This window comes from Vitis riparia, chromosome 3 (assembly GCF_004353265.1).
Source record: "Vitis riparia cultivar Riparia Gloire de Montpellier isolate 1030 chromosome 3, EGFV_Vit.rip_1.0, whole genome shotgun sequence".
Classification (NCBI taxonomy): domain Eukaryota; kingdom Viridiplantae; phylum Streptophyta; class Magnoliopsida; order Vitales; family Vitaceae; genus Vitis; species Vitis riparia.
This window is the reverse complement of record NC_048433.1, coordinates 4,921,846-5,048,335: the sequence shown is the minus strand read 5'-3', so window position 1 is coordinate 5,048,335 and position 126,490 is coordinate 4,921,846. Positions and strand designations below refer to the sequence as shown.

Genomic DNA, 126,490 nt, shown 5'->3' with positions numbered 1-126,490 from the left:
GTTTGCACATGATATTTAAAAACAGTTTTCTGTTTTTAAAATCAGAAAACTATTTTTAAAAATTCATTGATTGTTGTTCTCGGAAAACAATATTTAAAAATATAGTGAAATAGAGAACGATTTTTAGAGAACAAGTAAAAGTTTTTATTGGTTTTTAAAAATAAAATAAAAATATAGAATTTTTTTAATATATATATATTAAGCATAATACCATTCCATTTTTCTCTCTATTATCTGATTCTAATATTGAGAATCTTAAAATATGATTTTTCTTGAAATAATTTGAAACATAAAAACTGATTTAATTAATATTAAAAAGTCATGAAACTTAATAACATTAATAAGTCACAAATCAAAATTTATTTTAAATGTCTCGATTATATATATAACATATTTTTATTAGGCAAATAAACTCTAAATTAAGTAAGACTTAATACATTGGTGGACCCATTAAAATGTCTAGTAATTTTTAAAAATAACTTAAAACTCAAATAATGATTGAATGAATACCATACATTTATGGACAAAAATTAGTCTAAAATGATTTTATTGTTTTTCTTCTACATGGAATAATTATTTATTTATTTATTTATTAAGTAGACAAATAAACTCTAAATTTAACAAGACTTAATGCATTTAATTTATTAATAATTTTAGTTATTTAAAAAAATTATTTGAAACTCAAATAATAAATTCATTAATACAAAAAAATTATTGATAAAAATTGGCTGATAATGGTTTTATTATTATTTTTGTACATAATTATATATTTATAAAGTTTTTCACTATAAAATTGAACTTCAAATAAAGTGACACTTTGTATTGAATATGTTAATAGCTTTAACAATTTTTAAAAATAATTTGAAGCTCAAAAAATAGATGTAATCATTAAAAAAAAAAAAATAGATGTTATGACTTTACTACTTCTATACACACAAATATATTTTTTGAATGTAGGTAAATAAATTATAAATTAAGACGTAATAAATAATTTAAATTCTTTAATGAATTTTTAAATTTTAAAAATGATTTTGAATTAAAAACTTATCAAATTCAAAATCGAGCAATATACCCCTCCCCCAACCTTTATAATTGCATGCAATGTGCATTTTTTGAGAGACGACGTTAATTTTTTTTTTTAATAAAAAAATGTGTTTTCCACATGATCAAGGATAAAATGGTCATTTTTTTAGGTTTATTACACTTTATCCCCAACATAAAATATGTTTTGCACATTGCCCTCTTGAGTTTCAAAATCGAGCAATGTACTCTCTATCCTTTATAAATTATATGCAATGTGCTTTTTTTGAGAGACGACATTTTTTTTATAGAAAGACATGTGTTCTCCACGTGACCAAGGGCAAAGTGGTCAATTTATAAAACCCTAACCAACCTGCCCTCCTCTTCACTTTTTCTCTCTCCTTCCCCGATTGATGATTGCATCTCTTGAAATTTTAGCCTTGAAACCTAACTAGGGTAAGTATTCAGAGATGGGCTTTGAGGAAGGGTGATGAAAACAATAAAAAACCCATATTCCATTTTATTCAAACCGATAGCTCCCACAATTCAACATAATCGGGTTTATAGCTAAAAAGAGTTGAAAATCCAACTTCAATGTTAAAGCTCCAAACCCTCTAAAAGATAGAATTAAAAAAGGGAGAAAAAAAAACACTTCAATTCGGTATGATTATCGATCGCAACCAAAGATCCAAAAAAACCAAGCTCTTTGAAAAAACCCAAATCAAGAATCTGGAAGACCCACATCACACAATTTTGCAATTTTTTTTAACAAAAATCTAAGCGAAACCAAAATTTTTCCTTGGTGGGTATCTTTTTATAGGTGAAAAACAGATGTCCAAATGCTTATCTATTATCGACCACGGTAGAAATAGGAAAGAAAGAAAAAATGGAGAGAAGAAAAAGAATGAAGGAAAAGAAAACTAGTTAGGGTTTTATAAATTGACCATTTTGTCCTCGATCACGTGGAAAACACATGCCTTTTTATAAAAAAAAATAACATCGTCTCTAAAAAAATGCACATTGCATATCATTATAAAGGATATAGGGTACATTGCTCGATTTTGAAATTCAATATTCAATGTGTAAAACACATTATATGTTGAGGGATAAAGTGTAATAAATATAAAATTTGACCATTTTGCCCTCGATCACATGGAGAGTACGTCTTTCTGTTAAAAAAAAAAATTAACATTGTCTCTTAAAAAATATACATTGCATGCAATTATAAATGTTGGGGGTACATTGCTCGAATTTGAACTCGATGAGGCAATGTACAAAATACGCTATAGGGTGGAAGGTAAAGTATATTAAATCCTAAAAAATTATGATCTAATTTAATTGCATATTAAATGAAAGCATTCTAAAATAATATATTTATAATTTAGGTATTGAATGTGTACATGAAACGAAAAACTTGACTCATTTACATGTTAAAAAGATTAAACTTTATTTCTTATTCATTTTAAATAAAATATTGTTAAAAATTATTATTATTTATTTTTAATCAAAAAAATATTAGAAGATATTAATATCTTGATGTTTCTAATATATACTAAAATAATATATTTTTATAAAAAATATAATTTATGATTTTAGAAAATACATTTATTTTTTAATTTATTTATAATTACAAAACTATTCTCATTTTTAATAAGACTTAAATTAAATTTATATTATATAAATTAAATTTGTAATGTTTTTACAAAAGCAAAACCAAAAAATTATTTTTAAAAACAATTTATCCGAATAAGTTTTTTGCTTTTTATTTTTAAATACAATTTACTAAATGCATTTTTTTTTTAATTTTTTATAAAACACTTGAAAACTGTCTTTTATCCTTTAATAAGTTTCAAAAAAGATTTTGATAAAAGACCTCTTTTGTGTTATGTTTTATTGATGACGGCCTCTCCGATCTTCATATACATTAATAGGCCATTTCAATTTCTGCAGATCACATTAAAGCCTTTTAAACTTTAAGCTCTGTTTATACGATGAAATGTTGGAAAAAGAAAGAATAAAAAAAAAAAAAAAAGGAAAATGGAATAGAAGGAAGATGAAGAATGTTTATACCTGTATAATTTAAAAATATATCAATTTTCAGTTAAGTTTTATATTTTTTATTATTTTGTATTTACCCTCGTATTTTTTGTCAGGGAGAAATTCCATTTCCTTGTCTCTAAAGGGCATATTACTATCTTTTAAATTTTAAGCTCTGTATCATGAAAAGTTGAGGAAAAAAGGGGAAAAAAAAAATAGGAAAATGGAAGACAAGGAAGGTGAAGAATGTTTATATATAAAATTTAAAAATACATCGATTTTCAATAAGTTTTATAGTTTTAATTAATTTGTGAAAAAATGCAATAAATAATTAGTTAATAAGTTATTTTTATATACTACTTTCAATTTATTTAAATTATTTTAAATCTTTTATATAAAGATTAAATAATTTAAAACACATAAAATTCTAACTAATTTTAATTATATTTTACTTTTTAATTTTTTTTATAATATAATCAAATAAGAAAAAGAAATTTTTGCTTTAACATTTTTTTTCTTTCATTTTAGGAACAACCAAACCTAGGAAACACTTTTAACCTTCCCAAAAACATTCATAAGCACACTTAACCTTCCCAAAATCATTGCCAAACACACTTAATTATGATTAATTCACAAGAATTCTTGACCCAGCTCAACCAATATAAGGACCCTAAGATATTTTATTGTTTTATCCTTAAAAAGAAGAAAGAAAATATCTTCATGGCATGAGGACAAAGAGAAAGATTTGAAAACTCTACCAACATTTCATATTAGTTGTTTTTGTTTTATTATCAACAAAAATCCTTTGAAGATTTGAAAAGTCTAAAATGAATTAGAAGTAGAAAAATTTAAACCATTTTCTTCGACCAACCCTAACTAGTGAAGTAAGATTAGTAAAATTTGACATGATTTACTAGCATGACTTAAGCTTAACAAGCTTTTCATGGATTTGAATCGAGTATAATTGTATTTAAGTCAAATTTGTGTTAACCTACATAACCCATTTAATAAATAGGTAGTTTTTGAGTCAACCTCTATAACACAAATTTAACCCAAATTATCCCATTTAATAATCATGCCAATGAACCTAATTATAACTCCAAACTACTTGATCCGTATTTGATTTATTTGAATTTTTTTAATAAATAAATCAATTGAATCATAAACATGTCTAATTAGGACATTAATCATAGACCTATATGAGACCTAACTCAACTTGATCATTAAAGATGATTTGATCATTAAATGAGTCAACATGTATTACCTCTTTAACAATTAAGTTGTATTTAGGTTTATGTTTTTAACTTGATTATCATTTGATTTGTGTTTGAGTTGACCTATTGAGTAGAATGTACGAGTTTTAATACAAATACGACCCACCAACACGAATTATCACCCCTATAGTGAAGGCCTACTCAAGTTTCTCTCCATTTAAGTATTCACTTGTCAAAATAAACAAAGGGAAAGGTTATGTTGAAACAGTTCCATGCTCTTCACTTTAATTACTTAATATAAAGCTATGGCCAAATAATCAAATGGCCTACACTTTTCCACTAAACTACCGATATAGATTGATAAGCATCTCAAGAGTCATAATGAATACATTAGTAAAATGTAGTGGCTTAGAAAGCACAAAAGATAAATATGAAGTTTTGTACCATAAGCTTTCTTTGTTCCACAGAAAGGTAGAACTTGCAGTGAGATTGTCATATCCAATGTTACTTTTTGCCTGCAGAAATTAAAAAAAAAAAAAAAAAAAAAAGGATAGTCAGTGGGCTCATGACAAGCTCAAAGATAACAACAATTCATAATTCTATGAATGGAATAATAAAAGAATTAAAGATTTTATTTTAATTTTCCAATATTGTTATCCAACCTTCATCAAATTTCAACATTACAATGAATATCTAATACAGTTAAAAATGAAATTTTTTGATGATGCTGAAGGTACTATTCAATACCCCACGCGATATCCATGTAGAGAGTATCTCTTCAATCAATCTAATAGGTTTCCATACTGGGTTCCAATCTAACAGTATGATGCTCTAAAGAACATCCACACATGTTGCATTAGTCGACACCGAAAGAGAAGATGAGAAATAGATCAAAGTCTGCATTACCTCCAAAGAACTCTATTTGTCCTAAAATGACTTCCAAATTAATCTAAAACTAGCGGTACACTAAGATGACTTCCCTCTTAGCATCTCCAGATAACATCTCCACCACATTGCTAGGTGGAACCTAATCAATTTCGACAATTCTAAATAACATATGCCATAATACCAATACTATTAGGCAATGCAAAAACTATCCATCAATTCCCCTCTTCTTACATGGCATACCCTTTTCTGCCTAAGGGCTTTATGAGGTCTTCTCTTCTAGAATAAGTTATTACTATTAACCTTCATATATGCCACTAGCCATCCAAAGGCCCGATTATCAGTGAGGCTTTAGCTCACTAGATGAAGTTTGCAGGAGCAAAGGATCTGGGATTAGTAGAAATAAAGAGGGCTTTGAAGCATGAAATGCAAGAGAATAAACCAAAGTGCATGATAAATATACATGGATTGAAGTTAGCATAGGGAGAGCATTGCACAATTATGAGGTAAAAACGGTTGCACCAGAAATTGAAATTTCATGACAAAGAGAAAGTGGATGAAATCACAAAGTGGATAAACAAGAATTAACTTAACGTATAATATATAATTCAATTCAATAAATTTTTACAACAATTAACTTAATGTGCCGATGCTTGTGTACACTTGTGCTGTGAAACAAGCAGCGCAGTACATCAAGATCAAGGCATTATGTGACAAAGTAAACTAGAGAAATGACAAAGCACTTCTCTCTTTCTAGGGAAAAAATTACACTAATTTATTAAGCTTTCCAAGCAACTTCTTTATATCATATCAATATTGTATATGTAGAGACCTTTTTCTTTACCCTCACTTGACCGTGTCTGTTAGAAGACTTCATTCAAGAGAAATGAAGCATTTCTATTTCTAACTATGGGCAACCTTTTACGGTTAACATATTTCCTCAAGTAAGGCACATTAACTGCCTTTATCTAGAAACTATAGCCTCAAAAAGGTTGAGTTCTAGTGGAGATCAAGTAAAGAATGATATAAGTCATGCTAAAGAGCATTTAATACACCCTTAGAGGATTTTAGGGTGATCTTGAGGTAACTTTCTCTGTTTAGCATGTTCTATCCTTCTCTGCCAGGGTCAAACAACACTAACTTGAGGCAATTTGTATAATTTGTAGCTTATGAGGCAAATGTGGTATGGATTGGGGATTTGTCTAAGTACTTGCCAAGTTCTGACTCATCTATGAGCTTCGAATGTTCTATTCACTTGTTTTATGTCATCAATTGCCAACAACATCATTTACATGCACCGACCATATTTATCCACTTGTTTACACTCAATTGTCTATGACAACCCTACGTAGGTTTAGAATCCTCACCAATCACCTATTAATTGGTGCTTTTTATATTCACATTATAGTTATAGGATGACTTCTTTTTAGGAGTTTTCGTAGAGAATGCTAATTATGGAAGTCTTTTTTCTAATCTAACATATGTCAAGTGAGAAGAATTAATAGTTCAAGTATGACATGAAACAATTGATTTTCTATAATTTCGACTAATATGGCAATTTCCAAGCACACTCTAATGCTAAAGCACATGCTAGGAGAAAACTAAGGTCCAAATATTTCAAATCAAACTTTCTCACATTCGAAAATTGAAGAATTCCTCTCCATAGCCAAGCATAATATTCCTTTAAATAAGGAAAGAAATCTTCCTTTGGGAACCATAACCTACAAAAGGTGGAGTTGTTGGTTGGTGTTGGATAATGGTTGTGCTTGACAAAGAGAGCACCATTTAGTTGTGCACTTGGTATGCCCTATCAATTTCCACAATTCGGGTTGTGTTGTACTCAAGTTGGTAGTTGCATCTTAGATTTTGGTTGTGGTGCAGGTGGGAAAATATACTATTTTTCTCTTAGCATAGACATGCTTGAATCATTTGAACAATATATGCTTATATGTATATTGCAATGGGACAAAGTATTGCAATACCCCTCTTAGCATGAAAATGGAAGAAGGTTAAAATTGCTAAACCATATAATAGATGCATTTTATGATTATTGTTACTACAATGAAGCAACAAATACCAAGTTTAGCAAAGCTTTTAAGGCACATAAAGTAATTACTTGCTCTGATTCGTTTAGCACTCATGTCTAAGGGTGAAGCATCAGAATCCTCATCACCATCATCTTTATCACCATCTTTGGACTGATCTGGCTTTATAATGTAAACCTGAGAAATTGAAATGACATTGTAAAATTAGATAACATATAAATATAGTTGAAATTTTAATTCTAGATTGAATATAGCATTACTGTGATTATTAGTAAACAATATGGGTAATCATGATTAGAATTCTTTTAACTACCAAGCAAAAACAATTTCTCCACCTTCTAGGGTAGAATATTCCATTTGAAGTAGCATTTCATCTAACAATTGAAGAAGAGAACTTTACATATCATTTGAAGGATGTCTAAAACAATCAAAGAAATTTCATTTAGCAAAAAACATGTCTTTCAAATAAGGGAAATTAAGTTACGAGATAAAAGAATATGCCATGATTGACATAAGAATAGAACTCACAAAAAGAAGTTTGAGGGAAACCTACTAAGACAGTTAGAAAAACACAAGTGGCTATAAGCTATCTATCAACATTAAAGTAATGTATAACATTACATGTGGTTTCATGATGGCTTAGAATGTTATTTCCCTACTCAGCCAATAACATTCTAGTTGTTGATGTTCCATGTAGTAATCCATAATCTTAAGAAGTCCTACAGATATTTCATACCAGCTGTCAAAAGTATGGATATAATACATACACGACAAGATAATTCCAATTTAGCTTAGGCCACAAGATGAAATGCTCCAAAAAAGCACATATAATAATATATCAAATAGGTACAAATTTAAGTCCAAGCACCTGAAATTTTGTAGGCTTGATTAGTTGGAAAACCAATGCATCCCCATCAACTAATTCATGGTCAATAGCAAAGCCTCTCCATCCTCCACTAAGTCCGGTTTTCTCAGCAAGGTATTTGACTGGGGATTCATTTCCATCTTCATCCACCAAACTAATCATTTCATCATGTTTTGGAAGATGCATCTTGCAGAAATGGACAGGAAGACCCTATTTTTTTTTTTTATCAGAAACAAAATATATGTGTTAATAGAGAAAAGAGACATGAGAAGGATGAGAATTCCTCCCCATGAAGTACAAACCTGATCAAAAAGTAAACCTCTACTAACCAAAGAAGGCTATACAATAGGTACAAAAGGCCGCATAATCGAAAGAACTAAGTAAACCTCCACTAACCCAAGGAAGGCTATACAAAAGGAACAAAAGGCCTATACAAGTAAAAGAATCCTGACCCTATAAACCCAACCTTAGGGTGTACATAACTGAAGCCAACTAAGCTGGAGAAAGTCCCTATTGGAAATGTTGTAAAACAAGAATTTCTCAAAAGTTGGATATGCTACCATCTAATCTATGTAAAAGAAAGTTTAGCCATTACTAATATGAATCTATGATTGCATTTTTTATGTTACAAAAAAAGGTTACCATAGAGTCTGATTTTTTTTTCCTCTTTCTGGAAAGTTACCTATTTAGTTGTTTTTACTTGAACAAAGAAAATTCAAGTCTGGCAATCTGAAAAAGAGAAACATGAACGAGAATTTTCGCAACCTGTCTCCTAGAAGGAATTTTCCTAATCAGACAAAGAAAATGAACTTACCAGCCAGAACCCACCAGTCACATGAGATTGGAGCATTGGCTTCACAAAGCTTGGAAAATCAGTTTCTAAACCTGATTGCAGTTCTTCTGCTCTTTCTACAGCATACACCCTAGCTTCATCAGAAGCATAGACCCGATTCAACAAATCCCTCCGTTGATAGGATCTTCAAGTTAAACCCAGAAAATGTATAAGAGATAATACCCAAAAAAATGTGAACTAGTAAGCTGGCGAACTCAAAATATGGTTCAGATGTAACAACCTTTTAGGCCTCTCCAAAGGCTCAATGGGCACCTATCAAGGATGAAGAAATTTCTGATCAATCTGATATCACAACAAAATCATTTGAACAATATCAAGCCATACTAAAAAAACATTGATATGTGCTCAAATTAAGCTGCATTCAATTTATGATATGTAGACCAGTTTGAAAACAACATGAGTAGCAAGAAGAAAATCAACCTTGTGTTTCCAAAAGAATAAAAAAATTTAGGCAGACAGCATTGGTTCTCTTTGGTTCAATTGAATCAATGATCATATATACAGGTTCTGGTATCTAATAGTAGAGATATATGAAATGGTGCCTTTGTTTTTCTTTTTTTGATGAAAGGAGATTACAAAGTAGAAGACCTACAAATACGATTGAAAAATGAGTCACAATAATCTTTAAAACTAAACTTTCTAACATCTTTAGGGAAATTTGACAACCAAATGATTGATTTTAAATTATAAATACCTTTTTTAGTTAAGCAATATGCTATTCTATTTGCTTCCCTATAAATATGACAACAATCATAAATATTTAGATCTTGAATTAACTTCCAAATATCCTCCATTAATAACATAATAGAACTAGGAATATTACTCTTTTTATTATAACAATCTATAACTATTCTTGAGTCACTCTCAATATCTAGGTTTAAGAACTCATTGTTCTTGGCAACCAACATGTCATCTCTTAGAGCCATACATTCTGCAATAATTATTAAAGCATTACCTATATGCCTACTTGCAGTCATTTTTATAAAACCATTAAAGTCTCTAATTACCCATTTGAAGCACTTCCTAAAATCACGGCCAAACGAACTCTCAATAACTTTTTCCTAAAAAGGTTAAATAAAAAAATGGCATTATATCAAAAAGTGTGTATGATTATCTAATAAATTTGATTTTAAGCAAGTTTTTCCATTTTTTCATTTTGGTTTGATTTACACCATATGTTTTTATTTTTAGTTTATTTGATGATAATGTTAAATTAAATAAGTGATTTTCTATTTTTCACTTTTTTGAAATGGGTGAATGAATTTCCTTTTTTTAGTTTAGTTTGGTTTTGTATTGTCTGTTTTGATTTTTAATTTGTTTAATTATAACATGTTAAGATTTTTATATTTTTGTATTACGTGGATGATATTGTGTTTTAGTTATTTCATACAACCTAATGTGAATGTTTAAAAATTTTCATTTTCTTGAAAATTTACCAGGGTTAGGGTTTATTTGATATTCTTAATCTTATTATCGAAAAAAATAATGTTTGTTATAGTTTCAAATATACATAATTTTGAGAGAAAAAAAAGCAAAATTAAGTAAATCAAAATTCATTTAAGCAAAAAGGAAATAGAAAAATGGTGAGAGAAGATGAATAAAATACAAATTTAAATGTTTGCAACCTTATGAATTTTTAGATTAAGAATAAAGAGTAAAAAATATATATAAAATTTAAAATAATTTTATTATAATTAATTTTTTTTTTTTTAATTTTCTTTTTCCTTTTTAATTATTTTAATAGGTTTTTTTTAGATTAAAACTATATGCATTATTTCATTTCTTTTAATTAATTATATTTTTATAAATATCTTCCTCCTCTTACATCTTATCCTAATTTTCCATCAAACTTATATACCACACATCTTACTTCTTCAAGAATCACATACAGGTAGGAAATAATACCCAACAAGCTACAACTTACAACAGTATGATATCTCGAGCCCATTGAATCCCACATCAACCAGATTACCTACTTTCACTTTTAGCTGCGATCCCCAAAAACACTTTCATTTCATTTCATTCCATTGTTACTAGTGGAAGTACTAAAAACACTTGTTTTATAAATATCTTCCTCCTCTTACATCTTATCCTAATTTTCCATCAAACTTATATACCACACATCTTACTTCTTCAAGAATCACATACAGGTAGGAAATAATACCCAACAAGCTACAACTTACAACAGTATGATATCTCGAGCCCATTGAATCCCACATCAACCAGATTACCTACTTTCACTTTTAGCTGCGATCCCCAAAAACACTTTCATTTCATTTCATTCCATTGTTACTAGTGGAAGTACTAAAAACACTTTGTTTTGCCGATTTCTGTAGTTACCAAACATGACAACACTTTACTACTATGCCAAACAACTAACCCTAATATTTCGCATGATGAGTGAACCTAAAAGAGACACCAAAAAATGGGTATATTGCCTAGGGAAACACCCTGTAAACCCTATTTTCAATCCCAGAACACAATCGCATAAAAAATTCCGAGTCTAGGGAGAGAGCTCACTTCCTTGTAATTAGGAGAAGGCTTATCCACAAACCGACTCGATCTTCTCACCGCAGACAAGTCCACCGGCGACCGAGGTGTGCGCGGCTTGACCTTCTTTACCTGCGAATCCAAACCTATGAAAATGGAAATCTTGCTAGGAGAAAGAGTGCGTAACGAGAGAAATCAAGAGCGTGGAGCATACCGGTGAGGACTTAGGGCTTCTGGCAGTTCGAAGAGACTCAGAAAGCTTATGAAGATTAAGTTCTTCCATCCTCTTCTTGTTTTCTTCTAGTCTTTTTCGACGGCTTTCCTCGTATGATACCTCCGAGACCCCCATTTCTCTTGGAATCTATTGATTTTCTCCCTATCCAAACAGATGTCTCAGGAAACTGTGGAAACAAAGGAAGATGACCGTTGTTTTGCTTCCCGTCTACAACCCTCACCTCACCCCCAGACACTTGTAAAGCGGGATGGTGTCGAAGCTTGAAATTTGAATTCAAATGTAGGGTAGGGGCACATTTGGTATTTCGGACTCTCACTTTGGTATTGCGGAAATTATTGAATATAAAAATATCGAATAAAAATTAATATAAAAAAATTGATTTGAAATTATTCCTTTTTCAGAATATAAATTTGTAATAATATAATATGATATTTTATTGAATTATATTATTTCAAAACATATTATATTTATATATTTAAAACATATCAGTTTAAATTTTATCCTAAAAAATATTTATATTATAAAAAAACCCCTAAAATTATGCTATTTAATATTAGAAAAAACTAAATGTCTTGAAAGTAAATAATTTAAATTAATTAAAATTATTCAAAATTTTGTTAATCAATATAAATTTATCTTATTTCTATTAAATTTATTTTAAATTCTTTTCAATACATTTACATTCAAAGTTAAAATATTGTAATAAAATTAAATACAACCGAAATTAAATTAAAAATATTTACACATCATACACATAAATATATAAAAAAAAATTAAGTCATTTTAAGTTAAAAAGATTAAATTCACGTATGTATTAGAAATTGGACTGAAAATATTTGAGAAAGAAGTTTTTTGAAAAACTAGGAAGATTTATTGGTAGGCAATATTTGTAGTTTGATCAGTTATTGCAATAATTAATATTTAGAATTTTTTTTTTTAATTATCCCATTTAGAGGTTATAAATGTAATTTTGAATGTTTGGAGGTTTTTTTTTTTTTTTTTATCAAATAAATGTGTTTTTATTTTTTTAGATTGAAAAAGTGAAAAATTAGACCCATTTTTCGAATATTTTTAATTTATTTATTACACACATTCTAATTTTACCTTGTGTGAACATATAGAAATTTATTTATTTTTGGCTTCGGACTCAAGAGGTGTAGCTAGCAAAAAACTATTTACGTTATTAGTTTTGGTTTGATAGCTAAAAAATAGAATGAGGGGGAACCATTCTCTTCGAAATTAAAAAAAAATATATATATATATATAGAAAAATAAGTTTGACAATAAAAGAAATAAAAATCAAGTATTTTCGGAAAAATATATTTTAAATTTTTTTATTTGCTTTCTTAGGATTATTTAAAAAAATAATGATTAAAAATAAAATTATATACAAGAGTTATTTTTAAGATATATTTAAAAATAGGGAAAATGAAATTTGATTCACTAATATGAAAATATATGACAAGAAAAACTTTAAATTTTTTAAATTAATATTATATTCATCTATTTAAAAATAATTTAAAATACATGTATTTTTTAATGGGTCACCAATTATACCAAAAAATGTCATTTTATTTATCATATTAGCCAAATCAATTGACAACTAGATTCTTTCATGCAAATGTTTTCCTTCCTTTAAGATATTTTATTTTTATTATTTTATTATTTTATTATTTTATAATATTTTTTTCTCTAGAAACATTATAAAGTAAGAATTTGAAAAAAAAAGTTTATTCTAGTATCAATAAATTAAAAATAAATCCATATTCTTAATAATAAATAAACTAATAATAAATTTGTATTTATTATATAATATTAATAATTATTGAATATAATAAAGAATAAAATTTATTGTAAGAGTTTTTCATATATAAAATGTTTTACAATATTATTGTACTTTGATATATACTATAAAAATAAATAAATAAATAAATAATTTATATTAAATAAATTAATCATAATTAAAATAATTATATATTATTATATTTATCATTTATTATTTAATAAAACAACTTTATTACTTTTGAATTGATCGTTATGATTAAATAGGATTTGTTTGACAATATTTCATCTTAAAATTCTAGTAAATAAAAAAATATTAATCCTATTTAAATAAGATTATTTTTGCACAATATTTATGAAACTAAAATAAGAATTCTATCATGTATTTGTTTTTAAAGAAAAAATAAATCTTAAATAATAAAATAATAATAATAATAAAATATTTAAAAGGAGGGGAAACATCTATGTCAAGGAGTTTAGTTATCAATTGATTTGAATAAAAAACATTTTTGGGAATAATTCGATGACTCATTAAAAAGTGTAGGTTTTAAATTATTTTTAAATAGATGAAAATAATATTAATTTAAAAAATTTGGGGTTCTTTTTTTCATATATTTTTATATTAGTGAATCAAATCCCACTTTTCCCTTAAAAATATGATATTATAAAATAATTTTTTAGCTTTATTTCTAAAAATACTCCCTCCCTAATGATTCACATAAAAAAAATCAATACAATGCCTCTTAGGCATTGTAGAATTTTTCATAAATTGAATTAATTATTTTCTTATATAATATTAAAAAAAAAAAAATTGCTAGTTATATACAAAATCATTAATATATATATATATATATATATATATATATATATATATATATATATATATATATATATTTTGTAATTGAGTTTTTGCTAAAATATTCTTTAAATAAACAATATAGCCCATTCTTTTAATTTTCACAACATATATATACACACCTTGAAAATATATAATTAAAATGGAAATAGTCAAATAATGGGAAGAAAAAAAGAAGAAAAAGAAGCAAAGATCAATCAATTTGAATTATAGAATATAAAAAATTTAAACAAATCAAATAAAATTAGACAAGAAAATGGAAAGCAATTTCCAAGGAACATACAAAATAGAGCAACATCATCACCCCAATGAATGAATATTCAAAAAATAAGACCTGGTAGATAAAGATGATAAGGAAAATACCAGGTTCATGAGTGCCTTCCCTTTCATGTCAAAAGGAAATGCTCCAAAGGTGAAAAAAAAAAAAAAAAAAAACATTCTCCAGGTTCTTCCATTGTAGATTCCTGACAAGTTTAAGTGTAATTCTGCAAGAAACTATACATGTGTGACACAAAAAGAAATGGACAAACTTCACCATGAGGATTTAGCTAGTTCCTGGAACATGAACTCATGCTTCTCTGCAGCAGGCGAATCCAGAGCCTCAATTTCAGCATCAAGCCTCTTTTTCACTTCTTTTACATGCAGAAGACTCCCTTCTAGATCTCTTATCTTCTCTTCTGCACTAACTCTTTCAAGCCTAGCTTCTCTCTTCCTGTTTTCTACAAAGCCAAAGCTCATAAGTTGGTCTAACCGAGCTCGTAAGAAGCTGACATTCATCCCCAACTCCTGGAAGGCTTTTAGGGTCTTGCTCCAAATAGAAAAATTATCTCTAGAGGTGGTGAGCTTGCTAGCTCTAATGGCATCAGCAATGTTTACAGTCTCTGAAATGATTCCAGCAGCCAGCTTATAGTTGAGACCATCGAGAAGATGATCATGAAGATAAGTTTTCTGACTGCAGCAGAGCTCATAGTACTTGGTCTGGAGGTGTTTGGAAAACTCAGAGTTTATGATCAAACCATTCACAAGAATGGAGAAATCTTCCATTTTTTTCACTTCTTTAAAATCAACAGCAGATTCTGAGAATCTAATCCTCTCCAAGACTTCTGAACCATGCCCATCACTGTCATTTTCTGACTGACATGCTGCAAGGCCAAGTTCAGTAGTTGATACTGATAGGCTCTCCTTCTTAGGATTCTCTTGAGGACTGTTTGGCAAACAATTCTTCAAACACTTCCCCTCTCCATTTTTCCATCTCTTGATATCCTCCCCTGCTAGATCTTTTGGTGCACAACATTCAAGTGAAAAACAGTTGGTGGATTAAATGGAGTGATGATCAGATAGACATATAGAACTACTCAACAGTGAAAAGCCAAAGAGAATTGAAACCGCTTACCAAAATCTTCTTGTTTTACACAAGCCTCTAAATTCAGAAGCACAAGAGGAGCCCCATCTACTTCATCGAAACCATTTGTTCTCACAATGTATACCTGTAAGAGTCAAGAAGTAATGATTAGGGAGAAAGTCTAATATGCAGCATTTCATATGCTAGAAGTGCAGGAATTAGAACCCTCAACCATCATGCAAACTGCATGGCAGAAAACAACCCTCCATGTAACAAGGACCATCAAAGTGATTGTTTCTCAGGAAAATCCTAAATTTAACGATCAATTGGAGTGGTTCAATTCCAGGTTTCTTTTTCCTTTTGTTTTTCCAAAAAACTAGAAAATGAGAAAAATGAAAAACAATACAAGAACAAGGGACCAAACATAGTCACCATGAATTTGGTAGGTTTGACCAGACCAAAAACCAAAACATCCCCTTCAAGTAAATTATGAGCAATTGAAAATCCTCTCCATCCACCACTCAATCCTGTCTTTCCCACAAGAAACTTTGTCTTATATTCAGCCCCCCTTTTATCCACCAAAATAATTGTAGTATCATACTTTGGCAAATGCACATCGCAGAATTTCTTAGGAAGACCCTGTCATAAAAAATTCAAACATATGCAAATTTCTTAGTACTCCAAAATTTGTTTATATATCAACCCTTCTTAAGAATTTCATACTAACCAGCCAAAAACCGCCTGTAACATGTGATGGTAGCATAGACTTAATCATGCTAGGGATTTCAGAAGGCAGATTCCTTTGAACCTTCTCTGCTCTCTCCATGACAGAAGATTTTGCCTCATTACCATTGGTGATATGATCTGTGTTGACCCTTATTCTCTTGCAACTAGACATAAATCATAGAAACAGTATCTTTAGGAAACAAGTATAAGCCTATGGTATTTTGAATTAAAAGCACAACCAAATAAATCTACCAACCTTGTGGCCTTCTGCTGAGCATCAGAAACTTCCTGCTTGGGAGTAAAACACTTAGTTCCAATTAGTTCATCATTTTAGTAATGAATACCATCTAGCAGAAACAAGGGAAAGGGGAGAAAAAAAAAAACTAGCAAGAGAGATCGATTTCTGTCACTTGGTTGTGATGAAAAGAAGGAAAGAAAAGCAAATATAATAGAAATTATGGATAATTTTATACATTTTGCTACTCCACACCTACTCTGTTTGAGAAAATTGAGAATAAGCTTGAAAAGAAGAGAGGAAGATAATACCATCCTCAAACTCCTCTCCCTTCCTTCCCTTTTCTTCTCTTTGTTTGTGAGAGCCAAACAAAGTCTTCCAACTCTTTTCACCTTTTCAATAGTGAATACTAAGTGTCAAACCTTTTCGGTTTTCCCATTTTGGAAAAATGTTTTCATTAGAACTTTTGAGTTTCATTTCAGCCCACCTATTCCAGTACAAAAACTCTCCAACAAAACCCTAAACCTCATCTGCACAAAAGCCCAAAAATCCAAAAACAAAAGAAAAAAACAGAGGAAAAGTTCTCTGCACCCATCGCTATCTTGGAGATCTTCAAAAGTACAAGAGCTCCAGTAAGCAATAAACTAAAAACCCATTGACGGAATCAACTTTTCAAGATGTACAAGAATGTGGAGCAATAAAAAAAAAGAAAAATATTCTAACTTTCTTGATCTTCTGGGTATGATCCAAGTGCCTTTTCATCTGTGGGCACGTTCTCTTAGCAGATGGCTTCCTCTTCATCTGCCAGTGACCAATACACACACTTACATAAACATACCCACATTGATGAACACAAAAAATTAACATATATAAGAAAAGGAGTGAGGGAGAACCTCTGAAGTCCGTTGCTTCAGTTGCTGGACTTCATCCTTTACCTTCACTTTCTCTTCTTCAACTACTGCCATAACCAATACAGATGGCAACCCAGAACTCAGAAAGCTCTCTCACACTTCTCTTGAGAGATTCAGTTCAGAGTAATGGAGAGAGGACACGGGGAGATGTCGACCGTTTCGTTTAAAAAATGGATGTCTTTTGTACGGTGGCTGTACTGAAAAGAGGATGTGACCCTTTTTCAGTTTTTTGTATTGGAAAAGACTCCATCATCTACAGCATTGGAGCCAAAATTTAAATTTTTTTTTATTAATTTACGATATGGCCTCAAAGTTTTTCGTAATTATACCTTTTATTTTATTTTATTTCTAAGTTTTAAAATTTTCATTTTTCTGGGATTTCTATGTCATGGTTGGTACCTCTTTACCCCTCTGCAATACAATATCATTAAAAAAAAAAAAAAAACTCATTCTTTAAATTTAATTAGAATTTCTTTATCTATTGCAAGATAAATTTATTAAAAGAATTTATAATTTAATTTTTTGAATAAAAATACCCTATTTAATTTCCTTTCAAATTTTGTTTGATTTTTAAAAATTAATTATGCCTTTCATTTCTCAATATTTTTAAAATATATATTTTTTCCCTTATTTTTTCATGTCTACAAGTTTAAGAGAGCAAATATCTTTTATAAACAACAGTTAAAGTTGAAAATGAGAATAAGATTATGGATTAATTTCATTTATCACACTGAGGTTTCGATTAAATACATTTAATTTTTGTAGATTTGAAATTTTATCAAATACCCCTCTTATCCTTTTTTCACTCGAAATAAGAGAGGTACATGATGAAATTTCAAATTTATAGAGGCTAAATGTATTTAGTTAAAATCTCATGAAAGGTAAATGAAATTAACCCTAAGCTTATTGTTTGAACTTGTGATTTGAAGGTTTCCAAAAACCCGAACTTCTCCAAAGAAAAAATGTTAGTTTTGATGGGCAAGCATGAGGAAGTGTGTAAGGCCAACATAAACCCAAATCAACCATAATTGAGAATAGGCAACTGAAAAAGGAGCATCTATCCATCAATTTCTCAAATAGTAATGTATATATAAAACCAAAATTCCAAAACTTGAAATGAATTAACAGTCTGCTATCCGCCTGAGGATTTTCTAATCAAAAACCTCTACTCTCTGAAACTTCAGAGCATTCTCTTGAGAAATGTCCATACAGAATGGCTCCATAAACAGGTTATTGTTCTCTGCTTGATCTTCTTCCAAGTGCTACATGCAAATGAAAAAAAAAAGGGTGGGGGGGAAAGGAAAAGGTTAAGAAAAACTTTGTTGGGCATTTGGAAATGGCTAAAGAAGCAAAACAAAGAAGTGAAACAACTTACAGGGATTTTTTCGTCGACTGTCCCTCAAATCAAGAAGGCATCCAGCAACATCATCTTCTATTGTGTTTTCGACCCTCACAATGAACACCTAGAAAGTTGGAGATAAGAATAAGACAGAGAGAAGCTACCATGAAAACAGATACCAATTTCAAGCAGTAAGAAATTGCAGAATTAAACACAACAATCCACATGCCAAAGGGAATATGAAGTCTGAATTACAAAACCTTTTCTCAAGAAAAAGTATGAATTAACCTATCATTCATATTCCTTCTATTTTTTTCTTCAGAGCAATTTGGGGTTTCATTTCCCAAGCCCTGAGGTGAAGTTCAAAATTCCAAACTAGTTAGTACTGAAATTAGCAATTCCATTTTTTTATTTATTTTTTGGATGGGAGAGAAGAAACTCAAACATGAGAACTACTTTGTCACTCTTGACAATACCTATTCAATTACTGAGTCTTTTGAATCTTACTTTTTGATCACCCGATTTCCCAACTCCTACTTTCTACATTTTCTGTTTTCCTTCGATATCACACACTAGAAATAATGACCCAAGACAGTTTCAGTACCACTCTCAACCCTATATTTTCTATGCTAAGAATTCTACCCCACCTGTATAGAAAAGTTGCTTTGCAACCTAATCCTATAATTTTTCAGGGCATTGAATACATCTTCCGAATTAGTCCATTCTGAATTGTGATATTAAAATTAGGAGGTAATTGAAACCAGCACCAACAGGAATTGAAACAAAAAGGTTGTATATCCAAGTAACAAGAAGGTTTAACAGCTACCTTGAATTTACAAGGCCCGACCAAAAGAAACACTAAGATATCACCCACTTTTAGTTGATGGTCCAAGGAGAATTTTCTCCATCCAGCACTCAACCCGGATCTGTTGACAAGAAAGTTTGTTTCATATTCCTCTGCAGCCTCATCTTCCAAAATGATTGTTGCATCATTTTCTGGCAAATGCAACTTGCAGAAACTCCTAGGAAAATACTGCCATAAGAGGAGTTAGTGGCTTAGTGCATAAATATGCATCTTAAATAAAATCCATGCTTTGAGTTCATTGATTTCAAGAAATTGGGGGAGAATTTCAATCTTACCATCCAGAACCCTTTGGCAACATTTGATCTAGACATTGTTCTAGTCAGGCTTGGTAATTCAGAACCATGATCAGCTATAATTTTCTTTGCTTGCTCCATTAGGGGATACCTATTCAGATAAAGGTCATAGAGGCAGCAGATCAGAGGGTCTGTCATATGTTAAGACTAGTAAAAAGGACATTCAAATCAATTCACTGACCTTCAAAATTCTGAAATTATTGGAAACTACCTGCACAAGCATAAACACAAATTTTCCATTAATCCACCATTCATATCATAAAAACACAACATTTCTAAAACTTTAGACGTCGTTGAGGCATGCCATAGCGCTTGATCAACAAAACCACCATTCAGAAACGATTCGCTCAACAAGATTCTTTATTTACCTAGTTAATGGTGTAGGATAGATTTCATTGAACACTGCTATCTAAAATTTCCTATGATAGTGTACAATAAGTGTTGGCATTTTTGGTGATGCTTGCATTCATGTTGATCGATTTAGGCATGAATTTATTGAAAAAACACAATAGAAGAATTAGCGCCGATTGGACATCCAAGCATACCACAGAAGAACTCCGAACGCTAGCGAGTGCTGTGGAATTCACACTGGATGGATCAAATCTAGGACATCAAATGAAAATTACGGAAATTTTAGGGCAAGTTAGAGATCACCGAACGAAACAAGTACAAATCAGATCAATGCTAGCTTAAATTGTCAGCAGGAAGACATTCCTGGATGGTCCAAATTTGGGATTTTCAAAATGGCCATCAAATAAACAATGGACATATAAAAGGGAGCAAAAAAGAACATAGAAATGCCTAATGGTGGTTCCTGTGCCATAGATAAGCATAATTTCCAATATAGAAAATAATTCTTTTGCAGAATTTCTTCTCCTAAAAACAAATACCATGTCCAGCAATTTCTTTTTTGCAAAAAACAAGGGCATAATCATTGCTATTTTGACTACCCACAAGAGATTAGGGTTTCAAGTTTGTCTAATCTCACCTTTCTCAACCAAAACTAGCTCAAAACCCTAACCCTACACCAAAAATAACATAAAAAACACATCAGGGTATTAGCACAATTCATGAAATGAAGAGCAAAATCTAGTAAAGTGGGTCTCACTTGCTCAGCCCTATGAACAGGGATAGAGACCCTTTCCTGGAACAGAACCAGCTCGGTCTCCAAAGCCTAGCTCTGCCTAATCTGATGGTGAGCAAACAGAACCAAATGCTTCAGAGACAGAAACTAATAAGAGTCCCTAGAAAGAAAACAAATATGTAGAGAGAGACCCAATATGCAAAGAGACAATGATGTGTCCTTATAGAGAGAATAAACTATAAAGCAGTAGGCATTTGGTATACTTGGTTCCAGTAAGACTGACTCTCCTCTGAGATCTGATGCAATTTTATACCTTCCATTTGTCATGTTCTTCCCCATCATCGCCCTTTCTTCCTGAACCATCTCCATACTTTCAACTGTAACCCAAAAACTTCACACCCCTGTTCATATTGGATATTCTTTAATCATCTTAGTATTTGAGTTTAATGAAATTCAAAATATCTTTTGACTTTGCCCACGTGGACAACACAGTATTCTACTGGTTGAGCCCCCTTTCTCACCTGTCTGTCCATGTGAATTCTCTGTGTACTTTCTTCCATACAGTCTTGGCTCCTAGGAATTCTACTGTTTAGACAGATCCTTGAGTGTGTGATGACTGATGAGACTTGGTGTGCATGGGCATGAATGCTAAATGCTGGTTTTAAGAGATTTTTTCATGGAAAAATAATTCTAAGTAATAATCACATGAAGAATTGGGTGTGAGTTTTCTTTGCATTATGAATTAATGAAATAGACACAATGACATTAATGTAATAATGACTGTCAAAACTATGCTAATTAAAAGATAGATTTTCATGATGATTTATCTAATCTTTCTATGGTTGAAGTAATTTTTAGAGTAGAGTTGACTAGTTTAATGACTTGAGATAACATAAGCTAAATCAAGTTTGCTTTGACTAGAGAGTATATAATTAAAAATGAAAGATGCAGTTTCAATTAATCTAAATTTCCACTTTAAATCATGCAATAATACAATTTATTTACTTCAAGACAAAAATGAAAGATGCAGTTTCAATTTATTGAGAACATTATATTTCTTGGAAATTAAATTTTGAGTCTTAAAAACAAACTTTATTTCTCTTTTAAATCAAATAAATATTTAAATAATTTATTATCTAAATTTATTTTAGATTACAAAATCATACTTTAGAGCATTAAAATTTTGTAATGCTAATCTAATGTTACCATTTGTATGAAAGAGGAATGCTAGTATAATTAAACGATATTGTATATAAAACTAGGCAAAACATTTGATTTTTTATTGTGGTGTGTTTAATTGGATGAACAATTCAAAAATGTTGAGGAAATTTTGAAAGGAATAATTATGAAATAAACAAAATTTAAAATCTATAAACTTGCAAATGAATTGCTTAAACAAATTACAAGTCTAATAATGAAAAATTTTTATAACACCTATTTGCAAGTTTCCATCATCATAGATTATATCTTATAATATATTTAAAGTTATTTAAAAGGAATATCTTTATTAGTATTAGTGTGCACACATTAGATTTTGTACTTTGAAATTTATGAAGCAACTTCGATCTAGGGATTATTTTGAATAATTTGATTTTAAATATTTAGAAGAGCACATCATTTTTCCAAAAAAATTAAATTAAATTAAATTAAAATTAATTTATCCCAAAACTCCCTCTTCAATTTTTTTATTTATTTATTTTTATCAAAATCTATTGCAAAATTTTCATGATAATTCTACAAGAGGAAAGAGGAAAACAAACTACAAGTATTAGAATAAAAATTCTTATAACATACATGAGAAAATTTTCATACTCATTTGTTATATAACCTAAAGATACATCTATATTTGCTCAAAAAGTAGATGTATATAATATATTAACGTGTACAAAGAAAATGATATGTCGGATTCATACCTTCGATTTTGATTGACGTTAAGATCAAAAACAAAATAGCAGCTTCAATCTTGCAATCTCATTTATCAAATAATTGAGTTTTGAGCATTTAAAAAACACTCCACATTTCAAATAAAGTAATTTCTAAATTGAAACCAATTTTCCTTTTCAAAACACTTCCTTCTTCAAAGTTTTTCTCTAAATTAAGTTATAAATTTTAAAAGTTTTTTCAATGGTACTTTAAGTGAGAAAAGATCCTAGAATTTTTCCTTTTATGTCATTTATCATAAACAATTTCTTGCCCGCGGTTTCACATACACGGTTTCTCGCACACGGATTTCGCACATGGTTTTTCTTACATGGTTTAATTACTTTGATTTTACCATTTCTTTTCCTCATAAAGTTTATTAAATTTTTTTTCACATGATTTGGCCTTTTTTGTGTGGTTTTTTTCCAACCCACTCAACTTCAAAAAAATGTTTTATATTAGCAATTTAAGAAGGAATTAACAATAGTTAGACATTTTAACATCTTTTTTCTCACACCATTTTTCTATGCTCTTTCATTCTTTTTTTTTCTTTTTCTTTTTGGTTTTTCTCTCACTTTACATGGTTTGTCCTCTTTTATATGGTGTTACCATAATTCTCCATTTTAAAAGCATTTTTAAATAGTACTACTCTAAGAGTAAAAAGTGAACTAATAATATTGATAAGTTTTAAAACTTTTTTTCTTACGTGGTTTATTGTGTTTTATTTTCTTCATAGTTTTTTTCTTTTCTTATATGGTTTATATTTTTTTTTCATGTAGTTTTTCTTCACTTATGTTGTTTCTTTCCAACTCATTTTGTTTTTCTTCCTTAAATTTTACTCACTTAGAGGATATAAACTTATTTTTATATTTTGTATAATTATATTTGTAAATTTTTCATGAACAACATAAAGTTGGTAACACTTTTTAGTGAATTAATTTTTTTTATAAAGACGATCTCTATTTAAAGTATATAAAGTTACGTTTATGTTTAATGTAAATTATGTATAAATTTTGCATAATATGTGCACGTGAAAGAAAAAAATATGAATAACAATTACTAATATTTCTTTATTGAATGTAAACTTATCATGTGAATCATATTGTATATAAGATTATTTTTATGCTTAACATAATTATATTTATTAGTTTTCTAATGAATGAATATGTACATAAGAATGAAAAATATGTTAATAGAAGTTATTAACATTTATTAATAGAATTAAAAATTAAACAAAGGTTGCACATAATTTACTTAACAAATAAAAAAATATTTTTTAACAAACAATAGCACAATGGAGTAAAAGAAGAAAAAAACATTTCAACATTTTAATAAACACGTATAAGAAGAATTTCAAATAAATTTATAAAAATTTTAGATTAAAAAAAAATGAAACTCCTAAATCCATAAGTTTTGTTTTTTGCAAAAAGGTAAAATGTTAAATCTATATTTTAAAATTTTATTTTATTTACTAATCCATTGGTAATAAAAAAAAATCTATTAATTAATAATAATAAAATAAAAATAACAACAACATAGAGTGTGTAAATCTACTTAAGAATTTTAAATTTGTATTTTTAATCTTTCTCAGTAAGATTCCAATTTTTGTCACATTTTTATCTTTCAAATGAATTACAACTGAATGGTAATAATAACATTCATAATTCATTTTACATGAAAATATGGTCATTTAAAGGGTATGAGTTGTTTAAAATTTAAACTTATACAAGAATATTTTAAAATCATCCCTAAAATCTTAATATTAAAATAAGAAAGAGTGAATGAACAAATTTAATATATCAAAATAATTGTGTTTCTCTGATACTTAATTATGAGTATTAAGAAAATTTAAGTTCTCATTCCTAAAACAAGTAGATTTTTCAATTAAGATTTTCCATCCATCTTAAATATATCTTCACATTTAAATGTTATACATATTTATATTTAATAGAATTAAAAATATTAATATGTTTATATTTATCTTATCATTATTTTTTTATAATAACAAATGTAGAAATTGAAATAACCAAAACAATGTAATATATAATAAAAAGGTAAATTTCTATGAAACTTTAAAATAATTTTAAAATTGGAAACAACATAAATTAAAACAATAAAGAAATTGAAAAACTTACAATGAGAAGAACTTACAATGAAGAGAAAAAAAATGAAAAAACTTTTAAGCTTACATCTTAAGGAAGTTACAAATCTTAAGGAAAACTATTCGATGCTTACAATTGTGGTTGAGACCTTCTTGAATACAAAAATTTTGGAATCTTGAATGGTAAAAACCTGTGCATGAATAGTGAACAACAAAATTCACTTTTTATTATTACACTTTTGACTTTTTTCATTAGGAATTTTAATCACATACTTGAAAAAAATCTTCCTTTGTGTGCACACTATTTGACTTACAATTGAAAACATAAAAATGAAGTATCTTATCTTGATGCATGCAAAAAGCTTAAATATGTTGTCATGTAACTTTCAAGTCTTCTTATCTTAGAGTACCCTCAAGCGATCAAAGATCACTTTGATTTTCTTATAAGTGGGAGAATTCTTTTGCAATCATCTTCATTATCTTAGAGATAATTGGTAGAGGAATCCTCTAACTTTGCTTCAATATCTTCATCTTCATCTTGAGAAATGATTGAAGGTTGTTTTTAGGGATCGAGTCTGATACTCCATGGTCTTAGTTGCAACAAGTTGGGCTTAAATTTGTCGCTTCTTAAAGAGAAACTAGGATATCTCCTCCAAGACTAAAATTTGAGGATGATGATCTTGAAAATACTTACGGACTACCTAAGTTGAAGCATCATTCTTAAACTGAAGCTAGGTATTAATAAATTAGAAGTTTTTGCATCAATTGCTAAACTAAATACCATTCGCATAATAATTGCACTTACAACTTAAAAAATGTAGAAAATTCATCAAATGGATATGAAATGAGCATTTCTTAATAGTGTACTTGGAGAAGAGGTTTTTTTATTTATTTTTTATTTTTTTATAACAAAAACTAGGATATATTAAGGAATGATAAGAGAAACAAGTTTACAAACTCAAAAAGACATTATATGGGTTAAAGCAAGCACCACGTTCTTGGTACACGTGGATTGATGCTTATTTAATATGATATGGATTTCAAAAGTGCTATTTTGAATGCCCAGTCTACATCAAGTCAAATTCTAATGGTGATGTAATTGTTGTATTCTTCTATGGATGATTAAATTTTTATGGAAAATTAACACCAAATGTTTGAAGGTTTTAGAGACGCAATGACACAATAATTTGAGATGACGGATTTAGGATTAATGTTTTATTTTCTTGGAATTGAAGTCCAACAAACAAATGATAGTATCTTTATCTCATAAAAGAAGTATGTCGTAGGCATTTTAAAGTGATTCAAAATGGAATCATCATGAACAATTCATATTCCTATTGTAAAGTGACTAGAGATAATAAAAAAGAAAGCATTGAAGATTTAGTAAATCCCACATATTTCAAAGGCATAGTAGGAACTCTTTGTTAATTGACTTCTACTAAACCAAATATTGCTCATGGGGTGGGAATTATCAATTGATTTATGGAAAAACCATATTAGTCATACTTACAAGTAGTAGAATGAATTTTGAGGTATGTAAGTGGCATTTGTGATCATTGAATTTTCTATTATTAATCGAGCAACTTCCATTTAGTGGGCTACACAAATATTAACTAGGAGAGGTGATGTGGAGACTAAAAAATGATGGTAAATCCCACATATTTCAAGGGCATAGTAGAAAGTCTTTGTTAGTTGACTTCTACTAGACCATATATTGCTTATGGGGTGGGAATTATCAGTTGATTTATGGAAAAACCATATCAGTCATACTTACAAGTAGTAAAATGAATTTTGAGGTATGTAAGTAGTACTTGTGATCATTTAATCTTTTACATTTATTCAAACAACTTCAATATAGTGGGTTACACATATAATAATTGAGGAAGGCGATGTAAATATAAAAAAAGTGTACTATTGGGTATTTTTTTATTTTTTTAGGAATAGAAGCATTCTCATTCTCATTAAAGAAGTAACCAGTTGTAGCATTATCAATTGCAAAAGTTGAATAAATGACAATTACTTCCTTAGCATGTCAAACAATTTGACTTTGTAGGATGCTTAGTAAATTGAAGAATAAACAAAAAGGTCTTACAAAAATTTTGTGTGATAGTAAGTTTGCTATTGCATTGACAAAGAATCTGACATTTCATGGTAAAAGCAAACACACAAGCATCAAATTTCATTATTTTAGGGAACTTTGTGAAAAATGAACTTGAGTTTTGTATATTAGAAGATCAAGTTGCAAATATTTTTACAAAGCCACAAAAGTCGGATGTGATTGAGAAGTTGAAGATAATGTTTGGTGTGATTGAATTTATAGTTCGATTTAAGGGAGGTTGTTAAAATTATAATCTGATATAAAGTCAAATTCGAATAATTTTAGAAATTTGATATGAATTGTTATTTATTTAGGTTTCTTATGTTAATTAGGACTTTTAGGAGTCATAATGTAAATATAATTAGTTTATTATAAATATGTTTACTCTTATGTTGAAAAAGAAATAATCAAACATAATAAAATATCATTTTAACAAAAATATTATCAATACCCAATCGTGTGGATTTCAATAGAACACATATCAGGATATCCCCCTCTAACAATTGAGGCTTCCAAGTTAGCATCACCATACTCCAATGTCAAAGCCCGATTGAATTCTCTTTCAATATCCATTGATGTTTTATGGATTAATTTTGGATATGTTGTAGATTGTTATTTTATATATGAATTGTTAGCCCAAAGGTTCTCTTAATCATATTTTGATGATAACAAATCATGTTTAAGTTACTAATTGGTTTGAATTGTAAAAAATCTCAGGTATTAATTTGAAAATTCATCAAATGACCTAATTGATACAAGATCAAGACATTTGGAAGACCTTTAATCATAGGAAACAAATGTAAGATGAATACATGGGTGCACTTAGGTTTTACATATCATTTCATGCATATTTGGAAAACTTGGTTTATTATTTAAAGTTACAATTTCATTAAAACCCGAGTTTTATCAAATGTACCTTAGGCAAAACGTTTCAAAATTGGCATATTAATTTACCTAAAGACCTTGCCTAAGTGTCAGAAAAGAAAAGAACAGAAGAAAAAAATAGGTTTTCAGGGCCAAAATATTGAACCGGTCGAGGCACTAGGCCAATCGGCTCAACCTGCCAGGGTACCAGTCGATCTGTTCCCTTTACCCGGTCAAGGTCTGGTCAAGGAGTGCAAAAACACACTCTGTCTTCCAATCCTTTCCCAATCAAGGTATCTTCTTTCCTGGTCGACCTTCGGTTGAGGTTTGGTCAAAGCAATGGTAATCTGTCAAAGCATTAAATGCTCCAACGGCTAGTGATCCGGTTGACCCCCAGCTTGACCGGTTAAGGCTACTTTTTGATTTTCTTGGCTCCCGAGGTTAGAAACCTATAAATAGAGAGCTCCACTTCATTTATGAGAGATAGAACACCTGCATTTATTTGTCTACCAACTTGTTCTTGCCTTAAAACCTCTCATTTCTTTCTTGGTGCATTAAATCTTCACTTGCATATCCTTTAGTGCACCTTTGTGATTCATCATAGCTTTGATTTGTATTTGAGCTATCATTGAGCTAGGTTGAGGGATTTATTCTTATAAAATTGAGTATTAAAGTCTTCAAATGAGTTGAATCTTGAAGAGATTGTGTAAGAGCTCATTAAAGCCGAAATCCAAATGTAAAGGAGATTAGAAGCTTGGTTGAAGCTTCAAGTTTGTGGAACTCTCACTCTGTTAGGAGCTTGAGGAGAGTGGACGTAGGCAAAGAAGTGTCAAACCACTATAAAATTTGAGTTTGATTTCTCTAACTCTATCTCTTTATATTTGCTTCTATTGTACTTGAGTTTGTTGTGTTCAAAAAGATTTTTAAAAACTCGATTCACCCCCCCCCCCCCCCCCCCCCCCCCCCCCCCCCCCCCCCCCCCCCCCCCCCCCCCCCCCCCCCCCTCTTGGGTGTTTTTCTCATTTAAGATTAGCCTTTATTTTCTCATGAATAGTGGTCATGTTATGCCACTTTTGATTATTGGTTATTAGATGTTATATAATCTTGTGCTCTTATGGATTTATGCTCTAAGATTATTTATCAATTATAGTGTGAATTTGATTGTTGATTTTAATGCATATTTTGAGGGAGAACCTTGTTTAGATATTTTTGGTTTTGCCATTATAGAACAAGGGGAGAATTTGAGCTTAAAATTCTCTTCACAAATTTTGATGATTATGAAACAAATGATAATGATTTAATTGTATACTTAATTGTCTTTTGAGCAGATATAAAGTTAAAAATCATTTTATTAGAAGATCAGAATTTAAGTTTAGAGTACAAGACCATATACCAAGAAAGCTTTAAGTTAAACTAAATTTTTTTGGGATGTTTATTCAATATAAATTTGAGATGCATAGGATTTCTTGCATATCTTCAAAAACACCTTGTCTTACAAATTTTAGAAAATCTACATCCAATTCAATCTTTAAATTGCCTTGAACGATAAAAACCAACTTTTCTCAATGATTGCTTAAGTTATAATGGTTTTTTGAAAAATTCCATGAAGATTTAAACTAGGGGTGACAATGACTTGTGTTGTGTTGGGTTAGTATTATACTAGTGCAAGAAATAGTGAAAATTTACTTGGCTCAAATACAAACACAACCTATTATTTACACAAACCACATGACACGATTAGTTTAACTTATTTAATCTCAATTTCAACCTACGTATTAAACCCAATAACACAATTATAATCCACTTAACTTATTTAAAATTTAAAATTTAAAATTTATAAATGTATTATTTTCAAATGCTTTTTAATCGCTTTAACTTCCAAATTTAATTTTTTACATTTTCATTAATTTGATTATTTAATTTTAGTTATAATATGGTTATAATATAAAAAATAAATTAAAATTTTAATTCTACACTTGTTTATTATTTTATTTAATATTTTAATTATAAAATATTTATAATATTTATATTGAAATATATAAAAATTTACTTTTTTATTTAATTTTTTTAACTATATGATTTTTATAAATTTAAAATATTTTAAACTTATAAAATTATATAGGTTGTAGAACTTTGGGCATAAACAAATTAATTTGACACTATTAAGTAAAAAGGTTGGCTTATAAATAAGGCATTTTGATACTATTAAGAGAATGGGTTAGAGGAATTTGACAATCAAACATGAACACAGCTTATTTATTAAATGAGTTATACAAATTAATATAATTATAACATGAATACAACTATACCAAACCCAAACCATCATTTTTTTTCCCAGTTAAATAGCCAAAAAGGTCTACTCTTGACAAGTGATGGTTACATAGTTCTTTCCTTTCATGGATTCCATTTCTTGATATCTAATCTAGTTCTCCGCTATCTGTAGGAATGTTTCTATAATTAATCGAAAATTCTATTTTCTCAGCAGACTAAGAGCTGGAACTACTAAAGGAAGGAGCTAACTTACTAGGTAGAAAAACAAAAAAAAACCACTCTATACTTTAAGAAAGAATATATATATTCCTTGGAATATTGTAGCTTAAAACTATCAAAACAAAAAATTTTGTAACTCGAGTGACAGATTGATCAGTCGAGCAGCGGGAAAGGAGGCTACCGGACGCTCAACCTACTTGGGTGAACCTCAACCAGTCAAGGGACCAATCCAGGTCACTCAACCTACTAAGGAGAACCTCAAGCAGTCAAGGGACCAGTCGACAAATTGATTATCGGTTGACCTATTCCCTCATAAGTGTAACAGCTAGTCGAGGAGTCAAACTCAAAACTGTTTACAGAGGATAATATGGCAAAATGATCATTCCCCTGTTCCAAACATGTGACTCTGAAAGAATCCTTCCTTTGCCGTATATTTACTGAATTAAAGGAGCAGGAGATCTGTATTAACAACACATTCATTTAGGTTCCGGCCTTATACAAAAAGGATCTTTGTACAGACATAAGTTATCCACAGGTTTACACGACTGTTCAATACATATATATCATCACTCACCCGATCCAACATACTGGATCAGAAGCAGGCCTCTGGGCAGTACATTTTTTATATAGGCTTTGTCGATTGATTAACCCAAATTTTTTCTGAAGCCCATCAGTCCCTTCAACCGTGTTACTCACTCTGTACATATGATCTTTTCCTCACTAAACTGTACAACTTGCAAGAAAATTAGCCCACTTTCAGGCATGGAAACTATTCCAGTTGTCCCATACATAACATCTGATTGTTACATTGCTAAACTTGGATGTATTCAGCACCTTGTAGGGATTAAGTTTTGCCTGTAACCTCTTAGGGGCTTCCATAACATCCTAGCAAGTTCACATAGAGCGATCCCCACAATTTTTATCCTTGAGAGATCACTACAATCTTGAGCGACGAGTGCATTTGCTTACATACTGAGAATACCTACGAGCAGAAGCAAGCGGCTGCCCATTCAAAGAGCCAGAAAATTTAATATCCCAACCTTCAATGTTTTTAGGGACACAAACATCAAAGAGGAACTGCCCAAGAACACTATGTGCACTGATGCGTGGGGGGTCAGGCACAGGGACTGATCTTTCTTTCAGCTCATCAGGTGAGGGTCCAGAGTCTCTACCATTTTGATACTCTGCTGAACTTGGCAAGAAGAAGTGGTCACTCGGCTCGATTGCTACTCTTCTTAGGCTCTGGTTCGAGTTCACTGCTGCTTTCTGGAGGTTGCATATCAACTCAGATATCTCATCCTGTGTACCCTCCATGCCTGCTCTTTCTCCTTCAAGTTGGATTTTTTGGAGATGGACTGAAGCTGCCTTCTCGAGGAGCTCAGTCACAGCAGCCTTGTATTCAGTTGGATATTGCCTGTAATGACCTGAAGCAGCATAATAGAACAAATGAGCTTGATTTGTATTTTTTTTTCAATTTTTTTTATATTTTATATTTTATTTTTCAACCTCTTTCAGGTATGCCTAGTCCTAATTTCAGTAGCAAGAGGAGCAGGGGACCAGACCCTGTAGAGAACATGACACTGTTATCACTCTTGGTAAAGAGAAGGTATGAGTTGATACAAATCCTGATGATGATAAAAAACATCAAAGTAAAGAGTCAGTTTGCATTTAAGAATCAACTGAAGTCTGGGTTCTTGAGCACAATAGACAGGCAGTACATGTTGGACATGTTCCCAGGTACAGGACCCACCACATGATTACATAAATCATCTCACAAGACAATTGGAATTTCTGTGAAAAGGGACTTGAAATTAATTTCCATTTTGTTAGGAACCTGAATGATTGGGAGTTGGGTGCCATGGAGCGTTTTCTTTCTTTACTTCAAGGACATTCGGTGAAAAAGGAACAACAGAATAGAGTGGTTTGGAAGGGTGGGAACAAAGGGGTCTTCTCTATTAAGGGGTTTTATTCTGTGTTATAGAATGGTTGTACAACCCCTTTCCCTTTAAAAATACTGTGGAACCAGTGTTGTCAAAAGCAAAAGGCAATATCAAGGCGATAAGACTCCTTTTAGCCTAAGGCGAAAGGCGAAAAACAAGGCGATAGCCTAATTATAGTAAGATGATAAAAATATACATATATTCACCTATTCAATATTCAACCAATATAAGTGTTGTCTTCAACAATCAACACCATTAATTTTTCATCACTCACGATGTCTTATAAAATTAACAAAATAGTAATAATTATTGAAAGTGTTAAATATTATACCCCATATTATAAAAAAATCATATTGTTCAAAGATATTCATCCTATCTAAATGTATATTCTAATTTTTCAAATATCTAAAAAGCAAAATAAAAAACAAAATAAGAGATTGAACATTCTAGAGAAGCTTTAGGCAATCATCATCATAGTCATTATTGAAATTAAAATTGTCATTACTTTCATCAAGACTAGATTGATAACCCTCCATCTTATTATCTTTTTTTTTTATAAGTAAAAAAAGTATATTAAACGAAAAGAGGAAACACCAAAAACCGGTGCCCTCTAAGTATACAGGGAGTATACACACCACCTTCCCTAACTAGGAGTCTATCCAGTCTACAAAACTTACAAGAGAAGAATGACTCTCTGCTAGGGAACCCCTGACCCAAAACCAAAGATTACATACAAAAGAATATTTCAACCTTTGAAGCGAAAGATCCTCATCCCCAAACGTTAACCTATTTCTCTCCTTCCAAACTGACCAAAAAATACATAAAGGCGTCATTTGCCAAGCCTTTTTGCGTCTTTTTCCCACAAACCCTCCATTCCACCCAAGAAGGGTTGTCTTCACTGTACACGAGAGAGTCCAAGATATTCCAAAAAGAGAGAAAATGAGGTTCCATAGGATCCGCGTCTTGATACAATGCAGTAGGAGATGATCCACTGTTTCTTCTTCAGATAGACAGAGAAAGCACCTGTTTGCCAAAGAGAACCCCCTCCTTTGAAGTTGCTCCTGTGTTAAAACTTTACCCCAAGAAGCCTCCCAAGCAAAGAAAGCTACCTTGGGAGGCACTCTTGCCCTCCAAATTCTTTCACTAGGGAACAAAGAAAGGCCCCCCAGCTCCATCATAGAATAAAGGGATCTAACTGAGAAAGCCCCATCATTTGAATGAAATTATGATAATATAATATCTTTATTATCTTTATGATAATATAATATTTTATCTTATACTTTATTTAATCCAATGTTAGATTGAATGAAATTATGATCTAAGTATGTTTAATCTTAATTCATGGCCAAAGGCGACCGCCTCTATGCCTTATGCCTTATCCCAAGATGATTGCCTAAGCGTTGCCTTGGCATTGCCTTTTTGAAGTCGCCTTGCCTAGGTTTTCAAAAGGCAACTTTTATCTACCCTGCCTGGCCTAATGACCTAGGCAACCTAGGTGATCGCCTTTGATAACATTGTGTGGAACCCTTGGATTCCTTCAAAGGTGAGTTTCTTCACTTAAGAGGCTTGTTGAGGAAAGATTGACTTTGGATCAACTTCAAAAAAGAGGGTGGACTTTGGCCAACATATGTGCTTTATGCCAAGTGGAGTTAGAGACCATAGACCATATCCTTCTTCATTGTGACAAGGCGAGATTACTATAGCAGCTGGCATTCTCCATTTTTGGTGTTCGGTGAGCAATTTCTGACATAGTTAGGGAAACCCTCCTAGGATGGAATGGGACTTTTATAGAGAAATGGCGTAGTAAGGCTTGGAGAGCAGCCCCTACTTGCATTTTCTGGACGCTTTGAAAGGAAAGAAACAAGAGATTTTTTTACAGTGAGGAATTGTTTGATCAAATGCTAAAAAGTTTATTCCTAAACAATTTCTCTATATGGGTTAAGGTGTATATAGGTGATGGGTATACGCATTTGATTGATTTCATAGAGTGGTTGGGTATTGGTTGAGGGAGGGAGTATTTTTTTTTGTACCCTCTTTTCTATTTCTTGCTTGTTTTACTTGTATACGACCAGTATACTCTTATGCTCTTTTCGCGCTTTTTTAATACAATTGCTTACTTATCAATAAATAAAAAAATAAAATCATCTCACAAGACAAAGTCCTCCCCACCATACTTCAATAGCTTCAACTATCCAACGCTAAGCTTCCATATCAGTCAGCATCAATACAAAAACAGGACCAGCATCTGATATGGTGATGATATGCAAGGTACTTGGTCAAGTCCTCTGCTTTCTATTTAATTATTCATCCATTAAATAAACGAGTGGACATAACTGACACTAGCTTCTTTTCCAATAAGTTGACAAGACTCGTTTAAGATTATGATTTATTTATTACAATCACCAGCAGTGGTCAGCATGTGATATTTAACACTGTTGCATGCCGACCTAAAACAAAAAGAAAATGCATTGGACATCATAAATCATGAATATTTTGAGGGCACAAAAACAACTAAAAGTGAAAAAATTAGAGCAAAACACGTATCACTGGCTGTACAAAATATCTTTGATAATTTGTATATATTTGCATATATCTTTGATGATTTTTTGCTTTATAAAATTTAATGGTCATATTGGCTACTTTCCAACAGTATCACTGGCTGTACAAAATATGTATCATTTATAGAGGCAGCCAATTCACTACTTGATACTAAAACTTGAATTTATACCATGAAGTCCTAATAATGAAACAGGGAAAAGATTAGAGGGCAAACCTGCATGAAGGGAGTTATTCCATTTCAAAAGTTTAACATCAGCCCCAAGATCTTGTAAATGGTGAGAAAAATTGCAAACAATCTGATATGGAGCAAGATCATCATGTTTGGAGCATAAAATGAGAAAAGGAGCTCCCAAACCCTAACAGAAGAGGAGAGAAAAGATGTTGCATTAACTGATGCAAAAAGAAACTGACAAATTTGAGGGGCTGCAGATCAGATAGGAACTTACAACTGAAGAGTATAGTGTCCTCCAGTACTCAGTACGTTGGAACTCAAACCTAGTGAGATATAGAGCATCCAGACCAGAAGCAACACCTTTTGCCACCCAAGATGCTAGTTTTGTTGAACCAGGCATTTTGAGAATGGCGGGGGGCAGACCAAATCGAGCACCAAAATCACTTGTAAAATCTACTGGACTAGAATCATAGATGTATCCAGAAATGCAATTTCTGACCAATCGACTATCATCCTTCACAAAATAAACAAATAATAAATGTAATGTTCAGCAATTGGGTTACTACATGGTAAAAACATTGTTAGTTTCAATTCTAAAATAGATATGACCCGTTAAAACCAAATTGGAGATAAGGAAATAAAGCATACCACGTGAAGGTGTGCTTCGCATGATCCTTCAATAATCTGCATCAGATACCAGTTGAAAGTTGAAACAAAAGTACCCAGCATTTTAAATTCATTGGGGATTATTTGTAATGATTGGGAGAAAAGGGGGGCAAAGCTACAGTGCATAAAAAACAAGATTGGATGCCTACATTGTCCCTGGATTTACCTGAAAAACCTTGTACATGCAAGCTTTTGGACCACCAGAAAAGGCTGCAAAGACTATAGGACATGGTCTAATCCTCAGCTCCTGCTTATCAATAACAAAAATGTTATTTATTCTGTGAATCAAATCCAAATCCATATAAATGCCTCTCATGCTTAAAAAAATACATGAAAATTGTTAGTCTGGAACACCATGCCATATTGTAGTTGAATTCCATTCACAGATTCTTCACCAATGTGGGAATCCACTCAGCCCTATCATCTATATCAGATTGTAGCCCTTGATAATTCATTGAATGCCAATTAAAAGAGAACAGGTACCAAAGTTGCATATGCAGAGGGAAATGATAACAAGACTGACCTCAACAAGCTCGTTGAGAGCAACAAATGCTAGCGAGGTGGCCTTCTCAGGAAAGAAACTGCATTAGTCACAGTTTTTTAGAATTATAAGCCCGGCAAAGGAATAGAACAAAACAATATACACAAAACAAGACTAGCATTTGATCCCTAATTGTTTCTTTCCATGCCAATACTGATGCTCGCTCTACTCATTCACTAGCCTTTATCCTCATGTGCTTGGGACCTTTTCTTACTTTTTTCATGTGAAAGTTATGGTGAAGCTAACTGATTTTCACCCAAACTTGGGATACAACAAGAAGGAATTCCAGGGCATGGAAGATGTGGAGAATATTCTTAACCTTTTGAAGTTGGGAAGAGTGTGGGAAGAATAACATCATTGTATAACTGAAGACATTAGGGTTGTCAGTCAAGGGATTTGATACTTGCAATATGTGTCTAGTTTCTTCCTTGTGCTCATGTGCGGAAGACTGTTGGAATGCATTCTACAAAATATTCTTGTATTCAATTCAAGAAAAAAAAAAAAAGAAAAGTGTGTTTTCTGTGTATTTATAGACATAATGCTTTAGATCCTATGAAATTGTATACCACTATCGTTTTGTGCCTTTCAAGTCTCGACAAGGTGTGAAAGCTCTAGCTGCAATTAGTTTAGACGGGTTATCTCTGAATCAATCCAAAGAATGGTGTGGAACAGGTTTTCAACACAAACTCTTCCCTAATCTCCATACAAAAAGGATTGGAAGTTTAAGAGTTTGAAAAACGGAAAGGAAATGGAACTCAGTGGATCACAAAAAACCTATCTTCAGACTTTTGTATACCATAAAACTAGAAACCTGCTCAATTTTCAATTCTGAAAATTCAGCTCATCTATAAAAATAATCAAAACCTCCACCGTCAATCCAAGCAACAAATAAATAAACTAGATAAGAAACCCTAAAAAGCCTCCGTAAGGTTGCCTTTGAAAAGGTCAGAAAAGAGAAGGAACATAAAACACAACCAAAGCACAACTTCTCCCGAATTCACTCCACTTTCTCGCATTTTCCTCCGTTTTCTAGGCAACCAAACAGACCCTAAGTTAAAGGAAATTCACTTACGCGTTGAGAAAACCGGCGTGACAAACAAGAGAATTCCATCCAAGAGAAGAGTAGAGATCCACAAACTCCTTCAAGTGGGTCTCCTGAATCGAAGCCCAAGCGAAGATCACGACAACTCCTTCAACCTTGACAGCCTCCTCCTTTCTGACCCAGTAGAGCTTGCCTCCATCGCGCCACATTGCTTCTCCCACAAGAATCGAAACGAAACCTAATTGAATCCAGCGATTGATTCAGGTTCAGACGCGAGTGGGTGAGATCGAGATACTGGGACCGGTTGTTAGAGGTGGTGAAGCTCGGAGTAGGATCGCACGTGTGCCAGCTTGGACCAACGCACCGTGCGCATTTTAGGATTAAGTTCTTATCCCTTAGGCGTTCCTTGACCTCTATTCTGCGCTGTTGTAAACAATGAAACGACGTCGGATAGTGTACGTTGAAGCCCAACGGAGAAAGCGGCCGTATAGATTGAAATGATGGGTTGGATCGTACTGGTAAGGCTTCGCTGAAAAGCCCATTACCCAGCCCACCTCTGTTTGGATGGATCAGGCCCAATTCATATTTGGGTGCTTGTAGGCCAAGTTCCTTTATTAGTCAGGGTGCATGTTGCAGAAATCATTGCTCAAATACATGCTTTTCATACTTTTTTTTTATTTTTTATTTTGGCTTTAATTAGAAATCAATGTATCAAATCAATAATTTTTAGAAAAATTTGATTAAGTATAAAATAATTTTTTATATAAATCAAAATAGAACTTTTAGAATAAATAATATTTTCTTAACTTTTATATTACTCAATGAGCTTTGACTTAACGTTGCTTATCTCCATCATCAATTGTTGTTTATCAGTCACCAAATCATCATTCCGCTCATGAATTTGTAGTGATTGTTTATCAGCCACCAAATCATCATTTGTCATATGAATTTATAGTGAATAACTCAAAACTAATATAAAATAAGTTTCTAGTTAATTAAGTTGTTTACACGATAACAATTATTACGAGAGTGACTTGATTCATCTATCTCGTCTTAACTTAAAAGAAATGTAATCTCTGGTTATGTTTGGTTCCTGGAAAATACTAAGGAAAGAAAAAAAATGCAAAGAAAAATGATTTTTTCATGTTTGGTTGTCCTATGAAAAATATAAAAGAAAATCAAATATAATTAAAACTAATTAAAAACTTATATATTTTAAAATTATTTAATCTTTATATTAATGGGTTAAAATAAATAAAATGAGTTTGAAGTAAAAAATAAAAATAACTTATCAACTTTTAATCCATTTTTTATTTTCCTTCACTTTTTCTTTCCTTCTATTTTTCCTTTGTATTTTCTTTCCCTTGCATTTTCCCTCAAATTTTCTGAGAACCAAACATAGCTATTTGTTCGAACATTTCCTTTAATGATATTCAAAGATTATGGAATTTTTGCTGAAATTAGAATCTTATTTAAAAGGATTTTAAAATCATTTTAACATATAATTTTAGAGTCCAAAAGTGGATTTTGTGACACTAAAAATCTTAATTAAAAAAGTTATCTATTTTAAAAATGGAAAAAAAATGTGGGAGACTTCATTGGAATCCAAATTATTGAAAGTCATTAGAATTGAAATCTAATTGAGAAAGACTTCTCGAGTATAAACCCACAAATTTGAATTTTCTTTTAAATTTGGATAAACAATTAGATGCGTTTAAGGGTTTTTTTGGTGATGTTTTTGAAAATATATTGATCTAAAAAATGAGTTTCTAAGACTAATTCTTAAAAATAGTCTTACAATATTTTTAAGAACAAAATTTTATTTGAAAACTCAACTCTAAAAAAAATAAAATCATTTGTCTATTCTTTATGAAGGCATTTCACTACAATATAATGTTTTCAATTTATTTTTCGTCTTTTCAATTGTTTCTTAATACACTTTATAAAAATGTCATAAAACACTTCAAACCTATTATAAAAACTTTACTTATTTTCGAAACAAATTCTTAAAAAAAATATTTTAATTTAAAAGTTTTTAAATATATATTTTTAAGTTGAAAATTTATTTTTTGTTTTAAAGAATAAAACATTTAAAAAAAAAAAAAAAAACAACTATCAAACAAGCCTTAATATTTTAGTTTTAAAATGTATATATTTAGAGGACCCTAAAATAAAGGTTTAGGAAAACATTATCCACTTAGAAGCATTTATGCATGTTTTCATTTAGATCATATATGTGAACCTACCTAAAAATAAATAAATAAATGTGAACCTCTAAAAACCAATCAAATAAGAGGTATTTTTACTATAAAATACCTATATTTAATATTTTTGGTTGTATATATTGCAGACTTAGGTCATGTTTGGTTTCTGAAAAGTAATAAAGAAAAAAAATGTTAAGGAAAATAATTTTCTTATATTTGATTATTTAATGAAAAATATTAAAGAAAATCAAAACTAATTAAATTTTTTATACATTTTCAAATTATTTAATTTTTATATCCAAATTAAATGTAAACTTATTTTATATTTTCCTTTACTTTTTCTTTTCTTTTACTTGTTCTCTCTATTTTTTTCCTTCGTATTTTCCTTCAAATTTTATAAGAATCAAACATAGCCTCAAGAAACATTATAATTGATGCTTTAATTTTTTTTTAAATGTTTTCTAAATTTGATCAAATCTTTGATTTTTTTCAAAAACACTTTTTTAAACTATGAATATTTAAAAAAAAAAAAACACTATCAAAAGAACTCTTAAAATGCTTTTTGTAATGATTTCAAGAAAGGATTCTAATTTTTCTAGTATTTAAAATCTTTTCTCAAAATAATTACTTTCAAGTATTAAAAAGATTATAAATGTTTCTTAAAATCACTATCAAACAAACTCGTAATTTATTAAGGTTTTTTTGTGAAGTTGTTTTAAGTTTTACTTTTAGAGCAAAGTGTGAATGACCGAGGAAGATATTTTCTCTTTCCATGTGTGTACTTGTTCGTTAAGAAAATCAGCGACGATTAATACAAGTAGTAAAATTTAAGAAATTTTAACAATTATCATTAATATTTGTTGTATTCAATATGCACATTTATAATTCATAGTAAGCATAAAAGTAATTCTATATACTCTAAATAAGCATGATTTCCATAAGTATTTAAATTCTACTAAGAAGTGTCAACTACTATTTTCAATATTTTCTTCCTTTAGTGTCCACATTTGTTTTTACAAAGTAACATAATTTTATTAAATATGAAATTAACTTTGAATATTCTAAATGGACACAAAAGAGGAAAAAAGTAGGCGTGTTGGTAATAACCTATACGATGAGGGAAAGCAACCATTTGAGGGGAAGGAAAGGAGACCCGTGGGAAAAACGAAATTGCATGAGAAGAAAGGTTGTTGAACTTGAACCTATCGATGCTATTTGATTTTTTTTTTATATAATAAAAATCAAATTTCATCCTTACTAGGATTCCTTTTTTTTTTTATTTTTTTTTTTTATACGAGATTATGATTCATCTCGGTTACATATACCTATGTATCCTAATATAAAGGAAAAGTAAAAGAAAAGAAAATATTAATTCTATGTTTGGTCATCGGAAAATTTAAGAGAAAATATGTTTGGTTATCAGAAAATTTAAGTGAAAATGTAAGTGAAAGAAAATAGAGATGAAAAATATAATAAAATAAATAATATTAAAATCGATAAATTATTTTTTTATAAATTATTATTTTTTGTACTTTAAATTTATTTTATTTATTTTAACTCATTAATATAACGATTAAATAATTTAAATATGCATAAGTTTATAACTAATTTTAATTATATTTAATTTTCTTTAGATTTATCATAAAACAACCAAACATGACTTAAGAAAAATAAAAAATAAATAAAGTTTATAAATTATTTTATTTACTACTTCAACCACATTTTACTTATTTAATTAATTGATATAAAGATTAAATATTTTGAAAATGAATAAGTTTTTAACTAGTTTTAATTATATTTAATTTTCCTTGATGTTTTTTATGGGACAATTAAATACGAGAAAATCATTTTCATTATTTTTTTTTCCTTAATACTTTTCAAGAACCAAACATAATCTTAGAATGATGTTAGAAAAGATTTAAAAACTCTAAAGTTGTATTTGGTTCTCAAAAATTTTGAGAGAAAATGTAAGGGAAAGAAAATAAAAATGAAAAGTGGAAGAAGGAAAATGTAAAAGAAAAATAAAAATTAGATTTAAAGTCAATAAATTATTTTTATATAGTATTTGAAACTAATTTTACATGTTTTTTTTTATGCAGAGATTAAATAATTTTAAAATATATAAATTTCTAACTAATTTTAATTATATTTTATTTTCTTTCATATTTTTTCAAAAAGAAACCAAGCATTAAAAAAAGAATTCCTTAGCATTGTTTTTCATTTTCTTAATATTTTATACTAACCAAACATAACCTAAAACTATTTTAGAAAAATATTTAGAATGGAAATGTTTTAGAATAGAAAATTGGTCAGAAAGTGTTTTTTTTTCCCTTTAAAAACTCAAAACGTGGGAAAATTGATTGCCATTTAATTTTGATACTGAAGACAATTATTAGATTGAAGTTACTCTTCGTGATTTCAAGTTTAAATCATGAGTTTCATTTTAATTTAGTTATTAATAGGTTTAATTTAATTATGTCGGTTGATATCAATAAGTTAACTTTATCTTAATAAAAAAAATCAAATATTTTAATTTTTTTTTGTTCACCCAATAAATAAACACTACGCTTTATATTTATTCAAAATTTTCTTTTTAACTTTCTTAAAATGTTTATCTAAACTCATCTAAACTCAAAATAGAAAAATGTGTTTTTCATATACAATGTGATCTTAATGTTACTAATATTCTTCTTTTACTAAAATGGTAAATTTTGGTTAGCTTTACAATTTACCTTTTAAATTATGTGTGGTTCGGACGAAATTTGAGAAAAAATGCAAATGAAAGAAAATAAAAGGAAAAAGTATAAGGTAATAAAAGTGAAAGAAAATAATAAATAAATTTAAAGTCAATAGATTATTTTTATATATTACTTCATATACATTTCACTCATTTTAACTTTTTTATATAAAGATTAAATAATTTTAAAATACTTAAGTTTGCAATTAATTTTTAAATATTAAATTTTATTTAATATTTTCCATAATACAATGGAATTTGAAAAAAAAATCATTTTATTATTATTATTATTTTTCTTTCATTTGAACTTTCTTATAACCATACATAATATATTTTTATTATTCCATATAATAATATTTATTTATTTTTAATTCTTAAGAAAAAATGTCAAATTATAATTATATTATATACTTTTTCAAATTTTTAGAAAAATACATAAATTTATTTTTAACTGTTGTTATTATTTTAAAACTTTATCTCATTTACTATTTAAATTTTAATATAAATATATAAAACAAAAGTCTTTAAAAAAATGTTGTAGTTTTATTCAATAATATGTATTATAAATATTATACATATTTATAATACAACGGGCCAGAAGGATGCACACCCAAAGGACGCACATAAATCATTAAAAAAACCTACAACAGCCAGAAGGATGCACAGAAATCATCAAAGAACCTGGAATGAAGAACTGCACAGTAATCAATTTCATGAATAGAGAGAGGGGCAGTGAAATTCAAAACGTACCTTAATTCTTCATTAATAAGCAACATTCTCCTTCTCTCTTTCCAATTTTGTGTGAGAAAAAAAAAATGGAGGAGACGAGAGGCACCAGATCCAAAGCAAGCGGGGAAGTCAGTGATAACTGATGAGGAGACCGCCATTCCACAGCAGCACGTGCCCTCCTCCTTCCTTCTAATTTATGTGTATTTTATTAAATTTTTTTCTCAATTCAACCCCCTCTCACATGGGATGTGGGTGGACTCTTTATTTGACACGTGTCCCTTCAAACAATATGCACTTTTTTCTTTCTTTCCGATAATGCCCCTGGGAACCTCCTTTATTTGCATTTTTCTTTTTTATAAATTTGTTGTTATGCTCTCTCAACCGCTGAAATTGCTTTGAGTAGAGAAGTTTTATAATGCCTTTCGCTTTATCAAGAATTTGATTCAAATCAGTTCCAGAATCGCCTTTTCTCTTTATTTCACTTCGTTTTGGTGATGCACGAGAATCCAAAATGTAGCTTCAAAAATTAATGTCAGAACTTTTCAAAACAGACTTAACTTATGTTGATTTTCATTTGATTCTGCAAATGACTCATCCTGCTGGGATTTGAAGAAGCAAATTATATTGTCTTGTGGAAACTTAGAATTACCAAGCAATATATATATGTGAAAAATAACCTGAAGAATTGGAACGAAATAATGTGAAGTTGATGATGCAAAACGATTTATTCATCCTTTTCATTTCCTTTTATCAAAACCTGAATGGTCCCCTACTTTACACACCCATATTCACAACCCATACAAGACACCAAATGATATTTTGGATTTGAATCATTTCATGAAGAATATTTTTTAAATTTGTGATGATGAGAAGAAATAGAAGAAACAGGAAAAACAGAAGAATTAAAAGGTGCCAAACTGCAGAAAAAGAAGTTTGGAAACATTCAAAATAAGGACCAAAAGAAGCTCGAAGAAAAAACATTTTTTTAAGGCTAGGAATGAAGAAAAACAAAAACAAAATGCGTTCGTCCAAATAAAGAAAAAACAGAAAAAGAAAAAGAAAAAGAAAAATTACTGATCACTGTTACTGTACCGGTAACTACAGGAGAAGAGAACCGAAAGCTCTAAATGTGGAGCATTTTTATTGAAAATGGGTCTTCCCAAAGGGATTTGCAGAAGAAGCTTCTCCGAATGTCGTACACGCAGAGACAGAGCTTCTTACATAGGTAGAGAAAAGCTGTACATATAACAAAGAAAGAGACACCACCACACCACGCCCCTCCAAAAGATGCTTTTTAACCCCCTACTGTCACTTTAGCAAATCTCTCACCCTTTTTCTCCTTCATCGCTCCAAGCGAACCCACTGGTACCGGCCCTCCATGGGGGCATCCTTCACGATATCGTAGTTGTACCTGTACAACAAAGAGGAGTTAGGGTTTTTGGTTCTGATTGTGCTAAAGTGAGCTTGTGGTGTTACAGTGCTTATCATGCGCACACTTCACACTCACTTCTCTGCGAATCGCTGTTGCTGGTACTTTTCCGCTGCGGAGAAGAACTCTTCGATCTCAACCGTCGACGGCATCTTTCCCGCCGTAGATTTCCGCCGCGGTTTGGCCGCTGTAGTCTTCGCCGTAGACTCCATCTCAGCTGAATCAGCGTGGAGCTCGCTCACTGGAGTGGTCTCTCTACTGAAAAGAACAAATGCGCACACAGCGAAAAAGGAAAGAACAACGAAATATGTATGAGAATAAGAATAAAGCGAAAGTTACAGAGAGGATGAAACGGAATATAGATAACGAACCGTTAACAATCTTTTCGTTTCATCGTTGTCCAAAATAATAAAGAGTTAAAATAATTAAACCTGAACCTGCCGTCGCTATACGTTGAGTTTTCAGTTTCGAAACCCTTGACCTGCAAAAGAACATGGAAGCATTTTGAATATACAAAGTAATGAAGAATTAAATCACAAGAAACGGTTATTTGAGTAATAACACACTAAATTAACAAATTCTGTTCGGTTTTGAGAAAATGTAGCAGAAGAGAAGAATTCACAATTTTGAATCCTACAAAAATTTTAATTATTTTAGACTCGTATAATTGTAAATATAAATGTAAATCAACATAAGAACAAAAATCTTAATTCTACTAAGTCAAACACAACTAATTAGCTTAGTTGAAGTCCATCTTCTTTTCTTTTTCTTTTTTTCCTTTCATTTATTTTATTTTCCTCCGTTTTCTTAGCAACCAACGGAGAGGAAAAAATGCTAGTGGCTTAAACCATATCCGAAATTCTCAATTTGCATATCACCTCCAGATCTGCAGATCTCAAGCTGCTCCTCACGACCTCACCGGGCTCGTTGCTCGAACAACGAGACTCCGGAGCGTGATCGGCGCATGAGCTGGCGCACAAATCACCGAGAACTTGCTCAACATAATTCTCCGACTGGGCCGGCGACGCTGAATCCGGCGGCGAGTTCACGTAGCAACAGTTGCTTCTCAGCTCAACATTAGACGAAGGCGACGTTCGCAGCTCCCCAGAAGCAATCCTCCTCCTCTTGGACGCATCAGTGGTGGAAGCCTCCACAGGCCTCACCCTCACGCCGCCATGACCAACCTCCATCACTGCAATTCCCACAATTGTCTCGCATTCGCTCATGTAGTCCTCCATTTCTGAACACCTCTCCCTCTCTCTCTTCTATTTTTGGTTCTAGAAAGAGGGCCAAAAACGGAGATTTGAATGGACGGACGCAGATCAATAAAGGGACGGCTCAGATATGCTTAGACAGTTATAACATGTGGTCCTGACTCCGTTAACGGTGACAGGAAGCCCGGCATATGCATGACGGAGCCGTTACGAAGATCTGGCCGTTGAGGCATCCTACCGATCCTGCGACTAATCAAATCCTGCCACGTGACAATCCACCAACCGGCTATAGCCAGTGAAAAACTAATTCTGTTGTTTGTTTTGCATGGCCCTGTGAGAATAGTTAAAATGCTGAGTGAAATTTATAGTCCGAGATTCCCATGGAGCCAACCATTCTGGTTGGGTTTAATGATTTCAACAGTGTTAGGTAATTGTTTTAAATTAAAATTTTAAAATCAACAACCAATTTAAAATATTTCCCCCAACTAACCAAATTAATTTGGAAATAAAAAATAAAAAATGATTTTCAATTGTAAACCAACTCCCGGAAAGATTGATGATTCTCCCCACCTAAATCCACAAACTGGAATCAATGAATTGTAGGAAGAAAATGGAAGGCAAGCACCAAGAAAGGAAACAAGGACGGAAGCTCTTAATTGGGGGCTTTAACTCCAAGTACAAACGCTCTATTGCTGGTGGATGAATGTTGAATACGTACATTAAACATGTATTCGCCATGTCAGTGTGATTAAACAAGGGACAGAGGCAAACAGATATTTGGCAGATGGTGATTTAGATGGGTGGGTGGGCATTTGGAGGGTTTGCAGGAGAGGGAGTTGGGTTATAATATTGGAGGGCCGGAGGTGGTTTTGCAGTAGGGAGTTTCTACATCAATGAGTTAGAACTTGGAAGTAGCGTATGTGCAAAAAACTAACTCAATCCAACGCTACTAATTTATTTTTTCTCTCTTGTTTTCTTCTTTTAGAAATAAATGTTGGGTTTATTAGATTCTTTGCTTAACAATCAGGTGGTATCCTATGCCTTTTTAAAAAAATTAATTAATTAATTAATTATATTATAATTATTTTTCCAAATGTGAGTATTATCCCTCTTTTTTTTCTTTTTTATTTTTAAGTTAGATATTTCTTCATTTAGATGTAATCATATTTAATGCAACAAATAATTCGGTCAATCTATATGTCTTTATTTAGATGTAATTGTATTTAATGCAAAGAAGGTGGAAAACTGAATATCTCTCTCTCTTTTTTTTTTAATAAAAAAACATAAACCCAATGTTTTTCTCCTTGTGAGAAAGCTTGAAATGAAAATTTGAAAATTATTAACCTTACATTTTGAAAAATGCAAAATAAATAAATTGAAAGTTAATAAAATATTTTAATATATTCTAATTATTTTTTATTTTCTTTATAAAATTAAATAATTTAAAATGCATAACTTGTTAACTAGTTTTAATAGCATTTTAATTTATTTATTTTTTCATATTTTTCCTGATAAATTAAATACGGAAAAAATATTTTTTTAAAAAAAATTCTTCCATTGAGCACTTACTACTTTGTCAAAATCAAACATAGTCTACGTTTTAGAAAAAAATATTTTTAATTAGTTGTAAAGAAAAATTGAATATGACATCAAACCATAGAGTATGTGATAAAATAAACTTGGAAAGTTGTGATTAATTTTGAACATGGAAAATTTTAATCCAAATAATTACTATAACTTTCAATAGAATACTCCAAAGTATGAGAAAAATATTTATAAAAAATAATAATTATAAAAATAATTTATAATTTTTAATGTATAAACATTAAAAAAAATATTTTCAAGCCTATGATAATCTATGGAGAATACAAATCTAAAGTTGTTTCTTAATATAGAAGTAAAATAACTTTCATGTAAATTACTGAGTTCGATATTCATCTTGTCAGAAAATGTCAATCGAACAAAATTTTAAAGGATTAGTATTATCCACTTTATTCATGTAAATAGTTTTAAAAAATAATTTTTGAGAATAGTTTTTTTTAAAATTATTCTTTCATATTTTGTAAAATAAAATTATGTTTAGGAGTCTAATTTTAATATTTTTATAGATGTTTTAAAATTAATTTCTATAAGCAGTGATTTATTTTTTAATCATTATTTATATTTGTATAATTATTTTAAAATAATTAAAAGACGTTATTTGAAAATATCATATTTTTTATTTTTAATAACAAAAAACAGAAAATGATTTTTGATTGTCAAACATGTGTTTTGTTTTTTTTTATAACACATAAAATTGTTCTTAAAAATAGTTATCAAATGAGTATTACCTTTTCTCGAGATTTTTCCTGTTATATCGCATGGTCAACGTGGGTCAAAGAAAGTCAAACGCGTTACAGTGCAGTCAACGTACTACAGTGTCACTATAGTGCCCTCCCATTTGCTTGCTGCCAAGGGGTTCAAGGTTTGGGGTTCACCCGCTTACCACCTGAGCTAACTTACCTTTTGATATATAATATGCAATAAATTTATATATACTTAAACTTATTATATAAAGAAAATATTAAAAGAATATTTTAAAGAGCAAATTAATTATAATTGTTCTATAATTAAATGCAAAATCTTTTAATTAATTATCAAAAATATAAAATTTATAGAATTTTCTTCATAATGTTTTAAATATCATTAATAATTAATTAAATATTAAAAAATTATATATATATATATATATATCATAATTTATTTTATATTGTTTAATACAATTTAATTAAATGGATCATATTTTAATACTAATATATATTTTAAAATTACACATATTATAATTAAATATCATAATATTATGTTAATTTAATAATAAATGTACACTTATGAAATTCATATTTTTATCGATGCATACGATATTATTATCAAATATGATAAATCACGTTATACATATATTAAAATTTTCAATAAAATAACTTTAAAATATCTATTATACTTTTAATTATATTATTATGAGATTTTTCTTACATTTTCATGAGTTTTTAACAATTTTAAGCTTATCGATATTTTTTTCCAAAATATCTGTCGATATATCTCCGATATATCCCTAAAATCGAAGTATCGATATATCCGTAATTACCTATATTTTCATCCTTGCTCTATCCTATGTTTCTTATTTATAAATTTCACTCATTTTTCATTTCATTCAAAGTAAAGAAAATATTACGTGAAATTTCAAATTATCACGGAGTTAATTGAAATTAATCTATAACTATCATGTTTTTTAAAATATTGTTTTTTTTAATAAAATATTTTAAAAAAAAAAAAGAAAAAGAAAAAGAAAACAAGGGCCAAAGAAAGGAGCCTCTAAAAAGTGTAGCTTTCGTGTACAAGTCTGGTTACTTTATGGGACAAGCTGTGATGGTACTCTCAACTCAAAAAGCATCTTCTCCTTGGTGCAGATATCAAAAAACAAACAAAGGCCTGGGGGAAGCTTTTCATCAAATGGAATTTGCGGCGAACATCTTTCTCCCTCCCACCCCCCCACCCCAAAAAAGTCAGACCACAACTCCCTCCTCAGTTTACGTACATTTGGAAACAAGTAAAGTATCAATAGATGGAAGCGTAAAAAGGGAAACCCAGTTGATCAACTGCTTTTCTCTTTCTTCTCTTTTCTGTATGTTCGATACTCTCTGCTGCAGAGAACAGAATATGAATATATCCAACTCTCTCTAAATTCCTTCTTTTCTAGCTATTTGATAGTTTCTCATGTTAAATCAAATGCCAACAACAAAAGTTTTGTTTTGGAAAACAAAGATTCCCATTTTGCTTCTTCAATTAGTAAAAGGCTTTTGCCGTCCCTCCGTTGGTTGTTTAAAGAGGAAAAAAGAAAAAGAAAGAGTATCAAAGGAGATCTTTGACTCGTAGTGATGTTAAATTTGAGATGATATGCAAAGAAAATGGATGTGCTCTACCTTACTTAGAAAGTATAGTGGCATTTTCTTTGATGGAGAAAAAGAAAAAAGAGGAAGAAAATGAAATTAAAAAATTGAAAATATATAAATTAAAAATAAGTTTTATTATATATATATTTTTTCATAATAAGTCAAATAAAAGAATTTGAATTATTTTCCATTTTTTTCCTCCATACTTTCCATTTCTTTCATAATATGATCTTAAAGAATTTTGTAAATATGCGACTTTTACATACTAACACAGGGTCGATGATATAATTTCGTGTTTATTAAAACTCAAGTTATATTTGGTCCCATAAAATACTAAAGAAAGAAAAAAATATTAAAGAAATTGGTTTTCTAATGTTTAATTTTATAGTGAAAAACATAAATAAAATATAATTAAAATTAATCAAAAATTTATATATTTTTAAATTATTTAATTTTTATATAATAAAAAAACTAAAAGGAAATAAATTTAAAGAAACATATAAAAATTATTGGTTGATTTTGAATATGTATATTTTTAAATTTTCTTCTATTTTTCTTTTAAATTTTTCGGAATCAAAGTAAAAGATAACAAATTTTAAAAGGTTGGGTGGAATTTTGGATATGTTATTGTTGGAGGAAAGTATTGCTTATTTTTTACCAACCACACGTCGTCCATGGACCATGGACCATGGCCAACCCATGATAAAGACATTGGACCATATAGTTACTAGTACGAATTTTTTTCTTAGGAAATTGAGTAGGACCCCTACAGACACATGCAACTATTCTTTTCACTTCTACTATCAAAAAGAAGTCACCTGAAAATTAAAGATTTAGCGGATAAAGTGGACAAACCCTAACCCTAACCCTAACCCTAACCCAAGATGCAAATGGATGCGGCCAGCATGGCAAAAGGAGCCTCTTCGATAGGATGGAACACAAAAAGGTTGAAAGAGACCCACCGATTATTGGTTGTTGTCTCACGAATATGCAAAATACATGGGTTTGAAAATAATTTTGAGAGGTATTTTTAATTTTCTTTTAAAAATAAAAACTTTTAAGCGTTTGACAAGTTAAATGTTTCTCGAAAATACATCATAAATGATTTTTTTAATATTATAACTGATTTTTTTATACTTTTGAAAATGTTTTCTAAATTTTATCAAACATTTAATTTTTTTCAAAAATACTTTTTATGTTAAAAATATTTTCTAAAATAATTGTCCAATGAACTTTAAATATCTATTAGTATAAATTTTTTGTTTTTAAGATATAAAAAATTATATTAAAAAGTAATGATTTTAAAAATTGTTTAAAAAATTGAGGTATATATATTGTATATTTTTTATTTTGAAAACATAAAAATGAAAATATATTCAAATGTAGAGTAAATAATCGGATTTTTTAATGTAGAAGAGATAATCTAGGGATTCATTGAGAAACAAACAATCATATTTGTTTAAAAATTTAATGCGTTTGAAAGTAATTTTAAAAACCGTTTCCAATATTTTTAATATTTAAATAATAAAAATTTTCAAGTATTAAAATATTTCTAATACTTGAATGATGAAAATTTTCAAGTATTAAAAATATTAAAAACGATTCCTATTACTACCAAATTGACTCTTAATTTGATAACTAAATTACATTCAAAAAATAATTAAATATAAATCCAACATTTTCAAAGGTATTATATTTGATCATCATATCACCTTTGACTAATGAATATATATTTTATAGTAATTTTTACATGTCGGTGTAGAAACACGCTTTTTCCCATTACTAACTTATGACTTTTTAAAAAGTCGATTCAAAAAGCCTAACATGATTGGTAACTTACGAGCCCGATCCGGATAATTTTTTATTTTTTATTTTTACTTGTAACTAAAAGTTAAAACCGAATGAAATCCTAATTCTCAAAGAGTAATATTGATATTACAAAAAAAATTATCAAACATGAAATTAGTTTATTCACAAGTCAACAAAATTTCTAAAAGGATTAATATTTTTAGTACTTCTATATTAAGTACTTTTTCATAAGTTACAAGTTCCATCAACAAACCTTACTACAATTACTCTTAAGGTCTGGCTATGGTACTGAATCAGTATATTTTGAATGATACACCATTGAACTCATCGTTTATATCTAATCTCATTTCTTTTTTCCTTACTTTCATCTCTTACCATTCGATCATTGATGGATCTAAAAAGCTAAAAACTAAACGTACTTACCAGCAGGTAACTATAACATGACCCATGTGTAAAACAATTTAAGTTGGTGAGGCCATTTACCTGCAGTACTCATATCTACCTTGTGCGATTCTCCAATGCCACCTTGGTAAGGCGCTGACAGGGCAGTGCACTTATGAACCAGCCTGGATATGGGAACAACAACACAGACGACCGAGCATAAAACTGGATAGGATGATAGGACATGTTATATGGATTTCAGTTTTCAATATTTTCCCTTTTTTTTTTTCAGTGGGGTTGGGAGACATGTCACCAAGATAATCCGTGGGATTCCTTTGGTTTGTGAGGATGGAAGCAAAGGACGAGTTAGTCTGTGGATGGGCCACGAGTCCAGTCCAGGAACCGTACATGACCCTCTAAAGACAAACCTAATGTCTCTGCTCCTGGCCCATCCACTACAGGTCAGAGCCCAACCTCGATTGTGGGGTCTAGAGTTTTCACTGCCTCTTTCATCTGCCTGATTTTACCCTCAATTCTAAATCTCCCATAAATTATTTCATCTGATTAACACCCTTTTCATAAGGGAACACACAGAATATTATAGCACAAGCTTAATGTATCTACACATCAAGCTTTTAGAATCCAAATCAAATTTTAGTAAACTACAAAAAAAATCAAAACCCAGCTAACAAAGATAACGATTTTATGAAGAGTATTGAGTGGAAAAAGAAACTTACTTCAACTAGCATGTACTCTTGGCTGTATCAATCATGTTTGGATATGGGACCTTTCTAAGATACATCGATAAATTTCTCCTTTTTATCGGATGGTAGATTCAAAATTTGTACAATATCCTGTAACATAGGTAGAAGATGTTGTGCTATCAGACCCAAAATCACACTATCTCAAGTACAGATTGCATTTTTTGAACTAAAAACTACGAATGTGCACATGTTTAGCAGTGAAGGATCCAACACTGAAAACCGACATGCATATACAATAATTGTGTACCATATGATATCAGCAGAACTTCTAGACTCCTGCATGGGAGCAAAACACAACAACGACACGCTTCTCTGTAATAACCAGTTTCCGTTATGTGCATCAAATTACTACCGACATTGACTAAGAATCTTAGAGGCTAAAAAGACAAATTGGGAAAAGGCCCCAGTTGGAGAGATACCAAGCATCTAAGATCGTATCAAGAAAAAAGGAAAAATCAACAAAGTTTCTGTGTACCTGAGTGCCTGGATTTGGTGCTGTAAGTTCAGTTCTATCCGAGAGTACACGACTCAGAGCATTCCTCCAGTCTGTTAAACTAAGATGTTTTCTTAGTTCAGATGAATGTAGAATAACCAAACAATGACAATCAAGTCCCAAGTATGTGTTATACTGAAACAGAAACAAGGAATGCCTCACAGCTACAGGAGAATCACCTCTATGGTTGTTTTAGTACGCTTTCTCAAGGAGCATTACCACTTGTGGAACTGCACAAGGCTTTCTGATAGAGCTAATATGTTTAATCATATAAAAAAAGGGTAAAAGTAGAAGAAATCTACAAATTTCCAGCTCAAATTTAGGAGTTCATAAATTGCAGTACTGCTAAAATACAATATTAAGCCCCATACAACTGTTCATTTCAAGCTGCATGGATTCTGTCCTATCCCATGTTTTGCTACAGTATCATTTATTTATTGCTATGAAAAATTGGAAAAACACTTTTGAATTTTGTATTCTACAGAACAAAAGAATATCCGGTAAGAGAATCTTTGCCTTTGCAACATTTTTTGGAGTTTTAAAGGGCTTTCTTCACTTTAAAGAAGTTAGGATGCTCCTTGTTTGCAGCATCAACATCATCCGGAGATGCTACTGCAACCACAACCCCTTTATGTTTAGCTGCCTCAATTGCATTTGCAAATTCCTTGAAGTCCTTCAAACTGGGGAAAGAGAAACAAAATAAGAAATAAAAATATTGGACAAAGATTTACAATTCAAACATCAGCAAACCAATGTCATTTGGATGCTAATTGTAAACACAACATTGTTTTAGACTTAACAGTACATATTAAAAATGACTTTGTTCATAAATAAGTTTATAAAAACAATGTAATCTGATACGTGGAAGCACCTCAAAACATAGTTCAGATATTGCTCTTTCAGGAGTATTAGGGAAGAATATAGATCCAATAAGAACTCTAGTTAACCATCCACGCTAATTAATATTTATTGTTAGGGGAAACGCTCAACCTTACTGCAAAAGTATTTGATGTTGGGCACCCTTACGTAGATAAGATAACAACATATAATAGGATTGAAGAACATTTTCTACCTGGTTGACAATATCTCTTCACGTCTCTTTTGCCTTTCTTCCTCTGTTACCCCCAACAAGTATCGTAACAAACTGAAAAAACAGTAAACATTTATTTGTAATATGCTATGAAACAGTAAAAAGGAAAAAACACAGAAACCTCCCATGAGGTTTTTGACCACTTTATATTGCATGCCCCTAATACAAATGTGAAAAAACAATACCATCAACATGCACTTAATTTTTTTATTTGGATTAATTGTCCTAAAAACATTTATTAATTTGATTGAAGTGGTAATTTTTATTCATAAATACCCAGCAGCCCTTTGACACAAGGATGGTAAGGAATGCTTACATTCAAACATCATGAATACCATTGATATTTCAGAAAACCTAAGAGAGATTTCGAAATACACCACCCTCCCTCCTCCAACCAAAAAAAAAAAAAAAACACAAAAATTAAATACCTGACAGACATGATTTTGGTTTTCTTTTCATTTTGTTGATGCTAACTTGCTAAAGCATGTGCATTTATAAGTGTGATAGGAGAAAACAAAAAACTAATGAGAACCCAAGAAAATAATCAATGAATAAATGCAAATTATTAGTGAAGGTTGACTATCTCCTTTTTCCACAAATTAGAATGGTTGAATCATACGCATGTATATAAAAGAATGCATGTCATGTTAGAATTGCACATCCAATAAGTGATAATTCGTATCATATTTTGTTTTTTGCCTTTATTTCTTTAAAGAAGGGAGCCAAAAGGTTTTCTCATTATACAAGTAGCAAAATTCCTCCATCCAGATGATTTACTATAAATAGATATGGAATATTCCATACAAAAGACAAAAAGGGTTGACCCTTACCTACTATAACCCTTGGCATCAGGTAGCTGGTATGCATCTACATCCCCTATGGTCCCAATAATTGCTTTTGTGAGAGTATCATCATCCATTTCCAATTGACGTAGAAAATCCCCAGTTCCATCATATACATCGAGTGTTTTTAACAAGTTTGGGTCTCGATAAGATAAGAAGGAGAATACCCCTATACAATGATCCAAAGCTTAGAGGCGGGTTTAGCAATTAAATTCGTATGACAAAACATCTTAACACAAAATTGTACCTGAATGAGTGTCAAAATCACAAAAACCTCCATAGGCCCCACCACTAACTCGCACACGATCCCACAACCATGTATTACTGATGTATTTTGAAATTACGTATGCACTGCCCTTGAGTTGATAACCGGTGTCGTATATGTTAGTTGCTTTTCCAACATAATTAACCTGTAAAGATAATGAATATGATTAAGTGTAAAAGCAAGCAAACTGAGAAAAAAAATATAATAAAACATTTATTTCACCTGAGTAGGTATCACAATAGCTTCATTTTCTGAAGAGAGTCGACCATTCCAAGTAGTTTTTTCAACAGAAGAGCTGCTAGGAAGCAAATCAAGGAATTTGCTAACGTATTTTTCTGAGTTCATAAGATTTTTTCCCTCAGATGTCATGTTTATCAAGCAACCCTTCCTTGAAAGTAAGGATTTGCGGATCTCCTCAAGAGATGAAGAGATCCCAATCCAATCCTGATCAACTTTCTCTTCAAGAGCTTGCAGAAATTCCAAATAACTACAAGTAAAACACCATATATGCAAACTAAATTAGTCCCATCAAAGTTCCAGTAGCCAACTTTAAATGATTTTTCACACAAAAAAGGAAGTTTCTAATAAAGATTAAAATCTTTCACATGTCATTCACATATTTTGCAACAAAGCTGAGATTAATGTAAAACTATCACAAAATCTTTCTGAAGCATTCAAGTCCAGGAATGTACTGGATCAGAGTTTTCACATGTTGAAATAATGACAAATGTAGTTGTAGAATACAAAGGTTAGCCATGAGACAAATTTCTTGAAAACAAGACAAATATACTAACCTAACACCACCCATTTGTTCAGCAATCCACCCTGCAGTATTCAACTTAGCATCCATCCTTGCAGCTGCGATTCCATGGCCACTGCCTCTTAATCGGTTCTGAAAATAAATGTGAAATATAAAAATTAAATAGTTGAAGATATATGGTTCAATAATGTGACAATCATTCTATTGTTTTAATGTATACCTCCATTCTTGCTTTGCTTTGGGAAACAAACTGCTTAAAACGTTGTTGGTCTGTGAATTGAACTTCTTGAAGAATGCAATTAACCTACAATATACAACATGCATGAAGCACCTTTGTGAAATTATTCTCCAACTACTTGTCTGAAAGGTAAATTACAACTTCAATGAGAACATAAAGAAATAGCTTAAGGAAATATCATCATATAATATATAACCACCAATGGTACACTTGAACACAGGAAGTTCTCTTATTGTGGTTTCTGATTAAAAAAAAAAAATCTCTTATTGTGGTTATCAATATTCATAGTAAGCCTCAAGAGTGGCCTAGATGCATAAATCAAGGAACCCTTGTGAGCAAACAATAAGATCATAGTTCTTACACAGGTGCACAACAAGACCTGTAGCTATGATAGTGGCCATGCGGCCAAAAAATGATTTAAATTGATTTCACAGCACCAAAGAATTCACTTTAGAACACTCATATTTGCACATAGAGGGAGAAAATTCACCTACTTCTCAACGTATGTATGCTTATTCAAATGTATAGTTTTTGACATTGAAAGCTCCAATACGAAATACATGATATTTTTACCTCAAACATGTATTAGCTTTCAACCCCTTTTTCCAATCATAGTTCTGACTCTACATCCAAAAAAGGAAAAGAAAAAAAAAATACATTACCAAGTTAAATAAGTCTTCTGCACATCCTGCCATGGCTTTTCCCCGAACAATTATGTGGCTACAAGGATATTCCTTCCCCCGTACAGACGAAGTGAAAGGATAAACCGATATTCCTCCAGTTTTCCTCCCAATTAACTGATTTAGTTGCACAAAGTCCATATCTTTTGTACCCATCTCCATCAAAGATTGACTGTGAAAAAGATTTGGATGGTAAATTTTAAATGTTGGTAGTATCCATATCATCTTTGCCAAACAAGCATGCAACAAATAGAATTAAATCTCTAGATTCTATTGTTTAGATAAATGTTTATCCCTTTTCATTTAGGGTGCACTTGGTTAGCTGCAATCTTAACTAGGGATATCTTATTTCCAAGTATGTTACTATGTCTGGAGTGCATATAGCTTTAGATTTTTCAGTTTTTTGGGAATGACCCCAGAAAGTTCAGAAGACCTTCAACTCATGTAAGACTTGGTATTTCTTCATTCCTATGTAATGAGAACAGAAACAAAATGGACAATGCATTTTTACTTTCTTCTTATATATAAATAAATTTAATTTTTAAAAATATTCTTTTGGAGGGCTGTTATATAGAATTGCATAATTCTCGAGCAATTCCTAAAATAACCAAACGCTAAAATGAGAATAAAACTTGACGGACATAATCAATCGCTAAAATGAGAATCACATACTCATCACATTCCAAAGATTCACTTCTAGAAAAACAATTTTCACTCCTGAACACAGATACTGGTGAACTAAACAAATCCTTAGTACCATTATTACCTGGTCAAATCAGGATTAGTGTTGAAAGGTTCAACCAATTGAAGAACAATGCAGACATGAAACAAAAAAGTATCAAAAGATTAGTTGGCTCCAGGAAGCCAATAGAAAGATTTAAAGAGAGAATAGAGAACTCAAGTATTGATTGAAGAAAAGTACGACCCACTAAATAGATGATGGAGGGTTTTATAAAAAATAAAGCAGGTCAAGTGGATATTTTGATATGAGCAAAACATCCATGATGATTCGCAACTAGTAGGAGAACAACTTACAGAGCAGAAAATTTCTAATCACAATAAGCTTGCATCGATAACCAGCAGGAACCCAATTCTTTTACATTGGTTATGGATGAATTAACTCATCCTATTGTATAAGAGGCCCATGGTGTATGTTTTTGCTCACAAGATAGTTTTAATCATGATCCAGAGCAAGAATAAAGCTTTAAATGTAACTCCTTTTTCATTGGAGGTGGGTGTTCCTGGTTTTCCACCCCACACCCCAACACCTTAAGCCTTGGCTCCAAAGTAGGTTCAAACTATGCAAAGAAACTTTAGTGACACAAAATTGATGCATCAGCAAGGCAACATAGTATATATGAAATTCAAATTTCTCTTACACAAGAATATATGGAATAAATTGAAGTAAAGTCAGAGGCAAAACTGAGGGAATAATGAAAATTGAAGGCCTAGCAATGTCACCTAGAGATATATTTTGTTCACTTGGACTTTTGGCCAATATCACCTAGAGATATACATGAGGAGAGCTAAATTGGATGGACTTTTGGCCACAGAATTGTAGATGGATAGATAACCAGAGAAGTACTTCTAAAATGTTTTGAGATCAATGAATATCTATTATATTAGGAAAAATTTTCTAGGACAAAATAGTGGAGAATTAAGAAAGATGTGATAAAATGAACCTAGCCAAAATAAGAAAGTCGAAAAGGGCAATTGATCAGACAAAATAGTATAGAAAAGTGAAGTTCATGTTAAGCTTGAGGTAGTATCAATTGAAGATGATGAAAAGAGCAGTTAGTTAAGATTCTGGTCATGTGCAACACAGGCCAATGATTGCACCAGCAACATGGACTGTTTGCTTCAAGCCAAAGGCACTATAAGGATAAGATAAAGCTTATTAAGCACTTTGAATAGGAACATAGGAAAAGACATGGTGATCCAGAAACCCATAATTTAATAGAAGACATGGCCTGTGACATAGCTAAGTGGCAAATATAAGCCCTGCTGAGTTTTGTTATCAAATATGATATGAATTACTATTCCTATTTCTTTCATTTAAGAGGGATCATGTAATTTTAACAAAGATAGAAAGGATAACATGCAAAGAAATTCACAACCTGAGCATATCCTTTTTGTTTGCCTATAAAAAGAACAGAAATTGACAATGTTAACATCTTATAATGAGAGAGATTAGTGGACAACCCCCAGGATATTAACTCCTAAAGTCGTAGCAGCACTACATGGCAGACAAAAGAGGACTCTGCACTAGTTTGAAGTCGAGGTTCAAGAAACCTAACATCTCCTATTTGTAAATGTTCACCTAAGCAAAGAGTAAACAACAGGACATGAAAAAAAAAATGACAACAATTACATGTTGGAGGCAACATCTCACCAGAAAAGAGGTACCAAGGGAAGAAGGTCTTGCTTCAGTGAACTCATATCAAAGACAATCTCAGTGTAAAGGACATCATTTGTGAAGAGGTCATGTCGCAAAACTTTGACATCATTGATGACTCCAATCTACAATGAGTAGACATAAGGTCAGTAAAGATTTCTAGACCAAGGGGAAAAAATGTAGGATGCTCAAACACAAGGATATAAGATTTGGACAACCTCTATGGGAACATGGATAGGTTCCTTGGGGATGTCGAGTAGAGAAAGGCTTGGTACACTTTTTAAAGCTTCTGGTGGATCAGGAGTTTCCTGCTTCAATCGTAGCTCCTGTGTAGCACGTGCTAACTCAGCAAGATCTTCTTCTGTCATACCTGCCTTGACTTTCTCCAGAATTTCTCTCTCAACTGCTTCATCATGAGAAGCTTTCTCTGGGTCAGGCTGACACAAAATACCAGTGGTATTTAATATAGTAAAATATCACATAAAAATAAGAGGAGACCATTTTCTAGGCTAAACGATTACCTGCATTTCAACAGTGACACAATGAGGATTGTTCAGGATGTATTTCTCTATCAAAGGAGAAAACACAGCTTTAGAACCTTCCTCAGCTATTCTCGCTTTTAAGGCCATTAAAGGTTTCTCATATTTCAATGGCTCAAAAGGATCCATATCATATATCCATTTCCCCTGCAACGTAAACACCAAAATAAGAATGTAAATACATATAAAAGGTAAAAAGGTTAACCAGTTTGGGGAGAGGGGAAAAAGAAAAAGGAAGAAAAATCTCTCACAATGGAGCGAAGCATCAAGGACAAGCCACGAGGAAATGATCCAGTGTTATTTTCCCTGAGAGAGAACTCAATTGTATTCATGGATGCCTCCACAGCCTCTGAATTAAAGCCTTCCTCTGCTAAACTTTTAAGCGTACTCATGACTAATTCTTCTACCTTATGAATGTCATCTTCAGAAACACCCTTCAACCCAATACTAAACTGGGGTTGAAGGAGCTCATCTTCCATCCCACCACCAACAATAGCATCTCCCAGACCACTTTCCAATAAAATTTTCCTCAATGGAGAAGCAGGAGTTCCCAACATAAGATGATCCAAAAACCCAAGGGTAAGTTCAGTTTCCAAGTCTAACGGCTTATCCGAGAGCAACCAATTAAGGCATACCATGTGCTTTTTTCTCAGATCACCACCTTTTCCAGCAGGATATTTCTCAACAATCCTGACTGGGTTTGAAAATAGTTTTTGTGGTTCAACCTTTGATTCACTGGAAGCTGGACTTGTATCAAACAAATCTAGATACTCTGTACAAAATATATAAAAGTAAGTAAACAACTGGACAAACAAAAAACAACAAACAAACAAAACCAAAAGGAGAGGAGAAAAGAGGGAAGCGTATAATTGTCTACACAGTCCAGAACTTAGTATTCAGCTAACACAGTATGTGGATGTATGATGTTAAAGATTAATTGAACCCTATACCCTACCTCTTTAAACTAATATAACTGGAAAGGGAAACAGTTAATGCTTCAAAGATTAACCATTTCAGTTGTGACAGCAAAATAAGAACAAGCCATAGGTGAAGCATCCACTTCTGCCCTTTCTTTTTCAGTCTAGTTTGCAAAAGACAGCTGATTTTTGCAGTCATACCTTCTGAAATATCTCTTTTGCAAATGTAGCATTGCATTATTTCACATTGGAACAAATTTAAATAGCCCCTTATATTTCAGAGGAAGCATCAAATAGGTAACATGAAGCGTAGGTGTACAGCCATATATATGTAGTTACTAACGGCTGAGATATCACTTATTCTTTGTTTTTCTCCCCATTAGAAAGAGATATCATTTCTTATTAAGTCAATCGACAAGAATTACCATTCAGGATGCGTAGCCGCTCATTTGGATCATCATCTCCATAAAACCATATCCTAGCATTGCCAGGGTGGTAATATTTACGGTGAAATTCCTGTAATTTGTTTTAAAGACACGAGATAAATTAATAATTATCAATAACACAAAATCTTAATGCATATGTGAACAAAAAAAGAAAAGAAAAAAGAGTTGCCTAGAACTTTTCAAGGGTGGGCAACAACAACTTGAATTGAAAACCACAAGAAGCAAAATATGTGAAGAGCAATCTATTCAGAAGTATTATCATCAAACTGTTATTATAGGAATGAGATTAAAATGAAAAATAGTGAAAGAAATCAAAGTTCCTCTCTTGAACAGAAGGATGACTCTCATATCTAACAAAAAGCCTTCAAAACAATTACATAATTAAATTCTAAATATTGACATTTTACTCCATGAAGTTGAAACATTCTTACTGATTGTTTCAGGAGAAAATGAAAAAGAAAGAAGAAAAAGAAACATCAATGAATAGCCAACATGGAAGGTGAATGCCAACTAATTTCTAGGAAAGTTCATCAATGATAAGTTACAGTTCAATGTGATATTAACTACAAAATATCAACCAGTAGTTTAGAACCTCAATTAACATGCAACAATTATATCAATTACTATAGATTTCAAGCTACTGAGGACTAAAGAGCCTCATTGACATCCATTATAAGTGGCATGAACAGCTGAAACAATGAAAAGTCGCATTAACAAACCATAATACCCATTCTAATCTTATTATTAATAAATAGAGGTGCCAACTGTGTAGATGAGATCAACTTATAGAAGCAAAATTACCACATTGGAAATTAAGAAATGTACAGAAACATGTTGGAAAAAGCAAAGTTCATAAGATGCACCATCACAAACCTTGAATTCCTCAAACGTGAGTTTGGGAATAACTTTTGGATCACCTCCGCTATCAACACCATAGGTATTGTCTGGAAACAGAGCCTGAGCCAAAGTTATAAGTAGAAATCATAAATACAACCAAGATAGATATATCAGATGCATTTTCATGAAAGAGTTGTCAAATTAGTAAGCCGGACCATTCATAGACTCAAAATGCTGACCTTTGTAGGTTGAATATCCAAGTAAGATAAGCATAAATAACAAACAATGTGCTTTAATAGCTACAGAGGTGCAAGTCGAGGATGTTCAACTTAAGAACAGAACCAATGGGTTCTTCTATTTGGTTCTCTAGCAGTATCCATCCAGTCCTGGTTTCAAAATATGGAGTTTTGTTCTGGGATGAGTAAACAGTTCACCATAGCCACACACACCATCTATGCATTCTTTTCTAGAAAAATTCTTTGTTCCATAGGAAACCATCTATATTGAATTCACAACACATGATTTAAGGATGTGAAAGTAAAATAGTATTGCATAGAGGCAGGAAAAAAAAGGAGAAAAAGAGTCTCATATAATGTGGGATTAAAGTTTACTAAGAAGGACAAGTTGAGAAGAAATTTAAACAAGTCAATAAGCTTTTTGAATAAATGAGAGGGGATAAGTATCCCATATGGGCTGGGCAAGAAAGGTTTTGCTAAGCACATATTTCTGCTGCTTACCAGAAAATTAAGAAAATGCTTTGCGTGCTTCATATGGCACATAATCAATGTAAAAGGAAAATAACATTGAACTAAATGGAAAAAACAAATTAAATATATTTGATGCTCAAAGTCCATACATATGGATGAAAATTAATGCCACATTTATCTCTCTTGCTCACTAGGATCTTAGGAATGACTAATGACTGGCAAATTTGTCATTCAAATATGAAAATTAATTAAGTGGAAAAGAACAGAAAGCTTGCCTGTTGAGCTGTCCGACCTAATATATTATCGGGCTGTGAGTAAACACCTTTCATCTCATTGAAAACGACTCCTGTAATTGATGTAAAATCAATCAGACTAAAAAAAGGGGAAAACAAAATAAATTATTCCATAATGGTTTGGATGAATTCTATAGGATTAAACATTGCCCCAATATAACCAGAAAATTTGAGATATTGCCCAAAACCACTGATAGCAAGAAAATTTGATGATTGATTATATTTTGTAAGAAAATGTAACCTTTATATTTTTTTTGATAAGTAAGCACAATTTGTATTAAAGGGCAAACCGCCATAAAGCATACAGGGAGTATACAAACGCAGCCACACCCCAAAAACAACAAAAACAAGCAGCCCCAAACGGCCCTTAACAAGCCGCTAGCCACTCCAAAAAGGTTAAAAGCGAAGAGGACTCCTCTCCCATGTACAATCTAGCCCAACTCCACAAATTACAAACAAAATAATTTTTGAGTTTCTGTATGTCTAACGAGCCCCCCCTAAAGGCTAACCTATTTCTCTCCTTCCAAACCGTCCAAAAAATACACACCGGTATGGAATTCCAGATTTTTTTCCTCTTTTTCCCCACAAAGGAGCCCCTCCAACTAAATAAAAACTGTAAGACCGTCTCTGGGAACACCCAATGAACACCAAATAAGGCAAGAATGATATCCCAAAGAACCCTAGCCACTATACAATGTAAAATAATGTGATTTACACTTTCCTCTTCACAACCGCACAAAAAACAGCAATTAGGAAGCTGCCACCCTCGTCTTTGGAGCCTATCCAAAGTAAGGATCTTCCCCCATGTAGCTTCCCAAGCAAAAAAGGCAGCTTTAGTAGGGACCATGTTCACCCAAATGCATTTAACCGGGAAGGCAAGGGTATTAGGAGCAGCCAGCAGCTTGTACGCGTGTCTAACTCCAAAAATACCTTTACCTCCGCCTCTCCAAACCACCAAATCCTCTTCTTGGGAGATCTTGACGTCCCTCAACATGTTAAACAAAGCTCCTATTAAATCCAGCTCCCAATCATTTGCGTCCCTAGCAAATCTGATGTTCCAGCCCCCTTGACCAAGGCTAGAGTCCCAAACCTCGTTGATTGTTGCATTTTTATTCACCGCCAAAGTGTATAATTGGGGGAAAATTCTGGACAGCACCTCCTCACCACACCAGAGATCCGTCCAAAATTTTACCTTAGTCCCCTTGCCCACCTTAAAACTTATGTTATCCCAACACCAATTTGCCTCCTTCAATATCTCCTTCCAAACCCCGACCCCAAACGCCCCCGAGCTTCATTTGTCCTCCACCCAAGGCCCTCTTGACCATATTTCACCCCAATCACTTTCTTCCACAGCATATCCTCATCAAAGGCAAACCTCCAAATCCATTTACTCAACAAGGCTCTATTAAAGAGATCAATCTTCCGTAAACCAAGCCCTCCATTCTCCTTTTGGGTACACACCACCTCCCAATTAATAAGATGTACTTTCCTTTCCATTCGCCCCCCTCCCCAAAGAAAGTCTCTTTGCATTTTTTCAAGCCTTTTCACTACTACCTTAGGCATCCGGAAAAGGGACAATTGATAAATAGGAATGCTTGCCAAGGTGCTCTTGATAAGGGTGATTCTCCCACCCTTAGAGATGTATTGTCTTTTCCAAAGAGCTAATCTTCTCCTCATTCTTTCTTCTACCCCATCCCACATTGATATAGCCTTGTGATGGGCTCCAAGGGGCAGCCCCAAATAAACTGAGGGAAGAGCTCCCACTTTGCACCCAAGCTCACTGCCATCTCCTCAATTTCTTCAACCTCTCCAATAGGGATTAACTCGCTTTTAGCTAGGTTTATTCTTAGCCCAGACGCTGCCTCAAACCAAGCCAAGATCCAGCTTAAAGCGGTTAGATACTCTTTCTTAGCTTCACAAAATATGATTGTATCATCCGCAAAGAGTAAATGGGAAACCTCCAAATCCGGCCTCCCTCTACCCCTAAGGCTGCACCCTGAGACGAACCCCCCCCCCCAACAGCCCTTCTCAAGAGCGCACTCAACACCTCCATACCCAAGACAAAGAGATAGGGGGAAAGGGGGTCACCCTGACGCAGCCCCTTGGAGCTCGAAAAAAAACCTGCTGGAACCCCATTAACCAAGATAGAAAACTTGGCAGTGGAGATGCACCACCACATCCACTCCATCCACCGAGTCCCAAATCCCATCTTTTTTAAGACCTTCATAAGGAAATCCCAATTGATGTTGTCGTAGGCCTTTTCAATGTCCAATTTGCAGATCAGCCCCTTCTCCTTGCGCTTGTACCAGAAGTCGATCACCTCATTAGCTATAAGAGATGCATCCAAAATCTGCCGCCCCCTCACAAACGCGTTCTGATCCAAAGAGACTACCTTTCCTAAGACCTTTTTCAATCTGTTAGCCAACACCTTGGCCATGAGTTTGTACAGCCCCCCTAGCAAGCTAATTGGCCGAAAATCCCCAAGATCCTCCGCTCCCCCTTTCTTAGGAATGAGGACCAAGAAGGTGGTGTTGAGACTCTTTGCAAAAGATTTTTGCACAAAAAACTCCATAAACAGCTCCAAGATCTCCTCCTTCACAAATTCCCAACACGTTTGCCAAAAAGCCCCTGTAAACCCGTCTGGCCCAGGAGCTTTGTCTCCATTCATGTCCATCAAGGCAGAGTGAATCTCATCCACAGTGAAGGGCACCTCCAGTCCTTCAGCTTCACAGGGGTTTAGTCTTGGGAGATGCAGCCCCTCAATATCCGCCTTCCAACTTGGCACTTCAGTGAGAAGTTGCTGAAAATTTTGCACAATCCCCTCCCTTATCTCCTGCTCCTCAACCCTCCATACCCCATTGATTTTGATTCTGTCCATGGAATTGTTTCTACGATGGGCATTGGCCATCCGATGGAAGAATCCTGTGTTTTTGTCCCCTTCCTTCAACCACAACTCCCTCGACGCTTGTCTCCAGTGGGTTTCTTCCAAAAGAACCCACTTCTTGAAGGTTTCCTTAGCTTCCTTTTTCAATTCCGTTTCACTTACTGACAGGCACCTTTCACCTTCCACCCTGTCCCAGAACTCAACCTGCTGGAGAGCCAAATTCTTGTTAACTTCTAGCCTGCCAAACACCTCCCTATTCCACTCTTTGATTTTCTGCTTCATCACCTTCAGCTTAGAGGCCAATCTAAAACTGGCCTTCCCCCTCACCACAGTGCCCTGCCACCACTCCCGGAGAAGGTCCTTAAAGCCGTCTACTTTCAGCCACATGTTTTCAAACCTAAACGGCGATGGACCTCGTCTTAACCCTCCACCCTTCAGCATAATAGGAAAGTGATCAGATGTGGGCCTCGACAATCTGCATTGAACAACCCCACAAAATTTATCCAGCCAGTCTTGGGTTACAAGATATCTATCTAATCTAGCCCACGCTTGGTTATTTCTACCCCCACTCCACGAGAACACCCCACCTTGCAACGGAAGGTCAATAAGCTCTAAATCATCTACAATCTGGGCGAATCTTCTCATTACACCACTTATCCTTCCCTGACTGCTCCTATCTCTTTGTGAGAGGGTGACATTAAAATCGCCCCCTATACACCACGGGTCACTCCAGATGCCTCTAATTGCCCCTAACTCTCCCCAAAATGCCTCCCTATCCTCCCTAGAGAACGGCCCATAAACACCTGTGAAAAGCCAGACGAACCCATCCTCCACATTCCTAATCCTACAGGAAATAGAGAACTGACCCACCTCCATCTCACTCACTTCCAAGGTTCTTTTATCCCAACAAATCAGCACACCACCCGCAGAGCCATTAGCATCCAAAGCACCCCAGTCCAAGAACCTCCCAGAGCCAAGACTCCTAACCACTCCCTCAGACATCGACTGAATTTTTGTCTCTTGAAGACAAAACAGGTCCACCCTTTGACTCCTAATCATTGCCTTAATCACCTTCCTCTTAGAGCTATCATTAGCTCCCCGCACATTCCAAATTAGCAGCCTTAACTTCATTAAACTTCCAACATCTGCTCCCCTTTTTCTTGCATATCACTCTTCAGCTTATTCCCCCTTTCATAGTTAATGGAGCATTCTAATCTTTTTAGCTCCCTTTCAAATTTTGATTTGTCCAGAAGAATTTTACTGTGGACTTTTTCCCTCCTTTTTCTGATCTTAACCAAAAAGTCCAATATTTCCTTCTCCAAGCCTTTTGTCGAAAACCCCAGAAATTTACTGAATCTGGCCAGTTCACTGTCTTCCCAATCAACCTCCTCCCATCCTTTGTCTTCCTGTGGCACTGAACGGATCAGACATAGCTCCCCTCCACCTTCTCCATTGCTGCCATTGCTGACCTCCATCAACTCCCAGTTGGGAGCTGCCCCATGCTCCATAGACCCTAGCCCATTGACAATGCGGCACTGAGAGTCTCTCTGGGCTACCTCCCAACCAGCCCCAGAGAAGTCGTAATACTCCCCCAATGGAGTCCGACCAGAAAAAAGAGGGGAAGAAGACAAGGCAGCCGGAACCAATAATTCACCAAGGCTAGATGAGTTTCCATACCTCTGAGCTTCTTCCAATAAGGCTCCGTCAGTCTTTGGACTTTCCACAGGACATGGTTCCTCCATATCCTCCTTGCTCTTCAACCAAAAAGAAGAAATTCCTGCATCTGGCCCTTTCAGCAGACTTGGACCGGTCCAAACCCCAGTGCGGGCCTCACTAGCCGGGCCTAAATCCAGCCCAGGCACAAATGATGGCTTGGCCCGCTCCAGATCCTTGCTATTTAACGGCCCAGAAGAAGGTGACCCAGAATGAGACAGCCTAGCCGACCCAGCCCGTGACGGCCCAGCCTCCAGATCCGGTGGATCAGGCCCAGGAGATTCCCAGTCATGGCGCCCAGGGGATTTGGCGGGGCCCCTCTGGTTCGGCCCACCCAGGCGAGGATCCACAGGTTGCCCCGACCCGCCAGACTGCCCCAACGTCCCATCTACCAGCTTCTGCAGTGCCTCGATCCTAGTGCCACCCCCCTTCTCCATCACGCGCTTATTCGCGCGTGCACTAGCCTCGCCCCCAACCTCAACTGCTGCTGCAATCTTCACTCCTCTCAACCCCGCCGGTCCTACCTTCAACACCGGCCTGACCTCCCACCAGAGAGTTAGCACATAGCACAACTCTTCAATCCATACTTCCACCGCATTGGGTAATTCTTCCCCATTCATCTTAACCAAGATCCGCGCCCACTGTAGCTCTTCTAGCTTCTCTGTTTGAGAATCAACTGCAAGGAACCCCCCACACTCCTCCCCTATCCTTCTCAGGATGGTCTGGTCCCAAAGGGAGACCGGGAGGCCCACGATTCTTACCCAAGCCTCACGCCTTTTTTCCTTTTCCGGCATGCATCCCGTCTCGGGCCTCCATTCTTCCAGACTGATAGAAACCCCCCTTACCATAATGCTTCTGAGACTTAGGACCCTCTTCAATTCTTCCACTCTTTCAAATTCTAGCAGAATCTTTCCCCTCTCCAGTTTTGCAATACCCAAATTACCCTTCAACTCCCAAGCTCTCGCCAAGAGAGTCCCCCAGGTCTTCATGTCTTCCCCTCTCCCTGATTTAGGGTTCCAGGACCCAACCAAACATTGCCTCAGTTTGTCCAAATTTCTGTTAATCTCCTTCTCTCTAACCGCCACCTTGATCACTGCTCGGTCTTTCCTCATCGGCTGTTTGATTACCTCCGCAAAGGTTTTCGTCGTGATAGGCTTCAGCAGCAGCGCCTCCTTTATCTGACTCTCATCCCCTTTCCTCTCAAAGCCCAGACTCCTTAGCGACTCTACCATTGAAGTCCATCCCCCCACTGCTCCTCTCCCTTTGGGGATGAAAATACTGGCATTTTTGCCCTCCAGATCCACCACTCCTAACCTTATGAAGCATCCGCCTCTGTTTTCGTCACGCGTCATGGAGTACGCCCTTCCATTTTCCTTCCAGCTTCTACGCCATTTCCCCACACTCGTGTCCTTACAGCACTGGACCAGCCCTTCAAGAAAAAACCCTAGACTCTCTATTCCCATCCGTACCCACGACGAGATCCCTTTTTTTCTCTCCACCACCACAACTTGAGTTTTGCCCTTCTTTTCTTCTACCTCGACCTCAAAAGATTTCGATTCCACACTGAAGATGCTCTTCCTAGAGTTATCCCGGTGCCCCGAGCAGGACGCTCCCTCTGGGCTTTCATTTCGACTCGAGCGCCCTCGATCTTCTCCCCCGCTCCCGTTCAGTCGTCGAACCCCTCTTTCTCCTCCGTCGGCTTCCTTCAGACGCGAAGACCCTCGCTCTTTTCCTTCGCTTTCCTGAAATCGCAGACACCCTCGCTCGCCTCCATCGCACTCAGACTCCCTCTCTCTAGTGGTCTCGTTCCCCTTCAGTCGCAGAAGCCCTCCCTCTCCTCCGTCAGTTTCCTTCGGACGAGAGGACCCTCGCTCTTCTCCTTCGCCTTCTTTTGGTCGCAGACACCCTCGCTCGCCTCCATCGCACTCAGACTCCCTCGATCTGGCTGTCTCGCTCTCTTTCTCTCTCTCTCTCTCTCTCTCTCTCGCTCTCTCTCTTCCATCTTTTTTCGACATAAGGAGTTATTTTAAAGAGCAAAATGTAACCTTTATATGATATATCTTCTGAAGGATTGTTCAGCTCATAATGCCAACCCTCCTGTTGAAAGGTCTGGAAGTCCTCCACACATTTTGGGAAGAGGACGGCATCCAGATATACATCAACCAAATTATAGAAATCCTGTTTAGAAAATAATAGTCAAAGATGAGTTTGAAAATAGAACCAGATTATCATAACTAAATTTCCCATTTTATACAACTATCCAACTCCTTTTACCTTTGTATTTGTGGATGCAACTGGATAGCAAGTCCTATCAGGATATGTGAATGCATTTAGAAATGTGTGCAAGCTCCCTTTCAATAATTCAACAAATGGTTCTTTTAAAGGATACTTTCTTGATCCACACAATACACTATGCTCCAGTATGTGGGGAATCCCAGTAGAATCCTTCCTGCATTAACAATTAGGTTTGAGGGAAATGATAAGATATTGAATAACTATCAATGGAGAAAGAAAGTAATGCTCTTATCAAAGAGAAAAAATGAAAGCAAGAAAGTATCCAGGCAATTGCTTGGCTCATGGCAAATAAAAAGATTAATACCAATGACATGTTGCAATTAAGGAGTCATGGCAAGGTCTTCATCCCTAATAGATGTACTATGTGACAGGACAATAGTGAATTAATGGATCATCAATCTCCTCATTGCTCAATTGCTTTAGAGCTTTGGCACAGGGCTTGTAGAGATTGAATAAGCTCCTCCTAGAAGCACAGTTGATATGTTTATAAGATTAGACTTTAACCATCTCATTTGAAAATCAATTAGTGCCTAGTCAGGGTAGGTCAAACCTTTTATAACATTTTGCACCCCACAAGCCTATTCTAAGAGGCATTATTTAGGTAACTTGTCCCCAAGTTTAAGAGTGACATTGTTGCACCCCAATAATCCCTCCCTCAACATAATGCTTCCCTAACTTGAACCCATGATCTTTAACCTCTAATAATATTTCACAATTGGATTTTGACCATCTCATCAAAAAACCAATGAGTGTCTAATAAGGGTATGTCAAACCTTTTATGGCATTTGACATTACACCCTGACCCTATTCTAAGAGCCATAATTTAAATGACACTCCACAAGTAGAGTGTTGTGGTTTGCTTCATTTTAATTTGGCAATCTACCTTGAGAGGAACATTGGAATTTTTTAAGATAGATGGAAGGCAATGACAGCTCTCTAGGAGACTGCTCTTTTTCTTTTACTTTAGGCTTCAATTAAAAAGATGCCTTTTTTGGTAGTCCTTTGATACTTGATCCGGCTAGATTGAGACCTTGTTTATTCTTCCAAGAGATTAGTATGGTGGAGATGCAAGCTCAGTATAGACTCCTTTAGCAAGTGTCCACAAGCAAAAATTTTGATGGTTGCAGTCCCAGAAAAGCTAGAGATTTGCAAAGTGATAAGAGATCATGATGGTAGTATGGTTCCTCACTCTATTCAGCTGGAAATTGGTTTGAGAACAAAAGAATATCCTTCTCCATCTGGCCCAAGTATCAATGAGAGCAATGGGAAATTACCATTCAAAGCATTTCCTAAACCAGTTCGGGTGGGTTCAGCTACAAAGGGAGAGATCCAAACACTCTTGGGGAGCTTCAGTTTGGCTAATTCTTTGTCCAACATTTAAGTGAGGAAATTCTAGTACTATCATTTCTTGGGTGACCGAGGAAAAGCAAGGATTGTGGGAGTATGAAGTTTCTTATGCCAAACATTAGGTCTAGCCAAAATTTAAGGGTCCTACTATTGGATTACTCACTCAACCAACCAATTAGAGATGTTTCTATTCAAACATGAAGCCTTTTGGTTAGATGGTTTTGGTACAGAGTTTTTACCTCGTTAAGTTTTATCTTTTTAAGTTTCAATCCATTCATTTGGTATTCTTTGGTTCAAGCCACTTCATTGTTTTTCCTTGTTTAGTTTCTCCACTTTTTGGTCAAATGTTATATCAAGTGAAGGATAATCTTGGTGAAGTTGTATGTCTAGCGAAGGATAATCATCTTTCTCCTTGCATCCTTTTACAAATCCATGAAAAGAATTACTTGTTCTTGGTTCCATGGGAAAAAAAAATGAAAAAGAAACTCATTCAAAATGGTTTGAAAATTGTTTTAAAAAGCTTTCAAGTAAATAATCCAAAGAAAGAGCTTCAATAGATAATGGAGCAAAGGGGAAAGATGGCGAACTCATTCAGTAGTTAATTTTTATTTTTTTTTATGATAAACAACAATATAGTATATTAAGGTAAGTAAAAATAAGTACAATAGGAGATCCACTAAAAACTACACAAACAGAAAGTAGGAACCTCCAAAGTTCAAGTAAATCTATACAACTATGAGGTTCCACAAACCATGTCCCATGTGACAATACACAAAAATAATCTATCCTTGCTAATCCACACCCTTGGAACTACACACCAACATCCAATCAAGTTGGATCAAATTAAGGGGAATACCCTTAAAAGTTGTGGTGCAAGAGGCCCAAAAGGAGGCTAAGAATGAACTATGTCCCAAAGACCCTCTCTCGCCTTGTCCCAAAAAATCCTAGCATTTCTTTCCCACCACACAACCCACATTAGAGCAAGACAAGCAAACTGCCACAACACCTTACCTCTATTGGTACTTCCCAATCCTTTATTTGAGATAAGCATTATGTCACATATACTCCTAGGAGGAACCCGATCCATATGAACCAAGCTGAATAGTCTATGCCATAGTTCCAAATTCAATGGATAGTGTGAAAAGATATGATCTACCATATCACCACTCTCCATACACAACAAACAAACATCAGGACTGAGAGTTTTGTAGGATCTTCTCAATTGTAGCATGTCATTGGTGTTTACCTTCTGGAGTACCATTAACCAGGCAAAGCATTTGACCTTAAATGAAGCTTATGATTTCCAAACAAAATCAATAGGGAATGATGGAATTGGATCGGTATGATTGGACAAGATTGAAAAAAACAACTTTATTGTAAATTAACCTAAACAAGATAGGAACCAGGCTCTCGAATTAAGACCAGACGGAGATAACTGTGACAATTCCATCTCAAAATTCGAAAGATTGTGATAGAAGTTTAGATTCCAAGAGAAAGGATTAGTGAACCCAAGAACAAATGAAATAGTGAAGTTTTTAACTGTGACAATTCTGAATAGACTTTGGAATTAAGAATACAAAGGTTGATCCCTCCACCACAAGTCTTCCCATAAACGAATTCTTGTCCCATCTCCCACCACCAACCAAGTGTATCTAGAAAAATCTTGAAGGACTTATGCAATGGCCTTTTAAGGACAACGATGTGACTACTTGGTGTTGGCATCCCACCCATTAGTATGTGTCTCATAAATGCTTAGAATAACCCAATGCCAAAGAGTATGACTTTCCTTAAGAAACCTTCATAGTCATTTCCCTAACAGAGCATGATTCCTTACAGAAATCTTCCCAAACCCTAATCCCCCTTCCCCCCTAGACTTACACACTAAGTCCCAACTAACGAGATGGTCTCGCTTATGCTCCCTAACCACTGACCACAGAAAATACCTCTGCAATTTTCAATGTCACTAAAGAAGGGATCTTGAACATGAAAAGGAAATAGCTAGGAATATGAGATAAGCACAATTGGATAAGAGTTATCCTCCCATCTAAAGACAAATAGGTTTTTTTCCACCTATCTAATCTTCATGAAACTCTCTCAATCACAGGATCCCAGAACACACCTACCTTTAGGTTCCCCTTGAATGCAAGTCCCAAATAGGGAATAGGTCAATCCAACACGTTGCAATCAAGGACCACTGTCATACCATTGAATTGATCTAGATCAATGTTGATGCTAGAGAGAGCACTCTTTTCTAAATTGACTTTAAGTACAAAAATATGCTCAAACACTAATAGAATTATCTTAAGAGTTTCCAATTCTTTCAGATAGGCTCTTGAAAAAAAGATGGTGTTGTCTGCAAATTGCAAGTGGGAAACAATAGTCACACTCTCACCAATAGTGAATCATTCTAATCACCTACTCTCCTTAGCCCTCAACATCAATCTACTTAGCACATCAGCTACAATGGTAAAGAGGAATGGAGATAAAGGATCCTCTTGTCTCAAGCCTTTAGAAGCTTTGACCCAACCTTTAGCATTACCATTTACTAGAACTGCAAAAGAGATAAGAGGATAAACAATCTCTCATCCAAGTCCTCCATCTAAATTTGAACTCCTTCATTTCAAGTACAAAGTATGGAAAGCCCCAATTCACATGGTTATAAGCCTTTTCAAAATCAATCTTGAAAACTACCTCTTCCTCTCCAAATCGTCTTTTCTCATCCATTATCTCATTGGCTATCAGCACAACGTCCAGTATTTGTCTTCCCTGAACAAAAGCTCCTTGTATGATATAGATAGTTTCATTAAGAAAACCTCATGACCGCCCTAATAAGACTTTGGCTATGACCTAATACAAACAAGGGATCAAGTTGATAGGTCTAAAATCGGACATCCTTTTCGTCTAACTTTTTTTGGGCACTAAGGCAATGAAGGTAGCATTCATGTTCTTATTAACTACCTCGCTTCTATGAAACCCTGAGAACACCCTCATTAAATTCTCCTTAATCACATCCTAACATTCTTGGAACATGACAATAGTTAAACCATCAGGGCTAGGAGCTTTATCCTTATCTAACTGGAAAATGGCTTGATGAATCTCTTCTTCAATAAAGGAACGTTCCAACCTAGAAGCACTCTCTATCGAAATGGGTGACAAATTTAATTAAGATTCTCCAGGGGGGCTCGCATATAGCTTCCCAAAAAAATTCAAAATCTTCGCTGAGATATTGTCAATGTTATCTAGAATTGCTACTTTTTCATTTTCTAAGGCCTTTATACATTTTTTATTGTGTCTGCCATTAGCCACCCTATGGAAAAATTTTGAATTACAATCCCCTTCTTTTACCCACAACACCTTAGATTTTTGCCTCCAACGAAGTTGGCCCCCACTAGAATGGATTAGCGTCTAAGGCAATCAAACAATGATCCGATATCAATCTAGGAAGAGCTTCTTGTAGACTTTGCGGAGAATTTTGCTCCCACTCATTTGAATATAGAAATCTATTCAATCTCTTGCACGCCGAGGCATGTTGCATATTTGACCAAGTAAAAGAACCATTTCTTAAAGGGTGATCAATTAACTCACACTTTCTTATGAAGTTACCAAAATCTCTCATACTAGGTGTTAACTTAGAACCATCCAATTTTTCTGAACTTCTCCTTATGACATTAAAATCTCCGCCCATGCACCAATTCAGGTAGGTTAAACCGAAAAGACCCAATAGCTCACACTAAAAATCTTTCCTAACCATGGTGTTGTTTGGACCACCATGGAAAATTCAGCATCTTGTTATTGCTCAAAATATTGAAGTCAGTTCATCACCTTATTGAACATCTTTAAATACAAAATTTGACAACAAAACCAATGAATCAAAACAAGGGCTAAGGGAGGTGGGCACAAACGGGGCCATCCCAAAACCCTAAAAAAAGACAATTCCTTCTTATTGCTCCTGTTTTTATATATCAGTTGGCCCCTCTAATTCATAAAGAAGGATACATTTTCCCTTGGTACCCAGATGTCAAATGCCTTTTTAAGTTACTCCCGATTTTCAAGAAAAATATCAGGGCACACGCATGTAACAAACATTTATCCTTTGCATGTCATTAAAGGACTTTCTTCCAATTTAAAATAGGAAAATAACAACAAATCTTTGAATCTCATTGGAAGTTAAAACCAAAAAAAAAAAAAATCAAGAGGCAAAATAATACTCAAATTACATGCTTACAAAAAAAATACTAAGATATATCCATGCTATAAGTTTTCATTGTTTTTATCATGTTTAGCAGTCCTATGATTGGCCTTTCCCAAATTTTTTATAATGGAGGTATCAACCCAAAAGGACTTCTCCACTGCTTATTTAAAATAGGAAAAAGTAACCAAACCATTGAAGTAGAGAATCAAGGTGAAAGATGGTATGTCTTTCATTTTTAAAGTCAGTTACCAAACTTTCAACCAAAAAACTTATAATTTTCCAATTTGCTTTTTGTTATAGAAATTAAAAATTGTTATGTGAATGTGGATTCTTTTTGCTTCATATACTATGACTTGATTGAAAAATGGGGAAAAAAAAGTTTGCTAAATTTTTTCTACAAGTTCTTTTCTCACCCTTTTATATGATATCCACAAAACAACAGGTTTCTTATTTTTCCTTCTGGTGTTATAAGAGAATACGGGTGCACTTGCTTGAGTTGCTTCTGTGGTATTTTCTACCAAATTGGCCATCTGTTGGGGTTTAATGAAACCCTATTTTCTCAACTCCCCTAACAAAAATGAATGGAACTTTTGGTATCACATAAAAGAAAAGTCCTCTAGCAATGCTACTCGATAATGTCCAAATTAAATTAACAATGTCTTGTTCCAATGCATACAAAATATGAGAAAACTTCAAAAGCGTAGAACACAGTAACTTACGGAGGAGTGCGAAAAACAATCCCAAAAACCTTGTTCTCATCATCATTGGATACAGACATGACTTCAGCACCAGTCTTTTTGTGTTTGTAAAGCACAGCCTTTGATTTACATTCTTGGATAAACTGTTCTGAGACTTTATCAAATCCGTACTTCTCAGCTAAATCATCTTGACTTCCAACAGCATCTACAAGCATAAAACCGATTAACCATATTTAGAGGCTCGTCTCCTTAAAGTTTCTAAGGACCATTTTCGAGAAAATGGAAAAAAAAAATTGCGAAAAATAGAATTCCGACAACACTTGAGTCGTTGAGTTTCATCAGCAGAAACTAAAAACATGACCTCGCCTCAGCTCAAAATCTACCACGGATTGTCTTACTTGAATGAATTTTCCATTGTTTCGATTTTCACCCAAAACAGAATCAAAAGATTCAAATTTCAAACTTATAAATTGACGCCTCCTAAGTTCGAAAACGAGTTTCTAAGGCTAAATCGCGAGTTTAAGAACATGGACAAGCGAAGAATAAGCAATGCCACCTGAAGAGGCTTGCTCTGGCGAAGTGGCGATAGCTTTCGGGGAGAGTGAAGAGAAACATCGCGTAGATGGAATCGAGGAGGAGCTGGGGAGCAATCGCCAGTGACGGCGGAGCACGGAGCGTCTAGTGAGGGTGCCAAAGGGACGGTGGTGACTGCTAGAGAGAGAGGAAGAGAAGGAAGCGGAGGGCAGAGATAGCCTATGAGAAGAGAGGAGGAAGAATCTGTTGCAGGCGAGCGTAGAACACGTTATGGAGCGAAGCAGCGCGGCTCTCTCCATTGATTTTCTGTTTTAGGCCAAGTAAGTGAAGGAGTGTACGAAGATTAGGGTGGATGGGGGCGACAGAGAAAGAGGGTGATTGGGAGGGAAAATATCAGGGATTTGGGAGTGGGGCTGTTTGGTTGCTTGTATTCCAAGTTTTCCTGGATATTCTTACCCAGAAAAAATCCATAAGAAAATTAATGGAAAAAATGGGACATTTTATATGGTCAAGTAATGGCCATTTAGCAGATCTTGCTTCCTCTTGTATTTTGACAAGCTGAAACGTGCACGCGATAGAAAATATGTAGAAAAAAATATTTATTTACACGTAATTTCATTATAAGCAATTAAATAGTCATTTTTTTAACCTTCAAGAGCTATAAAATAATAATTTTTAATATGAACACTCTTTATAAAATTTATTTAATTAAATTTAAAAAATTAAAAGAAATGACATAAAAATTTCAAATTAATATAACATTAAAAATATTGTTGGTAATGTTTAAAGTGTACTCGTTTTTGTTTTTATTTATTTAGTGTACTATTAAATTAATCTTCCAAAATTTGAAAAGTAATTTGTTAAGTAAAAAATTAATATGAACAATAAATTTATATGAATTAAAAAAGAAGGAGAAACACAACATAAAAATATTATTTAAATCTATTTTTTAAATTAAATCTTTTAAATAAGGGTAATCTTATAGTACACTATTCATCAAATGTGATTGCCTTGATCAATTGTGCTTGAACTGAAAATAAAATATCTATTTCTATTAGCTTTAAATCTAAGCTTTACTAGTAGAGGCACGCTACGCGCATCCATTTTTAGTCGGGCTTGAGAGAATGAGGTTCAAAACTTATTTAAAGTGAACATACATTATAGTAGGCGGAGAGTGAACACATGATAGATGCAAGATCGGGGCAAGAGAAACTTGACCTTAGTCTACTTTAATTCGAACCCGCCAAACAAGTATATAGCAAAAGCTAACATAGATCGAAGGTGTATAGGGGTCGACGTTTAAACATAAAACCTAAATATTTATTAGGAGGTGATGAATTGACCAGGTTATAACTCGATACATTGGGTTGAATTGGTGACTAACTCAAACTCAATCCAAATAAAAAACCAACTCATCTGAGCCTAATATAAGCAAACTCTAAGATGTTTGATCTTAATTCAACCTAATTTCATTTTTTTAAATTTAAATTCATGAAATAAAATTAAAGTAGTATGATTCAAAATACACCTGCAATATTTTATAAAAACATAATTTTATATATTTATAAAACAATTTAAATAGTTAATTAAATAAAATTTGAAGATGATAAAGAAATAAAATAAGTATTATTTCTATTATGACTATGTTATAATTTGGGGACTTTTGCATTGCTATGATCAGGGTCATGGTTTGTTTTCATATTTGTATGGTATTGACAATTTCTGGGTAGCAATGAATTGTATTTTGGTTTAATTTCAGCAGCTGATTTTTTTAGTTTTTAATGAATGTTGCTTACGTTGGGTTAACTCAATGAACCGAATGCAAACATCCCAACCAGGCTCCAATCTTAGCCCATTGTTGAGAATGCAAAGGCCCAGGCCCATTATCTCATATTTATGGGGTTACCCACGTCAGCCACAACTGTTCTCTCAACCATGGGTGATAATCCATGTTAATGGCTACGCTATACTAACAAGTCAACATAAACACAACACCAATAACCCAACAAACGAAAGAAGTCATAAGTAATAATTGAGGCTGCTTTGGGTCATTTGTTGCCATTATTAACCCAACAAACGAAAGAAGTCATGGGATAATGGTCGGCTCTTTAAAAAACATATTTTTAACACAGTTTTCGAGGTTTAATCCGTAAATTGTTTGTTACCCACTCTTTATTTTATTTTGGGTACCTAAACGCATTTAATGACACGCGTAAAGTGCATGTCATTAAAAAATTTACAAAAATTTATTAAACCTATAAAGAAAGACCTTGGTGAGAAATAATCACATGATACGTATCTAAATATTACAATTTTTTTATAATTTAATAAATTACCTAACTCTTACAACTATACTTATATTCTCATTATTCATATATACAAGAAGGATACTAATTTAATATAAAAATTAAATAGTTTCAACTATCACATTACAAAATATGTGGGATGTATTTTTGATAAATCAAATTTGAAAATTATATATGTTTGAAACTTTTTAAGGGAGAAAAGTTAAAATTTGTATTCTACGAAGAAGATGAAGGATTTCAAGTTATTATAAGTGTCAAAGGTAATATTTGATATATTTTTATCTAAACATAAATTTTGTAGATAGGAATGTTATGTTAAATAACGAATATGTAATGATTTATAAAATTTAAATTTTAGAATTTTTTATAAGTTTATTATTAATCAAATTAAGATAATTTAATCTTTTGTTATTAGTAATAGTTTTATATCATTTTTTTTTTGTGTTCATAAATTAAATTTGAAGATGAAGTTTTATATGTCTTGAGAAAGACATTATATGAAGGATGTGAAGTGATTACAAGCGTTAAAAGGTAATTTGATATATATATATATATATATATATATTATTTAAATATAAATGTTGGAGGTAGAAATGTCGTGTTAAACGACATTTAAATATGTAATGGATTTTAACATTTAGATTTTTGAATTTTTTTTATGAGTTATTATTAATCAAATTGAGACTATTTAGTTTTTTGTTATGAAATCGTCATTAATATTTTTTATGTTATTATTTTGTATATTCGTAGATTAAATTTAAAGATGAAGTTTTATATATCTTGAAGAAGGAAAACCAGAATTTTGTCTCTTGGGAAGATATTATATGAAGGATTCCAATTGATTACAAGTGTTAAAGGTAAAATTTGATTATTATTTTTATCTAAATATAAATTTTGTAGGTGGAAACGTCATATTAAAAAGGGTATAAACAATGTGAGAAGAATAACAAACAATGTGAAAAGAATGAACGAATAATGTAAAAAAAAAAAAAGTACAAACATTGTGAGAGATGATACGAATATTATGAGAGGGGGTACGAACATTGTAATAAATTGTACGAAACAATGTGAGATGTGGTATGAATAATGTGAGATTGGGTACAAACATTGTGAGAAGATGTACGAAAATTGTGAGAGATTGTACGAATAATGTGAGAGAGTGTATAAACATTATGAGAGATGATACGAACATTGTAAGAGGTGATACAAACTTTGTGAGATGGAGTACGAACTTTGTAAGATGGGTTACGAACTTTGTGAGATGATGTACACACATTGTGAGATGATGTACGAACATTGTGAGATGGGGTACTGATATTGTGAGAGGGGGTACGAACATGGTAAGAAGGGGTACGAATATTGTGAGAGATGGTGTGAACTTTGTGATATATGGTACGAACTTTATGATATTGGGTACGAACTTTGTGATATTGGGTACGAACTTTGTGAGATAGGGTACAAACTTTGTAAGATATGATACGAACATTATGAGATGATATATGAATATTGTGAGAGGGGGTACGAACATTGTGAGAGATTGTACAAACTTTGTGAGAGATTGTACGAACTTTCTGATATGGAAAAAAAATCTTAAAATAAAAAATTTGAGAATTTTGGAGAGTACTAAAATGTGGGAATTGTACAAAAATGTGAGGAAATTTTTTTGTGTTTTAAATTTCAAATTTTTTTGTATCTAACTTCCATCATTTCTAAGGATGATTAGTATGCCTAAGCAATATTGATGCTATAAGAAGTGACAAAAAAAATTTAAATAAAAAAAATTAGAAGGTAGGACAAATGTAAGTGTAATTAGTCTTTTTAGAGTTGGAATTTTTTTTAAATAAATTAAAATAAATTTTAAAATAAGTATCTATTGTTAATTAGTATTTGAAAATTGTATATTAATTTTTATTGTAAATTTGACTATTTTTGTTGGGACAAGAGTGGATGAAATATTGAAAGTAGGAAAACCAATACAATGGCTAATTGAAGTTGAAATATAATATTTTTTTTTTTTGAAAAATTCGAAAAATTGTAAATTTGTACTCATTCTCACATTCTTCGTACCCTTTACAATTACTTAATGTTTTAAAATTTTAATTTTTTTAGGATAATTTCTATCATTTCTAAGCTTAATTAATATTAATAAACAATATTATTTGTATTTTCAAGTGAAAAAAAAAATCAAAAACTTGTAAAATTCCAACGGTACGAAGAATATGAGGATTTCTCACATTCTACGTACTCTCTCCAATTTTTTTAGTATTTTAATTTTTTAATTTTTTGAGGTTAATTTCCATCATCCCTAAGCTTAATTAATATCAATAAACAATATTATTATATTTCCAAGTGAAAAAAATTCAAAAATATGAAAAATTGTTAAATTTCCACGGTATGAATAATGTGAGGATTTCTCATATTCTTCGTATTCTTCCTCGCATTCAAAATTTTTTTAAAAAAATATGAAAAATTGTCAAATTTCCAAGGTACTAAGAATGTGAGGAAGAGTATGGAGAATGTGAGGATTTGTTATATTCTTCGTACCTTCATCACATTCTTTGTACCTTTGTTCACATTTTTCATACCCTTTACAATTACTTAGTGTTTTAAATTTTTAATTTTTTAGTTTAATTTCCATCATTTATGAGCTTAATTAATATCAATAAACAATATTATTGTATTTTCAAGTGGAAAAAAATTCAAAAAATTGTAAAATTTCAAAGGTACAAAATTTTCACACTCTTCGTACCATTCCTCACGTTCTTTGTACTCTCTCCAATTTTTAATTTTTTTGAGGATAATTTCTATCCTTTTGAAGTATCAATAAACAATATTATTATATTTTCCAAATATAAGAAAAATATTAAAATTTGTCAAATTTTCACAGTACAAAGAATGTGAGTAAGGGTACGAAGAATGTGAGAATTTATCATATTCTTCATACCATTCCTCACATTTTTTGTACCCTTACTCACATTCTTTGTACCATTTATAATTACTTAGTGTTTTAAAATTTTAAATTTTTTTAGGATAATTTCCATCATTTCTAAGCTTACTTAATATCAATAAAAAAATATTATTATATTTTCAAGTGGAAAAAAAATTCAAAAAAAATGAAAAATTGTAAAATTTCAAGGGAAAGAAGAATGTGAGGAAGAGTACGAAAAATATGAGGATTTATCACATTCTTTGTAACCTTCCTCACATTCTTAGTACCATCTCCAATTTTTTAATGCTTTAATTTTTTTTTAATTTCTTTTAAGGGTAATTTTCATCATTTATAAGTTTAATTAGTATCAATAAATAATATTATTGTATTTCCATGTGGAAAAAAAAAATTAAAAAGTTTGAAAATTTGTAAAATTTTCGAGGGTAAAGAGAATGTGGCGAAAAGTGTTAAGAATGTGAGGATTCCTCACATTCTTTGTACAATTCCTTGCATTATTCGTACATTCTACAATTACTTAGTGTTTTAATTTTTTAATTTTTTGAAAATAATTTCCATCATTTTCTAAGCTTGATTAGTATCAATAAACAATATTATTACGAGGAAGGGTACAGAGAATTGAAGGATTCCTTATAATCTTCATACATTTTCTCACATTTTTCGTATCTTCTCTAATTTTTTAGTGTTTTAATTTTCTAATTTTTTTAGGATAATTTACATCATTTCCAATTTAAAATTTTTTTAATTCTTATTTTTTTTTGTAACAATTCTATTAATAATAAATCAAAATAATATTATTAAACTATGTTATTGTCATTTCAAGTTAAAAAGTAGATCTGAAATTTTAAAAATATAAATAATTTAGGATACGAAAAATATGAGAATGGTACGAAAAATGTGATAAATACATGTTTTGTACTTTCATCACATTTTTCATATTGATTTTTAGTTTAAAAATTTTTAAATTACAAATTTATTTTTGAAAATACTATCATTAGTAACTCAAAAGAGTATTAATAATTTATTTTATTGTAATTTAAATTTAAAAACCTTAAATTCAAAAAACATAAAATTTGGAGAGTACAAAAAAAATTAGGACAATCTAATTACCTAAGTTTTACATATGATTATCAAAATGTTGAATTTTAATAAAAATACTCATTTCATATTAAAATATTATCATATTCATTTTTATGTTGAATTTAAATGTTTAATAATTTTTTAAAAATAAAATAACGTAATTATGATATATGATGGTTTTTTTGTTGATAAATATGTTTTCAAATTTTATATCAATTCTATTTTTATTTTTTTCCAATTCTATTTTTATCTCAATATTTATTTTATTTAAACCCAAATTTGTTGAAAATGGAGGAATAAATTAAAGGAGATGGTGGAAGGACACAACCTATTTTTCCCTTAACTATTTAAGTGGAATTCTTATTTCAAATTTAAAATGGATGGTTAATCTTAAAGTAATGGTTTCAAATTTTGACAAGAATAGATGGAATTATTATGAAATGACCGACAGGGGTGATTTATTAAAACAACTAAAATCAATTACATTTTTCAGGATTTGAACCGAATATAATTACGTTTGGGTCAAATTTGCTTCGATGTACATAACCCATTTAATAATAGATTATTTTTTAGTCAACTTATATAATACAAATTTGATTCGAATTAACCTATTTAATAATCATTTTGATTAACTTAATTATAATTATAAAATATTTAATACATATTTAATTGATTTTAAATTTATTTTTAAATAAATATGCGTATCAGGTCCTAAACACGTCAAGTTAAAATATTCATCATATAGACTTACATAAAACGTAATTCAACTTGATTATTGTATAGACTTACATAAAACGTAATTCAATTTGATTATTTAATAGGTTAAATAGATTGTACGAGGATTTATCCATTTAATAATTAGATAGTATTTAGGTTTATATTTTAACATAATTATAATAATGGCAACAAATGACCCAAAGCAGCCTCAATTATTACTTAGTTCTTCCACGGAGATATTAGAAAATTATTGATTAAACGTCTGGAACCTTCAAGCCTGATATTCTCGATGTAAGATAAGCCATGACGTATTTTTTTAAAAGATAAATCCAAAAGTGTTTTAAGACCACAAATCATACTTGTGCTCTTTGTTTCTGCTGCGAATATATATATATATATATAGATTGAAGCATCGTGATCAAATCATCTTCTTCCTTCTGAACTCCATCCAACAATTTATATATAGAGGTGGGTGTCATTTCTTGTAATCCAACATCTCTATCTACAAACAAACACTTTCTCAGTCTTAGCTTTTCTTTGGTTCAATAATGGATTCAACTACTGCTGAAGTTGCATACAACTTTGCCCCATTTCTCCGGGTATACACAGATGGCCTTGTAGAGAGGTTGATCGGCACAGATGTAGGTCCACCGGCAATGAATTCGGAATCCGGGGTTTCTACCAAGGACGTTGTGATCGCACCTGAAACTGGCGTATCGGCACGTCTGTTCAAGCCGAACTCCGTCAACCCAGAGAAAAGGCTTCCTCTACTAGTTTACTTCCATGGCGGAGGCTTCTCCCTATGCTCCCCTTACTGCTCCATATACCATAATTACCTTACTTCTCTAGTCCTCGAAGCTGACATCATTGCAGTGTCTGTTGCCTACAGACTGGCCCCTGAAAACCCTGTCCCGGCAGCTTATGAAGATTCATGGGCTGCGCTTCAGTGGGTGGTTTCCCATTGTAATGGGCAAGGCTCCGAACCTTGGCTGAAAGACCACGCTGATTTTCAGCGAGTTTTTTTGGCGGGAGACAGTGCAGGAGGCAATATTTCACACAACTTGGCTGTACAAGCCGGGGTTGAAGGGCTGGGTGGTGTGAAGCTGCAAGGAATTTGTGTAGTTCATCCATATTTTGGGAGAAAATCAGAAGATGATGTTGGCAAGGTTGATGACAATCCCAGTGGTGGTCGACCGGACGTGAGGCCCGGTGTGGATAACTGGTGGCTTTATGCGTGTCCAACAACTAGTGGGTTCAATGACCCAAGGTACAATCCGGCGGCTGATGAGAGGTTATGGAGGCTAGGGTGCAGTAAGGTTCTGGTTTGTGTTGCAGAGAAGGATGTGCTGAAGGCAAGAGGGTGGTTTTATTATGAGACATTGGGTAAGAGTGGTTGGAGTGGAGAGGTGGAGATTATGGAGACAGAGGGGGAGGGGCATGTGTTTCATTTGTTCAAGCCTAGTTGTGAAAGGGCCGTGACCCTGACGAAAAGGATCGTCTCTTTCATCAATCAAGAATAAGTTCAGGTCATTGGAGCTTTAGAAGAGAGTTTGTAATTTCTCGATTAATAAGTCAGCCTTGTGCTGACTATGCCTTTTCATTTTATGAAAGTTTGATTGTTTTATTTGCCAATTTTGCCTTATATCTTTTGTAAGAACCCGTTCCTCACCCCGTCTACCGCAATCTTATGGGGGTACACAACATAGTTTAAAGTTGCGGTATCGGTCATTGACTCGGGAGGTCCTGAGGCACATTGGTATCGGTATCTCGGATCGGTATTGGGTGATATGCAAAAAATTCTAATTTAAGAGCTCAAAATAATTTTAAAAAATTATGAAAATTATTAAAAAATTAAATACAAATAAGTAAAGTAAAAAATTAATAAAATAAACTTTTATTATATTAAAATTGTTCAAATTATAATAAAAGCATACTTTTGGGATGATTTATAATAATATTAAAAATCTTTAAAAATATTTTAATTTAATCACTTGATGATAAATATTTCTTATTGAAGATGAAAATAATAAAAAGTAAAGTTTTTTTTAAAAAATTATTTAAATTAAATATTTTGAATTTTTTTTTTAAAATATTTTCAATTATTAAAAAAATAAAACCATAATTCATCTTTAAAAAAATAAATATAATTTTTCTTATAAAATATATTCATTAATTTTAATTTTTATTTCCTATTTATTTGATATAAGTCTAATATTTATTATTTATTTTTTATCATTATAATTTTTATCAAATTATTTAAAACCCATATCCCCACCAAATACTCATAATCTAATTAAAAAATAAAAACATATTATTTAAAACCTAAATCCTCATCACAGATACCCATAACCCTCCGGTCAAACACCTATATCAAAGATACCCATTTCTCCATCGATGATAACAGTAGTCCGGCGACTCTGCTCTTGATGTTGCTCAGTTCCATCTCCGGCGGGAACTTGGGCGATCCGAACAAGCAGGCGTGTTTCTTCGACCTCGCCGACGACTCCAAGATGCAGGGTTCTAACTCTCTATTTTTCATTTTTGTGGGTTTTGATCCTCTCATCTGATTTTTTTCCACAATTTCTACTCCAACTCGGGTATCGGTCCGGTACCGGCCATGGTCGAGGCGGATATGACTTGGCCGAGTCATACCGGTCTCGACCGAGATTTTGAACCCTGGTACACAACGTCCATGGAATTGTAAGATTGCGGGTCAAATAGACGAACACCTATATGAGGCCAAACAAACCCCACACCGAGGCCGGAGATCGGATCTGATACCATTTGTAATGGCTTGATTTCTAAGATCGACTCTAATACCATATTTCAACTGTATAGATATTGTCTGCTTTGGACCCAAAATGACTCTCATGACTTAAAAATATATCTATAAGGTTACGAGAAATCCATACTTATATAGTGTCAAAAACTTTTCCCTCTATTCGATGTGGGATGTCACATCTCTATTATATTTTTACATTTGGGTTACCAAATTTTGTGTTCTTGTTTCATACCATTGCAATTTTTAGGGCCATTTGAGGGCCCACAATTTGGAAATTTTAAAAGGTGGGGAAAATATACTTACTTTAACGACCTAAAGGGTCACCAAGTGACAAGTGATGATTAAGCACCAATACCCTTTTCAATTCGTTCACATTACGTCTCCACTTGCCTTAAACTTCCATTAAATTCTCCCCACTATATTTTAATGGAAAATATGTGGAAATTTGGATGCCACAAGCCCAATAAACTTGCTCTTCTCAAGCCATGCCAATCCATATTAAGGCCTTTGACCACAACTAGGAGTGTTTAGAAAGGAAGAGAACATGTACCAATTGCCAATAAGACCGAACGATGGTGATGAGTCGATGGCTAGACACCAACAATATCCTTTTCCTTTTTCTTTGTTCTCACCGAACCCTTGGAAAATCGTTCATTAGCTCTCTCTATTCCAATATGAACACTCAGAAAATGAAAGGACGGGGGAAATAATGACAATGGCTCCGTGGATCACATGGACTCGCAAATGAATTTAAACTTTGTGCTTTGGAAACCTGTTCTAAGGAATCTAGACGTATTCTCACAATCCAGCCATTTTCTGAAGCCCAGTTCTTGGCTCTCCAAAGACTAGTGTGTTATGAGTTAATTCAAGTAGGGTTGTTTAATGTAACTTGAAAGTTTCGGACCTTCCTTGATTTTTAAGGTAATTATTTTTTAATTATTAAAATTATTATTATTATTTATTTTTAGCTTCCGACCTTCCTTGTTAGGCCCATGTTTGTTAGAAAATTTAGGACATGTGAAAGAATTATTATTAATATTTAATTAACATAATTTAAATATATAGCAAATTATAAAATGCCAAAATTTTCACACATTAGTCTTTTTTTTATACTAATATTTATATGGTCAAGATTCAACTACCAACATACCAGACTTTTTTCCCACGAGAACTCTACTTAAATTCTTATATCTGATCACTGATCCAACATACATAGTCTTCTCTCTATCTCTCTGTCTCAACCAGGCCATAAACTTTCGTTTTCTTCTTTTTCTTCAAAAATGGATCCAAAAGCAACTGAAATAGCTCACGATTTTCCACCGTTTCTCCGAGCATACACAGATGGGCGGGTGGAGAGGTTTTTCGGCACCGACGTGGTTCCACCGTCGGTCGATTCTGAAACTGGGGTTTCCACCAAAGACGTTGCGATTGCACCTGAAAGAGGCGTATCTGCGCGTATCTTCAAGCCAAACACCATCAATCCAGACCAGAAGCTCCCTCTGCTGATCTACTACCATGGCGGAGCCCTCTGCCTGGGCTCTCCCTACTGCACCATATACCACAACTACGTCACTTCTCTTGTCGCTGAAGCAAACATCATTGCAGTGTCTGTTGATTACAGACTGGCACCTGAACATCCCGTCCCTGTACCTCATGAAGATTCATGGGCTGCAACCCAGTGGGTGGTTTCCCATAGTCTTGGGCAAGGCCCTGAAGCCTGGCTGAATGATCATTCTGATTTCAAGCGAGTTTTTCTTGCCGGAGACAGCGCCGGAGCCAATATTGCCCACAACATGGCTGCAAGAGCTGGGGTTGAAGGATTGGGTGATGTGAAGCTGTCAGGAATTTGTCTACTTCATCCATATTTCGGCCGGAGAGAAGCTGATTGTGATAGCCGCGGTGACGGTGACAGCCTCGTCGATAAGAAGCCAGGTGTGGATAACAGGTGGCTTTTCGTGTGTCCAACCACGAGCGGGATAAACGACCCAATAATAAACCCGGCATCAGACCAAAATTTACGAAAACTAGGGTGCAGTAAGGTGGTGGTTTGTGTAGCAGAGAAGGATGGACTGAGAAAAAGGGGGTGGTTTTATTATGAGGTATTGGGTAAAAGTGGTTGGGGTGGGGCGTTGGAGATTGTGGAGACGGAAGGAGAAGATCATGTGTTTTATTTGTTCAAGCCTGGTTGTGAGAAGGCTGTGGCTTTGATGAAAAGGCTGGCCTCTTTTATGAATCAAGACTAGGCTCAACGGTTTGTGTTGGGTGATGGCTACATCTTTTGGCCAAATGCGATATGGGGAAGAAGGCCCAAACTTGTATTTGGGATTGGCTGGTTTAATTACCATTTCTTAATATGTATTTGGATAATTTTACCTACCTACTTATTATATCGACGCTTTTATGAATAATATATGTATGCTCCTAAAAAATTTCTAAAGGAAAAAATGAGAAATTTTGAGGGGTTTCACATGGTAGACGTCTTATACACGTGGAGGAAACTTTTAGGAGACCACATACTATGGTCACCCTCGAAAATTCACCATCAAATTTAGGAGTGATTTTGAAAAGTATTTATAATATTTTTAATATTTAAAAAATAAAAAAATTTAAATATTAAAAAAATTAAAAATACTTCTATCAAATGCACACCTTCATTCTTTGGTTTTTTCCTTTTACAACTCATCTTGCATCTTGCTGCTCATAAAGATACGACGGATTCAGCATTTTTCTTTTGGAAAACACAGTATCGTTCAATTATCAAGGTTGCAATTCAACAAATTCATTTATTTTACTTTGTATCTGTTTGGTCTTTGAGAAAAGAACGGAAAAATTACATAGAAGTGCGCTACCACCAACCGACCAAAACTAATGGTTATTATGGTTCAGTGGGAACCTTTCCTCTGTGATAAAAGTTAGTGCAACAGCCAAAGTCATTGAGGTTGGTTATTTTATTCCACTCACCGTGCTTTAGGATTTTTTTTTGAGATTTAGATACCGCTGTTACCCTTCATTAATCACTCACGTTACGTGCTGAATGGATGAAAAAGTAAATATAAAACAATTAAAATGAGTGTAAAGTGGTTTTTTAATATTGTTTTGAAAATTTTTTAATTTTATATTATTTAAGTATTAAAAAGGATAAAAACGTTTTCTAAAATTATTATCAAATGCACTATTAATATATTAAGATTTTTATTCTAAGTAAATTATGTCAAAAAGGCTTTTTAGACTATGATGCGATTTTGTTAAGAAAATTAAATATCCTTTCCAAACTCTTAAAAAAATTGTATTTCTCATTTCCTGGGTTCGTGAAGAAATTTGCATCCCTTCATATGCTGAGGTCTAGTCCGTTGGCACACATGTGATGTTGTATATGGGCATGAAGATCAATGTAGGCATTGAAAAGTAAGATTTTAAAGATAACATGTATAAAATAAATTTATGTATTGTTATTTCAATGGTAGTGAATTTGTATTTTGCGATATTTAATTTCGTAATTTTTATATCTACATAATTTTTAGCAGACAATACAATTTGTTTTAAGGTAAAAATTTCTATCTTGATTGGTTTCTCTTTCTATTTTTGAAATATTAAAAAGATTAAAAATAATAATTTTAGGATAAAAAGAAGTGTTATTCATTCTATTTAGGCATTTCATAATATAGATGTATGAATTTCTAAATCAAATTTTATTCTTAAAAATAATTGAGAACTATTTCTAAGGAGCCTCATATCTATCCTTAATTCCATACATAAAACTAAAAGGGTATCCTAGTTAATTACCATATTACTAGATTAATTAAATACATATGTGATCATATATAATTATTAACAATTTTAAAGAGAAATCATTTTTAATATTTAATTTTTAATTTTTTTTCAAATACTAACTTAATTCTTATAAGAAAATGGGAATTAAAATTCTATTATATAGATTTGATACCCATTGAATTTGCAATCTTGATTCTTAGAAGAAGTGCATGGTTAAAAATATGTCATTTAATGATATATATGATATTGTGGCATGCACAAATGATAAAAGAAAATATAAAAGAATAAAATTAATTAGAGTACAAAATAATGTAACATAAATTAATTAGTATAAAAAAAAAAAGAGATAAAAATTAATGTAAATAAATCTCAATTATTTATTATTTCAATTACGTAAGGTTTTTGCATGAGAGCATGAGAGACATCAACAAACAACCAGAATCACAATATCTATGATCAATTGAAATTCTGGGGATTCAAGAACAAAGCCATTCGTTTGCGCATAGCCACGGCCTTTTCGCAGGTGGGTTTGAAGATATGAAAAACATGGTCCTCTGCTTCAGCCTCCGTCAAGTCCACAACACCATCCCACCCAGACTTCCCCAACGTCTCATAGTAAAACCACCCTCTATCCCTCAACATATCCTTTTCAGCCAGAAAAATCAGAACCTTTTGGCAGCCCAAGCTCCCCAGTTGCGGATCAGTCGCCGGATTTATCAGGGGGTCGTCGCACCCACTCGACGTCGGACACACGAAATGCCACAGAGTATCCACGCGAGCCTTCTTCTGCAGGTCGTTCATCTCTGAGCCTATTGGGTCTTTGCCCCAGAAATATGGATGAACCAGAATGATTCCTGAGACCTTGACGCTACCCAGTTCGTTGACTCGAGTCCCGGCTCGTATGGCCATGTTGTGGGCGAGGTTTGCTCCGGCATCGTCGCCGGCGAGGAAGAGGTGGTTGAAATCGGCGTGGTCGTTGAGCCAAGGCTCTAGGCCTTGGCTGTTAGAGTGGGAAACGACCCATTTAAATGCAGTCCAGCAATCGTCGTACGCAGCAGGGAGAGGGTCTTCTGGGGCTCTTCTGTAATTGACGGAGACGGCGACGACGTTACCTTCGGCGACGAGGGAGTCCAGATAGTTGTGATATGTGGGAGAAGAGGAGGTTTCGATGCAGAAACCTCCGCCGTGGAAGTAGATTAAAAGGGGTAGCTTCTGAGATGGGTAAGTGATTTTAGGGATGTAAAGCCTGGCGGAGATGCCAGTTTCTGGTTCAATCACGATGTCTTTGGAGTGGACGCCGTTCTCGACATTGAGAGAAGGCGGAACGGTGTCGTTTCCTAGGAACCTCTCTATTCTACCATCCTTGAAAACTCGGAGAAAAGGTGGGAAATTGAAGGTCAGTTCAGAATTGTCGCTTGAATCCATTGAAGAAAAAACAATAAGCTGACCCTAAAAATGATGGCGTTTTCTTCTGATTTATACATAATTTTGAGCTATGAAACTGAAAAGGGAGGTAACTTTGATCGGTGGACGCAATTTTTAAAGCGATAAATGCGTTTTGTCGTGCATTTGGATGGTTGGAAATTATATGCACTCTCAGCTAGCCTCATTTTTTTTTTTTCCCTTTTAATATTTAAACAAGGTTAAGTGAAGAGAGAAATTAAAGATGGACGTGTAACACAAATTACCCTCTAATGATGAAAATTTAAACAGCATAGGATCACATGTTGACATTTAAGCATGCATTGAACGGCAAAAACAGAAACGTTCACCTTGGTTAATTCCGTGAAAGGTCATTTCTTCCTCTTTTCTGGTATTCAGGAAGCTCCTCTAGTGCTTGATGATGTGAGAATTACGGGTTAATGAGCTATTCCCTTCTACACCCAGATTCAGTCCAAAACGAGAGTGCGTGCTCTCTTTGAGCCAAAGGAGGAAGGAGCAGGGAGCTTACTTAGAGAGAGAGTCCTTCCTTTTCTTTTATATATATATATATATATATTCATATATATATCACACACATTATTTGGACCACCACTTGACTTAATGGACCAGTCAAGTGAATTAGGGTGAGCCCATAAAAAATCAAGCAACAATATGTGTCCAGTCCCATTATGGATCACAATGCAAAAATAAATAACACTGATTTATGACATTATTAAATTGATTATGTAAGTCCACACATAAAAATTCCAACAATCTCCCACTTGGACTACATAATCAAACATTACAACATACACATAATCATAAATCAATGTCCCATAGAATCTCATCAAAATAAATAATCAAAAGCAATCATACATGCTTCATTGCTTGATTCACAGGGAAAAATATACAATAGTAGCAATCCTTCCAACAATACCATAATATTATAATACCAAAAAAATGGCTCCCACTAACTTAATACAACCTAGGCTTCCAACAACCCCATTTGAGATACATGTTCATGAAATGCAATTATGGGTAAGCCTTTTGTTAATGGATCCGCCAACATACTTTTTGTAGACATGTGTTCAATATCAACAAGAGACTCTGCCACTTTCTCCTTAACAAAATAGAACTTTACATCAATATGTTTGGAGCGAGAAATACTTCTAGCGTTCTTGGAGAAAGCAACTGCTGCGGAATTATCACAAAATAATTTCAGCGGTCTAGAAATGGAGTCAACAACTCCCAAAGCTGAAATAAAATTCCGCATCCACATAGCATGACAACAAGCCTCATAACATGCCACATACTCTGCCTCCATAGTTGAGGATGCTGTAAGTGTCTGCTTGACACTTTTCCAAGATACAGCTCCTCCTGCCATCATAAAAATATAGCTCGTAGTGGATTTCTTATCATCTATGCAGCCAGCAAAATCAGCATCACAAAACCCAACTACATCAAGTAAGCTGGTGTACTGATATGTCAACATTAAGTCCTTAGTTCCTTGCAAATACCTAAGGACCTTCTTAGCTGCTTTCCAATGTTAACTCCCAGAATTGCTCAAGTACCTACCCAACATGCCCACAATAAAAGCAATATCATGGCGTGTACATACTTGAGCATACATAAGGCTGCCCACCACAGATGAATAAGGAATGGTCTTCATTTCCTCTCTCTCATCATCATTTTGAGAATACTGAGCCTTTGAAAAGTTATCACCCTTCACAATTGGCGCTCTAGTAGAACTACAGTTGTACATATTGAACCTCTTCAATATTTTCTCAATATAGGTTCTTTGAGACAATTTAAGCACTCCATTATCCCTATCACGAAGAATTTTTATGCCCAAAACATAATAAACCTCACCAAGATCCTTCATTTCAAAATGGGTTGATAGCATGTGCTTTGTCTTAAACAACAAGTCAGGATCATTTGTGCGAGTAGTATATCATCAACATATAAAACAAGAAATATGTAACTACTCCCACTGACCCTCAAATATATGCATCTGTCAACTGTATTCTCATTAAAGCCATTTTGGGTGATAATCTTATCAAACTTCAGATACCACTAGATCTTTCATCAACAGAGCTCACATCTTCAAAATATACAACCCTGTCTGATTCAATGATCCTGGTGGTATGAAATGAACAATAAAATCTGGAACCCCTTGATCCAATGCAATAGCCAACAAAGAAACCACTAATGGTTTTAGGATCAAGTTTCTTTGACTGTGGGTTATAGGGCCTAACCTCAGCCTTACATCCCCAAACATGGAAATGGTGAAGGCTAGGTTTCTTTCCTGACCATAGCTCATAAGGTGTCTTAGGCACAGACTTACTGGGCACTTGATTCAAAATATATGCCGTAGTCCTTAAGGCTCTTCACCCCACAAAAAATTTTGGTAAGGAGGAATGATGGCAGACAATTGCAGAGTAATACCAGGATTGCTAGTAGCTGGAAAATAGCAAAATTAAGCAATATGCATGTTACTACAAAATCATGCATTTGCTAGTTTCCAGAATTTATCAATTTAGCAATAGCTTGGAATTTTGAAAATTCCACGACGGTAAGGACAACCAATTAAATATCACAACCAAGATGCACTAATTTTATTACCGAAAGGGCAAAGAAAATTAGTACGGTTCATAATATAAAATTAATTTCCTTCACCAATCCAAGCATCCTACCAAATATTATAATCATTGATAGGACAATCACAATACCCGTATGGACCTTGGTTATCACAATAATAAAACAATCAAAAGAGGGAGATAAAATATTTCAACAAAGACAATTTGACACATATAGGATCACGATAGGCAACCACACATATGTTCACTATTGTCATGATAAACTAAAATATTCAATTTGCACAACTTGACACACTTGGAATTGCGATAGGCAATCACACAAGTGTTATAAATTGCCACAATAAATTCAAATAGTTAACAAAATTGACATAGGACAACATTATTGATATAAGGAAAAAAAATACCATAAAGAACAATAATAATAATAATTGTCCCAATAAAGTCAAATTTTAACAATTGCATAATAATTCTAACATAAGCATAATCAATCCAAGAATACCAAGGCAACAAACAAAAAAAAAAATTTTGGTTTTTTTTTTTTTTTATGACGTCATGATGACGTCATCACATCACTATTCATCTCCTTCTCCAGCTGAACACGGCCTGGTGCAGGAGAAAAAAAAATTTTCCTTTTTCGGCCAAAATTTTGGGCATTTTCCGACAAAAAACGCTTAGATTTCCTTCCTCAAACATCAAACCTTCAATCTAATCCCAAAATTTGCACAAAAAACGCATAATAGGAAGAACCAAAGCAAGCCCTAATTCTCGAAATCCCACCAAACAAGCTCCAAAAATCAAATAAAATGATGGGTTTTGCTCCAAACAATATTCTCTACAAGTTTCCAACAACAATCAGGCTTGAAAACAGAGAATTAACATCAAACGAGAAATAAAAATTCCAAAAAAATGGCTTCCACAATAGGAAACGGGAAACCCAAAAATTAACCCAAAATTGCAGCTCAAATGTCATCCATGCTCGCTCTGATACCAATTGATGAAAATTTAAACAGCATAGGATCACATGTTGACATTTAAGCATGCATTGAACGGCAAAAACGGAAACGTTCACCTTGGTTAATTCCGTGAAAGGCCATTTCTTCCTCTTTTCTGGTATTCAGGAAGCTCCTCTAGTGCTTGATGATGTGAGAATTACGGGTTAATGAGCTCTTCCCTTCTACACCCAGATTCAGTCCAAAACGAGAGTGCGTGCTCTCTTTGAGCCAAAGGAAGAAGGAGCAGGGAGCTTACTTAGAGAGAGAGTCCTTCCTTTTCTTTTATATATATATATATATTCATATATATATCACACACATTATTTGGACCACCACTTGACTTAATGGGTCAGTCAAGTGAATTAGGGTGAGCCCATAAAAAATCAAGCAACAATATGTGTCCAGTCCCATTATGGATCACAATGCAAAAATAAATAACACTGATTTATGACATTATTAAATTGATTATGTAAGTCCACACATAAAAATTCCAACATCTAATCCTCAAAATTCAAACATGGAATTTCCTTTCTCTTTCCACAATCCAAACCACCTTGTCTATCTTCCTCTTTTGTCACTCATTCTCCCTTCCACTTATCCATTTCAACGCAAATAATCAATTCAAAACCTATAGATTTTTACTTAGTAAAAACAAAAAGGAAAAAACAAAATTATTAAGTTACCACAGACATTTTATGTTTCCTTATTCTTATTTTAATTAATTTATTTATTTGATGATTCAAAGACTTAGGTGATATTTGTTTTTTTACTTAATTCTAAATAGAATCTTAATGTTTAATAGTATTAAATATTAGATTGTTTGTTTTGTAGTATTTTATTTATATTAAGTATTAAAAAATAAGAAAAAATCAATATGTTATTTTTCCTATTTAAAAAAAATTACATATTTTGGTTTTTTATATTTAGTAAAAAGTTTATAATGAGTCATAAAAAAGTAGAAAAACAAACTACCTAAATTCTAAAAATAAATTACTTTCAGCAAAAAAAACAAAAAAAACAATCACCACCTTGTAAAACCACATTCAATCAAGTTTTAATGTATCTTCTTGGGAGCTATACATGCTTTGAAAATATTAATATAACATCTAGGATTTCAATTTTCAACATATTGAGCTAGTTGTAGCCACGTGTGAATGGGAAGAGATATGGCCAACAAACAAGCAAGTTAACCCTTTGGTAAATATACATATAGATACAAGTAAAATATTATACTACTAGACTCATGAAAGTGCTAAAATAGAATTATATATACATACAAAATATAATAGAAAGAGATGCCAAAACGAAGTTAATAATCAAGAGCTGAAAGCATGAGATAGATCCAAAGAAATCGACAAAGAACAAACGACAAGATCACAATAGCTACGAATTGCACTGAGCCATATTCAAGAACATAGCCATGTGTTTGAGCATGGCCACAGCCTTGTCGCAAGTGGGGTTGAAGAGATGAAACACATGGTCCTCTCCCTCAGCCTCCATCACCTCCACAACACCACTCCACCCACTCTTCCCCAACGTCTCATGATAAAACCACCCTCTATCCCTTAACGTATCCTTCTCAGCCACAAAAACAAGTACTCTTTGGCAACCCAAGCTGGCCAGTTTCGGATCAGTCGCGGGATTTATCAGCGGGTCGTCGCACCCACTCGTCGTCGGACACACGAAAAGCCATAGAGAATCCACGAGACCCTTCTTCTGCAGGTCTTTCACCTCTGCGCCAACTGGGTCTTTGCCCCAGAAATATGGGTGAATCAGAATAATTCCTGAGACCTTCACGCTGCCCAATTCGTGGCCTCGAGTCCCGGCGCGTATGGCCATGTTGTGGGAGAGATTTGCCCCAGCACTATCGCCGGCGAAGAAGAGGCGGTCGAGATCGGCGTAGTCGTTGAGCCACGGCTCTGGGCCTTGGCTGTTGGAATGGGAAACTACCCACTTGACTGCGGCCCAGCAATCGTCGTAGGCAACCGGGAGAGGGTGCTCCGGGGCTCTTCTGTACTCGATGGAGACGGCGACGACGTTGGCTTCAGCAACGAGGAAGTCCAGATAGTTGTGATATGTAGGAGAAGAGGACGTTTCGATGCAGAAAGCTCCTCCATGGAAGTAGACTAAAAGAGGGAGTTTCTGAGATTGGTCGTTGATTTTAGGGATGTAAAGCCTAGCGGAAACGCCAGTTTCTGGTTCAATCACGATATCCTTGGAGTTGACGCCGGTTTCAATATTGAGAGAGGGCGGAACGGAGTCGGTTCCCACGAACCTCTCTACTTTCCCGTCCTTGAAAACTCGGAGAAAGGGTGGGAAATTGAAGGAAAGTTCAGGATTCGTGTTTGAATCCATCGAAGAATAAAAGAAAGAACAGATAGGCCTAAAGATAGTGGCCTTTTCTTCTGGTTTATATATATATAACTTTGAGAGCTATGCAGATGGGAAAGAGATGAATTTTGACTGGTGAATGGATTCTTAAAGCGATAAATGCGCTTCGTTGTATGTGTTTGGATGGCTAGAAAATTTTACAAGGAAGCGGCCTGGCCCCCACCCGATACTTTATTAGAAAAACATAAAATAAAAAAAAGGAAAATGTGTTTTTTTCAACCAAATATGATGGCCGAAGTTTAATGCTCTGAACAATTGTGAAATGGGTTTTATCCCTTATCAATTACATGGTTCTTGGAAAAAAAAAACCTATAAAAGAAATGATTTTTTTTATGAAAAATATCAAAAAAAATAAAATATAATTAAAATTAATTAAAAAAATTATATATTTTTAAATTATTTAATTATTATATTAATGAATTAAAATTAATAAAATAATTTTAAATTAATAAAAAAATAATTTATCGATTTTTACTATATTTTTTATTTTTTTATATTTTTTATATTTTCTTTTAATTTTTGACAACCAAACATGATCCAAAGAATATTCCTTCTGAAATAGGAGAAGAAAATTGTAAGCAATGATGTCATACTGTCACACCATTACCTTTATCATTTTACTTAATTGTAAGTGTCCATTAAACTGTCACATTTTTGCCGAGACTTTATAGTATTTTTTTTTCTATAAAAATTGTTTTTAATTTTATGAGAAGAAACCTAAGTGGGGTAGGCCATGCATCATTAGAAAGAAAAATTATTAAGTTTTTGATAGAAAGAAACTCCCTAAACATCCCATGTGAACGACAAGTACTCGTGATTTTGTCTATTAGCGGAGCCAACCGAGGCTCACGGGGGACACATGGCCCCCTAAAAAAATAAATCATAATAATTTCCCATTTTTTACCCCTTAAAACAATTCTTTTATTTATGCACTTCTAGAGTACATTCCCAGCTTTCCCACTGATTTTGTAACATGGTAAATTAAATAAATAGTTGGCCGGTATAAATATCATTGATTTTGGGGTTGTTCTTTGTACCCACTCTTTATTTTGGGTTACCTACTCACATTTGACCCAATAATAAAATGACATATATAAAGTACATGTTATTAAAAAGTTTATAAAAACTTATCAAATCGGTGAAGATGACCTATTGATAATAAATAATCATATGTATTTTATACACATCTAAATATTATAATTTTTTTTATAATTTATTATTAAATATAAAATATAATTTGATATTTAATGAACTAGATAATTGTATTTAAAAAAAGAAAATCCTACCAACTATCCTTATACTCTTATTATTCATATATACAAAAAGAATACTAATTTAATATGAAAATTAAATAGTTTCAACTATCATATTACGAAATATGTAATATGTGTTTTAATAAATCAAATTTAAAGATCAAGTTTGAAACTTTTTGAAGGAGAAAATTTAAAATTTGTATTATATAAAGAAGATAAAGGATTTCAAGTGATTACAAGTGTCAAAGGTAATATTTGATATTTTTTTATTTAAATATACATTTTGTAGGTAGAAATGCGATGTTAAATAATGAATATGTAATGATTTATAAAATTTAAATTTTAGAATTTTTATGAGTTTATTATTAAATTTTGTTATCAAATTGTTATTAATATTTTTATATCATTTTTTTGTGTATTCATAGATTAAATTTGAAGATGAAGTTTTATATGTTTTGAAAAAGACATTATATGAAGGATGTTAAGTGATTACAAGTGTTAAAAGGTAACATTTGATATATTTTTTTCATTTAAATATAATTGTTGTAGGTTTAAATGACATTTAAATATATAATGATTTATAACATTTAGACTTTTGAATTTTTTTATGAGTTATTATTAATCAAATTGAGACCATTTAGTCATTTGTTATGAAATTGTCATCAATATTTTTATATTATTATTTTGTGTATTTGTAGATTAAATTTGAAGATGAAGTTTTATATATCTTGAAGAAGGAAAACAATGTGAGAGGGGTACGAAAATTGTGAGAGATGGTATGAACAATGTGAGATGGGGTACGAACTTTGTGAGATGAGGTACGGATTTTGTGAGAACTTGTACGAACTTTGTAAGAGATAGTACAAACTTTGTAAGAGATAGTACGAACTTTATAAGATATTATACGAATTTTGTGAGATAGTGTACGATCTTTGTGAGAAAGGGTTCCAACTTTATGAGAATGTGTACGAACTTTGTGATATGGGGTACAAATTTTGTGATAGATTGTACGGACTACTTGAGAGAGTAGATACAAACTTTGTGAGATGGGGTACAAACTCTGTGATATGGGGTATGAATTTTGTGAGAGATGATACGAACTTTATGAGTGATAATACAAACTTTGTGAGAGAGGGTATGAACTTTTTAAGATGGGGTACGAACTTTGTGAGGGTATGAACATTATAAGATGTGGTACAAACTTTGTGAGATGGGGTACGAACTTTGTGAGATGATACAAACTTTGTGAGAGAGAGTACGAACTTTATGATTGATGATACAAACTTTGTGAGAAGAAATACAAACTTTGTGATATAGGATACGAACTTTATAAGAGATGGTATAAATTTTGTAAGAGAATGTATGAACTTTATGAGATGAGTTATGAACATTGTGAGATGATGTACGAATATTGTGAGATGTGGTACGAATTTTGTGAGAAGAGGTACGAAACTTTTGTACTTTTTGTGCAAGATTTTATACTTTTTAGATAAAAATTTCTAATTTTTTTTTTAAAAATAAATTTATCTAATATTTGAATTTCAAATTATTTTATAAATAATTAGAATTATTAATAAATCCAATATATTAAATTCCCAATAATTTTTTTATTTAAAATATATTTATGTGTAAAAATGAATGAATAAATTTATTCAAAATGAATTTGGTATGCGACTTTTTAATATCAATTTTAACAATTTTAAGTTTCATGACCTTCTAATATTAATTGCATCGATTTTGTGCTTCAAATTATTTTTAAAAAATTAAGAAATTCTATAAATTAAGTGTTTATTATTTTGAAATTTATTTGTATAAAGAAAAAAATTATAGAAGTCAAAGAAAAAAAATGTGTGTAATTAAAAAAAATAAAAGAATCGCATTTGAATATTTTCTGTAGTAGTTGATGGAAAGAATGAAAAAAAGAAAGAGATTGTATTTTATTTTTTTACTGGCCTGGGAATTTCCCCACAATCCCAACTTGTTAAAACCCCCACACCACCAGCAAAACCAGATCAAACTCCCATCTCTACAAGCATCTCATATTTTTCTCCACAATGTGTTTTCTTCCCTCATTTTCCCACATCAGAGGTTTCCCAAGAAAACCCAGCTCGCAAAACCCCTAAAACAGCAAGAACATGCAGCTACAAAGTACACAGATCCAAATCAACTCACCCAAAACCCACACTCAAGGAAAAAAGAGAAAATACCCATCAACAAAAAAAAACAAACAAACAAACAAAAAAATCACCAAAACCCCTCAACATTATCCAAGAACACACAAAACCATTGGGAAGAGGCCATACTAGTTTCAGAGAAAAACAGCACTCTTATCACAAGTTTACTGACGACCTGTAGCTTATTTCTTTTTAAAAAAAAAAATACATAAGCCAGTTGGACGGTTCGGATTGAACCACCAACATCCAATGGCCAAGAATATTTTTTCGGTAGTTACCGAAGTGGTCCCGTATAATTTTCCTAAAAGAAAAGGAAAATGAAGTAGTGACACTGATGTGGATGTAACACTAAAGCAATTGATATAACGTGGACCTGAATAATCAATGCACGTGTTTGTGGTCAGAAAAACTGACGTACATGCTGACGTTTCATAAAATACAACCGATTTTTTTTTTAAAAAAAAAAACCGGACCAATTTTGAAAGTATTGCAAATTTGACGGCCAAGTTTTTGCACAATCCGGACCAGAAGCCCAGTAACAAAATTAATCCGCTCCAGCCGTCCAAAAACAGTGATTCATAGATATTTCCATTTTTGCCCTTGAGAACCAAACAAACCCTCACGGTTGGGAAGCCCCCATATCCTATGAAATTCTAGGGCGATTAAGGGCTACAATGGTACATACACAGCCCATCAATTGACCTTGATTTTGTTTTTTCATAAGAAAAAATCTCAATAGGGTCTTATGAAAACTCTCCATACATGACTCTTTCCTATTCATTCCAGAGATGTAGGACCAAGTCTACCCTTTAGGACTAGCATCTTTGCCGACATACTTCCAATTCAAGATTAGACTTTGATACCACTTGTACAAAAAAGTTAATAATAGAACATTCATATATAGGGTTTTTAATGGAAAAACATTGTTCTACTTTTTTTTATTTATTATTATTTTATTTATATTTTTTGAATTCAATTATATATTAACACTCAAGTCTAATTGTTTAAATATAAAGATCTAAATTAATTTGCTCAGCCCATAAAAAATTTTCCAATAACTTAAACCCAATCTAAAATTAAAATCCAATTATATTTAAATAGTCCATCTTTTAAATAATTAAATTACTAATTTACATAAACTTTGGATTAAAGTGCTAGATCTTCGTTAACCTCTCCAAGATAGGTTGAGGTTTTTTTCTAAAGAAAAAATCAATTTAAAAATTGCAAAAACCATGGGAGAGCTTGGTTGAAATGGTTCAGAATTTCAAAATTATATGGTGTTTGTTTTTTTACTTAAAAAATATTAGGTTGTTTATTTTTGTAATATTTTATTTAAATGAAGTATTAAAAAGTAAAGAAAAATCAATATATTATTTTTTTATATTTAAAAAAAAATTACGTATTCTGATTTTTTCTATTTAATAAAAAAAATTTAATAAACCATAAAAAAAATAGAAAAACAAACAATGTAAATTCTAAAAACAAATTGTTTTCACTAAAAAGTCAAAAAAACAAACATCGTCTAGTAAGGATCAATATGAAGGCATTTCCAATTAAAAAATTAAACTCCTAATACAACATAATAAGATAAGCAGAGTATATATGTTAAGATCAATTATTTGCTAAGATCATTGAAGTTAACAGGGATAAACCAGGAAAATCCATGCTACTAGCCACATTCAGCTCCGGCCAACTAATCTTTATTGATGAAAGACTCGAACCTAGCGATAAGATCGACGGTCTGATCACCTGTGAGGTTGTCCAAATGGAATCCATGCTCCTCTCCGTGATTCTCCACAATCTCCACCGTCCCTTTCCATCCACTCTTCTTCAAATCCTCATAGTATCTCCATCCTATTTCTCTTAAATGATCCTTCTCCGCCACGAAAATCAGCACCCTCTCACACCTTAATCTAGCCAGATCCTCTGCAGCCGGTTTCAGTCTAGGGTCTTCCAACCCACTGTTGGTTGGACACATGTACAGCCACATCTCATCATCAACTGTCCCTCCAAAGTAAGGATGAACCAAAACCACTCCCACCACCTTTGCACCCGGCAACTCGATCGAACCGACCCGAACCGCTAATGTGTGTGCGATGTTCCCGCCGGCACTGTCTCCGGCGATGAAAACCCGGTTCATATCCGCGTGGCTGTTCAACCACGGCTCAGGACCATTCCCATCAGCGTGGGACGCTACCCACCGGAGCGCCGCCCACGAATCGTCGTAACAAGCTGGGATCGGGTTCTCTGGCGCTAGTCTGTACTCGACTGAGACGCCAATGACGTTGGCTTCGGCCACCAGGGACTTGAGATAGCTGTCGTAGGAAGGAGAGAAGGCAGACAAGAAGGAGAAGCCGCCACCATGGATGTAGAACAGGAGAGGGAGCTTTTTACCTGGGTCGTCGATTTTGGGGAGGAACAACCGGACTGAGACGCCGGTTTCGGAGGAAACGGCGACATCCTTAGAGCGAACACCAGTTTGAGGGTGGTCGGAGGAGGGGATTTTATCAGTGGGGTGATACTTGTGAACACGACCATCTTTGTAAACTCGGAAGAAGCGGCAGTCATAGGCAACGTCGGCATGGCCGGACTCCATCTGGGGAGACGGTGAAGAAAGAAAGAAGGAAAAGAATGAGGAGAGTGTGTGGTGAGAATGAAAGTTTCTATTATGACACACAGGTCATCCGGTTTGGAAAATTAGAGACAGACATGAGTCGTCGTGTGATAAAGTGAAGGGTGCCGCCCGTCGTGACATAAAAATTAGGGGCCACTTCAGATTAGTTCACATCAACAATAAAAGTTGAATGAACCCACGTTTTAAAATTATTTGGGATTGTGACTTTGAAAAATTATTTCACTCCTAAATCTTTTCTCCAAAGTGTTTTTCAAAGGGATGATTTCTAACCTAATTAGATTTGATAATATTTATCTTGCAAGTGTTTTCAATGAAGGTATTGCCTTTGAAAATATTTTTAAAAATAATATAAATAAATTTATAATTTTTTAAAATATTTTTAAATTTTGAATTTACTTCACAATCTTCCCGTCCCGTGATTTTTTGGGAACTCGACAATAATTCTCTTTTCAAAGTTGAATTAGTGATTTTTCCTAGTCTTATTTATATAATTCATGAAAGTATTCATTTATTATAAGTACCATGACACAACTTGTATATTCCGTCATAAAAATTGTCAAAAATAATATTAATATTCTTACAATCCTTTCAACCTCTTTAATATTTTCAATTTATAAAATATTATTCAATTATTCTATGATTTAATTTTCAATAATAGGATAAACTTTTAATCTTACAATTGTTTAAAATTTTATTATAAAATATTTTATCATTTGTGAAATATATAAAATTTTACTTTAATTAGTTTAATTACATTTTTTTCAATTATAATATAAAATTGATAAAATTTATATAAACTAGTCAACTTTTTGTTTACCATTAATATAATTTTAATGTCTAAATTTCACCACAAACACTACATAATAAAATCAATCATCTATTAATGACCATCAAAACTTTTGGTCCTCATTCTTTCTATAGTATATTCTCAATAATCACACATATTTCTTAAGGGAAAAGACAAACTCAATCACTTGTTGAATTAGTGTCACTAAAAGATGATCCAAAACTTTCTTGGGATGAAATGGACTCAATGAATATGTTCTAAGTTCTAACTATGTATTCAAATAAAGGAATCAATGGCATCCTTGAATGATGGACTCTCAATCATATGGGTTAAAAGGGGGAGACAGAGCATAATATTGGACAGTCCAACCAGTGAAGTGTCTGCTTTTGTTGTTTCGGACCCTTAAAGTGGTACAATCCCTAGCACAAATTCTAGTAGAGGAAAGGTTATTTTGTCATATTAGAAAACCCTTACTATCACATGTGCACCAAAGCCTATAAGTAGGGTGAATGTAAGGTCATTTTAAGGGATCGTTTGGCTAATATTTGGACCATGAGAGTAATTATAGAGGCTACAACTAGCACCTTTCGCCCTAAATTATTTTTATCATTTACTAACTGCCTCTAAGAAGAGCTTGCAGTCCCATTTGCCTTTTTTATTAAAAATGTTTTTTCTTAAAAAAAATATTTTTTAGACATTTTTTAACTTTTTTTAAAGTGTCTTTAAAATTTTATTAAATATTTGGTTTTCTTTTTAAAAATGCTTTTTAAATTTGAAGTGTTTATCGATTTTATTTTTATTTAAAAAAACACTTTTTAAATTAAAAATAATTTTTAAAAATATTATAAAAATTGACTATTATAATATGTTTAATAATGATTTTAAGAAATATTTTTAGTCTTTTTAACATTTATAAAAATTTTATATTTTGAGTATTAAAGATATTAAAAATGCTTCTTAGAATTATTGTAAAAACACAATCTTAGTAGCGATTCTATCAAACATTATACCACTCAATTCCAAAAAAATATTTGCCTTACCTCCCTACGGAAAGATGAAATCCCAAATTTATCATCGTACTTAAGACTAAGCCTTCTTAGATTGATCTAATATTCCCCTACTTTTCCAACATTACATCGCTCGAGAGCACGAGAAGCAAGCACACGAACTACATATTCAAACAAGCCATTTTTCTATCGTAGACGCTAAGTTTACCATATCCTTCTCTAAGTCTTATTCTATCATAAACTGCTATATGGAGTTACAAAAGCCACTACAGTAGGGTAAAAAAATAGAATATTTTATTTGTAGACAAAGTTAAAATAGTGTTCAAGTATTCAATCATGCCAGAGAAATTATTTTAATTTTTTTTTTGGGATATAAGAAAAATAAAATACTAGTCATCCTATTCTACATTTGAAATTTTACGGATATGATTCGGACGAACCCAACCCGATCACACCCGTTTGGAACGGATCGGGTCATTGATGAATGAAGTGAACATACCTCTTCGTCGTCTTCCTGCGACTGAGTGGAAAAGGATCTGAATGCTGCTGTTTGACATACTCTCAAGTCCCTCTTCCAACACTTTCTATCGCGAAATGCGTAGCTCTTTTCTTCTCTTAATCCACCAGCACTCTTCTGCTGAGAAATAGATATCAGAAGAGGAAGAAGAGAGAGAGAGAGAGAGAATTAGGGTTTCACCTGTTTGTTAATTTTGTTAGGTGGGATCGAAGATCTCTTTCTGTAATTGATTGCATTCGGTGCGACCATACAATGGGACCTCTGATTGATGGCAGTGGGAGTCACTGTAGAAATGGATCTGCGTAAGATGGGGGATTGGCATGGGAAGGGAGTGGGATAGCGATACGAGGAGAAGACCGAAGAGAACCAACACCTGGGGGCTGAAATCGCCATTGAAGACAAGGACGAGCACTGAGAAGTTGAGAGGAACGAGAAATTCAAAATTTCAGACTGTAAAATTCTCTTGTATTGCGTTGCGAACCGTTCAAATATATATTTTCCTATGCATAAAAACCCCCAAACCCGTCTGAAAGTCGGGTTGTTGTAGAGTAGGGTTTACAAATCAATGATTGGCATGGCGAAAAGTCATTAGTTTTAATTTTTTCAATTAAATATATATATGTATACCACGCTCGATTTGCCTGTGATGTCCTCTATGGTGTTTCTTTGTTCCCTTTTATGGGCATTGAAAATTGTTGTAAGGAACCATGGGGCTTCTCCCGACGGTTCTCTACAATCTCCGTCGTCGGGCTCGGTTCTGAGAAGTCTCTGGATCGCATGAAACGCATCGCAAATTGTGGTATTATATGCAGAGGAAGCGACTGCTCGAGGGGGGAAGACGGATGACTCTCTTTTATAAATTTTTTCTAATAAAAATGAATTAATACATTTGTAAAAAAAAAATTATTTTCATAAAAAAAAAAAATCATTTTCACTAATAAAACCAAGTTGGAACATTTTCTTTATAAATAAAATTGTAAAAAGTCATTTCTTCTAAAGAAAAATAATTAAAATAATGAGTCAAAATCTCTTTTGTTAAATAAAAATTGAATTGGGATCTATTTTTTTTTTAAAATTAAATTTGTTCAAAAAACTCAAAAAAAAAAAAATTTTGGGATAAAATTGTGAAAATATTTTTTAATAAAAATCATGAAATCATTTTTAAACAAAGGTGACAAAAATCAATTTTCTTGTAAATAAATTCAAATTGATTTTTTAATGAAATAGCATTGACTGAATTTTTGTAATAATAATTTTTTTGAAAATAAAATTGAATAAAAATAAATAAATCAAATCATTTATCATAAATAAATTGAAATATTTATTGTAAATAAAGAAATTGAAATTATTTTTAATACCAATGAACTTCAAAATTTCTTGAAGATGTGTTACTTTGGAAATAATCAAATAATCTTTTATTAAGTATATATATATATATATTAAAATTATTTTATTAAGCAACTTGTTCATATGTAATGAAATTTGTTTGATAATAATATGTAAAACTTAAAATATGAGGGTAAATGCGTGATTAACTTCACCATTTCCCACTTAAATATTCTTTATACTAACACATTCTCTCACCAATTAGGAAAAAAAAAAGGTTTATTGGACTCAATAGACCAATAGCGAAAATACTACAAACTGCAGATGGCATATTTCAGTCAAGTCCATCTTATTTGTTTATTGTAATGGGCCTACTCTCTGTTGATGAAGGAAGCGATCTGTTTGATGAGATCCACAGACTTCTCGTAACTGAGGTCATGGAGATGGAAACAGTGCTCCTCCCCATGGTTCTCCACAATCTCCACTGTCCCTTTCCACCCGCTCTTCTTCAACTCCTCGTAGTAATTCCATCCTACTTCCCTCAGATGATCCTTCTCCGCCACAAACACCAACACCTTTTCACACCCTAGCCTGGCCAGGTCCTCTGCAGCCGGCTTCATCCGAGGATCTTCCAACCCACCATTGGTAGGGCACATGTACAGCCACATTTTATCATCATCTGTACCTCCAAAGTAGGGATGCACCAACACCACCCCGACGACCCTCACGCCAGTTAACCCAATGGACCCGACCCGAACCGCTAGCGTATGTGATATGTTTCCTCCGGCACTGTCGCCGGCTATGAAGACCCGGTTGAAATCAGCATAGTCGTTCAGCCACGGTTCAGGGCCGTCTCCACTAGCATGGGACGCCACCCACTGGAGAGCTGCCCAAGAGTCCTCGTAGCAAGCGGGTATCGGACGATCGGGGAACAAACCGTATTCGACGGAGACGGCGATGATGTTAGCTTCAGAGACGATGGAGTTGAGCAAGTTAATATAGGGGCGAGCGAAGGCAGAAAGCATAGAAAAGCCTCCACCGTGTACGTAGAAGAGTAAAGGGAGCTTTTGGGTCGGGCTTGGGGTTTTGGGTAGAAATATTCGGGCTGAAACACCTGTATCAGGGGAGATGTGGACGTCCTTGGATCGCACCCCAGTTGTTGGGTCGTCGGAGGGTGGGAATTTTTCGGCTGGTGGCTTAAAAAGGTGTACGCGACCATCTTTGTAGACTCTGAAGAAGCGGAATTCATGGGATACTTCACTGTCGGACTCCATTTGCCTCAGCGAAGAAGTTTTGGGTGTGAGGCTGGTGAAGGCAAATCGGGTATTTTTATAGAGGGAGAAGACTGGCCGAAAACATGATGAAGGACAGTTTCCAACTAATTTTCTTCATCCTAAATTGACCTTGGAGAGGAAGTTACATCTCTCACCAAACAATATGTGGTATTTTTATATTATATAATCCAATTTGGATTATCCCAATCACACCCCACATGTCGTAACTCCCAAGATTTTCCACATGAATTACATAAAAATTCCTGGACGGTGGGGAAGATTAGGTACATCCTTGGTTTGAGCCTCCATATGGTGAAGTACATAAAAAGTAAATTAATAAAATTATTTAATATATAAGATAATATTTTTTAATATTCAATCTCTAATTATCTTCTACAAATTAAGAACATTTATGCAATAATGTACTAAGAAAAACATATGAGAAAAGCTACGACTGCTTAATGAATGAAACGATGCGATGGATCAAAGCCACAGCCTTCTCATAAGTAAGGTCACGGCGGTGAAAGCAATGCTCCTCCCCATGATTCTCCACAATCTCGACTGTCCCTATCCACTCACTCTTCTTTAATTCCTCGTAGTATCTCCATCCTACGTCTCTCAGATGGTCCTTCTCAGCCACGAACAACAACATCCGCTCACACCCTACCCTGGCTAGATCCTCTGCAGCCGGTTTCATCCTTGGATCCTCCAACCCACCGTTTGTCGGACACATGTACATCCACATCTCATCATCAATCGTTCCTCCAAAAAATGGATGAACCATCACCACTCCAACAACCCTCACTCCCGCCAACCCAATCGCCCCGACCCGAACCGCCATTGTATGAGATATATTACCTCCGGCACTGTCTCCGACGATAAAAACCCGGTCAAAGTCGGCATGATTGATCAACCAGGGCTCGGGGCCACCTCCATTAGCGTGGGATGCGACCCATTGGAGCGCTTCCCAACAGTCCTCGTAGCAAGCGGGTATCGGATGATCCGGAAACAGCCCGTATTCCACAGAAACAGCGATGGCATTTCCTTGGGAAACCAGAGTGGAGACGTAGTTGTGATAGTCGATAGCGAAGGCAGATCGCATACAGAAGCCTCCGCCGTGGATGTAGAACAGAAGCGGCAGTTTCTCGATCGGATGGGCTGTATCGGGTAAGAAGATTCGGGCAGATAGTCCTGTTTCGGACGAGATGACCACGTCTTTGGACCGTACCCCAGTTTGGGGGTCGTCGAACGGAGGAATTTTCTCTTCTTGGGATCTCAAGATCTCCACCCGGCCATCTCTGTAGGCCCGGAAGAACCTGAACTCATGAGCTACTTCACTATCGCTGGACTCCATTGGCTTGGCTGCTTCTCGAGAGCTTTGTTTCCAGGGTTATAAACACCCTGCTACTTTTTCTTCACAGTATAATTATTAAAGACAAAGTCATAAAGATCAGGTAACGGGTTTTTGCCTTTTGGAAGGTCAGGTTTATCCATCCGTCCCACCTAATTTTCTGCTAAATGTTTGGTCACTTGTCACAACCCATATGGTTTATAGTAAATCTATTAATGATCAAATAAAATTAAATTTATAGTAATCTTATAGCTTGTGACTAAAGTATAAGTTATGAAGCTTAAAATATTAAATGTTGGCCAAGAGCATGACCTGGCTTCCACCATAAAAGAATTAATGATTGATATGATATTAATTATTTAGTCCTTTGCAAAGGATGAGGCTTGCTTTGATGCATTAAAGATTAGATACTCCACATTTTTTAATTCTATTAAATAATTGAATCTTCTGAAAATTCCATTGAAGACAGCTAACTTCACAAACTTTAAAATATAGAGTCTGGATCACAAATTAATAATAGGCATCAAAACCCAGAAAGCTCTGACCTATTCTTGATCGTTGCTTATTCAACCCTGCATCCAAACACGCCTTCACACAAAAAAAGGAAGAGGGAAGGTCTACTCTTGGTTGAGGAAGGAAACGATTTTTCCCATTAGAGTCGCAGCGTTCTCACACGTGGGATTCATCAGATGGAACACGTGTCTCTCCCCGTGACTTTCCACAGTCTCCACCATCCCTTCCCACCCGCTCTTCTTCAACTCCTTACAGTAATTCCATCCTACGTCCCTCAAATGATCATTCTCAGCCAAGAACACCAACACCCTCCCACATCCTAGCATTGCCATATCCTCTGCAGTCGGTCTAAGTCTAGGATCCTCCAACCCACCGTTGTTTGGACACATGTAGAGCCACACCCCGTCATCAGTCGTGCCTCCAAAATACGGGTGCACCAAAACCATCCCAACCACGTTCGCACCCGCTAATCCGAGCGACCTGACCCGAACCATTAATGTATGTGAAATGTTCGCTCCGGCGCTGTCTCCGACGATGAAAACCCGACTCAGATTAGCGTAGCTGTTCAGCCACGGTTCCGGACCATTTCCATTGGCGTGGGACGCGACCCACTGGAGCGCTGCCCACGAATCGTCATAACAAGCAGGGATTGGGTGCTCCGGCGCAAGCCTATACTCTACTGAGACACCAATGACGTTGGCTTGTGATACTAGGGACTTGAGGTAGGCATCGAAGCGAGGAGAGAAAGCGGACTCGAAGGAGAAGCCACCGCCATGGATGTAGAAGAGGAGGGGAAGCTTTTGATCTGGATCCTTGATTTTGGGAAGGAGTAGTCGGACTGAGACGCCGGTTTCGGGCGAAACGACGACGTCTTTGGCTCGAAGTCCGCTGTGGAGGTCGTCGGCCGGAGGAATTTTTTCGATGGGGCGGTGCCTTTGGACATGGCCGTCTTTGTAGACTCGGAAGAAGCGGCTGTCGAACACCACTTTGGCATCGTCGGATTCCATTAACGGCGACTGTGAAGAAATCGATCAATGAAGGGAGCGGGCAGATCTAAAATAGGAAAAATATTTAGGACAGAGTCCCCACCAACTATGAAAAGAGCCAAAAAAAAAAAAATTGAAAGTTGTCAAAAGATTAACAGAAAAAAAAAAAAAAAAAAAAGAGAGAATTTTAGCATGTTTTGCGATTTTTTTTTATTATTTAAAAAAAAAAACCTATTTTTAAAAGTTGTTCTTAAGTTAAAAAAATTAATATTTATAATCATTATTAAAAGCAATATTTCTAAAATTACTATGAAAAAAATAAAAAACCTTATTTGGATAAATATATTTGAATTATTTAAAAAAAATTGTTATATTTTGATTCTATAAAATAATTATAAATTTAATTTATATAATACCAATTAAATTTACTAAATCCTATTAAAAAATAGTTTTAATTATAAATAAATAAAAATTATAAATATTAATATTATAATAAAATAATCATACTTTTTATTAAAATGAAAAAATTATTTAATACATAGTCCTCGTGGACAATTAAAAAAATAATTAAAATTGTTTGGGAGTCCTTCAAAAGATGGACAAAAAAAATTAATAAACTCTTTCCTTAAAAGTCATAATGCAAGCAACTTATTTTTAATTTTTGAATGTAAAAGTTTTTAATTTGAATACGAGAATTGGTTGATAAATAATGAATACCTTTGTTTTTATTTAAAAATAGGTTTACCTATCAACTACTTTTGTAAAAAGTAATATAATTAGAGTGATTTTATGTAACACTTATTTTTAATACTTAAAATTTTTTATCATTTAAATGTTATAAAAATTATAATATTTTCTAAAATCACTATCAAATATACTTTTATAAAATATTTTTTAAAAAGCACTTCTAACATAGAAAATGATTTTTTTTTAATGTTTAATAAAATTTTAAAAATAAGAATGCATTTGATAGTAATTTTAGATATCGTTTCTAAAATTTTTAACCAATAATACAAAATTTTAAATATTGAATAGTTTGAAAACACATTCTAAAATCATTATTAAACAAACTCTAAATGTGTTTGATGATATTTATTTTTGAAGTGTTTTTAATAAATAAAAAAATTTAATCGAATCATTTATAAAATATTTTTTTTAAGAAATGCCATAAATATTTTTTTAAAATTTGATCAATTGTCTGATTTTTTATTTTTATTAAAAACATTTTTTAGATTATAAATAGATTGCAAAAACACTACGAAACATAATAATGACAATGGATTTATGACCATCATAAATATTTTTCTTATTTAATTCAAATAAATGTGTAAGGTAAAAGAGATTTGAATATATTTTAGGATTAAAGTTAATTTTTATTTTGGGTTTATAGAACAGCCCGGAGAAATTGTTTATGTATGTATATTTCTCTAACTTTTTCAACAAATCATTGAGTAATTTGTTGGCTAAAAGAAGAAATTCGTTGAGTGTTAATGGATATATATATATATTTTTTTAATTTGGGTAATTTTGATCAAAGACTTGGAAGAACATGCATTTATTTTCAATTTTTATTATTGTTAGTAATTTATTCAGGAATTTATTTCAACATTTAGGAATTTACAAGCATAAAGCTTGCAGCCTTACAGAGCGCATGACATACTCTTAATAATTGTTTATTTAACCCCGCGTCCAAACATTCCCCCTCGAAAGCAGTGGAAAAGTCTACTCTTGGTTGAGGAAGGAAACAATCTTTTTCATCAGACCCGCGGCATTCTCACACTTGGGATTCATCAGATGAAACACGTGCTCCTCCCCATGGTTCTCAACGATCTCCACCGTCCCTTTCCACTCGCTTTTCTTCAACTTCTCATAGTAATCCCAAGCGACGGGCCTCAGATGATCTTTCTCCGCCACGAACATCAACACCCTCTCACACCCTAATCTAGCGAGATCCTCTGCACCCGGTTTCAGCCTCGGATCCTCCAGCCCGCCATGGTTCGGACACATGTACTGCCACATCTGATCATCACCCGTACCCCCAAAATAAGGGTGCACCAACACCACACCAACAACCTTCACACCCGGTAGTCCGCTTGACCCGACCCGGACCGCCAGTGTGTTCGATATGTTCGCTCCGGCACTGTCCCCGGCGAAAAAAACCCTGCTAAAATCCGCGTGGTTGTTCAGCCACGTCTCAGGTCCATCCCCATTAGCGTGCGATGCCGCCCACTGAACGGCAGCCCATGAATCGTCGTAGCAAGCCGGAATCGGGTGCTCCGGCGCAAGACGGTAATCGACGGAGAGGGCGATGACGTTGGCCTCCGCGACCAGAGATTTGACATAGTGGTTGTAGCTCGTACTGAAAGCGGATTGTATGGAGAAGCCTCCGCCGTGGATGTAGATGAGGAGGGGGAATTTGCAATTGGGGTTGGGTAATTTTGGGATGAAGAGACGCGCTGAGACGCCGGTTTCCGGCGAGATGATTACATCTTTGGACCTAACGCCAGTAAGGGGGTCGTCGGAGGGTGGGACGTGATCGGTGTGCATAAATCTTTCAACGCGACCATCTTGATAGATTTTAAAGAAGGGGAAGAACAAATGGGATAGTTGGCCATTGCTTTTCTCCAGTTTTGCTTGCTCATGAAGGCTGTGAAGGTGTTCCATTTTCCGGGTGTATTAGGAAGAGACTACTTTTGATACAGTGTGACAATACTCTTGTCTTTATATAGAAGACGATGGAAGGTCCAGCGAAGGTAAGGTTGGACTTGGAAAAGCAGTTGGATTGGCAGATATGATGATGATCTTCCAATAATTTTACAGCATAAAATTTTGTGAATTAGGAGGAAAAAGAGGAGTTGTTTGATTCTCTGAAGTCGCAGAGTCGGTGGAAAGTTTCTTTCATTTTTTTTTATTCACACAATCACACTCTTAACCACCATTCTACCAACAAAGGGTCAATGTAAAGCATTAATGATTTGGAGTAGAACAAATGTTAACTACAACATCATTTCTTATTTCATGTTTGCAGATAGAAAACAAAAGCTCAAACCAAGGTTTGGATCTAGTCCTGGTTCATGAAAGACGCAAACTTTTGTATCAAAGCCCTAGCCTTGTCACAGTCAGGGTTGAAGAGATGGAAGACGTGTTCTTCTCCTTCACTCTCCACCATCTCCACAGCTCCACCCCACCCACTCTTCTTCACCGCTTCATAGTAACAAAAACCCCTATCTTTCAACCCATCTTTTCCGGCCACAAATATCAACACCTTTCCGCATCCCAAGATTGATAGCTTTGTGTCCACCGCTGGGTTAAACAGTGAGTTGTGAACCCCAGATGGGCATAGGTAGTTCCATAATCTATCAGGCCCATTATTGCCAAAGTAGGGATGAACCAGAACTATCCCACAAATCTTTACATTAGGAGGTTGGGTAGTTCCAGCTCGCATCGCCATATTGTGGGCGATGTTAGCTCCGGCGCTGTCGCCGGCGAAGAAGACTCTATCGAATTTGGCGTGGTGGTTGAGCCAGGGTTCGGGTCCTTGGCCACTGGAGTGAGCAGCGACCCACTGAAAAGCGTCCCACGTGTCATCGTGGGGAATGGGAATAGGGTGCTCCGGGGGCCTCCGGTAGTGGACGGAGACGGCGATGACGTTGGCCGCCGAGGCGAGAGAAACGACGTGGGGGTGGTAGAGCGGGGAGAATGGAGATTCAATGACGAAACCACCGCCGTGGATGTAGATGAGGATCGGGAGTTTGCGGTCGGGGGTGGCAGTCATCGGGAGGAAGAGACGGGCGGAGAGACCTGTTTCAGGCGAAATCACGACGTCCTTGGATACGACGCCGTTCTGGGGGACATCAGAAGGGGGCACGGTTTCTGTGCCCCGTAGTCTTTCCACAACGCCATCTTTAAAGACTCGGAACAAGGGTAAACATTCAAACTCTACTTCACTGCTGCAGCTTGAATCCATGGCAGATCACAACTGTCTCTGTGCCCTCTTGAAACACCAAGCATCCAAATTTATGGATATATTGGTAGAGCAAAAGGCAAAAGGGTTATGTACGTCAAACTTGGCTGCCCAGAGGAAAGAAAATAAAAATAGAAAAAGAAAAAAGAAAAAAGGAAAAGTATCTAAAATGATGAAGGAGACGATAGGTAGGAAAATGTGATAGGAGGGGACTTCCCTGACATTATGGGCCCACAACAAGAGGTAGGAAAATGCTACAAACTTGGAAAGAACGTCATTGTGAGACAGCTGTCTTGGATTTCAGTCCTCTTAACGGTCTAACCTCACATCAAGTGGAATCTCTGATGTTAAAGATTGGTCTCTTCGTTTTCTCGAAAGAACACAAAAATCCCTACGGCCTCAACAAAAATTTATCTTCAACCTGAACACAATAATTTTTTTCTTTTTTTAATCCTGACCGCAAAGTATTAAAAAAAGAAAAAAAATATTAAAAATTGCAATTTATCACTCATTTTGTTAATTTTTTTAAAACATTCCTCCTTTTTCTTCATCCTATTATTTTTATTTTTTTCCTTATCTTTTAGTAATTTTTAAGTAAATGCTCCTTCTTGAAACTTCCCTCAAGGAAAATGGGAAGAATTTTCCTTGTTTTTTTCCTTACCTTTCACCACTAAACAGCTAGTCCAGGCAAGCGAACTAACTTTCGTTTGAAGAAAACGGAAGTCGTAGACTTGGAATTACGGATTTACATTAGCATCACGACGCAAAAAGGAGGAAAAAGAGGCCTTGGTTGGTTCTCTGAAGTTGCAGAGATGCTCTCATTTTTTATCCATACAATCACGCTCTATCAACAAAGGGTAAGTCTGAAACATCATTTCTTATTTCATGTTTGGAGATGGAAAACACAAGCTCAGACCAAGGTCTAGATTTAGTCCTGGTTCATGAAAGACGCAAACTTTTGTATCAAAGCCCCACCCTTCTCACAGTCCGGGTTCTTCTCCTTCACTCTCCACCCCACCCACTCTTCTTCACTGCTTCATTGTACCGCAAACCCTTATCTCTCAAAAAATCATTTTCGGCCACAAACATCAGCACCTTACCTTCGGAAAAGAAAATAGATAAGAAAAATATTTAAAAAAATAAAATAATAATAATAATTTTTTAAAGTTTAATTGTTTATAAGAAAGTTGAGGGAAAAAAAAAAATTGAATTATTGAGTCTATACGTAGCTCCTAAAGTTTAAGAAAAATAGAAAAAAATAAAAAAATACTAATTTTTGGAGAACTTGTGTTTTGATGGGGTCATTTCATAAATATGTGATTTTTGAAACCCAATTTTATGAAAATAATATTGCCTTCATGCACTCTGAGCCCGTCCCCTTTTTTGTGCCAAGATTGCCCTTTCGGTCTCCATCATCGATAAAAAAAAAAATAGGGGCAGCGGCAGTGGCAGGCTGAAGAAAAAAATTCCCATTTGATCCCTAAGAAAATTCATCCTCGTTTGATTTCCAAGAAAATCCACGCAAAACCCTGATCCAAAAAACATATGGAGCAAAAAAAAAGCAATTTTTTTGGTTTTCCTTGGGGGTTTTGCATGGATTTTCTCGGAAATCAAACGAGGATGAATTTTCCCGGAAATCGAATGGGGGATGGAGACCCCATAACAGATCCAAGAAAGCAAAGGGAGCAAAAAAAAAAACCAATTTTTTTTTTTGTTTTCCTTGAGGGTTTTGCATGGATTTTCTCGGAAATCAAACGAGGATGAATTTTCTCGGAAATCGAACGGGGGGTGGATTTTCTTGGGGATCAAATGGGGATTTTTTTTTCTTCCTCCGCCGCCCCATTCTTTTTTTGATCGATGATGGAGACCGGAAAGGGAAGGGCAATCTTGGCACAAAAAAGGGGGCTAATTCAAAGTGCATGAAAGCAATATTATTTTTCATATTAAAATCTGATTTTCATATTTCATAAAATTAGATTTCACAAACCATATATTTATCAAATGATACCATCAAAACACAAGTTTAATATAATTTGTTGTCTTTGTCATGGTAAAAAAAAAAGGAAGAAAATAAAGCTTTCTTCGTAATGATGAATAATAGTTGAGAAATGATTGAAACATTATTTATCAGATAGGAGATTTTATCCACTAAATTCAAAGCCTTTAAAGGCCACTGAATTTACCTTTTTACCCTCCATATAATTTAAATTAGGGATAAATGATAACATTATTGTAGGTTCACAGAGATACAAGTATACCCAAAGGGAGCTCACTCCTGATTTATGAATGAAACGGTGCGTTTCATCAGCATCTCAGCCTTTTCACTGTCGGAGTTGAACAGATGGAAGCAATGATCTTCTCCTTCGTTCTCCATGAGCTCCACCGCCCCTGTCCAACCACTCTTACCCAAGGTCTCACAGTAACCTACACCCCTACTTTTCAGCCAATCCTTTTCTGCCACGAATACAAGCACCCTCTCACAACTCATTTTCGACAAATTCGGATCCACAGTCGGGTTTAGTTTCGGGTCGTCGTTAACCCTGCTACAACTAGGGTACAAAAACTCGATCATTTTATCGGGCTCTTTGCCCACGAAAAAGGGGTGCGCTAAAATCAATCCAACAGGCTTGACACCACCCAATCCGGTGACTCCAGCTCGGACTGCCACGTGCTGGGCTATGTTCGCGCCGGCGCTCTCACCCACCAAAAAAACCCGCCCGAAGTCAACGTGGTTGTTGAAGAGAGGTTCGGGTCCTGACCCATTTGCGTGGGAGGAGATCCACTGCAGCGCGGCCCAGGAGTCGTCGTATGCGATGGGGAGAGGGTGCTCCGGCGCGAGCCTGTAGTCGACGGAGACGGCGATCAGATTGGCGGCGGCGACGAGGGAGGTGAGGTAATTGTGAGTGACGCTGTCGAAGGGTGATCCGGCGCAGAAGCCCCCACCGTGGTAGTGGATGAGGAGGGGCAGCTTTTGATCCGGGCCGTCTATTTTGGGGAAAAACACTCGGGCCGATACGCCGGTTTCCGACGAGATGACGACGTCTTTGTATTCAACGCCGGGTTTGGGATGAAGGGGTGGGGGATCATGAGGGATCATCAACTTCTCCACGCGGCCATCTTTGAATACTCTGAAAAATGGTGGAAACTCGTGGGCTATCTCAGTGTTGCTTGAAGCCATTGCAGCGATGAGAGGGTTGAGAAACGTGAAGTGCAGGGATGGTTAATATTTATATTGGGACTGGTTGTGAATGGTAGGTTGAAGTCCTGTATGCCATTCTACTACACAACGGAAGGCAAATGGTGGAAGAGTCGTTGTTGGGCTGTTTTCTTTTCAACCAAACAAATTTTATATTGAAAATGGAGTTTTAGCGAGCAGTCACTCTGATAAGTGATAACTTCATACGTCTTTTAATGCAATTATAGAGGAATAAAAAATGAGGGAAGGAACAGTCACGTCATGTAATTAAGGGAGAAGTATGGGCCCACTATCACTTTTTATACAGTTTTGGCCAAAATAGCCCTCGTTTCCAAAACTTATGTTATAATTTAATATTTTTAATTAAATTTTAAACTAAAAATAAATAAATTAACTAAAGCCTCGATTATCAATTTAAATTTCAATTAAAAAATAAAGTCTAATTGACAATTGATTTTTTAATTAAAAAATAAAAGCTTGGTTGACAATTGAAACTTTAATTTAAATTTTGAAAAATAAAAAAATTATGACATAATTCCTATATGACAATAAAAGGATTAATTTGAATATAAGTTTTGAAAGAAGAATAAAGCTTATTTATCTTTATATAAAAGAACTATTTTACCCCTCAAAACTCCTTTTTATAAACATATTATCAAATATGTTAAATTATTTTGATAATGAAAATGAAAACAAAATTTTAAAATATTAAAAATACCATTTCATTCCATATTATACTATTTTGTCCATGTTTTTCTATGTTTGTTTTTTGAATATTATTTTTAAGTTAAAGAATAAAAAACAATTTTTTTTCCTATTTTATAAAATAAAATTGTTCAACAATTGTTTATTAAAACAATTTTTACAAATAAAAATAAAAATAAAAATTCTGGACAAGTTGTTTTAATTTTTTTTTGGAATTAATAAAAAGATTGTAAATTCAATTTATAAAATATTAATTTAATTTAATTCAAATCTTAATAAAAATATAAATAATTTTGTAATTGCAAATAAATTAAAAATTAGATAGTTTCTAGTAACATATAAATAATAATATTATAATAAAATCATAAATTATTTATTTTTATAAAAAACTATTTTAGTATATATTAGAAACATAAGATATTAATATCTTTATAAACTTTTTATTAAAAATAATTTAAAACTAAAATTATTAATTATAATGTTATTGAGTCTCACTAATTAAATCGGTTTTTGAGTTTCAAATTATTTTTGATAATTAATAAATTTTATGTATGGAGTATAATTTGATTTCGAATTTATTTACTCAATCAAGAATTTTAGAGAAGTTAAAAAGAGATGTAGAAAATCATATGTAATTTAAAGGAATAATATAATTGAAGATTTTCGGTATTGGTAAAGAGAGAAAAAAAAAAGATATAATGTTTTATTTTATGATTTATTTAAAAGTTTTCTATGTTTTTTTTTTTTTTTAAAAAAAGGTAAAACCAACTTTTACTTGTTTTTAAAAGTTGTTTTTTATTTCACATTTTTAAAACAATTTTTATTTTAAAAAATAGAAAACTAATTTTTAATTACACGGCCAACACAAGCTCTTAGTATTATATATATATATTTATGTATACTTATAAAAGCAACTTTAAATCTATATTTATGATATTATACAATTTTTATTTTTCAAGTTCTTCTATTTTTCTTTTAATTTTTAATATTAATAAAATCAAATTTTACCCATTTCAATTTTAAGTAGTAAGTGTATTGTTTTTTCGTGGTCAGCGCATACAATTTCCACCCTTCGGTCAATGGTCATCAACAAACTTTTGGTTATGAGAGCGGTGAATCCATTTTCACAATGCTGGGCCTGGGCCTTTTGCTGAACTTTATATATTTGATGGACTTTCGGCCCATTAAACTATCAACCCTTAAGCACAATTGTCCATAATATATTTATTCCTTTATTTATTATAGAAAATAAAGAATAATTTGAAAAATACTTTTGTATTCATTTTTATTAGTATTTATTTTTTTTACTTTCCCACATAATTTTTAATTTATTTTATGTACATAGAAAAAAGTTTTCCTTGTTCCCTCAAGTGAATTAATAATATCCTCCTTATAAGAAAATAAAATAAAATTTAAAATTATATCAGTCCAAATTAAGAAATTTCACATCTACTATTCTAATATCATTAATGGTCTCAATTTGAAAATCTAAATTTATTTAATTTAAATGATAAAAGTACTTTATTTTTGTTTAAATTATTTATTATTATATATTCAAATGACTAAAATTATAGTGAGATTTCTTTCAAACAATGTTTTCAAAACCAAACCGATCATCGAACCGGAAACATTATCGGCTCACGGTTCATTGGTCAGACCGACGGTCGTACCGCGATCGAACCGGTGACGTCATTAAAATATATTTTTTATATATTATTAAATTTTTAAAAAAAATTAAATAAATAAAAATAATAAATTCTATCTAAATTTTGGCAATATTTATTATGTTTGTTGATTTTTTTCACAAATTTTTTAACCTATAGTTGTCAATCAACCCAATATTTTTAATAATTTCAATGAATTAAAATATCAATATGCAATAAATAAGACAAAAATAAAAAAATTAAATATTAAACATATCACAACAATTATAATCAATAAAAAAAATTAAAAATTTAAATATAAAACATCAAAATTAAATTTTAAAAAACTCAGAAGGCAAGGCTTTTTCTAGTTGTGGTGTGTTGGGAGGAGATAGAGAGAGAAATGGGAGCTTTCCAAGAGTGGGGGGTGATGGGGCTTTGCAGGTGAGGGGTTGGCGATGGGGATTTGGGCGTTTTGGGGGCGAAGTTGGGAGATGGCGCTGGGTGCTACTGACGGGATTTGAGTTGAGTGCTGCTGAGGTTGGGAGGGTTTTCAGTGCGCGGCGGGGGAGGTGGAGCGGGGTTCCCAACGCCGAGGATGTTGCCTGCGGGATGATGCTCTAGGTGACAATGGGGGTACCAATCGCACGGCGAAAGGGGAAGAAAAATGAATTGCTGGGTACAGAGGGAACCAATCGATTCATCCAGTTCGCCAATCAGACTGTCGATTCAAACGGTCTAATTCCGATTTGATTGCTTCCTGGTCCAATTGGCCGGATTGGACCGGAACCGTGATCGACCGTTCTGGTTTTTAAAACCATGCTTTTAATTCATCATATAAATAAAAATATTTTAAAATTAAAAAAAAAAAAAAAACATTTATGCTTTGAACCTTTAGAAACTCATATAGTCCAGTTTATTACCAAAACGAAGCATTGGGGGATATTTCTAATAGAATGCATTGCACAAATCTATACATGTTGGGCTAAGTTTATCTGGCCCATGAGCCTATATATTAAACTATTTTATATTTGGGTATTCCCTAAACCTAAATATAAATAGGATCGAGACTTTGGTACGATGAGAGAAGGGTGATTGAGAAAATAAAAGAATGGTTGTTTTTTGGGCACTATTTTAGGAGTTATGTAATACCCGAAAGTTAATAAAATGAATGAAGGTGATAGAGCCAATGCCTGCTCCATACGAGCCATCAACACTTACACCAATTTTACCATGTTACATATGCATTTACGTGATTGTTCCTCACACCTACTTGGATTATAATTTTTAGGACAAAAATACCCACTAGCGGAAAAATAAAAATGCACTTAAAGTTCAACACATACTTATCAGTCTCTTATTTTTCGTCAATTTATTTTCTTCCAATCTCTTCAAAGTCTTAATAAAAAATTTGAGAAAATTAATGGTTTTTGAATAATAAATAAACATAAAATTATTTTTGTTAGAAAAATTAGGCTAATCCAACCTATGGTAATCACCCTAGATGAGGGGGTGAATGGAGTGATAGTCTCTTTTTGTAAATTTAAATTATGTGAATGCAAGAGATAATTATATGCAAATACGTAATAAAACAATATAAAAACAATTGCATATAAATTAAGAGAATAAAGTAAAGAAAATGCAAACACAAAATTTTTATCAATGTTTTCAAAACCGAACCGGTCATCGAACCGGAAAAGTTACCGATTCACGGTTCACTAGTTGGACCGGCGGTCAAACCACAGTCGACCCGATGACGTCATTAATATATAATTTTATATATTATTAAATTTTTTTAAAAATTAATAAATAAAAATAATAAATTATATCTAAATTTTGACAGTATTTATTATGTTTGTTGATTTTTTTCACAAATTTTTTTACCTATAGTTGTTAATCAACCCAATATTTTTAATAATTTCAATAAATTAAAATATCAATATGCAATAAATAAAACAAAAATAAAAAATAAAAAATTAAACATATCACAACAATTATAATCAATAAAAATTAAAAATTTAAATATAAAACATCAAAATTAATTTTTTTAAAACTTTTCCAGAGTAGAGAGAAAGAATTAAATTCTAAAAAACTAAGAAGGCAAGGATTTTCAAGTCGTGGTGTGGGGGGGAGGGGAGAGAGAAAAGCTTTCAAGGGGTGGTGGGTGATGTGGCTTTGTAGGCGAGGAGTTGGCGATAGGGATTTGGGCATTCTGTGAGCGGCAAGGATTTTCAAGTTGTGGTGTAGGGGAGGGGGGAATAGAGAGAGAGGGGAGCTTTCCAGGGGTGGCGGGTGATGGAGATTTGGGCGTTTTGGGGGTGAGGTTGGGAAGTGGCGCTAGGTGCTACAGATGGGATTTGCATTGGGTGCTGTCGAGGTTGGGAGGGCTTTTCAACGCTCGACGGGGGGAGATGGAGTGGGGTTCCTAGCGTCAGGGGTGCTGCAAACAAAATGATGCTCCAGGTGACAGTGGAGGTATCGTTGCTAGTCGGACAACGCTCCATGTGACAATGGGGGTACCAATCGCACAGGTAAGAAGGAAGAAAAATGAACTATTGGGTCCGGAGGGAATCGGCCGGTTCGTCGGTCGGACCGTCGATTCAAATGGTCTAATTCCGGTTTGATTGCTTTCCGGTCCAATTGGTCGAATCAAACCGGAACCGTGACAGGCTAGTTCGGTTTTTAAAACCATTCTTTTAAGTCATCATATAAATAAAAATATTTTAAAATTAAAAAAAAAAACATTTATGCTTTGAACCTTTAGAAACTCATATAGTCTAGTTTATTACCAAAAACGAAGCATTGGGGGATATTTCCAATAGGATGCATTGCACAAATCTATACCTGTTGGGCTAAGTTTATTTGGCCGATGAGCCTATATATTAAACTATTTTATATTTGGGTATTCCCTAAACCCAAATATAAATAGGATCGGGACTTTGGTACGATGAGAAAAGGGTGATTGAGAAAATAAAAGAATGGTTGTTTTTTGGGCACTGTTTTAGGAGTTATGTAATACCCGAAAGTTAATAAAATGAATGAAGGTGATAGAGCCAATGCCTGCTCCATATAAGCCATCAACATTCTTATACTTACACCAATTTTACCATGTTACATATGCATTTACGTGATTGTTCGTCACACCCACTTGGATTATAATTTTTAGGACAAAAATACCCACTAGTGGAAAAATAAAAATGCATTTAAAGTTCAACACATACTCATCATTCTCTTCTTCTTCCTCAGTTTATTTTCTTCCAATCTATTCAAAATCTGAATAAAAAATTTGAGGAAAGTAATGGTTTTTGAATAATAAATAAACATATAATTATTTTTGTTAGAAAAATTAGGCTAATCCAACCTATGGTAATCACCCTAGAGGGGGGGTGAATAGGGTGATAGTCTCTTTTTGTAAATTTAAATTATGTGAATGTAAGAGATAATTGTATGCAAATACATAATAAAACAATATAAAAACAATTACATATAAATTAAGAGAGTATGGAAAAGAAAATGCAAACACAAGATTTTTATAATGGTTTGGTGCAACCCAGTCTATGTCCACTTTCCTCTAACTTCAATCCCAAGCTTGAGGTTCCACTATTTCAAGGCTGCCAAATCAAGCCTTCAAGCAATACGATTGAATTATGGTTCCAATCCACTCTCTTAGACTTTTGGCTCAAAGCACCCTTTACAATCCTCAAGAGATACTTCACTCTTGAACAACCTCTCAAGTGATATCCCACACTTGAGAATCCGTAAGTGATGCATCACACTTAGATTCTTCATCTCTAAGATCTACAAATAATTTTATAAAATCCCAATACGAAACTTTAAGTTCAAATGATACAAGAAAACTAGGATTGAATAGTGCACTAAAGATATGTAAGTTTTAGAACAATGGTGCACTAAAAAACACTCTTCCAATGCTCAAATATATTCAAGAAGGGTTTGAGAGGGTTAAACTCATGAAACAATGAATATTTTAGTCTTTTTATAGAGGAAAAAAACCAAATTAGTCGTTGGAGGTTCGATTGGTCGAGTTGGGGGTTGACCGGTTAACTAACCGTTAGCATTTAATGTTTGGCAGGTGATCGTTGGACCTCAACCGCTTCTTGACCAGACCTTGACCGGTTGAAGTGGAGGTCGACCAATTGAGGTTCAATCTTGACAGATTGAACAATCGTTCTGGAATTAAGAGAAGGTTTTTTTTTGCACCCCTTGACCAGTTGAGTTGGGGGTTGACTGGTTCCTCATCTGGTTCAACCAATTGAGCCATTTTTTGCTCAACAACCAACTTTTTCAACTTAAAACTTTTAAACAAGTTTGGAAAACATTTGACACAAGGTTTTAGTTGAAAACATGAAATCATCCAATTTTAAAGGATTTAAAATGATTTTTTTTTATATGATTTTGATGCATAAGTAAAGAATGTAATGCATGAAAATTTTAGTACACCAACAACCTTACAAAGAGATCTTATGAAGGTTGGGTATTGAAAAACACTTTTTTTTTTAGGTCTTCTTCTTCTTAATAATTTCTCTTTGGCTTGATTTGTTTTTGTGATTACTACTTTGGAAATCGTCTTGCCTAATCACATTTGAAATATAATTATTAGTTCTAAACCTTGTTTTGTTATCATCAAAATCGAGATTAACTAAACATTGGTTTCACAATTTTCAATGATAGTAAAAGTATATCTATATCGTTTTTTTTTTCTTTTCATTTTTTGGTTTAAAAGAAGAAGGATTTAGAAAAGTGTTATGAGTTATAGGGTTGGACGATCTATTAAACGTCTGATATTGTACTTCTAAACACCCTCAAGAACATCTAACATTATACCTCCAGATGTATTATTAGTGTCTAACCTTAAGAAGTCGTGAATTCTAGGCTTTTGAAAAGGGGGTGTTTGGAAAGGAAGAGTGAGTTTTTTTTTTTAGAATGAATTGTTGTAAAATAAATAAATAAATAAATAATTTGCAAGCTTAGCCTACATGGAATGCAAAATAAAATATACAAGTGAAAACTTAAGTCTATTTGATTTGATTAGGTTTTATCAATTTACTATTCATTAAATTATTAGTTTTGAAATGTTTTTTAATTTATTTTTTAAGGATGTTAATGATGCATTACTTGCTTTATAATTACAATAATTTATAATTTTTATTATTTTAATTAATTGTATTATTTTGAGATTCTAGAAATATTTTAAAGTCCCTTTTTAATTAAATTATTAGTTTTTTAAATATTTTATCTTTAACTATATAAAATAATTAAGATTTAATTTTTAGCATGTAAAAAAGCAAATAATTTAATATTTAATAGA

The 126,490-nt window shown here is 33.3% G+C and overlaps 17 protein-coding genes across 33 annotated transcripts; 2 read left to right on the top strand and 15 right to left on the bottom strand.

Moving 5' to 3' along the window:
- Positions 1–4,525: 4,525 nt before the first annotated feature.
- Positions 4,526–11,872, bottom strand: LOC117910337 (B3 domain-containing protein At3g19184-like). Its single transcript, XM_034824423.1, has 7 exons — positions 11,624–11,872; positions 11,440–11,541; positions 9,140–9,171; positions 8,881–9,043; positions 8,070–8,276; positions 7,273–7,378; positions 4,526–4,786 (listed from the first exon to the last, which is right to left on the bottom strand). Exons 1-7 carry the CDS (start codon positions 11,756–11,758, stop codon positions 4,776–4,778), a joined length of 756 nt encoding a protein of 251 aa, XP_034680314.1. The 5' UTR covers positions 11,759–11,872; the 3' UTR covers positions 4,526–4,775.
- Positions 11,873–14,562: 2,690 nt separating this feature from the next.
- LOC117910898 (B3 domain-containing protein Os01g0234100-like) lies at positions 14,563–17,776 on the bottom strand. 3 transcript variants are annotated; one of them, XM_034825075.1, is made up of 7 exons: positions 17,479–17,776; positions 17,309–17,386; positions 16,607–16,638; positions 16,352–16,514; positions 16,057–16,263; positions 15,676–15,769; positions 14,563–15,559 (listed from the first exon to the last, which is right to left on the bottom strand). In XM_034825075.1, exons 1-7 carry the CDS (start codon positions 17,548–17,550, stop codon positions 14,814–14,816), a joined length of 1,392 nt encoding a protein of 463 aa, XP_034680966.1. In that variant the 5' UTR covers positions 17,551–17,776; the 3' UTR covers positions 14,563–14,813. The 3 variants fall into 3 exon arrangements, with proteins under 3 accessions (XP_034680966.1, XP_034680967.1, XP_034680969.1); XM_034825076.1 differs by having other exon boundaries at positions 17,521–17,776; XM_034825078.1 differs by lacking the exon at positions 17,309–17,386.
- Positions 17,777–18,531: 755 nt separating this feature from the next.
- LOC117910834 (B3 domain-containing protein At3g19184-like) lies at positions 18,532–21,663 on the bottom strand. Of its 11 annotated transcripts, none has more exons than XR_004650806.1 (8): positions 21,599–21,663; positions 21,391–21,478; positions 20,362–21,182; positions 20,175–20,204; positions 19,976–20,084; positions 19,662–19,868; positions 18,872–18,959; positions 18,532–18,758 (listed from the first exon to the last, which is right to left on the bottom strand). XR_004650806.1 is itself a non-coding variant. In XM_034825008.1 (7 exons), the coding sequence occupies exons 4-7, from the start codon at positions 20,072–20,074 to the stop codon at positions 18,727–18,729; spliced, it is 426 nt and encodes a 141-aa protein (XP_034680899.1). In that variant the 5' UTR covers positions 20,075–20,084; positions 20,175–20,204; positions 21,391–21,478; positions 21,599–21,634; the 3' UTR covers positions 18,532–18,726. The 11 variants fall into 11 exon arrangements, 4 of the variants coding, with proteins under 4 accessions (XP_034680899.1, XP_034680898.1, XP_034680897.1 ...); XR_004650809.1 differs by having other exon boundaries at positions 20,539–21,182; XR_004650807.1 differs by having other exon boundaries at positions 20,175–20,596; positions 20,982–21,182.
- A 9,347-nt stretch (positions 21,664–31,010) lies between these two features.
- LOC117911354 lies at positions 31,011–37,845 on the bottom strand. The gene is made up of 7 exons (XM_034825698.1): positions 37,501–37,845; positions 36,411–36,468; positions 36,054–36,134; positions 35,870–35,905; positions 35,496–35,735; positions 35,264–35,405; positions 31,011–31,974 (listed from the first exon to the last, which is right to left on the bottom strand). The coding sequence occupies exons 1-7, from the start codon at positions 37,677–37,679 to the stop codon at positions 31,487–31,489; spliced, it is 1,224 nt and encodes a 407-aa protein (XP_034681589.1). The 5' UTR covers positions 37,680–37,845; the 3' UTR covers positions 31,011–31,486.
- Positions 37,846–44,250: 6,405 nt separating this feature from the next.
- LOC117911461 (cyclin-dependent kinase inhibitor 7-like) lies at positions 44,251–46,050 on the bottom strand. Of its 4 annotated transcripts, none has more exons than XM_034825848.1 (4): positions 45,448–46,050; positions 45,001–45,050; positions 44,648–44,824; positions 44,251–44,551 (listed from the first exon to the last, which is right to left on the bottom strand). In XM_034825848.1, exons 1-4 carry the CDS (start codon positions 45,805–45,807, stop codon positions 44,482–44,484), a joined length of 657 nt encoding a protein of 218 aa, XP_034681739.1. In that variant the 5' UTR covers positions 45,808–46,050; the 3' UTR covers positions 44,251–44,481. The 4 variants fall into 4 exon arrangements, with proteins under 4 accessions (XP_034681739.1, XP_034681740.1, XP_034681741.1 ...); XM_034825849.1 differs by having other exon boundaries at positions 44,648–44,827; positions 45,007–45,050; XM_034825850.1 differs by having other exon boundaries at positions 45,007–45,050.
- A 7,394-nt stretch (positions 46,051–53,444) lies between these two features.
- On the bottom strand, positions 53,445–77,236 carry LOC117911741 (presequence protease 2, chloroplastic/mitochondrial-like). The gene is made up of 19 exons (XM_034826156.1): positions 76,851–77,236; positions 76,316–76,499; positions 70,037–70,211; positions 69,808–69,940; positions 63,148–63,218; positions 62,202–62,285; positions 61,308–61,398; positions 60,217–60,737; positions 59,948–60,112; positions 59,645–59,863; positions 59,424–59,551; positions 57,014–57,203; positions 56,334–56,417; positions 56,148–56,245; positions 55,576–55,840; positions 55,336–55,498; positions 55,077–55,257; positions 54,229–54,300; positions 53,445–53,836 (listed from the first exon to the last, which is right to left on the bottom strand). The coding sequence occupies exons 1-19, from the start codon at positions 77,125–77,127 to the stop codon at positions 53,695–53,697; spliced, it is 3,243 nt and encodes a 1,080-aa protein (XP_034682047.1). The 5' UTR covers positions 77,128–77,236; the 3' UTR covers positions 53,445–53,694.
- A 7,075-nt stretch (positions 77,237–84,311) lies between these two features.
- LOC117910830 (probable carboxylesterase 2) lies at positions 84,312–85,510 on the top strand. Its single transcript, XM_034825002.1, has one exon. It carries the CDS (start codon positions 84,427–84,429, stop codon positions 85,396–85,398), a length of 972 nt encoding a protein of 323 aa, XP_034680893.1. The 5' UTR covers positions 84,312–84,426; the 3' UTR covers positions 85,399–85,510.
- Positions 85,511–87,836: 2,326 nt separating this feature from the next.
- On the top strand, positions 87,837–89,129 carry LOC117910838 (probable carboxylesterase 12). Its single transcript, XM_034825013.1, has one exon. It carries the CDS (start codon positions 87,941–87,943, stop codon positions 88,901–88,903), a length of 963 nt encoding a protein of 320 aa, XP_034680904.1. The 5' UTR covers positions 87,837–87,940; the 3' UTR covers positions 88,904–89,129.
- A 1,655-nt stretch (positions 89,130–90,784) lies between these two features.
- Positions 90,785–91,889, bottom strand: LOC117911792 (probable carboxylesterase 2). Its single transcript, XM_034826209.1, has one exon. It carries the CDS (start codon positions 91,854–91,856, stop codon positions 90,888–90,890), a length of 969 nt encoding a protein of 322 aa, XP_034682100.1. The 5' UTR covers positions 91,857–91,889; the 3' UTR covers positions 90,785–90,887.
- Positions 91,890–96,656: 4,767 nt separating this feature from the next.
- LOC117908819 (probable carboxylesterase 2) lies at positions 96,657–97,947 on the bottom strand. Its single transcript, XM_034822594.1, has one exon. The coding sequence runs from the start codon at positions 97,795–97,797 to the stop codon at positions 96,826–96,828; it is 972 nt and encodes a 323-aa protein (XP_034678485.1). The 5' UTR covers positions 97,798–97,947; the 3' UTR covers positions 96,657–96,825.
- Positions 97,948–102,781: 4,834 nt separating this feature from the next.
- LOC117909341 (probable carboxylesterase 7) lies at positions 102,782–106,789 on the bottom strand. 2 transcript variants are annotated; one of them, XM_034823349.1, is made up of 3 exons: positions 106,387–106,789; positions 106,189–106,326; positions 102,782–103,856 (listed from the first exon to the last, which is right to left on the bottom strand). In XM_034823349.1, exons 1-3 carry the CDS (start codon positions 106,597–106,599, stop codon positions 102,954–102,956), a joined length of 1,254 nt encoding a protein of 417 aa, XP_034679240.1. In that variant the 5' UTR covers positions 106,600–106,789; the 3' UTR covers positions 102,782–102,953. The 2 variants fall into 2 exon arrangements, with proteins under 2 accessions (XP_034679240.1, XP_034679248.1); XM_034823357.1 differs by having other exon boundaries at positions 106,189–106,323; positions 106,387–106,788.
- Positions 106,790–107,706: 917 nt separating this feature from the next.
- LOC117911635 (2-hydroxyisoflavanone dehydratase-like) lies at positions 107,707–109,026 on the bottom strand. The gene is made up of 2 exons (XM_034826037.1): positions 109,020–109,026; positions 107,707–108,910 (listed from the first exon to the last, which is right to left on the bottom strand). Exons 1-2 carry the CDS (start codon positions 109,024–109,026, stop codon positions 107,904–107,906), a joined length of 1,014 nt encoding a protein of 337 aa, XP_034681928.1. The 3' UTR covers positions 107,707–107,903.
- Positions 109,027–109,151: 125 nt separating this feature from the next.
- On the bottom strand, positions 109,152–110,377 carry LOC117911407 (2-hydroxyisoflavanone dehydratase-like). Its single transcript, XM_034825770.1, has one exon. It carries the CDS (start codon positions 110,158–110,160, stop codon positions 109,255–109,257), a length of 906 nt encoding a protein of 301 aa, XP_034681661.1. The 5' UTR covers positions 110,161–110,377; the 3' UTR covers positions 109,152–109,254.
- Positions 110,378–110,589: 212 nt separating this feature from the next.
- Positions 110,590–111,712, bottom strand: LOC117911408 (probable carboxylesterase 12). Its single transcript, XM_034825771.1, has one exon. It carries the CDS (start codon positions 111,675–111,677, stop codon positions 110,775–110,777), a length of 903 nt encoding a protein of 300 aa, XP_034681662.1. The 5' UTR covers positions 111,678–111,712; the 3' UTR covers positions 110,590–110,774.
- Positions 111,713–113,210: 1,498 nt separating this feature from the next.
- On the bottom strand, positions 113,211–114,510 carry LOC117911060 (probable carboxylesterase 5). The gene has a single exon (XM_034825227.1). The coding sequence runs from the start codon at positions 114,318–114,320 to the stop codon at positions 113,379–113,381; it is 942 nt and encodes a 313-aa protein (XP_034681118.1). The 5' UTR covers positions 114,321–114,510; the 3' UTR covers positions 113,211–113,378.
- A 138-nt stretch (positions 114,511–114,648) lies between these two features.
- On the bottom strand, positions 114,649–115,750 carry LOC117911062 (probable carboxylesterase 12). Its single transcript, XM_034825229.1, has one exon. It carries the CDS (start codon positions 115,621–115,623, stop codon positions 114,718–114,720), a length of 906 nt encoding a protein of 301 aa, XP_034681120.1. The 5' UTR covers positions 115,624–115,750; the 3' UTR covers positions 114,649–114,717.
- Positions 115,751–117,705: 1,955 nt separating this feature from the next.
- On the bottom strand, positions 117,706–118,913 carry LOC117911061 (2-hydroxyisoflavanone dehydratase-like). Its single transcript, XM_034825228.1, has one exon. It carries the CDS (start codon positions 118,796–118,798, stop codon positions 117,890–117,892), a length of 909 nt encoding a protein of 302 aa, XP_034681119.1. The 5' UTR covers positions 118,799–118,913; the 3' UTR covers positions 117,706–117,889.
- Positions 118,914–126,490: the final 7,577 nt, after the last annotated feature.

Coding starts and splice junctions, on each gene's coding strand:
- LOC117910337 (XM_034824423.1), bottom strand. CDS start 11,758: ATGGGGGTCTCGGAGGTATCATACGAGGAAAGCCGTCGAAAAAGACTA. Junction 9,172..11,439: donor CTTCTCCTAATTACAAGGAA/GTGAGCTCTCTC, acceptor CATCCTTGATAG/GTGCCCATTGAGCCTTTGGA. Junction 8,277..8,880: donor TGACTGGTGGGTTCTGGCTG/GTAAGTTCATTT, acceptor AAAAAAAAATAG/GGTCTTCCTGTCCATTTCTG.
- LOC117910898 (XM_034825075.1), bottom strand. CDS start 17,550: ATGGCAGTAGTTGAAGAAGAGAAAGTGAAGGTAAAGGATGAAGTCCAG. Junction 16,639..17,308: donor ATACCCAGAAGATCAAGAAA/GTTAGAATATTT, acceptor ACTCCCAAGCAG/GAAGTTTCTGATGCTCAGCA. Junction 15,560..15,675: donor TGTAAAACAAGAAGATTTTG/GTAAGCGGTTTC, acceptor GTGCACCAAAAG/ATCTAGCAGGGGAGGATATC.
- LOC117910834 (XM_034825008.1), bottom strand. CDS start 20,074: ATGGAGCAAGCAAAGAAAATTATAGCTGATCATGGTTCTGAATTACCA. Junction 18,960..19,661: donor TCGGGCCTTGTAAATTCAAG/GTAGCTGTTAAA, acceptor CCAACTTTCTAG/GTGTTCATTGTGAGGGTCGA. Junction 18,759..18,871: donor CAGTCGACGAAAAAATCCCT/GTAAGTTGTTTC, acceptor ATTTGCATGTAG/CACTTGGAAGAAGATCAAGC.
- LOC117911354 (XM_034825698.1), bottom strand. CDS start 37,679: ATGTGGCGCGATGGAGGCAAGCTCTACTGGGTCAGAAAGGAGGAGGCT. Junction 35,906..36,053: donor GCATGTACAAGGTTTTTCAG/GTAAATCCAGGG, acceptor TATCTGATGCAG/ATTATTGAAGGATCATGCGA. Junction 35,406..35,495: donor GGACACTATACTCTTCAGTT/GTAAGTTCCTAT, acceptor CTCTTCTGTTAG/GGTTTGGGAGCTCCTTTTCT.
- LOC117911461 (XM_034825847.1), bottom strand. CDS start 45,807: ATGGAGGACTACATGAGCGAATGCGAGACAATTGTGGGAATTGCAGTG. Junction 45,051..45,447: donor TGAGATCTGCAGATCTGGAG/GTGATATGCAAA, acceptor GTTCTTTTGCAG/GTCAAGGGTTTCGAAACTGA. Junction 44,552..44,647: donor CAACAGCGATTCGCAGAGAA/GTGAGTGTGAAG, acceptor TTTGTTGTACAG/GTACAACTACGATATCGTGA.
- LOC117911741 (XM_034826156.1), bottom strand. CDS start 77,127: ATGGAGAGAGCCGCGCTGCTTCGCTCCATAACGTGTTCTACGCTCGCC. Junction 60,113..60,216: donor CCTTGATGCTTCGCTCCATT/GTGAGAGATTTT, acceptor TTTACGTTGCAG/GGGAAATGGATATATGATAT. Junction 56,418..57,013: donor CAGAAGACTTATTTAACTTG/GTAATGTATTTT, acceptor TGTATATTGTAG/GTTAATTGCATTCTTCAAGA.
- LOC117910830 (XM_034825002.1), top strand. CDS start 84,427: ATGGATTCAACTACTGCTGAAGTTGCATACAACTTTGCCCCATTTCTC.
- LOC117910838 (XM_034825013.1), top strand. CDS start 87,941: ATGGATCCAAAAGCAACTGAAATAGCTCACGATTTTCCACCGTTTCTC.
- LOC117911792 (XM_034826209.1), bottom strand. CDS start 91,856: ATGGATTCAAGCGACAATTCTGAACTGACCTTCAATTTCCCACCTTTT.
- LOC117908819 (XM_034822594.1), bottom strand. CDS start 97,797: ATGGATTCAAACACGAATCCTGAACTTTCCTTCAATTTCCCACCCTTT.
- LOC117909341 (XM_034823349.1), bottom strand. CDS start 106,599: ATGGCGATTTCAGCCCCCAGGTGTTGGTTCTCTTCGGTCTTCTCCTCG. Junction 106,327..106,386: donor CTAACAAAATTAACAAACAG/GTGAAACCCTAA, acceptor TCTATTTCTCAG/CAGAAGAGTGCTGGTGGATT. Junction 103,857..106,188: donor CGCAGGAAGACGACGAAGAG/GTATGTTCACTT, acceptor CCGTCTCCCCAG/ATGGAGTCCGGCCATGCCGA.
- LOC117911407 (XM_034825770.1), bottom strand. CDS start 110,160: ATGGAGTCCAGCGATAGTGAAGTAGCTCATGAGTTCAGGTTCTTCCGG.
- LOC117911408 (XM_034825771.1), bottom strand. CDS start 111,677: ATGGAATCCGACGATGCCAAAGTGGTGTTCGACAGCCGCTTCTTCCGA.
- LOC117911060 (XM_034825227.1), bottom strand. CDS start 114,320: ATGGAACACCTTCACAGCCTTCATGAGCAAGCAAAACTGGAGAAAAGC.
- LOC117911062 (XM_034825229.1), bottom strand. CDS start 115,623: ATGGATTCAAGCTGCAGCAGTGAAGTAGAGTTTGAATGTTTACCCTTG.
- LOC117911061 (XM_034825228.1), bottom strand. CDS start 118,798: ATGGCTTCAAGCAACACTGAGATAGCCCACGAGTTTCCACCATTTTTC.